Here is a 144,179-nt window from a genome sequence, read left to right on the forward strand (position 1 = left end):
TCATTAACGGATTTTATCTTCACAACACCCTTATGAGATAATATTTCCCTCTCTCTCTCTCTCTCTCTCTCTCTTGTTTCTTAAACAGATGGAAAACCGGGGGTAAGTTGAACAACTTGTGGTAGGTCCCACAGGAAGTCTCCGGCCTAGCAGGCAATAGAACCCAGGCCTTTTCAGTCCCAGTATGGTGCTCTATCCACTACCATCCATCCACCCCAGCCCAGCTGCAGTGCAGGAATAGCTAATTTAGCCTCACCCTCTATTTGTTTCCTGTGCTGGATTACTCCAAACTGGTTGGGTCCTATTTTCAAATGTATCAGGGAACTGTAACCCTGGTATTTCTCCTTTCCCCCACCAAAATACCTCCTTAAACTTGTAGTAAGAATAGAGCGGAACAAGGATCCGGATTTGAAATAGCCTAGCTCTACTGACCTTCAGTCACATTTTCAAGGCACACGTATCAAGGCATATTTTCTTAGGAGGGCGGCTGAGGAAGCAACTATGATCTGAGTTGATGCTTAAAGTTAAAGTAGGGAATCTGGTATATTTCTGTGCTGCTGGATACTCAGTGTTGTTATGGATTCTGAGTTGCTGTTTCTGTGATTTATTGTATTTTTAAGTGTGCGTCAGAGATGCTTAGAATATTCAGATATGCGCCTTTTATTATTTTTATAAAATTAAGGATGAAATAAATAAGGAGCTTCTGAGATTCATTCCCATCTCTTCCACTAGCTGGTCTCTGCACTTCAGAATCTGTATTTAACAGAGCTTCATCGGTACAACCCAAAGAGTGGGCAATTAGCACTATTTTCATTTTGCAAAGAGGTTACATTTAAGATGGTCAGATTTGGATGCCTAAAACTAGGCACTGAAATCCATGTTTAGGATCATATATTCAAAGGCCAGAAGGGACCATTGTGGCCATCTCGTCTGACCTCCTCTATAGCACATACCATAGAACTTCCCCAACATAATTCCTAGAGCAGATCTTTTAGAAAAACTTCCAATCTTGATTTAAAAATTGTTTGTGATGGAGAATCCACCATGACCCCAGGTAAATTGTTCCGATGGTTAACTACTCTCACCATTAAAAATGTACACCTTGTTTCCAATCTAACTTCAACTTCCAGCCATTGGATCGTGTTATACCTTTCTCTGCCAGACCGAAGAGCCCATTATCAAATATTTGTTCCTCATGTAACCCCTAAACCTTCTTTTTGTTAAGCGTTAACAGACTGAGCTCTTTGATTCTATGGCCTGGTCTACACTGGGTGGGGTGGGGGGGAGGGATCGATCTAAGTTACACAACTTCAGCTACGTGAATAACATAGCTGAAGTTGACGTATTTAGATCATCTTATCGTGGTGTCTTCACTGTGGTGAGTTGACTGCTGCTGCTCCCCCGTCGACTCTGCCTGTGCCTCTCGCGGTGCTGGAGTACAAGAGTCGACGGGAGAGCGCTCGGGGATCGATTTATCGTGTCTAGACTAGATGCGATAAATCGATCCCCGCTGGATCGATCACGCCTGCCGATCCGGCCGTGAAGACATACCCTATGACTATAAGGAATATTATCTAATCCTTTTATCATTCTCGTGGCTGTTCTCTGAACCCTCTCCAATGTATCAACATTCTTCCTGAAGCATGGACACTAGAACTGGACATGTTAGCCCCGCAGCAGTGCCATATACAGAGGTAATGGTCGGATTTAAAGGGGTGCTGAGTTCCAACAGACCAGCTGCTGTTGACATGTAAATGGCACATGACAAGTATAAAGAAGACATTACCCCTGCCCTGAGAAGCTTCACCTAAGACCATGATCCAGGAAAGCATTTTAACATGTGCTCAAGTGCCTTGCTGCATAGGGATGATTTCCTGATAACGCAATAGTGATCCTCACTATTACAGATGTTTAAAGAATAAACACAGCTATGTGGATGTACCATTAGAATGGATTGTTCAGTTGTTTGGTAATAACCCAAAATAGCTTTCACTTCAAATCTATCACTGAGTGATAGTGCTCAAAAGTGTTACCTTTTGATGGCTGGGCAGTAGCTTATGTGTTGCTATCGGGACTCAGTCCAGTTCCCCGTGACCAGGTGTGCACATCACAGATCACAACCACAACAGGCTTTATTATTTATATTTTATGCTAATGACAGAACAAGAGAGTAGCTCTGGACTGCATTTATGCTTAAAGAAAATAGCCAGTTATACAAAACTCAGGAGATTCTCCCACTGGTTTATGGCTGCTCCAGCAGAGAGGCTAAGGAGTGAATGGGCCTGGAGATCAAACCACACTCCTAAAGTTGGTCCCACTAGGGAGGGGCCATGCAGACAAGCTAGCACGACAGCTACCCAAACTATACCTATTCTATGGTCAAACAGAGGACTACGGGTCTATCTAGCCAACACCTTACACAAGCACTCCAATTCACACCAAATTTTGTAATAAACCAGACAATATGGGGGAGGGGGAAGGGCTCTGAACCAGACACAAATCAAGTTTATTTGACTGCATAACATATGTATAAGAGGGAGGGTTCTGGCAGGGGCTAACTCCATGAAAATATAGGCCCACATGCTCCAGCTCACTCAAACCACATGCGTGGGCTTCCATTTGCTGAAATAAAAACACAGCTCATGCTGGTAATACTTAAAATATTTTAAGTCATTGACAAGCAGTTGGAAACTCAATATAATGCTTATATTTTACTATGGATTAATACTACTGGGACATTTCAGCCAAAAACTGCTTGAAACTGCTGTTAGAATTTTTCATTGAGTTAACATTCCATAGACATTGTTAAAATGTCATTCTAAGCCCATTTACTTTTTTTTTTAAAGGATTAATGTGCCTTTAGAATGTTAAAAATGCTTAAATTACTTGGTATCAGATAAGAAGGTTTTAAGTGAGGCACAAGAAAAGTAGAAGATTTTATTAAGAAAATAGGTATACTTTGCCTTTTGCTTGGTTGGCACAAATCAGTGCCTTTATGAAAAGGATCATGCCAGTGTGTGGTAAATTAGTGTGTGGAGCATTTGCAGTCCATTTGCCAGGTACCTGATGTTACAAGTGGTTGAAAACATATTCAAGCACCACTGTGGAGAGTCTCAACCCAAATGCAAGTCAAGGTGCTGAACTTTATTAAAAAAAACCACCACCACATCAGTGCATGCGAGTGAGAGTGAAATCATCAAGTTGCCTCTAGTTCTCAGTTCTCATTTGCATCTGAGCTTAGCTTGGAAGCCGTGAGGGATGTGGTAGGGTACAAGGAGCCGGTAGCAGTTCTCTGACCCTTTGGTGTAAGTTTACAGCTCTAGTTTACACCAATGGTGTGAAGTCCCGTAGTGACTTTCCCTTCCTCTGGCTCCCTACACCAGAAGTGGATGTGATGGTTGGTGCAGCAGAAGCCTCTATACTAGCCACCGGCTTTCTTCCAGTGGAGAGTTCTCCGGCACATGAGGTCTTCTCCACTGGCCACTTTGTGCCATTTAAAATGGACTTAGACTGGAGAATCTGACCCACAGACTATGCCCTGCTGTGTATCATTTTGCAGCTGGAAAATACCCAGCCCCATGCCCTGAGGTCTGGTAACTGCAGGAGGCAGGAGACTATGTAAGCTGCAGTCAGTCATCCACAAAGTCTCCCAAAGAGACTTACAGCTATATACATAACTATGGGACAACTGAAATGTAACTAACCCTGGTACGGAAGAACAGCAGCTTGATATGAATGGCAATGGCAAGGGGAAGGGAAAATTTGACCAGGACACAAGTTCAAAGATTGCTATGAAAGGTTCAATTGTGTCTTTGGGGCTGATGCTCAACTGACGTAGATTGGCAGAGCTCCATCAGGTTCAGTGCAGATTTACACCTGCTGAAGATCTCTCCCCTCAATGTCCAGAGACATTGAGTATATGGGGTGGGGGGAACTCCTCACAAGTAGGAAAGACTGAGCTCAGATGGTGTGAAAGGGGGATACTTTGGTATTTCCTTTCTCACTATCAGAGCTCTTTGTTATCTTTACCCAGGTATCACACATACTGTATTAAAAGAAAGAATCTCAGTTACTTCTTAGTTCTTGCCATATCTGATTAAGAGCCTGTAGCTAAGAACACTTCACACGTAAGTACTGAGGTGCTCTTCATCCTTAGATGTCAAAGGATCATGATTATCCCCATTAGATGGGGAAACTAAGGCACAAAGAGACTGAGGTCAAAGTATCCAAAACAGGCTTTTGATTTCCAGTGGTTCATTTTTTAAGTCCTCAATTTAGATACCTTGGACCTGATTTTTAGAGGTACTGAACTCCAACAGGTCCCATTCGCTTCAAGTAGAGCTGTGGATGCCCAGTGTATCTCAAAATTAAACCCAAACTGGTTTCAAGTCAGAGACCCAAAAATTGAGGCGCCCGAAAATCAAAAGCCATTTTTAAAATTTCAGCCTAAGCCCCTTGTCTGCAGGTCTCCTGACTCTTAGTCTGCTCCCCTACCTACTGAACCACAGTCTATCCAAACTACATTCACCCCCAAATATAGTTTGATTACTGAATAACGCATCCAGGTTACTGAAACTACTAGAAACAACAATGTGGTAGAGAGAGAACATTACTGCTGCAGGTTCCATGTAAATTCTACCTCGGGTTCCTCATGCCACAATCCACAGTAGAGTTTTCCATGCTGCCTGACAGAGTATAGTTCTCTTTGTTAAGGAGATGTCAAGACTCTGCTTAAATACATATCCAGAATAGATTCATCACACCAGGAAGAATAGATTGAGAGGTAGTAACCTTGCGTTTAGCTGGAAACATCTGCCAGGCAGGAGTGTGTGGCCACAGGATTCTTATCATGGATATATTAGGCCAAATTCAGTCCTCAGATGCTTTACATGTACACACCTCTCAATGTCCAACTGTGTATTGGGGTCAGACGATCCAATGGTTTGGCCACTACCCTGGCATTTGAGATACCTGGGTTCAAGTCACTGCTCTGCCACAGACTTTCTGTATGACCTTGGGTAAGTCACTTAACCTCTATATTCTGCACCTGTAAAATGGGGGCAATAACATGTCTTTACCTTAAAAGGGTGTTATGATACTAAATACATTAAAGAGCTTTTTTAGCTATTTAAAAACCAAAAGGGATACATACAGGAAATGAAAGGAGGAGCATGTCACCAAGGAACTATACATGGGAATAGCGAAAGCATGTGGGGACAAAATCAGGAAAGCCAAGGCAAAGAATGAGTTATAGATGGCAAGAAATATTAGAGACAACAAGAAGGGGTTCTACAAATATGTCAGATAAAAAAGAACGATCAGGGATGGTGTGAGTGCACTGCTCAATGGAGAAGGTGAGCTGGTAACGGCAGATGATAGGAAGACAGAGCTGCTCAATGTCTACTTTCTTCAGTCGTATAAAAAATAGAATGTCAGCAGACAACTAGCAAAGTTACCATAGATAATAAAGGGGAAGGGATGCAGATTGGGATAAGTAAAGAACATGTCAGAGATCTTTTGACTAATTTGGATGAATTCAAGTAAGCGCGGCCTGATGCTGTTCACCCCAAGGTGCTGAAGGATTAGCTGAAGAAATCTCAGAACCACTGGCAATAATATTTGCAAACTAATGGATGACAGGAGATGTTCTGGAAGACTGGAGAAGGATTAATGTAGTGCCCATCCAGCAGTACTGGAACTAGGAGTGCTGGGGGTGGAAAAGACCTGATAGATTCCTGTAGCTGGATATCTTTTTACTATTGCATGTTTGGCAGGAGCTGGCAAAGTGAAACAGGCAGATGAATGCAATGCTGAAAAGTCTTGATGATTCCCACACCCCCAAAGAGTCATCAGTGGGCTTAAAAACATTGAGCACGCAGTCAAGGTCAAAGCTCCCCCCCCTGCAGTTCCAAATGAAAGATTAACTGCAGTTCTGCTTGTGAAAGTTATGCTCAGAACACTCCTACAGGCATGTTTTAGTCTGAAAAGAGTCCATTATCTTCATCTGGCACCACCGGGCATGTCCAAGGGATAACCCTCTGCAGAGCTCACATCAACAGAGCGAGTACAGTGCTTCAGTGCAAAAGGGCAAACATCCTTTGCTGGCTTAAAGAGTAACAAGAAACAAGTGGGAATGAGCTGTTTGAGTCTAAAAAAAATCAATGGCATGTACCAAAAGGCCAACACAGTATAATAAAAGAGACTGTTACAAAAGTGTGTTTGTTTTTTAAAAAGCAACATGTGAATGTTTTTATACAGTGAATATTAGGAAGGAGGCTTCCACTAGAATTTCTTTTGAGAAAATAAGAACATACCTATAACATTAATCCCAGTCATCCTTTGGCAGCACCCATCTAGATATCCTAGACTAGATTTTTCAAAAGAGCTCAGAACTTGATTTTCAAGAGCTCAAAACCCACAGCTGGGATCTGATTTTTCAAAGGATCTCAGCATCCAAGATGCGTTAGAATCTGGCCACTTATTTGAGTTCCTAGATAGAAGCAGAACTCTTAAAATCTGGACCTTGTGCAGTTTAAATTGTGTTTATTTTGTAATATTACAGGTTGCAGATTACAAATGGTAGGTGTGGCAGAGCCTTGGCCCAGAGAGTCCTTCCAATAGTCAATCAGAGGTAACTTTAAAGGGGGGGAAATCAATCCTTTTTCTTATAAGGCCTGTTGTTTTATTTTCAGCCGTCCCACCTAACACACACTACAAAACACTCTTCTGCTCTTGGCAGTTCAATAGCACAGAGCCTACAACCTCAAAAGAAAGAAAACAGAAGACATATGCACTCCTGAAAGAATTGTCCCAGCAATTAGAGAATGGATCTCAAAGCAGCAGCCCCTTGCACTGTACTGCTTGGCTGTCATAGGAGGCCTGGCTATTTGGAGACAGCAGTCTTCTCCTTGACCTTTCCCTCAAGCTTCTCCCTTCTAGGCAGAAGTCACCTTGCTAAGGTAGGAAAATTGGAGGTGGGCAGGTGGAGGGAACTTAGCATCACATGCACCCTCCCCCCTTTTGGGTACCAAAGGGTCTGTACAGCTCATCATAATATTTTCCATGCCTTATATTGAATCCAACTGGGTTGGGCTATGGGCTAGATCCGGTCCCTGCTCTGGTTGCTTTGTACTGCTGCAATGGCAAACGAGGTGATGCAGCTCCCTGGGGATTTCACGGGTATGGGGGAATCCTCAGCTGGTTGAAGAGCCACCGTGGCAGCTCCTGTATTACCCACCGTTCTTGGTCTCAAACATGGCATAGCTTTGGAGAAAGGAGTGTATTTATGCCCAGTCGATCTATGTCTGCTGGAAAGCCACGTGTAGCCAGCACAATGTAGAATAGCCCAGAGATAGTACCAAGTACTTTGTGCTCAGGACTGGATGGGTTTATGTCAAAGCGCACTATAGAACTTTTACAGGAGTGTCCATGCGGCAAGCTAGCGTGTCATAGATTCACACCCTGGCTTGCTACACACTAACTCACCATGTAGGCAAGCCCACTGCCTTCATCACAGCCTTTTAAAAAGAGCAAAGCAGATACCCTAACCACAGAAAGAAGTTTTGTGCACTAACAGAGTAGGTCTTTCTAAACAAGGCTTGCCTGAAGTCTCTTTTAGCTAATGCCAAACACAAACATAATCTACATCTTAAAATAAAGGTACATCTACACTACCCACCGGATTGGCAGGTAGTGATCGATCTATCAGGGATCGATTTGTCGTGTCTCGTCTAGACATGATAAGTCGATCCCCGAACGCGCTCCCCGTCGACTCCGGAACTCCACCGCTGCGAGAGGCGGAAGCGGAGTCAACAGGGGAGCGGCTGCCGTCGATCCTGCGCCGCAAAGACGCGACGTAAGTCAATCTAAGTCGATCTAAGATACGTCAACTTCAGCTACACTATTCTCGTAGCTGAAGTTGTGTATCCTAGATCGATCCCCCACCCCCCCACCCCCACACACAGTGTAGACCAGGCCAAAGTGACAAAGAGCTACACACAAGTTTTTATTCTAGATGAATTTATTTATATTTGGAAAAAAATCTGTAATGCTTGGAAAGCCATTGCTCTGTTTTTTGTTTAAAAAAGGTCAAAATTGAATGTCAACTCGAGCACAAGTTGTGACAGAATAGCCATTTTGTTAATCTGAAAGCAAAGTGGTAGCGATGTTACCAGATATTTTCAAGCACACAGATCTCATTAAAGAAACATTCAAAGGCAAAATAAAGCATCAGTCATAAAATGTTTGTGGATAAATGTGGTGGCTTATTGCACTGAGCAATGAAATGATTCTGAAAAAAAAAAAGAGCTTGCAAGTGAGTAATGGCTTTTTCAGTGCTAATGTGGTTTAATTCTGAATTAAATCCTTGTCCTGCAGACAGAGGCTGTCACAGTGATCAGCATTACTTCATCTTCTTTTTTCTTGTAATGTCATTACGGAAAGCTCAGTACTCCAGAAGCATGAGCTGTTACCAGTAAGCATGTGCTAACAATGGTGACTTTATGCTCCCTTGAAAGAATGACCAGTACATCTATAAATGCATTACATATAAATTAGGGAGATGATCTGATATCCCATTGGAACGAACAGAGGGGCACTGCATTTATAACAGCTCAGATCTGAAGGCTTGTATTTAGAACTAGTTGGACATCTTTTATTAAATAAATAAATAAATAAATCTCCCCAGCTGTAAGAGTAAAAACCATCTTAGAATATCAGGGTTGGAAGGGACCTCAGGAGGTCATCTAGTCCAACCCCCTGCTCAAAGCAGGACCAATCCCTAGAAAGATTTTTACCCCAGATCCCTAACTGGCCCCCTCAAGGATTGAACTCGCAACCCTGGCTTTAACAGGCCAATGCTCAAACCACTGAGCTATCCCCCCCCTTCACATTTTCCCTGGAGACTTAAAAAAATGCTCATCTATCAACTGAATTTAGTGCTGGTGAACAACACCAGATTGTTGGCAATTATGACCAAAATCATCTAAGCACAAGGGGAGGTTCAGCACAAGTGGTGAAAATTCAGATTTTCTTCATAAATCCTTTGCAATGTGTCTCCATCTAATTATTATGTGTATTACAGTAGCACCTAAACATTGCAACAAAAATCAGAAACCCATTGTGCTAGGCACTGCACGAACACACGCGCTAAGAGGCAGCCCTTGCTCTGGAGACCTTACAGACGAAAGTATCCTCATCATCAGTATCAGCTCTATTTTACAGATAAGAAACAGATTTATGGCTTGTCTACATGGTGGGGTAATGTGCTCTATAGGCAGAGCCATCCCTAGGGTACAGCAAATCGGGGTGATTGCCCTGGGCCCCGTGCTTTGCGGGGCCCCGCGCTTTGTGAGGTGGCAGGCGGGGAGGTGAGGCAGGGGGCGGGCGGGGAGGGGTAAGGAGGAGCTCCCCTACCAACCTCCCCCTCCCTCCCAGCACCTATCACCGATCAGCTGTTTCACCGCATCTGGAGGCACTGGGGAGAGGAGAGAGGAGCGAGGGTGCAGCGTGCTCAGGGGAGGGGGCAGAACTGCACAGGCCGCAGAAAGAGGCGGGGCGGGGGCAGGGCCTTGGGGGAAGGGGTGGAGTGGGGGCAGGGCCTGGGCGGAGCTGTGGAGGAGCACCTCCCGGCAGATAGAAACTCAGTACCTATGTCCTGGGCCCCGCACCCCGCTAGGGACGGCCCTGTCTACAGGGGTCTGACTTCTAAATCGCACCAACAGGTTGCATATTAATTGGTCCACATAGACCCTGCTGGTGTGTACTGAAGGATCCCTATTACATTTTAATGTAGTGCTGTAGGACTATGTTAACGCACACTATGAAAACTTTAGTGCACACCAACAGGGTCTACACAGACGAATTTGTGCAATATTTTAGTATGCTTTAGAAATCACACCCATGTAGAACACACTACGCCACCGTGGTATAGCCTGGAATTGAACTGCTGTTGTCGGCATCCCAGTCTAGTGCTTTAACAACTAGATGAACCTTCCTTTGTTAACATGACCTAGAGGGATCATCTATATAGGGGAGGGTAATTGAGTCCACTTGCCCTTTAATTCCTTGCCCTCTGTTGGGACTGGCAGCAAGAGATATAACTGTCAGAGATGTGGATACCCTTTCACCTCTTTGTTTTACTTTTATCTCTTTACCTGATCTAAAGTTTGCTTTTCCATGATCTTGCTTTATTGAACTAGACCCCATTTTCTGTGCATATGGAGATGGAAGAAAAACAACACGAAAGAGGACTTGAAAGGGAACTGCTCAGCAGCCCATGATCACCAGCTGAGCAGACCCTTGTATTGTATACAGAGAGTACAAAGCATCCAGGATTTGGAGCTGAGAGGGGCTGCTGGATTCACAAAAGTGAACAATCAAGGCACAGGCAAACAGAGAGGAAAAGGAACTGAGGATAGTCTTAGAAAGCTGTGAACCGGAAGAAAACAGTTTGTATTGCCTGGATGTCATCAGCATCCTGAAAGCTCCAATACCCATGTCTCTTTCCTAACTTTCACACCAGTCCCACAAACACATTTAGCAAGTAAGGTCAATGAGCTGGATCCACATGGGACCCACCATGAGAGCATCTTCAGGGGAGAAGCGTAATTGCCTAAAACCATCCTCTGGAAACATTCAACGATAAATGAATGGAGCTACCTGACTGCAGCCCCATCCACTCCTGCTAGGGCCTGCAGGCAAGTCAACACCACCACATGATCAAAGGCAGCTGACAGAGCTAATAATGTCATCTTGGACCCCTCATTTTCATCCATTGCTAGGAGGAGATTCTTTACCAGTGCAACCAGTGCCGTCTCTGAACTATATCCTAATCAGTGCACATGCTGACACTGGTCAAGGAGATCTGAGGCAACAAGGGACTCAGACCTGTGTTGCCATGATCTTCGCTATCACCTTTAACAAAAATGGAAGATTAGATATAGGTAAAGCTGGTCAAAAATTAAGAAAAACTATGAAAGTTGTACAAAAAAATTGGTGAGAAGTTTTTGAAAAGAACCGAGTTGGAACATTTTTGTGTTTTGTTTTGTTTTTAATTTGAAAGTGTTTAGGTTTGAGTTTTCCAGCTTTTCCTTCCCAGGCCCTTTCTTCCCATTTTTCTACTCCAAAGGGGGTAAAAAGGAAAAAATGTTGCCGAAAGGAGAAAACAGGAAAACTAAAACCGGGATCAAACAGAAGCACAACACAGTTCTTTTGGTTTTCAGTTGTGTGTCAGAAAATAAACAGACAATGTCAAAACCCAAACATTTTTAATTCAATTTTTGTTTTTGTTTTAAAAAGGCCAATTTTATTGATTGTACTTTTTTTAAGCAAATTTTTGTTCTGAATCATTTCAAGCAGCTCTTGATATAGGCCAATATTTGGCCAGGCAATCAGCATCGAGTAAAATGTTCCTGAACAGAAGCCACACACAGTTACTCAGCCTGCCCTCCATAAGGGAGGTGTTCATAGTCCAAGCCACTTGAGAGACTAGCTCTTCCCCACTTTGTGGCATAGAGTGCCCCCAGCATCTGAGTATCTCAGAGAACATCACCGGCCAAAACTCAAGCACAGGACATATAGCACTGGTTTCCTCTAGATATTGCTCTGCCCCCACAAGCACAGAAAATCTGGTCTGAATCTGCACAGTTTTATCCACAAAGCAATTTCCTGAAATTCCCTGACAATGGAAGGACTGCAACCAGCCAACAAGCGAGACAGTCGGGATTAAATAGACTATCCAAACTCGGAACAGATCCTCAGATCAAGGGTTTACAGATGGTGGACAAAGCAACTGCTCCTCCTCTCCCACACAGCCATAGCATGAAAATCTGTAGGACACCATCAGACCAATTAGGAGTGAGTCTTCCACCAAGTTCTAGCCATCTTCCCTCCATTTACATTGCAGCCGGTCATCCATGAACCAGGGTTACCTGAGGGGTGGAGACCTGCAAATAAGGTGCAAAGGGGCCGTTCTATCACTGGCTGAGGCACAGGCGAGGCGTAGCGGGGACATGGAGAGTCAAGTGCCCCCCGGATTGGCCTGCTGGAGTTGGGGGCGGCTCTGTCCTTCTCTCCCTGCGCCTCTGTCCGGGCACATTTGGCCGCTTTCCCTGGCAGCCGGGCGGGGAGCAGGTTGGAGCCGCTTCTGCTTGAGAGAGCCTGGCTGGGAGGCAAAGTGCTGAATGTGCGGGGGGAGGGGAGGCACAGGGAAGGAAGGACAGAGCGACCCCCTCAGGTAACATGGATGAGGGAGAACACTGCGGCCCCAGGCTAGGCCTAGGGTGAGAGGGGTCACTGGGCAGGGGGAGACACGTGGGGCGGTCACGTGCCCTCCCCTTTATTGTGTGCCCCCCCCCCAGTATGGAGAGGCACCAGTAGTCTATGGGCTGAGGACAAAAGATCCTTATAAAGTCCTCCTAAACATTGGTAAATTGATGTTTTGGAGGAAGATTATATTCTCTCAGGGGCCTCTGGAACTGCACAAGTTCCCTGAACCTTCAAGCGTGAACCAGCCAAAACCAGGCCCATGACCTCAACTGGAAAAACTGTATATAATTTCTAGTCTCCTACCCTCCAATTCCAGCCAAAACACTAGAGCGTGCTCAGCTGTATGAATGCCCAACATGAGGCCAGCCTGCAGAGTGCTGGAAGTGCTGCGACTAAAAGGGTCACTACTGGCTCTTAAAGATCCCATGACATTCTTCCAAGCATTAATCCGTGGTCCTAAATTCCAGTGTGGTTCACTGCATACCTAAAATCCTCCCAAATTAGGTAGGCCACAATATTCTTCTGCACTTCTGGTCCTAAACTGTTGCGTTGTGTTGCTGTGTGCCAATCAACATGATGGACCAAATTCACTCCAAAGCATAACTGCAATATACCCTGAGATGTTTCACCATAGAGATGAGTGTAGTTATCCCCATGGTCTATCTGGAAAGCAGTTAGTAGAGGTACTATATAAATATAAATTATTATCATCCTGCAGTCAGTTTTCAGGTCAATCATTATATACCAAAGAATGGTCCAGCTTCTGCAGACATATGTCAACACATTATCAGTGTAGTAGCCTACCAAGAGAGAAATCATCACAAACAGGCTATGGTGCCATCAGAAAAAGAGAGCATACAGAAAAGCCTCTAGAACAGTCTCCAGCAGGGCTAGATTTAGGGGCGGGCGACCCAGGAGACTGCCTGCGGAGCTGGGCTCTGGTTGCTGTTTTTGTTGTTAGCTACAAAAGGGAAAATAGAATGTTTGAAGTAAAATGTTTCAGGTATTCTGTATGTGGATTCATTTCCCACTAACCTCCTGGGGACAGGATGCATAGGCGAACAAATTACATGGAACAGAAGTTAGTCATGTTGCTTAATGCACTACTGGAAGATGCTTAGATACTATGGTGATGACAGTGGAATAAGAACCTAAATAGACTAGAATAGAAAAACTCCTCCTGAGATATCTCTTTGCAGCATCAGGGTCTTTCTTTCTTTATGTCTCTGTTAAAGTTGTACACTCTTCATGGCAAAGACCTTGCCTTTTTTAATTTCTCCATAGAGCACTTTTGGGTGGTGTATAAACAGAATCCATTTCTGATTTCAGTTAGACAAAAACTCCATTGATTTCAATGGGTTTGCAGAGGTTTGTAACTACCCTTAGCATTCTGTGAAAGCACATCTGAGTAGCAAATAATTGTAACTGGATTGCTGTGCCTGGCTACTGTATACAGAAAGAACTTCCTGTCATAGGCACCAACTCTAGGGTGCTCTGGGGCTGGAGCACTCATGGGAAAAAAATGGTGGGTACTGGTAGCTGGTAGCCCCCCCCATCAGCTGCTTCCCATGACCACAGAACCTCCTGCCCACTGTGATCAGCTGTTCCCTTCCGTGGCGTGCAGGAGTCGCTGGGGGGAGAGAGCAGGGCAGGGCGCACTTGGGGGAGAGAGCAGAAAGAGGCGGGGTCTGGGTGGGGCCAGGCAAGGCAGGGGTGGGGCCTTGGGAGAAGGGGTGGAGTGGAGGCAGGGCCTGGCAGAGAGCAGGTGTTGAGCATTCCCCGGCACGTTAGAAAGTTGGCACCTCTGCTTTCTGTCCCACTGGGAGCTGCCTAGTTAGAGATTTATTATGTTTACTGTGTAATTCTTGTATCCCTGCCCTTAGATTTGCATGTGATGTGGGGAATAAATAGTCTTGACATGAAACAAATTGGGGTCAGATTTAGAAAAGAGTTGACCTCTCATTTAGGCACTAGATTTTCAGAAATGTTCAGCACCCAGAACTCCCACTCTCCCATATGGCCAGAGTTTCAAAACAGCACCCAACATAGATTCAGGCCAGAAGGTACCACTATGTTCATCTAATCTGACCCATCTGTACTAGACAGGACATAGAACTTCCTCAAAACAATTCCTGCAGCAGATCTTTTAGAAAAACATCCAGTCTTGATTTAAAAATCATCAGTGATGGAGAACTGATCACATCCATTGATAAATTGTTCCAATGGTTAATTACCCTCACTATTAAAAATTTACACCTTTTTTCTAGTCTGAATTTGTCTCGCTTCAGCTTCCAGCCATTGGAGCATGTTATAGCTTTCTCTGCTAGACTGAAGAGTCCAATATTAAATATTTGTTCCCCATCTAGATACATATAGACTGTAATCAAATCACCCCTTACCCTTCTCTTTGTTAAGCTAAATAGCTTGAGCTCCTTGAATTTATCACTATAAGGCAGGTTATCTCAACCTTTAATCATTAGTGGCTCTTCTCTGAACATTCTCCAATTTATCAACATCCTTCTTGAATTACGGGCACCAGAACTGGACACAGTATTCCAGCAGCGGTCGCAACAATGCTAAATGCAGAAGTAAAATAACCTCTTTACTCCTACTCAAGATTCCCCACTTTATGCATCTCAGGATCACATCTTTTGGCCACAGCATCACACTGGAAGCTCTTGTTCAGCTGATTATCCACCATGACCCCCAAGTCTTTTTCAAAGTCACTGCTTCCCAGGATAGTGTCCCCCTGTCCTGTAAGTATGGCCCACATTCTTTGTTCCATGTATACATTTAACCATCATGAAATGCATAGTTTGCTTGTGCTCAGTTTACCAAGCAATTCCAATCGCTCTGAATCAGTTCTCTTCATTACTTACAACTCCCCCAGTTTTTGTGTCATCTGCAAACTGTATCAGTGATGATATTATGTTTTCTTCCTGGTCATTGATAAAAATATTAAATAGTATAGGGCCATGAACCAATCCTGAGGGTGCCCACTGAAAACAGGCCAGCTTGATAATTCCCCATTTACAGTTATATTTTTCAGATCTATCAGTTAGCCAATTTTTAATCCATTTAATGTGTGACATGTTAATTTTATATTGTTCTAGTTTTTTTTTTTAAATCAAAATGTTGTGCGGTACCAAGTCAAACACTTCACAGAAGTCTAAGACAACACTATTACCTTTATCAACCAAGTGAATTTGACAGGATCTATTTTCCATAAACCAATGTTAATTTGCATTAATTACATTATCTTCCTTTAGTTCTTTATTAATTGAGTCCCATATCAGACGCTCCAATATCTTGCCAGGGATCAATACCAGACCGACAGACCTATAATTACCCAATTCATCCCATTTACCCTTTTTATAAACTGACACAACATTAGCTTTCTTCCTGTCTTCTGGAACTTCCCCAGTACTCTAAGACTTACTGAAAATCAACATTAACGGTCCAGCGAGCTCCTCTGCCACCTCTTTTAAAACTCTTGGATGCAAGTTATCCAGATGTGCAAAATCTCTAACTTTTGCAGCTGCTGTTTAACATCATCCTAGGATACCAGTGGAATGGAAAGAGAATTGTCATTACCATATTATGAGACTATATCATCTGTTTTTCCCCCAAATACGGAAAATAAATATTTAATGAACACATCTCCCTTTTACTGATAGTTCTAACATTCCCATCTAGTAATGGACCAATATCGCTGTCAGGATTCTTTTTGTTCCTAATATATTAAAAAAACCTCCTTATTGTCCTTAACTCTGCTGGACATAGTTTTCTCCTTGTGTCCCTTGACTTCCCTTATCAATTTTTTACAACTCCTAACTTCTGATTTATATTCATTACTACCAGCTTCCCTTTTCTTCCATTTTTAACATATTTTTAGGGTTGTTGATTAATCGCCGTTAACTCACGATTAACTCAAAAAAATTAATCATGATTAATCGCAGTTTTAATCACACTTAATAAATTTCAATTGGTATTCTATTGTTTAAATATTTTGGATGTTTTTTCTACATTCCATATATATTGTATTCTGTGTTGTAATTGAAATCAAAGTGTATATTATTTTTTATTATAAATATTTGCACTGTAAAAATGATAAACAAAATAAATAGTATTTCAATTCACCTTATACAAGTACTGTAGTGCACTCTCCTTGTCATGAAAGTGCAATTTACAAATCTAGATTTTTTTGTTACATAACTCCACCCAAAAACAAAACAATGTAAGACTTCAGAGCCTACAAGTCCACTCAGTCTTACTTCTTGTTCAGCCAATCGCTAAGACAAACAAGTTTGTTTACATTTTCAGGAGATAATGCTGCCCGCTTCTTATTTACGTCACCAGAAAGTGAGAACAGGCATTTGCATGGCACTTTTGGAGCCGGCATTGCCAGGTATTACGTACCAGATATGCTAAACATTCGTATGCCCCTTCATGCTTCGGCCATCATTCCAGAGGACATGAGTCCATGTTGATGATGCTTGTTAAAAAAAGAATGTGTTAATTAAATTTGTGACTGAACTCGTTGCGGGAGAATTGTATGTCTCCTACTCTGTTTTACCCACATTCTGCCATATATTTCATGTTATAGCAGTCTCGGATGATGACCCAGCACATGTTGTTCATTTTAAGAACACTTTCACTGCAGATTTGACAAAATGCAAAGAAGGTACCAATGTGAGATTTCTAAAGATAGCTACAACACTCGACCCAAGGTTTAAGAATCTGAAGTGCCTTCCAAAACCTGCGAGGGACGAGGTGTTGAGCATGCTTTCAGAAGTCTTAAAAGAGCAACATTCAGATGTGGAAACTACAGAACCGAAACCACCAAAAAAGAAAATCAACCTTCTGCTGGTGGCATCTGACTCAGATAATGAAAATGAACATGCGTTGGTCCGCTCTGCTTTAATTGTTATCAAGCAGAACCCATCATCACCACGGACACATGTCCCCGAGAATGGTGATTGAAGCATGAAGGGATATGAATCTTTAGCACATCTGGCATGTAAATATCTTGCGATTCCAGCTACAACAGTGCCATGAGAATGCCTGTTCTCACTTTCAGGTGACATTGTAAACAAGAAGTGGGCAGCATTATCTCCTGCAAATGTAAACAACCTTGTTTGTCTGAGCAATTGGCTGAACAAGAAGTAAGGACTGAGTGGACTTGCAGGCTCTAAAATTTTACATTGTTTTATTTTTGAATGCAGGTTTTTTTACATAATTTTACATTTGTAAGTTCAACTTTCATGATAAAGAGATTGCACTACAGTACTTATATGAGGTGAATTGAAAAATACTATTTCTTTTGTTTTTTTACACTGCAAATACTTGTAATCAAAAATAAATATAAAGTGAGCACTGTACACTTTGTGTTCTGTGTTGTAATTGAAATCAATATATTTGAAAATGTATCCAAAAATATTTAAAATGGTATTCTATTATTAGCAGTGCAATTATTAATTGTGATTCATTTTTTTTAATCGCTTGACAGCCCTAACATTTTTTTAAAAGCTGCCTCCACTTCCCATCTAAAGCAGGTTGATTTTTAACCAGCACAGCCTTCTTCCCTGATTGTGGCTTTTTGCACATCTAGTAAAGTATTCTTAAATGATTCCTAATCATCATTCACATTTTTCTGATTAAATTCTTCCCCCCAGCTGATTTGGTTCATAATTGTTTTCAGCTTTGTGAAATTGGCCCTATTAAAGTACCAAGTATATGTATCCGTGGTCTGGACATTATTCTGCTTGCACATTATAAATGTGATCAGGTCATGATCACTTGCACTTACACTACCCTTAATTTTTATCTCTGTTATCAGTTCCTCTTTATCTGTTAGAACAAGGTCTAATATAGACTTCCCGTGTTGGCTGCAACACCTTTTGAGTTAGGAAATTGTTATCTATGTTTATAAAGTCCAAGGATTTTTTAAAAAAAAGAAGAACAGGAGGACTTGTGGCACCTTAGAGACTAACAAATTTATTAGAGCATAAGCTTTCGTGGACTACAGCCCACTTCTTCGGATGCATAGTCCACGAAAGCTTATGCTCTAATAAATTTGTTAGTCTCTAAGGTGCCACAAGTCCTCCTGTTCTTCTTTTTGCGGATACAGACTAACACGGCTGCTACTCTGAAAGGATTTTTTAGTACTGGCAGCATGAGACCTCCAGCATATGCCATTCAAATTGAAGTCCCCATGATCACTCAGCTTTTTTTCCTACACATTCTAGATAGGTGCATAAGGCACCAGTCACCCTGTACCATAGCGCGATATGGTGGTCTATAGCAGACACCAACTAGTACCCAATCTTGGCTTCATGCTTCTCTCAGCAATTCTGAAAGTCTGGCCACTAGAGTGGGACTTCACTGTACAGTTGGTCTGTGCTCTGACCTGGATGTTACTCCTAATCCCCCACCCATCCACACTCAAAAACCTCTCACTTGAGTTTATGGTACTTCCAAGCCAGGCTAGCTGTACAGCGGGATGTATGGATCAGAGCCCAGGTTTTGCTTTTATTCAGGTTGGTAAGCTGCCCACTTTGCAATGAGGATGCAGGTTATCACTTGAATGTTGATAGTCCTCCAAAGCCTCCCAACAATTCCCCTGTGTGCCCAGAAAGACAGACAAATTCTCCCACAATTCACTGGGAAAATCATAAAGTATCTCAGTGTACCACAGCACAAAGAAGCACGAAGTCCTGGTGCCACACTGGTGAGTGCAGCACCAGTGAGGACCCAGTGACTTGGTATGGCTTTACAGAGCTAGGCTAACGCACGTACTCAGACCCTGGTGCCGATCGCCTGGGCTAATTCTTCACGGAAGATATATCTGTACTTAGGGTCCAAATGGGAGCTCAGCTCTTGAAATTCTGGCCATCAAAGTGCTAAATAGGACCAAAACATGTTGAATCCTGAAACAAGCTAACTGGAAGGGAAATACAAATATAATTATTTTAAAAGTACTCCCTGTGCCACAAGTTTTACTATTTGCATTACCATAGCCCCTGCAACTCAGTGTCATGGTCCAGGACCCCACTGTGCTAGGTGCGGTACAAACAGGAATAAACACAGGTTTATGTTTCACTCTGGATTTTTGATCCACTTTCCTTTACATATTCTGCCCACAGATTGTAATGAGCTTGGACAAGTATGACTGTTAATGTTTGGGGATGCTATTTTTACTTTTTTTTTTCTCTCCAAAGACTGTGTTGCATAAGAAGTGAAAGAGTAAAAACAGTCACTTAATATAATTGCGGTTTTTACATCCTGCATCACAGTCAATTCATCTTTCCACATGAAGCTTTAATTCAGTTGTCTTCAGTGGATGAGCTACTTTGTGTCCATATGGCTAATAAGTGTTATTCTGCATTCAAGCTAAAGGGAAAAGAAAAAGTATTTTAAAAGTGCAGCTGATCTAACAAAACACACATCTGAGAAGGATTTTAGCATTTCAAAGGAACTACTTGCTCAAGTGAGCTGCCTTTATTATGAACTAAAGAGAAAAAAAGGAACCTTCAGTAACATTTGTATTATGGTAGCTTAGATACTGGAAGTAAAATAGACAGTATTGAATAGAAAAAATGCTCAGTTCTTGCGTTCAGAGATAATTAAAACTACTTTACCATGTGTCAATGATAACAAATGCAAAACTGACAGAGATGAATAATACAATGCTGTAAATACATTTTGGCAAATAAAAATATTGCTTGTTTTAACCATGGCATGTGAGAAAAATGATTTACCACAGAGCTTAAATTGCAGGCTCAACTCTATCAGTATGTTTTTATGGAAGACATATGGCTTGTTCTCACTTCTCGAAAATGTGCAGCTCTTGTATTAGCCAATTGTTTCACTACAGAAAAACAACAGCACAACTTTCTCTTTAATTTAGATGAAAAACATGTCAAGTTCCCAGTGCCAGACAAGCCAGTTATTTTTTAATCCCTATTTCCCTCTATTTTTTAACTTTGCTCTGCTTACAGCTGTTCCCTAGCTCTCTCCATCGGATGAGGAGGGGAAGCAGGCACCTGCTTGCACAATCAAAGCCAATGTTTCTCCTCCCAAGCCAGCTGGCACAGGGTGCCATGCATCCAGCATTTACTCCTTCCTCTCCAGAGATCAAATGCATCAACTGCACAGTCTCTACCACCCCAGGACCCAGGCCTGCAATGCCACAGCTGGGGAATCTGGCTATTGAATATCCTCTCAGCTACTTGCTTCAGAGCAGTGGACAAGAGCAGTCCCCAAGATTGAGGGGTCAGGGCAGCAAGCACTACCTAGACTACCCAGACCAAACCTCTATATTTTGGGGTTTAGGAAGTTAGGTGCTTTGATGCAACAGTGATGGAAGTCATGTAAGTACATACATAGGGCCCTAACCATTTCAGTTGCTGGAGTTATTGTTTAGTCATATGGCATGTGTATGGTGCTTTATGGAGGCATACAATGACAACATCCCTCTCAACTACATTTTCTGTTCTTAGTAACTCCACGCTCAGCTGCTGCCAGTTCAAGTCAACAGGGGCTCCATGCATGGATCAGGTCATTAGTTTTTGTCAGACTTCCTCGTGGTCTTTTCAGCAGGACTCTTGATCCTTTCAACGAAAGGAAAAACAGGAACAATGAAGAAATACATGAAATATTACAACTTTTCTGCCCTCCGTGGAAAAATCTCCCTCTCTCAAAAGCAGAATATCCATCCCTTAGTTTACTAGTTTATCTCACCCCTTCCATCAGCATCGTCTGTTTTCATAATTTGCTGTTATCTGCCTACTTTAGGGGACAAATTCTATTCTCAGCTACACTCTAGTTTGAAATTCAGGGTACTTCCATTGACTTCATTGGATTGACTCTGGATTTCAAGCAGAATTTAGTCCCCTGTATTTATACAGGCCAAGAATTTAAGTAGAGAGGTGCCTAAAGTTAGCCAAGTACATATTTAGGCACCTAAATCAGTGATCTGATTTTCCAAAGTGTTGAGCACTCAGCAACTCCCACTGAAATCAATAAGAGCTGCAGGGTGCTCAGGATTTTGGAAAACCAAGTCATTTATTTGTCTATATAAGGATTAGGGCTCTGATTCAGTAACACATCTAAGCACATGTCTAAATTTAAGCATGTGAATAGCCCCACTGAAGTCAATGGGATTGCTTGAGTGCCTAAAGCTAAGCACCTGTTTTGAAAGCCTTGGCAGTAGGCCATAGAGCACATCTTCCTAAGAATACATTAGAGTAGGAGAAAGGTTTTCTGTAAATAGGATGTAGATGTTGTGTTCTGGCCTGCAATAGCAAACGTTCTATTCTTCTTTCCCACAGTTTTATGCACAAGGACCCAAGCAATGTGTCTTCTTCCTCATGGATCATTCGGAACAAACTCGCATGATTCCTCTCTGATTAGAACTCAGTTGTGGCTTCCAGGAGCAGCCCAGAAAGCAGATTGCAACTCAGAGTCATAGTCTGCCTCTTGGGTTGTCCAGAACAACTCCCCCACCAACTACAGAGGGACGTACCCTACCCCTGCCCTATACCTGGTGCAATTTACATCCTCCCAGCACACTGGTGTGACTGCACGGGCTGGCATGTTGGGGCGGGGGGAGATAGAGTGAAGGCTCTGTCCATGGATTGTTTCTTTCTGCCTACAGGCATGGGGCATGAGAATGGGGGATGTAGCAGTCCATTCTCCCCTGCATGCAGCTGTCCATAGTGGAGTGAGCCAGAGAGGGGAATCGAGGAAACACTTTACACCCATCTTCTCCCCTGTGTGTGCTGCATAGGCCATGAACTGGCCCTGAATCTATACCATGCTGAATCCTGGATGACCCTTCAATCTAACGCAAATGGTTTCTTCTGCTACTGTACGTCCCCTCCAACCTTGCTGCAGCTATCATATCAATTGCAATTTTGAGTGTTTCTGTGCCAGTAAACACTCAAAATTGCTTGGTAAAATGTATCATGAACTAGTCTCTTCCTTCACCCCTGCAGTTCTCATAGCCTCCACCCTTGCCTGAAGGCTGGAGCTTTGTCAGGCATTAGAAGAACCATTGAGGGCTGTGAAAGCTAGGCTGATAGGAGCCACAGCAGGGCTCGAAGGGCAGGCAGAGTTCTGTAGATATCTTCACAAGCCCAATAGGGACTGTGGGGTTAACTGGGCAGCTTTAGACTAAAGAATGAAGATTAACTCGTAAAATAAACAAATGCAATAAAATGGGCTTCCAAGAAGTTGGCAGTGTGGCCTAGTATGGCTTCAGAGCACAGAGGCAGGCACTGATTTGAGCCAACCAAAGAGTATTTCATTTATTCTGCTCCTACTCACACAAAAATGCAACGGGGGGAACTTGTACTTCTGGTTTCAGACCTGATGGGCTCCATTTCTTACCTGAATTAGAAGTAGGCAAAGAGTGAAAAAAATACATTCATCAATTTATTAGAAAAAACATCAACATTAAATACACTATTTGACAAATATTATTTGACTAGCTCTAACTAGATCCACTGCTATGGTTTTAGCTGGAATTATGCTTTTTTGTTTCTTTCGAGACCTCCATACTCTTAACATAACATGGGTTTGGTCAATTTCAGCATTTTATGTGTTATTATTAATCATGTGAGCTCCCTCCTATGTGTTACTCAACACCTGGATAATCCAATTCTTCTTCTTCGCTTGCTCTCATGTATTCATATTGGGCCTGCTCCTAAAGTCAACAGCAATTCTCCCATTCACTTTAATGGTGCAGGCTCTATCCATTACTAATGACGTTACTGGAGCTATTTCAGGTTTACATGGCTAAAAATGAGAGCATAATTTCATCTGTGACCTACAAAAAGTCTGGAGGCAAAAAAGAAAAAAAGGGGGTGGGGGACTATAAATGTATTTACAGCCAAATTACACAAGACAAAATTAAGCCCCTGATCTTGCTACTGACTGACTGAGCACAAGAGTCCACCCAAATGGAATTAGTCGTAGGGTTAAGACCTTAGTGATCACCTGGCATCCCCAGGGCTCTCACTGTGGGTTTATGCATGCTGGGCAGAGAGGAGGATCTAGAATTGGTTATGCTTTTTATGTACCCCTCATCACAGAATATCAGGGTTGGAAGGGACCTCAGGAGGTCATCTAGTCCAACCATCTGCTCAAGGCAGGACCAATCCCCAGACTGATTTTTGCCCCAGATCCCTAAATGGCCCCCTCAAAGATTGAACTTGCAACCCTGGGTTTAGCAAGCTAATGCTCAAACCACTGATCTATCCCTCCCACCCCTTGAAATGACTCATTTTCCCCCTTTAGATGACTCAGATGTTCAGTGTCTGATCTCATTGCATCAATAATTATTATTACTACAATAGCACTAAGGGCATGTCTGCACTGCTATTAGACATCCGCAACTGGCCCGTGCCAGATGACTCCAGCTCATGGGGCTCTTTAATTGCAGTGTAATCATTTGGGCTCAAGATTGAACCCCTGTGAGGGGGGAGGGTCCCAGAGCCCAGATTCTAGCCCAAGCCGGAAAGTTTACACTACAGTTAAATAGCCCCTTAGCCAGAGTCAGCTGTCATAGACCAGTTGCAGGTGTCTAATTGGAGCAAAGACATACCCTCTTAGGCCCCAGCTGAGATCAAGGGCCCATTTTGATATGCACTGAAGGGACATATAGTAAAGGCAATCCCTACCCTAAAGAGCTTACAGTTTAACTGGACAAGACAAACAAGGCACAGGGAGAAAGAAAATAGCATTGTCCTCATCATGCAGAGATGGAATTGAAGCACTAAGAGATTTACCTAAGGTCAGAGAGGTCATTTGAGGCAAAAGCAGAATCGGAACCTAGATTTGCTGAGCCCTAGTCCAGTGCTTAGCCACAAAACCATCTTTTCTTCTGTAGTGCCGACAGACCCCGGTCGTCAGCAGGATCAAACCAGGGACCTCTGGTACTTAGTGCATGAGCCTCTACTGCATGAGCTAAAAGCCATCTGGCTGTGAGCTAAGGGTGTAGAACAAAGTCATTAATCTCTCTCTAAGTGGCCTCAGTGCCACTAGATAGAACAGAACACGATACCCAGGAGGTGTGTGGGTTACATACTTCCCCTAGCTGAGGAAGCGTGTCCTGAGCTTCAGAGACTTCCCAGTGAAATCCTGGTTGAGCCCCCACTTGTAACGCCGACAGACCCCGGTCGTTAGTGGGTGGGATCGAATCTGGGACCTCAGTGCATGACCCTCTACAGCATGAGCTAAAAGCCAACTGGCTGTGAGCTAAGGCTGTAGAACAAACTCATTAATCTCTCTCTAAGTGGTCTTGGTGCCACTAGATAGGACAGAACACCACACCCAGGAGGTGTGTGGGTTACACTTCCAATAGTGCCGTGAATGTGACTTGTTCAGACTGGAATTGTCAATAACTCTATAACAACCCTCCTCCTTCCCCACCCCCAAAAAGGATGCTAATTTTGCAATTGTCCTATACTTCTGTGGCTCCAGATATATAGCTGCAGACTGCCAACAGTGGTGCAGCCATTCTGAACCATCATTAATACTATTGGCAAAAATTCCAAAAATGCTTAAAAGTCTATTCGGTCCATATTTGGCACTCAAATAAGTGACCTTGTTTCTTAAAAGTGCTGAGCGCTGTTAGTATTGGAACTGAGGCCAATGGGAACTTCTAGGTCTTCCGCACTTTTGAAAATGCAGCCACTTATTTGGGTGCCAAAATATAGGATTTAGGAGCTGAAGTTTAGGCACCTATTTTTGAAAATCTTGACCATTGTTTGCCAAGCACTGACCCCGGGTTCTGACACAAACAAGATGTAGTACAGATCCAAACAATCCAACGCCAAACAGAGGCACATTACTGAGCACCACATTTTCAGCCTAAGTCGCAACCTAGTCGCTTTTTCAGAAGTGTCTAGGTGCCTAATGTCCATAGAAATCAAGGGGAATTTGGTGGCTAAGTGCTTCTGAAAATCCCACTACGTGCTTGCATCTTTAGGCACCTAAATATTTTTTAAAATCTGGCCCTTCGGGTAATTTTTTTTAAGTGCGTAAGTTATTTAGGAGACTAAGTCCCATTTTCAAAAGTTACTTAGGAACCTAAGACTCATTGAAAGTCAATAGGAATTAAGCTTTTTTGAAAACTTTATCCCTAGTCTGTGTGCCTCAGTTCCCCACCTGTAAAATGGGGATAATGGCACATTCTTCAGTCACGAGGGTGTTATGGGGAACAGGGCCGGCTCCAGCATTTCTGCCGCCCCAAGCAAAAAAAAAAAAAAAAAAAAGCTGCGATCGGCGGCGGCAGTTCAGCGGTAGGTCCTTCGCTCCTAGAGCAAGTGAGGGACCTGCCGCCCCCAAATTGGTGCCGCCCCTCTCCCTTAGCCGCCCCAAGCACCTGCTTGTTAAGCTGGTGTCTGGAGCCGGCCCTGATGGGGAATAAATACATTGAAGACCGTGAGGCATCCAGCTGGAAGCAGTGAGTACCTTAGATAAAGAGCAGGAAAGAAGGCATGAAGATAGGAGTGGAAGGAAGAAAAGAAATGAGCATCTAAGGTGGTAGCATATATGGAGCAAACCAGGGCAAGAGGGTGTTACTATAAAAATGAGATCTAAGATGCAGTCCTTGAAGGGAAAGACAAGAATTTAAATTAAATGCTGGAGGCATAGAGACTCCCACTGAAGTCAATGGCAGTTGGACTGGGTTTCAATTGAGAGCAATATAGAATGTTTTCCTCCTCGGAAAGGTATTTTTCATAACAGTTCTGACTTCCTGTTTTAGGTCTCTATATTGTCTCCAGGGCCAGCTCCAGGGTTATGTCTGCCCCAAGCAGCCAAACAAACAAAAAAAGCCGCGATCGTGATCTGTGGTGGCAATTCGGCTGGAGGTCCTTCACTCCGAGCAGGAGTGAGGGACCGTCCACCGAATTGCCGCCGAACAGCTGCACGTGCCGCCCCTCTCTGAAGTGGCTGCCCCAAGCACCTGCTTGGTAAGCTGGTGCCTGGAGCCGGCCCTGATTGTCTCTACCCAGAATGTACTCTTGTGGAGATAATTTTATTCTTGTTCTTCTAAAATGTATGTTACATACGTTGTCTTATTCCAGTGGGTTTAAATTCATAGACAAAATCATAGAATAAGTTCCAGGATATACTTCTATTCAACCTCTCTCATAACACAAGAATGAGAAAATGGTAAATGAAACTGAAAACCAAGAAACAATGCACAATTTGCCACAATAGATCCTTGAGGCTAAGAGTCTGGGAGGTTTAAAAAAAAAAAAAAAAGGTTTAACCATTTATATCAAAAACAAAATATGCAGGAGTAACTATTAAATAGAAACAGCAGCTCTGGAAAGGATATAACCTCTCCTGGTTGAGGGCATAAGCTAAACTTTTACTATTATGGGTTAGATGAAGACTTCACAACTCATAAATGCCTGCTTCATGGTTTCTTCCTCCGAAACATCTGCTACTGGCAACTGTCTGAGGCAGGATAGTGGACTAGATAGACCATTGGTCTGAACCACTATGGCAATATCTATCAATATTTTCACAAGTATAGATTCTTCAGTGCTGTTTATGTAGCAACAGTTTCATAGACTGTAACCTTGTTAATATATTAACATCTGGATAATATCTTATATTGAGACTCCATTAAACTATATGTTGTGGTATTACTTCTAATATACTTTTGCATCTAAATCCTTCTTAAAAAAATCAAATGCTTTCCCTTTGCAAATTCTTCCAACGTAAGAATACTTTTCTGTGGTGGATTTTGAAATTAAGTTAATCCCAAGGCAGTCATTTCATGTTATCTTTTCTTTAATTTGCTTATTTTTAGTTTCTGTTAAAATATGCTGGGCCCAACTCTTAAATCTCAGCAGCATAAATACAGACTCTGGGTTTACATTGGGGTAAACTGAGATCAGAATTTGGCCCATTTGTGGCATGTACTTCTTGCTAGTTTACTTTTGTTTATTTGTATTCTATCTGTATATTTATTGTAATATAGTTACAGTATTCTTGCCAGCAAGTTAAAAAAGTATGGATTGGATGAATGGACTATAAGGTGGATAGAAAGCTGGCTAGATCATCAGGCTCAATGGGTAATAATCAATAGCTCAATGTCTAGTTGGCAGCCGGTATCAAGCGGAGTGCCCCAAGGGTCGGTCCTAGAGCTGGTTTTGTTTAATATCTTCATTAATGTTTGGGATGATGGGATGGATTGCACCCTCAGCAAGTTTGCAGCTGACACTAAACTTGGGGGAGAGGTAGATACGCTGGAGCATAGGGATAGGGTCCAGAGTGACCTAGACAAATTGGAGGATGGGGCTAAAAGAAATCTGATGAGGTTCAATGAAGACAAGTGCAGAGTCCTGTATGTAATGTAATGATTCTGGGCCTTTATTGTGCCCCAAGGACATTCTTAATGCTATTGAAACCACTAGTCTCTTTCTGTTGAGGAGCCCTGGTGTAAAAAAGTACCGATGTATTTCTAGGATGGCATTCTGACAGTTGCTCATTTGCAGCAAATTTGATGCTACCATTCAAATTGCATTTCCAGCTCCCTGCGCTCCGATTTGTCATACTCGTTCTGTTGCGGACAGTTGAAGTTGGGGGATTTATAACTGGTGTAGATTTTCTGCTAGATATGAGACATTTCAATGGCACAGACAAAAATCGAGTCACCTGCAGTGAGATGTTAAATACCAACACAATAGCACCGAACAGCTGATTAAATTATTTGGTAGCCCTATTGGACATTACACTCTTTCCTGCTTTTCTACAGAGCTGCAATACCAACTCTTTAATACAATGAAAAGAATAAAGCAATGCCAATTCCAATCTGCGATGCGCCCTGGAATTCACAAGACTTTAGTGCCTCAGTGCATCTTCCAGGCTTAAATCCAGTGGAAATGGATACCTCAAGGACTGCCCTTGTACTCTGTTTTTTCAAGATGACTTTTTTTTTTTTGCTCTGTTAAGCTTTATTTCCAATGGGATGGGGGATTCCTGATAATAGGCAAGACCAGGACTGCAGGATTTGTCCCACCAAAATTTTCTTGGCATACACAACGGCTTCTTTGTTTTGTCTGATAACCTCTAATAAATACCATTTCTGTTATTCCTGTCACATGTTCTCTTTATTGAGGAAACCATGACCGATCTGGAGCTCCGTTAACTGGAACGGAGACCTTTGCCCTCTAGTAGAGTGGCTATAAAAAGGAAACAGTATTGTTTCTGCAGGCTACAGCAACAAGCTGTGCATTTTCCCCTCTTCCTGCACTTATGGCAGGTGATGATACATTCTTCACCAAGCTGAAGAAAGTTCTGTTAAGGAATATTCATGTAGGTTTCTGTTTATGGCCCTCATCTATCACATTGCAAATGACTCCCTTAGTTCAACACACTAGATGCACCATCACAAAACATCATCCTAGCTCCTTCAAAACGGGAGTCCAAGTGTTGTAATGGATAGGGGCCCAGGCTAGGGGACTGAAAAGATCTGGGTTCTAGTTCTGGCTCTGCCAGAAGTTTGCTAGGCAATGTTGGGCAAGCCACATTGTGTCTCAATTCCCCTGATACTTATCTTTGTACAATATTTACAGGTCTAGGGAAGAAAAGCACCATATAGGAGCTAGGTTTTACTGTTAAAGCCATTACAATTGGGACCTGAAATTCACCACAGGAAAAGCTGTTTAGATGGTTCTGTTTAGAAAGATTGTTTTCATTTCTGACTTGGTTAAAGTAATATTCTGCAATGCTTGTCATATCCAGACCTTCACAAACACAAAATCTGGTTGAAACAGAGGTAAGGTTACAAGTATGTTTCAATTAATTTCATCTCATACCCCAAACCCATAGTACTTTCTTTGCAAAAATTCAACACTTTAAAGAAGAAGAAACCCCAAATGTCTGGAAACAACAGCTAGGGGAGCCACGTTGTTCTCCTTTGTTGAATAACCCCTTCTCATTCACCATCACTTCCCTTGACTCATACTGCCTCACCCACCAAAACATCACTTGGGGTGAAATTCTGGCCCTACTGAAATCAATAGCAAAACTCTCATTGACTCTAAGAGGGCCAGAATTCCACTTTAGGAGATTATGAAATCTCATTTCCTGTTCAAGGGATTCATTTCCAATAATCACTTAGGGATCTATTGAGGAGTTACCTTCTGTAAGGGACACCTTGTAGTTTTGCTGCCCTGCACCGACCCTGGGACATAATTGTGAATTAGAGAGTCACAGTTTGGTGTCTGGTCTTCTATTGCTCCAGGGAGAAAGTAAGTTGTTCCATCCCTTTACTTGGCACAGCTTACTTTCCACTCTGTACTGGCTCAGTCGCACTGGTTGCTGCTGGCTGGAGTTAAGGCCCTGCACACTCCAAGCCCCCAGATGTGGCTCCGTGAAGACTATTTAATGGCCACACTGTGGTCTGCGATGGGAGTAGCCCACGCAGGGGCTTTATGACCTGCTACTTATGTACAATGGGTCACAATGTACTGAAGTGAATGGGGCTACCTGCGCGAGTAAGTACTCGCCAAAGACAGTAAGGGTTGCACATTCAGGATGCTTATAATTTGTTCCCACTAGAAATAGGTTTGACCACATGTAGAAGGCATTATCAGAGATGCTTTTTGGTCCAGACCATCCTCTGGAATCCTTGGCATTTGGCCTGTAGGTTCTTTGCATCTCTGCACTATTTATTTAACTACCTTTCAGCAGTTATCCTTTGAAGTTGCAATACTTTAAGAACTTACTTTACCTTAATAAGTTTAAGAGGTACCCTGATCACAGGCTATAAATACCCACATAGGGAGACAATATCTGCTAGTAGAGAGCTCTTAAATCTAGAAGACAAAGGCATAACTGGTTTTGTTGGCTGGAAATTGAAGTTAGACAAATTCAAATTAGAAATAAGTGCACATTTTTTAACAGAGAGGAATTAAGCATTGGCAAGTAGCGGTGACCTCTCCATCACTCATCACTTTCAATCAGCATTGGGTGTCTTTCTAAAAAGACATGCTATAGGTCAGTTAAGGGCTGGGGGAGGGATAGCTCAGTGGTTTGAGCATTGGCCTGCTAAACCCAGGGTTGTGAGTTCAATCCTTGAGGGGGGCCACTTAGGGATCTGGGGCAAAATCAGTACTTGGTCCTGCTAGTGAAGGCAGGGGTCTGGACTCAATGATCTTTCAGGGTCCCTGCCAGCTCTATGAGATAGGTATATCTCCATATAATACACTAAAAAGTTAGGCCAACCCCAGCTACGTTGCTCCGGCGCGTGAAAAATCCACACCCTTGAGCAACAAAGTTAAGCCAACCGAACCCCTGTTGGAAGAATTCTTCTGTCATCCTAGTTACCACCTCTCGGGGAGATGGATTAACTATGCCAAAGGAAAAACTCCTCCCATAGGTGTGGGTGATGTTTGCAGAGATGCAGCTGCAGTATTTTAAGTGTAAACAAGCCCTAAGAGTTATTGAGCTCAATGCAGTAATCACTGAGTGAGGATAACGGCCAGTGTTATGCAGGAGGCCAGGTTAGGCAATCATAATGGTTCCTTCTGACCTTAAAATCTATCAATACGGCAACAATCCAAGCTATGTAAAGTCTGCCAAGCTGCCCTGGTGATGAGTGCCCTATAAATATTGTAATTATGAATAATTATAGTAATACATTGTATGGTTCTGTATTTCCATGCATTATAAGTAGCTCTATTGTATATTTGGGAAAAGGCTCATAGCTATATATTTATCTCATCGCTCAGGCAACCAATTCTTATAATCGGAGACACAGGGGTTATGTCTATATTGCAATAAAACACCTGCGTCTGGCCCGTGTCAGCTGACTCCGCCTCCCAGGGCTTGGGCTGCAGGTCTATAAAGTTGCAGCGCAGACATCTGGCCTCAGGCTGGAGCCTGGGCTCTGGGACCCTGTGAGGGGGGAGGGTCCCAGAACTCAGGCCTGAGCTGGAACCTCTTCATGGCGATTTTATAGCCCTGCAGCCCGAGCCCCCCGAAGCGGAGTCAGTTGACACAGGTCCGATGCAGGTGTTTTATTGCAGTATAGACATACCCTGCTGTATTCAGTTTATGGACTTATAAGAAATGCAATTGCTTGACTACTCAATGTTACTTGTCTAAACCTTTTCACACTAAAACCCTGGCATCTGCTTTTCTTTCTTTGCTTCCTTCTCAATTCTCTCTCTAGACAGTTGAAAATAGATATTTAGTACACTGGGCCACACTACAAATGCTGTGAAAGGAGCACAGGATCTGCAGCTACAACACAGGAACACAAGCACTAGACACCGTCTCATTTCAAAGGCCCCCCAGTATAAATCTCCACAGTTTGATATACAGCGATGAAAGGAGACCCACAAGCTACCCACTGCAAAGGAGGTCCAAAATGCTAAATCCCTCCAGGCATGTAAAAACATTCTTATCAAAGGAGCCGTTCATAGAGGCTCACACTCTGCTAGCACAACTTGGGTTTTTCCATGATTAATGGGAACTTTGGAGGAATGCAAAATACACTATAGTCAGGGATAAGCTGTTTGTCAGGCAAAATATATTGGGAAGTGGGCCAGCCGGGGCTGCTGGGTTACACACATTCATTTGTTATATGTCCTCCTCTTCTCTAGTTCCAGAAGTAAATGCAAAGGATGAGTGTATATGAGCCCTAGCAAACCCCCTTAAATAATAATAATAATGTACAGAAAGTCTATTTCCCCTGACATAGAGCCTCCTATGTCTTCAGTAACACTGAAGGTCAAGCTTTTCTAAAGACATAATGGCTCCTCTTTTATTTTTACCACCAGTGTAAACTGAGCCTGATAGATTGAATTGCTGCATTGTAATTTATACTCTTGCTTCACTTTAGGGCCCATTTACATTGCTGTTATTGCTTATTTCCTCTGCTGTCCAGCTTCCTAGAGTTTATGCAAATGAGAGAAGCGGGATTATTTGTGCCAACAGTGGCTTTTTCATTGGAAAGTCTGAATTTGAAAAAGTTGTTTTATGTAAAACTCACATGTGAAGTCCCAGCCAGTTACGGTTGCAGTGCTGGAATCTTATCAGACAGTAAAACCCTGCGGTCAGACGTAAGTCAGTGTAGCTCTATTAAGCTCTTCCATGGAGCTATACTGATTTACATAAACCGAGATTCCGGCCCAGAAGACACTCCTGTGCTCCAGTATAGCTATCCAAAAAGACCTTTACCCTTCCCTTTATGCTGTACAAAGTATTCAGAGTGTAAACTTAATCCTGATCATGAGCAACTGTGCTCAGGCAACAAACTGGTTTTTCAACTGTGCTGTTTATTTGAGCAGAAGAGTGACACAAGGGTGAACTCCTGGCCCCAGTGAAGTCAGCCGGAGTCTTGCCATTGATTTGGCGGAGGCAGGATTTCACCCATTATCAGAGTTGTGGGAAGCCACCTCTTCCTTTCAGTCCACAGCCAGGGACACATGCTGCAGTGAACTTATTCACATGAGCAAGACATACAAGGTTTAGCCCATGTTGGAGGCTCTAAGACCTTCATGCCAAAAAAGCCAGTGGTTCCCTTGTTTAAAAACAAGGCTCGTCTCCAATTTACAAACCAGGTAGAATGGCACAAAAGACTAAGAGGCCTGTCATACGCCCAAGAGGAACTCTAGGAGGAACTGTGGCTCAGGAACTGAAAGTAAAGTTCAGTTTCCACAACCTTTCAGTTTCTATTGCCTATTCAGTCATTGGTCTCTCTGCTAAGACTGCCAACCATGGTGACATCTGTGATGGGGGTTATTGTGGTGTACACACCTGTCTGCTAGGAACTGGGTTGAGACCCTTCGACCCATTTCACAAAAGCCACCGAGCAACTGTCAGAGGGTGGGAGCTTTCCCTACCTACCAACTTTTCTTGGTTTATATTTTAACTGCTGACTTAAAGGTATATGATCTGTGTCCCATTACCAGTTTTTCCAATTTCTCCCCCCTCCCGAGTCTTCTTCAGTTATTTTGATCACTAAAATGTCTGAACCTTCTCTAACACAATTGACATTTCTCTGTGTATCAGATTCACGTCTTCAACCTTTTGTTACCTGACTTTTTTTTTTTTTTTTTTTGGTATGTGTGAAAATTGATTGGAAAAAGCATAAGATAGATCAAACACCCGCCCCGCCCCCCCGCAGAGGGCGGCATGAAGTCTCTGATCCTCTTCAGACGAATGGGACTTTTTGTGGTCCTCTGGCATAGAATTGAATTTCACCAGATAATAATTAACAAAATCAAACCCGGGAAACAAGGGTTACAATACCAGCAAGGGATTCTGATAAGAACGTAGGTTTTCAACAAACCTCTATCGTGGGCTCTCAGTGTGGTATATTTATGACATGACATATGCATGACAAATAACATTAAGCAGTAGGGGTGACAGATTAGTTCCCTGAAGAAATGAGGTATTTGTGAAAACCTCACATGATGTTTGTGGGTCTATCACAAGGGGCTGCCACACTATAACTCATTGTTTGTCATGGCACATGTGACGCAGACACACACAGTCATTTCATTATCGAGGGATAATATTATTATTGATATGACGTTTCATCTTCAAAGCACTCTTCACACATTCACAACTCCTCACAACACCCCTCTGAGGTATGCAAGTAATTATTATCCCCAAATTAGAGATGGGGAAAATAAGGTAGAGAAATTAAGTGACTTGTCCTCAGCTAGAGAATGCATCAAAGTCAGAGCTGGGATAATAATTTAGGGGCTGCTGGTTCCCATGGCTCCCTCAGACTAGGCCCCCTGATGCCTTATTAATGCTTATCCCTACTGTATTCAAAACCATACATTTTCATTTAATATGCTGCAACTTCTATAACATTTAATTACTTCACCCTGCAGCTTTAAATTGTGAAGGGGCTTCAGAACAAGGGTGGCTTCTGTTAGATTTAATTAATTTCCCATGTGCTTGGCTTGATAAAAAGCTCATCTGCTAAGCTAAGGCCACTCCTACTGTACACTGGAAGGTAAAGACGACAGTGAAACAGAGGCCAATATTCTCATGGCGGGGTGCCCCCTAAATATAAATGGCCTCGTTTTCAGTAGTGCTAGGCCCCAGCACCCACAAGTGCCAGGAAAGTCAATGAGAGCTGAAGGTGCTGACCACCCTTGCAAATCAGACCATTTTTTATTTAGATCAGACAGGTGAAAAGCTTGGAGGGTGGTGGTTTATTAAGCATAACGTGAGCATTTGGACCCTGATTCAGCAAAGCACTTAAGCACATGCCTCACTTTAAGTATGCGAATAATGCCATTGACTTCAATGGGATGACTCCCATGCTCCAAGTTAGAGTGCTTATGCACCTTGCTGAATCAGAGATGTTACTGTTACCATGGCCCTCTACCCATTCTTCCCCACTGCCACTCGTGGTGTCCTGTCATTTTGCCAGACAATGAGCTGTCTGTGGCAGGGGCTGTTCTATCCCCATGGTCGTCCAGCACTTGGAACAAAGGAGCTCTAGTGCTGATTGAGGCTTCGAGGAACTACTAGAGTGTAATATCCGTGTCCCTACATATTACGTGAAGAACCTAACTTTAGATATTCATGTTTGAAAATTTTGGCTAGCAGTTACCAACAAAGAGCAGCTTCCAAATGTAGGCCCAGAGGATATGCATCTACACACAGTTGTGCCTGAAATGTTGTAGTTCAATCGGAGCAACAGTCTTGGTGAATGCTAGTTGCAAGGGGGGAGCGTAAAGGGTTTGACTTGGATCCATGGAGCCAAAATTGGATCCAAGAAGGAGAGATTTCTCCTTTAGGAAATCTATTTACGACTTCTATTCCAATACCAAGTGTCCTCACCCCCACCAGACAATGCTTTTTCAGCACAACCAGGCATGATTAAAGCATCCACTTCAGAAAATAATGAGGCACAGCAGCAAACTGGTTAATGAGCAGCCATATTAGGGCTACATTATTGTGCAGACAATGGTAGGCCACAACCCAGGCCCCTGCAGCAGTTGTTACAGTGCCTCATTCCAATCTGCCACCGCCAGCCCCCATAAAAGCCGCCATTGTTCAGCCCCTGCTTTCAGTTTCAAGGAGGAGGCCAAATTAAGGATAAAGAGGGAGTAAGGGACCAAGATGACAGAAATACCAAGCGTGTGACATTAAATTGTTCTCATCTTTGCTCACAAATCAGCAACTGTGAAAAGAAAGAGTATCAGTTTCTATGCACAGGGGACGGGCACAGCAAAGGCATATGTCCTGTGCAGACCTGCCCTCTGCAGGACAGAACAATGCATAGCTGAGCTAGACTGAGAACAAGACATTGCTTAAGAGACCACCTAAAAAAAAATTGCACATAGATCTTCCACCCTCACTGCCACTGGAGGAGTGTCCCTACAGCACATTTTGCAGTGCTTTGTCCAGTCTAGTATTAAATGTCCCAAGCATTTGAGCTCCCATCAATTCATTTGGGTTTTCCCCCCCATAACCATAGCCTATTGTAGTTCACCGCCAAGGGGTTTCTCCTGATGTTTGGCTACATTTTCTCTTTCTTAATTTAATTTCATGAATCCTAGTTATATCCCCATGTTCTACCCTGAACATCTCTTCTCCATTTTCATATGCTTCATATACTTGTAGATTGTTATCAATGACCTACTTCCCCATAGACGTTTCCAAGCCAAAATATACATTGATTCTTTTTTCCATCTTTCCTCTTCTATAAACGGTTTGTTTAAATATTGGGATCCTAATACCCAGGTAAAATATCCAGGTTTCGGATGTGGAATTACACACAGGCTCAGGTACTTGATGCAGCATCGCATATACACTCTCTCTCTTATAATCCAGCCCTAATGCTGTGTCAAATACATGACTTGGATTTCAGGCCTGTGCAACTGGGTAAGGAGGAATAAGAATTTCTCTTGCATGTTCCATCTGCCCACTGGAGCAGGTGGGCCAACCAGGATGAAAAATGAGTGGAGCCTTTACATCAGTCTCTCCCCTTCCCAGCACACCAGCCAGTGCAGGAGGTATTCCAGTTTGCTGCTGATGTGGACCAGCAGCAAGTTACTACCTCTCTAGAGCCAGGGAGTAGCAGACAGAATTGTGCCTTACACGATGTTTCTCAATCACAGTGCCTCCTGGGGTCACTCCTGGGCTGGTGCCATGTACACACCACTCTTTGTGCCTAAAGACACAGTGCATGTTTTAAAGATTGCTACAGAAGTAGAGGAACATGTATCTACTAGTTATTGAGCATATAAAGGAACATGTGACATCTTTCTAGTCTAGTGCAGTGTCTTCCATCACTTCAGTCCCAGTTACCGTTGTTCTTCCCTGAAATCCTTTCTGTGGTTCTGGAGTTCTCGGATATAGAGATAATACTTGTTCCTGTCACAAGTGCAGGGGACTGGACCTCTCGAAGTCCCTACCAGTTCTATGATTCTATACCAAGAACTGAATAAACACAAGCTGGTTCCAGTGCAAAAGAAATATCAACTACTGCTTCAGAAAGAAGATCTGGATTTATCTGTGATGGTGTAAACATCTGTGTGTTTATTTTAAATGGTACTCGATTTGTTTTGGGGACGGAGGGCCACTTGGCTGAATGAAATAGTGGCCTAGGTTGGAAACTTCTGCTTACATTGGGCCCAGTCCTGCACCCTGAGCAACTGTGGGAGTGAATTTCAATTAATGGGAGAGTTGAGGGTACTCAGCACCTCACATGACTGGATTCCTGATGTTTACAGCTGCCAAATAACTGGTGACATAATGGATACTTTAAATTTCATCCTTGAATTGGGCTGGGAAAGGTTAGAAAAGCAGAGGAGGCAGGAACTGAGAGCTGCTGCGTGTGCAGAATGTTTTTCTGGCACTGACCCACAGACGTCTGGCTCCTGTGTTATAAAAGCCAGGGGACATCTCCTCTGTACCTAGCACATACACAAATGTACATGCTGTATTACACAAAAAGAACAGGAGTACTTGTGGCACCTTAAAGACTAACAAATTTATTAGAGCATAAGCTTTCATGGACTACAGCCCACTTCTTCGGATGCATATAGAGTGAAACACACACACACACACACACACACACACAGCATGAACAGGTGGGAGTTGTCTTACCAACTCTGAGAGGCCAATTAAGTAAGAGAAAAAAAAAAAACTTTTGAAGTGATAATCAAGATATCAAACTGTCTGTACTGGGCTAAGAAGTGTGAGAATACTTACAAGGGGAGATAGATTCAATGTTTGTAATGGCTCAGCCATTCCCAGTCCTTATTCAATCCTGTGTTGATTGATATGCAAACTAGATACAATTCCAGCTCAGCAGTCTCTCGTTGGAGTCTGTTTTTGAAGTTTTTCTGTTGTACGATAGCCACCCGCAGGTCTGTCATTGAATGGCCAGACAGGTTAAAGTGTTCTCCCACTGGTTTTTGAGTATTATGATTCCTGATGTCAGATTTGTGTCCATTAATTCTTTTGCAGAGAGACTGTCAGGTTTGGCCAATGTACATGGCAGAGGGGCATTGCTGGCACATATCACATTGGTAGATGTGCAGGTGAACAAGCCCCTGATGGTATGGCTGATGTGATTAGGTCCTATGATGATGTCACTTGAATAGATATGTGGACAGAGTTGGCATCGGGCTTTGTTACAAGGATAGGTTCCTGGGTCAGTGTTTTTGTTCAGTGATGTGTGGTTGCTGGTGAGTATTTGCTTTAGGTTGGGAGGTTGTCTGTAAGCGAGGACAGGTCTGTCTCCCAAGACCTGTGAGAGTAAAGGATCATCTTTGAGGATAGGTTGTAGAGCTCTGATGATGCCCTGGAGAGGTTTAGTTGGGGGCTGAAGGTGACAGCTAGTGGTGTTCTGTTACTTTCTTTGTTGGGCCTGTCTTGCAGGAGGTGACTTCAGAATGCTGTATTACAGATAATGGCAAAGATGACTACTTGCTGGGAAAGAACTACTGCTGCGGTACTGGGCTGAGACAATGGCACAATTCACCAGAAGGTAAATTCTCTTCATTCATGAGCAGTCACCAAGAGAGGATAATGGCTGTGTACTTATGTAACCTCATATGAACTCATAACATAGGAAATTTCCTATGCCATTCATGAGTAAAATCATTCCAAAGTCACTATGTCTGTGTATGACACTCACTCCTTCCCCCAAATGGAGCCACACCTGCATATAAACCTTTCATAGAGGTTAGAAGGGACCAATAGGTCATCTAATCTGACCTATTGTTTAACACAAGCCATTACATTTCACCCAGTTACCCTTCAGTTTAGCCCAAAAACTTGGGTTAAACTAAAGCATTTTTCTCAGTAGATGAAATTGTTGCATGCCACAGGCACATAACAGGAGAGAAGGTGCCACCACTGCCTGAGACCTTTGCAACCATCAGGGATTGATTAGGTGAGATATGCCCAGCTGATCCTAGAATCTTGAACTATGGGAGCTCACTGACATTTTGGAATGATCCTACCCATGAATGACACCAGGAATTTCATATTTATGTGTTCATATGTGCCGCATTTGTGAAATGATTGGATTGATTTAAAATGAAAGAGGATTCTATTTCCTGTAATTGTCCCATCAACACATCTCGCTCAGAGGACAGCTGAGGATATTTTATCTAGAACAGAAATCCACAGCTGCTTTGACAAGTCTTCCATTATTTGGATGAACAAATCTAAGAAATCCCTTTGCAAGGGCAAAGTTGAATGGTTTCTGATCTCGCACTACAGTGTGAAGCCAGTAATCCTTGTTTTAAACATAAGATAGAGTGTTTGCATATTTCACCCAGCCAGGGCTGGGTGTTCATTGTTTAAAATGTTTATTTTATGTATTGTAATATATCCATTGAAGCAACATTTGATTTCCAAGAAATAGGGCTCACATGATGGGATGGGTGGGGTCAGAATATTCTGAACAAATCTAATTATTGTTATAAACAGAATATGGAATGCAGTTAATTTATTCTACTAACAAATTACAATATGGTCCTTCATCTACATGGCCCAAGCTAAGCTGTAGATAATTAAACTGAAAAATGAGAGTTGAAGGCACAAAGTACCTTTCAAAAAGCATTCAGGACATTCCAGAAAGAGCAACACTTCTCTTCAGTTGGTTTTAGGCTACAACACTTGAAATTCATCTATTTCTTTAGCTATTAACTGGTTCAGTTTGCCACTTCATGATTTTATCATGAGTCTTGAGGTATTTAGAGTTATTCTTAAAGCCCTGGCTTCTGGAGTCATGTGATTGTGGGAATCTCAGCTTTCATTAACAAAAAACAGTTTCTGGGCCTCAGTTGCAGGGAAAAAGCTTGAAAATGTGAATCCTAAAAGGCTCAAGACACAAAAGACAAATGAAAACCCAAGTTTTTTTTTTAAAATGTATGATTTTAAAGACAATCTCATGATGTCTGGGGCCTGACTTCAGATTTTTGAACCCTTGAGGGTGACAGTACTGTTGATTCACAGAGACACACATGATGGAAGATGCCCAGATTTTGGGCCTATTCTACATATACACGTGCACTACAGAGCTGTTGTGTTTCACACACAGTTTCCATGCTCACAGTGGAAACTACCTATTCACATTTATTTTCCACAGGGATCAGACAGCTGCAGATTTTATAAATGGGACAGGCTTATGAGAGCTAAAAACCCAGACTTTCAGACACCAGAGAAAACTTTATACAGAAAAAGCCATGCATTTTTCTATGTACTGTGGAGCTGTAAAACTTAAATGAAAATATTTTTCCCCCATCAAAAGCAGGGCATGAAAGTCTCTGATATAGATTATATATATATATATATATATATACACACACACACACACACACACACACACACACTCACTACAGTGAAAACATCCAATTCTACAGTTTTCATATTCTGTATAGTATCCGTCTCTCTAAGAGCTGGGCCTTCGCTCCAAAATCAGTATTTGTAGGACCCAATCTTTCACCACTGAAATCAATCAGGATTGTAACTTTGGGTACAATTTCACAGCAGCTGGGTGGTGAGAGTCCCAGCTCCAACAGACATTCCCAGCTCTGCTCCAGCTCGCATGCTAAAAATAGCGGTGCGGCCACAATGGCACGTCAGGTGGCAGGCTAGCCACTCAAGTACATACCCAGATGGTTGAGCAGCACTGTACTCATGCCACCAGCTTGAACAGCTGCCCATGCTGCCATGGCCACATTGATATTTTGGTGTGCTAGCATATGTACATCTACCAGAGCTGGGACTCACACCTGCTGTGTAGATGTACCCATAGACTAATGGCTATAACATCAGTCCCACAGAAGGGCTACAACCCTCAATCTGCTCTTCCCTCCATGATTATTAGGATTCCCTAGATGGACAGTCTCCTTTTTCCTTGTAGAAAAAGCTATTTTATTTGTGTCTATATACAATTACGTTGTTTGCTAAGTGCACCATTGTTTGGGTGCTGGCTCTATACCTAGAGGCTTTCCCATTGCTTGTGTAGATTATTTCCCCTTCCTTTTGCAGTGCACACTGAACATATTGCATCCTCAAGTCATTCCTGCTCAGTTCCACCACCCTGTGGTAGGACCTTTAACTCACGGTGTGATTTAAATGTGTTGTGTAATGCTGAGGGAGCAGAAGTGCAAGGGTGCATATTCCTAAGAGTGTTTTCTGACTCTCCTCCACCCTGAAATCATCATTTTTTTTTGTTATATGTATTGTGGCTGGGTCTAAACATCCCCCACTCGGAGATCAGAGGACTGAATGTGTGAAGTGCTTAGTGCCTCCTTTGAGTGCTAAACTGGATCTCAGTCCAGATTTACACAGGGATAACACCATTGTCAGTGAAATGACATCAGTGTATGGATCAGGATTAGGCCCCTACGTATCTGAGGAAGAGAAGGGTATTCAACACCTGACAGCGAGCCCTTTACAGAACTCAGCCCATAAACATACTGTGGAGCAATGAACACATTCTAAACTAACAGAACTTTCACCTGAAACTAGAATGGCATCCGAAGCAAGCTCTCTCAGGCCCACAAATATATGTTAATTCTTCTGATCAATTATTACTACTAGTTATTCCTTTTTAAAGGCTGGCAGTTCTTTTCTCAGTACTGTAGAGAGCAGAGTATGACACACCCCTTGACTTAATGCCTTTGCAATTTACGGTCTTACACAAGTGAGCAGCCCTGTTGCTTTCAATGGGAACTATTCTCCCCTGGAAAGTGAGCACGACTGGTCCTTAAGCTTATTTTTTCATGTCTCTGAAAGTTCTGGCTTTGTCTGGGAACAGAAGAGACATGTTGAAATAATGGACCACACTAAAGGCCCAATTGGAAGTAGGAAATACCAGGAAACTTATGAGAGACTATTCCTAAAATAATTGTCTCCAGCCCTGTCTTGTAGGCACAAGAGGCTCAGATACTTCAAAAACGTGGATACTTAAATCTGATCTGGATACCTCCAAGCCTCTGGAAAGCCACCTGCTGTTACCAGCCAAGATTGCCTTTGCCTACTGCTCAGTTTTTCCTAGCAAAGCCTGCATGTGAGCAGTGGTCAGGTGTTTAAATTGACCACTCAATTATCTTTTCAAATTTAGGAGAGTGACAAGCCAGTTTTTATCCCATAGAAATATTTCTAAGTGACAAAACTATTTCCCCATTCCTTGATGGTATTTATTGCCCCAGAATCAGCAGCTGAGTGGGAGAAAATGGAGGTCATCTTTCAAGTACAAGGTCAATTAGAAAACTGTTTTGCCAATTACCTCAGTCAGATCAGCGTAATCCGTGTCAGAACAGGGAAGAATTTGTTGTAACAAGCATTGGCCCAATGGACCCTACGTGGATAACTTTGTTTGGTTGGAGGGCATATCTCGTGCATGTGATTTCTTGCAACAAGGTCAGTAAGCCCCATGGGTTGATGCGGGGATGAAAAATAGTGAGAGGTCAAGGTCTGTAAAAGAAATCAATTTCTTTAAAGAGAAGACACTTCTTGGAATCAAGAAGCCCAGGGCTATGGTAGAGGTCAGTTTTCACAAGGTTAGAGCTGCCACCTAGCATCTGGATTAAGCAGATTTTTTGCTTGTAAAATTTCTCAATCCAGTTGGTCAATGTTTCTTTGAAAGCCTTAGTTTAAAAAAAAATATAAAGATGAGCCCTTTTGTTTTTAAATAAGATGTAAATGATTATTACACCTGCTTTATTTATATGACTGAGAGATGGTTTATATGAGTCAGTTCTGATGTCAGTGTGCTTGCCAATTCTTTTTGCAACATTTGCTTGCAATGCATCTCTGCTGGGCCTTTGTTTCATTTTGGGGTGAGGGGGGGGGAAAACAAGTCAGGCAAACCAGAAAGATATACATGTTTAAAAAAAAAAAAAAACCCAACAATATTCTAGCTTGTTCTGCTCACAATGTAAAATGAGGTTTTAAACGAAATTTCCCCAGATACTAAGCCTGTGGGTGTGGTCTGAGAACCTAAACAGAACAGAATCCATTAATCAATATTTATCAAAAGCTTTCACTTTACTGGAGGTCAAATAGAAGCAATTGCTTTGTCTCCTACTATCCCAGCCAAGGTTCTGGGGTGACTCACCAACTCGCTGAGGTGGAGTACCAGGAGCGCTCTAGCCGGGGAGTCAGAGAGCTCTATGTGCGTCCACACTGGCAAGGCGTCGTGAGTTAGAGTGCACTGGGTGCGTCTACACTGCAGCTGGAAGCGAGCCTTTCAGCCCAGAGACTCTCACCAACAGGTCTTGAGGTAGCACTCTACCAGGGCCACAACATCGCTGCTATTTTTAGAGACTCGGGCTAACCACCCAAGCTCAGACTTGGGGATCAGGTGGGCTTGAGAGAGCCTGAGCAGCAACGTCCACACTGCTATTAACAAGCGTCAGCTTGAACCCTACTAAGGGGTGTCTACATGCACTGGGAGGTCACCCCCAGCTGCAGTGTAGACACACCCTAGATGGCCTGTATTATGCAGGGAGGTCAAAACTAGATGGTCAGAATGGTCTCTTGGAGCCTTAGAAGCTAAGAATTTGTTTTTTTCTATTTAATTTCATACGGATGAATTTGTAATTTTGAGTGAAATGTGAGGATATTCTTGTATCGGAACTGTTTTGGTGACTGCTAGTGCAAACATCACTGGCTTGATTTTTAATGGGAACTGCAGCTGCTCTGAAAAACAGAGCTACATGCCATTTATCACTTCAAATAGCACTAAGTTCTTTCTAGTACACAGACAAGTAGTGGCCGATTAGCCGCCAGGCCAATGGGGCCTGTGCCCAGGGCCAATTGGGGGCCCCTGGAAAAATGGGAAACCCTGCACCCCAACCCTGCTCTCCAGCTCTACTCACCCTGGGTAGGAGAAGGGGGCTCTGTCATTCCCATGCTGCATTGCCCGCACTCCCCTCCCCTGGCATGTTGGCTCACAGGGAGCTAGGGTGACCAGATGTCCCGATTTTTGAAGCTTTTTCTTACATAGGCACCTATTACCCCCCACCCTGTCCCGATTTTTCACACTTGCTGTCTGGTCACCCTACGGGGAGCAGACAGAGCAGCTGTGCTCTGGGTCCTGCCTCAGCAGCTGGACGCCTCCTCTACAATTGAGTGCAGAGGGCAGAGCAAGGAAAGTGGGAAGAGGTGAAAGTAAGCTGGTCCTGGCCGGTATGAGTAATACCAATAAGAGCCGGTACACAGCTTCCCTGGGGCCTGACAATTTAAAAGGGCCTTGGGCTCCCGGCAGCAGCTGAAGCCCCTGGCCCTTTAAAATTGCCACCAGAGCCCTGGGGCTCCCAGCTGCTGCCACTACCATGGTGGTGATTTAAAGGGCCCAGGGCTCCTGGCTGCCGCTACCACAGCTGGAGCCCTGGGCCCTTTAAGTCGCTGCCAGAGCCCTGGGGTAGCATTGGTGGCAGCAGCTGGGAGCCCCAGGCCCTTTAAAAATCACTGCTGGGCTGTGCTGAAGGGCTGGTGGGGGGAGTCTGGCCCCAGCCCCTTCTGCTTGAGCCACCCTCCCCCACCCCCACCTTTCTCAGGACCTCGGCTGCCCTGAGTACTGGTAAGTCCCTTAAGTTACTTTCACCCCTGGAAGTGGGGTGAGAAGAGAAAGGCAGAGGACGGGGGAAGGGATGAGGAAGAGAAAGGGATTCAGGAATGGGTGGGGGAGAAGCAGGAGCCCAGCATGTAGTATTCCCTGGGCAACTGCATCAGAGCAGTGCCAGCGCTTCAGCGGCCAGTGCTAGAGTTTGCCAGTAGCAGCTGGGGATCCCCCATTAAGCCATCCTCTCCTCCCCCTCCCCCCCGCAGCCCAGGTACCACTGTAGGTGGTGGGAGAGACAGACAGTGAACTAAGTGGTTTGGCTTCAGCGCGCACATGTGCATGGGTGTACTCTGTCCCCCCCCCCAAATATAGCAGTCAAACTACATCTATGGCCCTGGGCCTGGAGGAGCTCTAGCCCCCGCTGCTGCCTCAGGGCTGGGGGAGCTCTTCCCGCTGTGGCCCAGGGCTATGGCAGGGCGCGGGGCTTCTCTGATCTTGGGGCCGCAGTGGGGTGTGGGGGAAGAAAGGAGGATGGTTGCAGGGCTGCAGTGAGTGGGGTAGAATGGGGCTGACCATGTGTCGAACTTGGCAGGGTGATGGGGGAAAGGGCAGAATGGGGTGGGGCTGTGGGCAGGGCATAGGTGGAAGGGACTGAACAGGGGGCCCCTCCCCACTCCTTCTGCCTGAAGTCCCGCTCCCCACTTGCTCTGGCCCAGAGCCCCATGAAACCTTAATCTGCCTCTGCAGGCTATTAAATTATTTATTATTATTATTATTATTATTATTAACGTATAGCATCAAGTTTTCTTTACAGACAAGTTATGAAGGCAAGGTCCGTGTCCCAAAGAGCTTACAAAGAACAGGGGATAGGATAAGGGATGATACCTCTCCGTTGTCTAAACAATGGATCCAAACATGCCAGAAGTCTGGAATCCAAAAGTGGATCCTGATCTGAATTTCACAGCTGGCCCATGTCCTAGAATGGTCTGAACTAAGCCTCTGGTTCCAAACACCTCCAAAGTTTGAAGGGGGTCTGCAATCAGAATCTATATCTTTCTGTAGACCATAAGGGTGAGGACACTCATCCGCTATAAATTCAGAGTACATGACCAGACAAGAGTTCCGTACAATCCCTCTGCAGGTACCCAATCATTATTGGTCATTTGGAAGCAGATATCTGCAATGCAGAATACAAGCCTGAGATTACATACAAGAAATACTTCTATCAATTCCTCCAGAAAGGACAATACTGGCAGACAAGCATCCTGGTGCTTCAGCTGCTATCATTTTGTTTACATCCTTTAGATATTTTTGTGAGAAATGTATCTATCTATAAACACATCACTAACATATGTTTGAACAGGTCTGCTAACTAAACGTTATTCAACATTGTTTGAGCAAGGGCTGCTGCCCAAATAAAGCTTACTAATGCTGCGGATGCTCCCGGGCATTGGTGGGAACGGTCATACACAGATCTAGAGTACTGTATGCGCCTCTCTTCTGAGTGAGCCACCAGCTTAAAGGACAGCTTGGGACACCCCAAAAGGAGTCTGGGACATACTAGACTAGTAATGTACAACTCTACCATTGTGCCACCCCAGTGTTAGAGATCCTCCTCCCTGAAACCAGACATCATGCAGAGGGATTGTTGTAGGATTCGCTGTAATTTAGGGCCAGATACTCAGCTAGTGTAAATCAGCCCCCATGACACCGGCTGAGAATCTGGGCGTATCTATTCTTCCTTTTCCCGCAGCTCAGCTCTGAATTTTGGATTTCGAGGAGCACAAAGGGCCAAATTCAGTCTTGTTGCCAGTTAGGTGGAAGTCAATGGAGTTACACCAGGGATGAGTTTGTCCCTAGAGCACAAAGTGCATCTCAGTTGAAAAACTGAGAAAAATAACCAGATTTTTTACAGCCAAAACTACATAAAGATAAGAGCCACACACACACACACACACTCTAGCAGAGGGCTGCTCAAACGTGGGTTCAGTTTAATTCACAAAGTTGGTAGTTTAGCCAAACTTGATTGAGATTCAAGTTTGCAGCAGAACCCACATTTCAAAAATATCTGCTCTAGGAATTATTTTGAGGGAGTTCTTTGGCCTGTGTTATGCAGGTCAGACTAGATGGTCACAATGATTCCTAGATTCGAAGGCCAGAGGGTGTCTACAAATCAAGGCAGACGGGACTATTGTGACCATCTACTCTGGCCACCTGCATAATACACGCCACAAAAGAATTCCTGTTGTAACTACAGCACATCTTTTAGAAAGCGATCCAATCTTCATTCAGAATTGCCAGTGATGGAGAATCCACTAGTTAATTATCCTGACCGTTAAAAAGTGTATGCCTTATTTCCATTCTGAATTTGTCTAGCTTCAACTTCCAGCCACTGGATCTTGTACCTTTCTCTGCTAAGCTGAAGAGCTCTGTTACCAAATATTTGTTTCTCATGTAGATACTTATAAACAGTGACCAAGTTACCCCTTAATCTATTTAGCTTAACAAAGAGAAAGTTAAGAGTTCCTTGAGTCTAGAAGGCATGTTTTCCAATTCCTTAAATCATTCTTGTGGCTCTTCTCTGCACCCTTGCCAATGTACACCAAACTGGACACAGTATTCCAAGTAGTGCTTGCACCAGTGCTACACAGAGGTAAAATAACCTGCTCCTACCTCGAGATTCCCCTGTTTATACATGTCCAAAGATGGCATTAGCCCTTTTTGCTACAGTGTTGCACTGGAAGCTCATGTTCAGCTGATTATCCACCACAACCCCCAATAGCTCAGTCCTCCAGCTGAGTCATAGAAGACCTACCTAGCAAGATCAGCAACCTACAGGGGGCACGAGGAGGAGGGAAAAGGGTGGAAGAAATCGCAGCACCACATCCAGTTGACAGGAGGCACTCAGGAGGCAAATACATCCAGCCACACCTGTCCATTATTTCACTCCCCTATCTCTTTTCATCTGCAAAACTATCAATGAGGCTTTTGTTTTCATCCCAATCATTAATGCTTATCAAATAGCATAGGGCCAAGAATCAATCCCTTCTGGACCCCATCAGAACCAACTCTATGAGGACACCCTGTTTACAATTACAATGTGAGGTCCATCAGTAAGACAATTTAATATGGCACATTAAAAGTTTAATTATAAACAAACTTGAAGGATATAAAATTAGAGTTGTGCAAAATCTAAAGTACATGTCTGGGTTTGCACCCTTGCAGTGGAGGGCCAAGAACAGAGAAAAATCAACATCAGACTTTGCCATTTGTGCATTCGCTACATTTCAGATTTCAGAAGCAAAAATTACAGGATTTCACTTGCCTTTACAGGCACCTGTTGGACTAGAAGATTTACAGCCAGGGGTATAGAACAAGAGTTTATTTAAGAATTTTCAGAGACACTTTGTGTTCTTGATACCTTCTCTTACAATCAGAAATAAGCCAAGGAGCCATAGGCATCAAACTATACACAAATCAATGACAGAGGTAAGAAAACATCTGCTGCTTGGACTATAGGTGGTAAGCACTGGGCTAAGGCACTAACTTGTGCCATCTTAAGACCGGAGCTCAAATCCAGGCACAGGGAATGTGGGGAAGTGCTCTCACCCTTGTACTGCACATCACACAACCATGATTGGCAACCTCTGCACAGGAAAGAATGGGCTCACATGAGAAGACTGGTAATAGAGTCTCATGCTCAGGGGCATAAAATGTTTTCTTCTACAGAGCACATGAGGTTCATCCAAATGTTTGAACCAAATCTCCAAGACTTTTGAGGTTCAACTGTCAACCGGTACTAAGATAATAGAGCAATCAGATATTTTATGTTGTAAAGACAGCTGACCAGGTTATTGCTAACAGAGCACCTGAAGACTTCATTGACCTCAGAAGGTTGCATTAATATTATAAGTGGGTTTGTTACTACACATTCTTAGAGCCCAAAATCATCATCTCAGAAAAAATGTCACTCCCACCACAATAGAGACTGTACTGCAGCCAAACAATCTCCATGCAAGAAAGCATATTAAAACACAAACGTCCCATAAAGAATGTGCTGTGAAGTGTTTCTTGCTTTGACATGAGGTAATAGGGATGGGTGGGGGCTTTTAGAACTTAAAAAAAGCTGAACTAATTCAGAAAAATATTCTCTTTTCAAAAGTCTTCCATGTTCCAAAATTACATTAGTCTAAGAAAAGCAGAAGGGCAGTGAAAGGTGTCCCCAGCCCACCATACTGTTCTGTAAGGAGGGGGCTTCCCCAGTCAGACAGTACAATAAAATAATGCTAGTTGCATATTCAGCTCCAAGAGTCTCTTGGCAAAGGATGCAAGTGGAAGAAAGCCAAGGAGCCTTTGCCAACTACCAGATTATCAGTGCAGGTCTGCTCTGGGGCCCGTTTCAGGCCCAGCCTGGGAGCCTCTCTAATTTAGACAGCTGTCCATGGTCTCTAGGGGACATGCCAGTTGAGAATTAGGTGAATACAGATACATTCCCCACCCCTTCTTGTCCCTTACCAGAAGTGCACAGATGGCATAGGAACAGGTTTTCCAGCAGAGAGCTCTGGAATGATCCTATGCCACTTGGAGACATGGGGGAAACAACAGTGGATGTGCCGTAGGCTTGTTGCAGCGGAGACCCCTCCTTTCTCATCCTCCCTCCCCCCCAAATTCTTAGCTGATGCGTTAGAACCATATTTGGCCACTGTGTGCTGCCTGAGCGGGGGGGGGGGGAGAAAAAGAGTGGGAAAATTGTTCAACTTTGACTGGTGTTGGGGACGGGACAGCTGCAGTAGCACCCCTTACTCACAAGTTAGTGAGATTTGTAACAATGGAACTTCACATTTGAATGATTAATTGCTTAAATTGCAATAAAAAACAATTTTTAAATGCTGAGAACAGTGACCAGTCACTGAGAATTTTGCATTGATTTAGTTCAATCAGACTCTTCTCTACAGACTGTTTGAGGGAGGTGTGGAGCCAAGGGTCATCATATTCTTGCAGTCATGGAAAAGTAGAGTGTCTTGAAAACAATCACAGTGTAGCCTTTGGCTTCAGCAAATATCCCTAGACACCAAACACACTATCATCAACTTGCCTTTTCATACTTTGGAAAAAGGCTTACTTTTCCTTTTTGAAAAAAGGAGTCCTGACCGGTCATTAGTTCCTTCCCCTAAAACATATCAAATCGCAGACAGCAAAGTGATGTTTTCATTCTAAATTCTGTGGGGAAAATATGGAGTAGCCTTTATCAAGGGAATAACTTAACAGGACCACAATGATTACAATTGGCTAGACCATATCAGAAAAATGCAATCCTTGCTCCAAAGCAAAGAAAGAAAATTCCAAGCAATGTGTTTAAATATAAACATTAAAAAAAAACTGCTTTCTTGGGGTGATGGGTTGGATCACAGAAACCTCCTTGGGAGCGGCTACTGGATGTGACAAGACTACTTTTACCCCTGCCAGCTCCAGGATACAGCACCCTGTCTTGCTGAGTCAGACACTCCCGTCTGCTCCAACACAGACCCAGGGTCTGAATTACTTGCCCCAAAGCTGCAGGTTTACCTGAAAGCAGCTAGCAGAAGTGTACTTGTCTTTAACACTCAGATGCCTATCTCCCAATGGGATGTAAACCCAAATAAATCCATTTTATCCTGTATAAAGCTTATGCAGGGTAAACTCAAATTGTTCGCCCTCTATAACACGGCTAGAGAGATGTGCACAGTTGTTTGCTCCACAGGTAATACATATTCTGAGTTAATTAATAAGTAAAAAGTGATATTAAATACAGAAAGTAGGATTTAAGTGGTTCCAAGTAGTAACAGACAGAACAAAGTAAGTCACCAAGCAAAATAAAAAATGCGCAAATCTATGTCTAATCAAATTGAATACAGATAAGATCCTCACCAGTTCCAGAATGCTCCCTTTTACAGGCTAATCTCCTTTTAGCCTTGGTCCAGCAATCCCTCACACCCCCTGTAGTTATTGTCCTTTGTTCCAGTTTCCTTCAAGTAGCCTGGGGGGGTAGAGAGGCTCCCTCTTTAGCCAGCTGAAGACAAAATGGAGGGGTCTCCCATGGATTTAAATAGACTCTCTTGTGGGTGGAGACCCCCCTCCTCACTCCTATGCAAAGCCCAGCTCCAAGATGGAGTTCTGGAGTCACCTGGGCAAGTCACATGTCCATGCATGACTCACAGTCTTTACAGGCAGAAGCCATTGGCCACATGGTATCTTATGTGTCTCCAGGAAGATTTCTTATGTGGATTGGAGCATTCCAAGATGCATTGTTGCCCCAAGTGCTTCCTAATCAGGTACTTAACCTTGCAAATTCCTTCCTAAAGAAGCTGACCAAATGCCTCACAAAGCTTACTTAGAAATCAAGCAAGTATAAAAGTCCATATTCTTAACCTCAAGTACAAAATGATATAGGTGTACAAATAGGATGAATAGATATAGTAGACCATTACCTTTATAGAGCTACATTACATGGCACAGGCAGCACAAACTATATTCCAGTTAGGTCATATTCCTATAAAGCCTTATGAGAGGTACCATCACAGTGCCGTCCCTGGCATCATGGTCAGCCACTGTGATGTCTTGTGACCCACAGGGCTCCAGGGTTAAAGATATTTCCTGGTTCTTGGGGAGAATGGATCCACCACTCACCTGTCTTCCATTCTCCGCCTTCTCTTCCTCATCCACGTATCATTTTCCTTGTTGTCCCTAGACTCTCACCTGTGAGGTGTCCACATTGTTTGTGGGGATGCTGGTAGGGTCACCCCTGAGAATTGCATGCAGCTCATTGTAGAACCGGCATATTTGGGGTTCAGCACCAGAATGACTGTTTGCCTCCCTTGCCTTCTGGTACACTTGGTGAAGTTTTTATTTTCTCATGGTACTGCTGTGTGTCCCTCATGTAGCCCTTCTCCCCCATTCTACAAGCAATCTTTGCATAGGGGTCAGCGTTTCTTCTGCTGGATTGGGGCTCTGCCTGCACAGACTCTTCTCCCCACACAGCGATGAGATTCACCACCTCCTGTGCAGACCAGGCTGGAGTGTGTTTGGGACATGTAGTCTCCATGATTAGCTGTGCTCAAGCTGGCATGCTCCCAGTGCTGATCAAACAGGAAGTGTGAAATCAAAAATTCCCAAGGCTTTAGCAGGGGAGGGGCTGTTTCCGGTGTACCTGGCTGCAGTGCAGCAGAGCTGAGAATGATCTCCAGAGCAGTCACGCATGAGCATTGTGGGACCCCACCTGGAGGCCAATTAAATCAAATTACACAATGCTGTGTCCGCACTACCCTTGCAGTTGACCCATGAAAATTAAATAAGGGCTACACCTCTTGTAGAGGTGGATGACAGAAGTCAACGTTAGAGGTGACTTAGGTCAGAGTAAAGGACCTGGTAGTGTAGACACATACATTAAACAGGTCAACTTAAGGTGGCTTCCTTTGACCTAACTTTTTAGTGTAGACCAGGCCAGGAGAGTTGGCAGGGATGCAGATGACAGCCAGGTCACTCATTAGCATTGTGGTTTGTATTTCCTCAACTATTTCCCCACTCTCAGGGAGACCTGTACCGATTGGCCTCCTGGGCAGCTCTAACTGGATTCTTTTTCTCCCTGGAAGTGTTCCAAAATGTTTTGTGCCTGTGAATATTATATTTTGTGGTAAAATGCCCCTGCTCTGGAATCTGCTCCTCTGTGGATCTGCCACCTCAGAGTGTACCCTTGCTGTATATTCTGCCCTAGCTCTCTGTGTAACCCCAGCTTGACATCAATGAGAGCTAAGCATGGAAATCAAATACAGCATGTGCGATCTGCTCTTCTCCCTAAAATACTCTCCCTCCCCTATCCTCCTAGACCGTACTAGAAGCTCAATCACGCAACCCCCCCCCCCCAACTCACATGACTGATCCTTGCTTGGAGGAGGGATGGGGGAGAAGAACAGCACCATTGATGCCAGTAGGACAGCTCACCAAAGTAAGGATTGACCATAGGAGTTGGCAGGATTGACCCCTATTTCAATTTTGACCCCTTTTCAGAAATTCATATTGCCAAATTTTAAAAGAAATTGGTACCCACAGCTAGATGTCTAAACCCAGATTTAAGCATCCAGGCCCAGATCCTCAAAAGGTATTTAGGCACCTAACCCCCATTGTTCAGTGGGGGCTAAGTGTCTGTACATACCCAGGCTACAATACAGACTAATGAGTAGCAGTGTCTTCCCTGCCCTGCAACCTGGAGTGCCCTTTACAAGACTTTGCTCCTGTAGTCTCCAGTCTGGCCTGCTCACAAAAACAGCCTCGAGCATGCAAGTCACTCCCAACGGTGAGTGTGTGTGTGCACTGCAGCCTACACTGCAGGGTGACCCCAACAAACTCCCAGTCTTAGATTTCCCCCCAGAAACATCTGTCTTGCATTACCCAGCCATCTCCTAGACTAAGAAATAAAGTCCGTATTTCTAGTACTACAGATTCAAATAATGTGCACAGACCTTGTTACCCCAATTGGAGTTTCACAGACACTTCAATTTAAGCACATTGGATTACATATAACAAGTATATTAGCCACAAAGAGATTGAGTACAGGTAATGAGGCATAAAAGTCAGAAATGGTTAAAAGAAAAATAAAGATACATACATCTGGGGCCTAATTTATATTGTTAAATTTAACACAAGGTTCTCTCACCACATGCTCTCAGCAGTCTTGCCCACCAAAATTCTTAGGTCAGGACCCTTTTCCAGTTCAATGGCTGCTTCCTTTTTCACTTCTGATGTGGTCACTTGATGGAGAGAGAAAGAGAAAAGAGGGGTGTCTTGAGGTGTTTGTCCCTCCTTTTTATAGTGTCAGTCTCCCTCTTGGAAAAAATTTCCAGCTGAGATTCTGGAGACAAAAAGTCTATGAAGAAGGATGTTCCCTGCTGCTTTTCTTCACCTGTTTTAGGATTCTTTGCCTACCCTTCATGCTTGATGACTATTTACTACTTAAATGCAAACAAAGCAGAGCACACATTTCTTTATTCAAGACAGACCTGTCTGCCAACTTCTGCTGTGGTTCGGAACATCTTATCCAGGGACATTTTAACTTCAAACAATGTTGCCACACCTCCTCAGGATAGTATCGACCAGCAAATTAGGAGTATTCAGAAGATCTCACAAGGCATACCTTGGGCCAAGATTACTAGAACAGCATAGGGTGTGGACACAGAGGTACATTCTGTTAGTGTCTCAATATCTTTGAAAGCCAAGCTGAGGCCCAGATGTTCGAAGGTGTTGACTGGCTTCTTTAGCTCCTCCCAAAACCCATGGGAGCAGAGGATGCTCAACACTTTAAATAAAGAAACTAGCTTTTTTACAAGACACTGAAGTTTGAAACTTCTGACCCACACCTCTGAGATACAGAAGAGCAATTTTCCATTACTGGGTCTAATTTATATGTAAACCGAATAAATACGCCAGGTAGAGCCAGTCAGAGGACTATCCCTGCAGTGACTGTTACAAGTCAAGCCAAAGCCTTTTAATATCAACTGTTGATTCAATGTCCGTAGAAGCCTGGAGGGCAAAAGCTCCTTACTTCAAAAAGGGAAATTGTGTTTTAAAACTGGCTCCATTCCAGCCCTGTCAACAGGACAGCTCCCTCTATTATCTCAGATACTTACAACATTACAATTCTTGAGAGGCTTCTTCCTTTTACAGAGTTGAGTGTATTCTCCCCCGCCAGCAAATGACAAAGTTGAAAGAGACCCATAGGTTTTGCTATGGATTTAGGAGTTTGGCAAATCAAACAGCTCAGTAGATGTTGGGCTTTTGCAACTTGTAGGCTGTTCTAACCTGCGAACAAAGGAATCGGGGGTGGGGAGAAAAGGGCAAAAAAAAAAAAAAAAAAAGGCTTTTGTGGAAAATATCGACCAGAAAATTGCACTGTAGACAGTGCTTTGTCACTTTGCTGTTGAACGGTGACTCAGCTGGTTCGTTTAGCTCAGCAAGCTGGATTCTAATTATACCAAATGCCGGCTTGTTGTTAGTGGGTTCAACATTTCCTAAATGTGTGCACCTCACATCATTACACCCCCCCCCACACACACAGAAAAGCATTGATGTGGGGGCAAATGGCTGGCAGAAAATTGGGCTTGGCTGATTTCTTGTATATCAGTTTAAAAAAAAAAATACCCCCCCTCCCCCTCCTCACACACACGACACAGCCACCCACCACACGCTAATTCCAACAAATGCCCTAGAATGAAGCGCCAGCAGGCTCCTACATGGGGTTTACCAGCTGAACAGAAGACAGTTTTACTGAGTTCTTGTTTTGGTGCCAGACTAACAGCTGTAGCAGCTGCGGTTGCCTTTTACCACCCAGCAGGGGCACTTGCTGTGGCCAAGGAAGTGAAAACCCACAAAGATGCAATTTTCTTTTAATTACAGTGGTCTGTGTTTGGCACCCAGCCATGCAAAACAATGACTCGACTCTCAGATGAATCCCTCAGATGGGCTTTTTGATAATGCCCATGGGGAATAGGTTTGGGTGGCCCCGATGTTACTGGGGGACAGAATGGGGCACCCTATATGTATGGTCACTGTAAGAAAAATAACCAAAGAGCCCCAACAGTATTTATTACAGGATATTGGTGTAGATTGGTTAAGCAACTTACTGTGCCTCTCAGAACAGTTTGGCCACAACTACACCTGCACCTCCATGGGTATAGCAGAAATGTGGGGGATGGACATATGGTCTTCTTCCCCACAGAACATCCTCACAGAAGGCAGCTGTGAGTTGGGGCTGAGTATTCCAGTGTGAAGAGGAAGGTGAACTGGCTAGAGGTCTGACTGGCAAGAGGCTGTGGAAAGGGCACAGCTGGGTGGGACCATGTCTCCATCCTCTGTGCAGTGGGATGGTTGCAGAGAAGCACTTGCTATGCCTTTCAAAAGGTGCACCATGCTTGTATGAGGTAGGTGAGGGGAAGCATAAGGTCCCCAGCACTTCCATGTGGGTAGTGCTCCTGCTCTCTCCTCACAAGAGGTATTATTTGTCCCTGTAGGTCTCCTAACATACAGCATAGGCAGTGAGTCAAGGTCTGTAGCCAAAATGCAAATATTGCTCCCCAGGCCTGGCTCTTTGTTTTAACCCTTTCAGCCCAGGTTAAGATGCATCACCTGGCATTACAGATTGTGGTGGAAAACTCAGAAGGAGTAGGATCTCTCAAATGCTGCCAGCAGAAAACAGAAGAGTTGGTAGATAATTTTAATTTGAAAATGCTTTAAAACAAAGTGGTGCAGTTTACACATCAAGTTACCTTCTGGTCCAAATCAGCAAAACTTCATTGAAGTCAAATTAACCAGCAAAGAATTTGGCCCCATAAGTAGCTACCCAACTGATTCCATCCACAGCATTAGAGGGATGGATAAATGGGACAAGCTAAGTAATTATCTAACAAAAAAAAAAAACAACCTTCACTCACATCTCCCCCTCCCATCATTTTATTAACTTTACTCAATCCTTACTGAGTCAAAAGTGCCTGGGATAAGGTCAGTTGGCTGAATCCTACAGCACTCATTCCATTCAATGGACAGCCAGGGTTCCTGGACACAGTTAAGTCCCCATCTGCATTACAAGGAGAACCTTGGCTACAACTAGGTCCCCCAACATATTTTCCACCTGTATTGTGGACATGCCCTGGAGTAGTTGCAGGTTGGTTTTGGCCTATGAAAAAGGCTGCCCTAATTAGAGAGGGTAATGTTTCTAGAAGCACCGTAGGGACATGGGACCCTGAATTCTATTTTCTAAGGAGATTTAGGTGCCTAAATACATTTGAGGATCTGGGCCTTAAGGATTGCTGGAAGTCAATGGGAATTAGGAGCCTAAATTACTTGGATGACTGAAAAATTTTACCCAGTCTGCTAAATTCTGCTCTCAACTTCACCTGTGAAACTCCATGGACCTCAGTGGAGTTGCACACCTACAATTGCCTGCACTCAGCTTTCCTACTAGATTTCCTATAAGGCAAGTAATCATCCTGCATGGTACTCTGCCTATTGGGGGAGGTGGGGGGAAAGAGACACATTGTGCCATGCTGACACAGGCCAGTATTGGGGCAGTGGTAGAGTTGTACTGCCACATGGGGTGTTCCAGGAAGAATTGTGCAGCAAGAGGTCCAAGTCCTTCCATAGCTCCCCAGGGTGCACCATACTCCTCTCCATGCAGCTGGCCAGGTCAGCCAGCCTGTGTTGAGAGGAGGAATGGGAACATGCATCTGCATCTGCCTGGCCCCTTCAGGCTTTCTTGTACATCCAGGGGGCATAGAAGGGAACAATTGTAAGCTGCCTGGAGTGCAGACTGATTATACCAGGCACAAGCAGGGAAGGCGCCTTGTGTCTCCCTCTCCCGAGAGCTCACAATGCATCCATGCAAGGGCCAGACAACCTGGCCCTCGCTATCCATTCCCCCACACATGGTCCTATGAGGGATCATTAACCTGTGCTGTAATGAGGGATGTTCACTGCATTCAGCCTATCACAAAGGCTAGCTTTCACCAGTCACTGACTGGATTGGATTCATGGGGCAACTGGATAGAAGAACTGTTATTCTCAGCACACTCTGCCAGTTCAATCGGCTGACACATCCACATCCTCTAGGAGAGGAGACAAGGGGCACATGCTGGAGCCTCACATGCCAAAATGAGGCCCAGTCTCCCCCACTACCAGAAAGGAGCTAGTGTTGAAGCAAGCGGAAACATCCTGCCAGTATTCACTCCACAGCCAGGCAGTATCACATGAGATATAGAGATCCTGTACTCCATCAGCATGTACTGCTATGGGACAGAGAGAGAAACCACTGTCAGTGGACAATGAGATCTTGCTTGCAATGGCAACAAGGACTATGTTTGTTCAAGGGAAACAAGTGGGGATAGAAGACAAGCTATAGAGAAAGCTTCTCACTTCTTGTGCCCAATAAATGAGAGGAATTATTCACTAAAGACTGGAGCTAGACACTGAACTGAGTGGGCTTCTGATTGAATTGTAGCTACGATTCAGCTTCATTGGAATAAAGTTCTTCAGAAGTGTAATAGACAGCACTTTGGCTGGTCATAGGTGACTTCATTACAAATAACGTTTTCCATTTGAATTCCTGCAGGATTGTTCATTAGCCATAGCTATAAGAAGGAGCATCATACCACCATTAATGTAGCTTTTATGAAGATAATAGGTCTAATTCTCCTCCCACACTGGAGAAAGTCTATTCAAATCAATTGGGTAAGTGGGGGGAAAGGGGGAGAAACAAAAAAAAGTCAGGGCCATTGACTTCCATAGAGTTACTTCTGACGTATAGCACTAGAAGTGAAAGGAGAATCAGGCCTGAAGCACAATAGGCAAATTATCCAAATAAAAAAAAAAGTCAAAATTTGGAAGACAAATTTTATGGCTAACCATCCTCTTCTTCCCGCTGTTGAGATATGCGAGGAGACATCTTGCACTGTGCAAAATGGCTGAAACACGTGCCCATAGGCACAAGGCATTCACCTAGCTGTTATCGGGCTTTGGACCAGGATTGTATGTGTCGAGGGGGGAGGATATGGGCTGTGAGGGAATGTATGGAATGAAACAGGTCTCATTCTAGATGATGCATCAACATGCTCACTAGAGGCTCAAAATTATGCTATGAAACCTGGCCTCCTGGAATGAGCAGGCTGTGCAAGACAGAGCCTTCCAGTGCAGTCTAGCAGACCCTTTCATGGAGGCAGAATTTTTAAAAAATATATTTATATAAATAAAAATAATTTTCCTTTGTCCAGAACGGATAGCAAACCATTGCCTCATTCACAGTGCACCCTTCTACTTGGCTGATGAATAACAGCCCTGCAGAGAAACCAACAGCATTATGGGAGAGTATGGGCCAGATTCTTCTGGATGATGGGGCAGCTTTGCATCACTCCACCACCACAAAGCTACCCTACAGCCAGTTTAGGCTGCAGCTAGAGAGAATTTTCCCAAAGCAGAGGCTTCTCAAGCAGCTAAGAGCTGACTGGCAGCTTCTACACAATCTCCTCCCCAGCCTCTGGCCCAGGTGGCATGGCTAGGAAAAGGGGGTATGGCTTTAAACTGGAGAGGAGAGAATCTCTAGCTGCTGAAACATTTTCTTACTCTAATTTAGACAGGGGATTAGAAAGGCACTTAGGTGACTCCACAACTGGGAGCAGGGTGTCTTTGCACTCCATCTCCTCAGCTGAGCCAAGCACTCCTCAGCCACAGCTGAGAATCTAGGCCTATATTGTAAAGTGGGCAGAGTTAAGGTGACAAAGGCTACCTTAGCGTTCATATTTCATGAGTTAAGTACTTTTTTTGCATGCAAGGTTCTTTAAATTCAGTTTGCCGTATACAACTCTGAATTATGCCTATTTGCTATCCCCAATTTTAAAGCATTACCTAGGGTTACCATACGTCTGGATTTTCCTGGACATGTCTGTCTTTTTGGGCCTCAAATCCCCGTCCGGGAGGAAATCCCAAAAAGCCGGACATGTCCAGGAAAATAGGGAGTAAGGGGCTGGCGGCGCTTGGCCGCTGGGGCCGGTGCCACGGGGGCTGGTGGGGCCAGGGCGGGCTGGAGCCGCTCGGTCAGAACCAGGGCGGGCATCCCAGGGCCCGAGCCGAGTTGGGCAGGAGACACCGGGGCCAGAGCCTCTTGGCCTGGGCCAGCCGGCCGCTGAAGGGAGCTGCTCGGCCGGGGGGGCTGGACTGGGTCACGCGACACCCCACCCCAGCTTACCTGTTGCCTCCCTGTTTCAGGCTTCCCGCGAACATTTGATTTGCGGGAAGCAGGGGAGGGGGGAGAAGCAGGGGGGGGGGGGGCGCGGAGCGTTCAGGGGAGGGGGCAGAGTTGGGGCGGGTAAGGGGCAGGTCTGGGGGTGGGCGGGGCCGGGGCCCTGTGGAGTGTCCTTTTTTTAAATTAAAATATGGTAACCCTAGCATTACCTCCCCAGGTAATCTCACAACATTGTACTAATAGTTGGGCCAAATTCTACTGTCAGTCACACACCCACAACCCTGTTATGTTCAGCACCGGTGCAAGAGCTGAGCGTGCTCAGTGTCTTTTAACCCACTCCCTCAGGGCTGTCTCTTAACCCTAGCACACAGGCTAAGTAGCCAGGATGTGCTTTAAGAAGTGCCTGGGGGAGCAGGAGGCTGCTGCTCAGAGCTACAATAATCCCTTGATTCAATAGCAACAAGCAAAGCAGCAAGCAGGCTGAGTCATGGGAAAGATCTTTACGGAGAGGCCTATGCTTGTTTGGGAGCAGCATGAGCCAGCTTGCATGGTTGAGCCCTAGCATCATATCAAAGTCCCTTGAAGCCAGACTCTCAGCTCATACTACAGCTCCACAAGGCTAAACAGTCAGATCCATGTAGTTGAGCTAATGTATCTGCAACTCTTATTCCTCATTCCCACCCCCAGGGCAGAGGCAGGAACTGAACTCAGCCCCTCTGAGGCCCAAGGTGGTATCTTAGGCTGGAGAGGAACAGTGGCCCTGTGGCGATTTGTCAGTTTCTTGTTAAGTTACTCCTCATAGTATAAGCAAGGAACTTCCTTCTTTTCCTTCCATTAAAGTAGCATGTGTTGTAGGTAACAACATAACATTACTTGAATATTTTATTCTCTCTAGGCATTCCCTATAGAGCGGCAGGAAACACAGAACACCTCAACTACTGAGGTAACATTCTTTACCTAGCTTGGCAAAACTGGATCATTTTTGAGAGCAACCTGTGTCTGCCAATACTCATAAGCATCAATGTTTCTCTGGGGGAGGTTAAAGGTACATGGTACTGAGCCACAGTTTGAGCGGACTTTGGATTTAAGTGCGCATACACACACAGAATAAGCACTGCTGGTTAAGTGTAGTGCTGGACTTTACATTTAACAGATCCACAGTCAGCCAGCTCAGTCTTCATTTTGTTGACAGCTGCAGTGAGAGTCCCCTTTGCCTACAATAGCTGTGTGAGGGGCTGAAAAGCCTATTGACATGAGGGGAGTTCCTGGGCCAACACATTTTTTCCTCCATAGCTCCGTTTAAACTACCCAGAACTCTGGCTGTGGCTCCAGTCTCCTGTTTATTAGGGCTGTTTCCCCAAAGCGTGCAATTCTGGGTGACTCCCTGCTTCAGGCTGGAGTCACCCTTCCAATAACAGCTGTAGAGTATTGGGATGCTCCCCAAATCTCATTTCCATCGCAGAGGTGTGGAAATGAGTACTGGGACCTCCCTGGTATTTCAATACAAAATGTGGGCAAGCACTGTATTTTCTTTTGCAAACAGATGCTGTGACAGCTCTTGGGGTACTTAGGGGCTGACTGACTCTGTCCTGCCTTCAGAGATGGTGTCTTGTCTGGGTGTCAACTCCCCAACACCACCAGCCTTTCAGCCACTTAAGCACTCTTCTCTGGGCTAGGTCAGCCCTGTCGTTACCTTGCAAGCTAACAGGTGCACCCTAGTCCCCTTGAAGTGTTCCCCCAGGATATCCAGCCCCTGGCACTCTCAGAAATCCCAGATCCTTTGGTCTCAAAGGAGCAGTGTACTACAGTTGAACCTTAAACCACTTTTCCCATATAACACATAGCACTTGTAACGAAGCAAAAGGTTTAAGAAAGAATAAAAGATTCCACTAGAAACAAAGTGATGGAAACAAATGATAACGCAAAACAAAGTCATTAAACATGACTTAGGGCCTACACTTATCAATAGTTACTAGTAAAGTAGGTTCCCCCCCGCCTCCTCAAAGTTCAGTCTGTTGCAGAACTGCCTGGCTTCACAGGAACCAGGATCCAAACTTTCATGAAAAAGTCCCCCTCCACACACACACACACACACCACAAGCTGTCTCCTCAGTGAATGGATCCAGAGTACCTCTGCCCACTGTGTTTCAGTGGGACAGTCTGGTCTTTATTCATAGAGGTTGATCACTTGGATGTAAAACAGGAACATTATAACAGATGGGGTTTCAATTGTTTGCAGTGGTCTCTCTTGGTTTTCCATTGACTGTTTGGGGATGAGGGAAAAGGATAGATAATTGAGCCTTATTGCCAGTGATGTAAATACAAGGGATTGGAGGTCACTCTCTCCTGCATGAATAGGCCATCACTAAGTACTACAAATCTCTGGTTACTCCTTTTTAACTGTAAGACCATACGGGCATCAACTTAAATATAGTTACATTATGCCTTAAGTATCACCTGTACACACCATGCCATGATTACAATCAAAGTTGCAAGCTTTCAAGAGACCTTAATGTGACCCTTTATGAACAAATACCTTGTAAGCAGTGCATTTGATGTAGTGAGATTGTCACATCAGAGATGAGAGTTGTTTGCAAAGAACAGGGGACTCCATGCCAAGGGGCCTTTGTATCATACTAAGAGCAAAATCACTGATGAGGCATGAAAACTCACCACAAAGAGCAACAAAAGGAGAGGGTGTGTGCATCAACCTGATCCCACAGAGTGCCCCTGCTCCATGGTATCTGTCAACCAACTAGGCACCAAATCTACGAAATTTAGAAGTTATTTTGTTTCCTAAGACAAGTGTATTAGAAAGGTGCTGGAGTAACAACACAATGGAGAGTCAGGTCTTTTGTCCATGGGACAGGTGCAGTACAGGTTGCAGCAGGCCACTACCAGGCACTTAGTGATTTCTACTGCAGTAATGCCTGGAGGCTCCTGCGGAGCTAGAGATCTCATTGTTCTAGGACACACACAGTGTAAGGGACAGTTCTGGCCCTATGGAGCCTATCAAGATTGCTAGGCCCATTTTGCAGCTGAGAATTTAGGCACCGAGATTAAGCGATTTGGTCAAGCTCCATAGCAAGAGCCAGGAATAGAATCCTACTCTAAGCCCATGATCAGAACCAGAACCATAAACCCACGTTTTCTCCGTCAACATGCCCTAAACTCGGCCATGGATGTACCTCAACCTGGAGAGGCTACTTCAAGGGACTGAGGGCAGTTTTTCCATCCCCATTTAAACTATGGGGCCTATGGCATGGCATCTAGTGAGGAGGCCAGATTCTGGTCCCTGCTATGGCTACTTCGGGCCTGGATGGAGGACAGCAGTTACATGGGGTGTATTATGCCATCCTACAGTCTGGGGAGGGCATGTTTTGTTAACACCACCAGGGAAAAGCATTATACACCTATTAAATACGCTTTTGCATTTTTCCATATCCAACATCACCGGACAAGAGTTTCATTTTAAAGGTCTCTTCTTGTAAAAGAATTAAGATTTAGAGATTTTTTAAGGCCAAAGGTGACCATTAGATCTAGTCTGACCTGCTGTCTAACACTGAGACACAGAATGCCACACAGTTACCCCAGCACTAAGCCCAATAACTTACGTTTGACTAAGGCAGGTCTTCAAGAAAGTTTTGATTTTAAGCCATCAAGAGACAGAATCCACCATTTTCCTTTGTAACTTGTTCCAATGGTTACTCACCCTCACCGTAAAAGAGGTATTTCCAAATTGAAAAGCATAGAGAGTAATGATTGTGGGGTTAATGATGTAGACAGCTGTTCATGAAGCGTTAGGCATATCTCCAAGTCATTTCACATAGGCCACAGGTGCTCCTGTGCTGTTCGTATTACATTGCTATCCAACAGCTTTGTGCCCTCACTTGCCACTTTTGCCTTTTTGAAAGAACTCCTCAGATGCCCTCTGACCTGACTGGCTGGCGCTGCATACTGCACATGCGCCACCCTAGTTAGATGCACCTCCTGGGTCTGGATTGCTTTCTGAGGGAGTGTATTCATTGTTACTCCACCTTCCTGAACACATCTGAGCACAAGTGTGGAAGGAGTTGCACACTATTGTGTATGCATGCACACACACCTTTAGAGATAGCTTAAGCCCCTCAATCAGATCTTCAGCCATAGAGAGAGTGCGCCAAATTTCCTCAGTGTTTGTGCGTGCTCAGGGGTTTGGCCATTACAGAGATGGGACCAGCCTACTTCTCAAGCGGTCAGGGTCCAAAACAAGTGACATACATGGACAAGCAAGGACGTACAAAAAAAGCATTCCTGCAAGACACTGACACTTTCCTTCAGCAGCTGGCAGGGTGCTTCCCGGAGTGGGTAGACAGACATATGCCAGTGCTCTAAAAATAGCAGCGTGGCTGTGGCGTACAAACAGCAGCTTGGGCCTGCCACCCAAATACAATCCCACCTGAACCTCTGGGTACATATTCAGGCAGCTAATCCCACCTGAACCTCTGGGTACATATTCAGGCAGCTAGCCCGAGCAGCCACCTGTGCCACCACGGCCATGCTGCTATTGTTAGTGCATCTGTCTATCTGGGCCGGAAATCACCCTCCCAGCGGCTCTGCGGACACATCCTGAGGGTCCATTTATTTCAGTCTCACGATTCTTTATTTCTGATGTAAATAATGTTCAGTGATCAAAGTGAGAGGACACCACGTTTGTGTGGAACATAGGTAGCTGTGGGACTAAAATGAGTCATGCCCCTTGGTATAAGATACACTTGAAAAGAATGGGGTGGAGTAGAGTGGTTTGGATCTCAAGTTCCAAGAGGGGGGGAGTTTTGGTTTGTGCCTAAATCAAAGGGAGTAAGCATCAGTTGAGCTGGTAACAACAAGAAACAGGGAAATTGGGGCTCCCTTAATTCTCCACACGCACTGCTTTTTACATGAAAAAATGCAGACATTCATTTCACCATTAGGTGTCAGTAATGCTCTTTCCACTTTAACCCACAGAAGCAGCAGCAGAGCTAAGTTTGCCTTTGGTTTTATACATGCCTCCTTTTGGAGATCACAACTGAGAAGGGCATCACAGCAGTCATAGCGCACTCCCCTGGCATGCTAGATGAAGAGGTTCACAACATGGTCTGACTGCCTGTTCTCTACTTACTGTACAGTTACTCATCTGGAAAAACAAGACCTGTATCTGTCCTCTTTCTGCTCTGTCTCCAAATTATGCCAACCTGAGTTGCTTGCAAGGAAGAAAGGCCAATATTGGAGGAGCTAGTTAAGCAGACTTTGCTTTGATGGGAAAATTGAAAAATTAAAGGGCTTTCAATATTTCATCACTTGATAATTAAGTACAGCCACTTGCCATCACAATTTCACAAAAACTGCCTTATAATAAAATCCCCTGCTAACTTTTAATGGATCCTTTAGTAGAATACTGGGAATCAAAGAATCTCTTTGTAAGCAAAAATAGAGAGAGAAGATCTGGAAGGCAACATGCATACACAGAAGCCAGGAAGCAGCAGAGGGAGCAAAAAGGGCCAGGCCAATTGTTCTGGGAAGTCACAGAGAGCTCCCCACATAGGTCCTGTACGACAGACATTGCACCAGGGAAGGGGGGGGAAGAGAGGGACAAAGCATAGTCACAGGGTACAGTGGACATGTATGTTTGTCTACATGTCTCTACATACAATCCCTATCTCAACTATTCCTTCACTTCAGAAGAACAGAACATGCAAGAGTGCTGAGACCACATAAGTAGAATATAGGTGCAAAGGGGACATCAGTATAGTCTCACAGCAGGGCTTTCACAACACTACTTTTACAATACTAGCCCAAGTTTAGCCTGTGGCATGGAACCTATTAAATATACATATTATAGCCACCCCATAAGCAAAGCACTCAAGCACATTGTAACAAAATGATCTTCCCCATAACCCTCCCCGAGGTGTACTCCTGCCTCAGTTTCCCTTCCTGTACCCTAGGGTACTTGTAGCACAGCTTTACCATAGTTACCTAACAAGCCTCCCGCTTACATCACATCTACTTAGTTCCATCAGGCAGCCAGCTCTTTCCTCAATCCTCACCTCTCTCACATTGAGCCAAGACCTTTGCCTCATATAGTCTCACAGGTAGTCATATGCTCTCCAATCACATGACTCCTTAATCACATGCTCTACCTGATTACTTAAATTCCCCAAATTTTGGCCATAAACCAATTATGGCTTACAGCTGAAAGGATCAATACCCTGTTACACAGGTGCTTAATGTTAAGCATGTGAGCAGTCCCACTGAAGCCTACGGAATTATTCATATGCTTAGCTTGGCTGAATCAGAGTCTATATTACCAGGGCTGGCAGTTTAAACAAAGCATAACAATAAATTCAAGAGACACTAAGATCCCAATCCATAAAGGTACCTAGGCACTTAAACTCCAGACTAAGTCCCAGTTTAAACTCCACTATGATCCACAAAACTCCCATCAAACCCTATAGGTATTGAGTCAGTTTAGATGCCTACATTTCAGGGTCAAAGTTCCCTAGGCACCTAAGTTTCTGCCTCTGGGCATATGCACTGCTGCCTTACTCTAGGTGTCTGTCCGTCTAGCTCCTGCCTAAGACCCAGAGCGATTCACTTCCCAGGGGGTGATAGGTGATCACCCACCTGTCTCACATGCAGGCCTGAATCAGTAGCATACTTCGAGGTCACCAGATTGGGACTCATTCAACATCTGGCTGCCAGAGGACGAGCCCCTGCCTTCTTTACAACTTTTAGCCCAGTGGTTAGGGCACTCACCTATGTTGTGGGTGAGCCAGGTTCAAGTCCCCTCTCTGCCAGAGGAGGTGAAAGGATTTGCAAAGGGGTCACCTACATCTCAGGAGAGTGCACTAACCCCTGAGCTATGGGATGCTCTGAAAGAGGGGAGCTTCCTCAACATTGCCTACTGGAGCTGTTCCACTGTGGCCAAATAAAGAGTCATTAAGGGGCTTAGGACACACCCCTCTCATAGCCCATGGGAGATGGCAATCTTAGGTAGCTCCCTGCCTGGCATGTTGGCTTTTGTGCTCCGCATCCTAAGGTGATTATCTCTCCCCATTTATTGTATAGGGCATATAGGTGCCTAACTCAGGCATTGTGAATCGCAAGTGTTGTTCCTGTGATTTTCTAGGCATCTACAAATTAGTGTCACAGCACATAAGTCCCTTTGTGGGTCCAGGACTAAGATTTTATTTCTGGAGCAGAGGAAGGTTGAGACGTCTGCTAGTAAAAAAGGAAAGTGGGATTCCTAAAAGGGATTTAATCGCCAAAAGCTATTTCATGTCAAACTGATACACACCAAAACCCCAAACCCCAATCAATCCCATGCATCCTCCCTTCAGCAAGAAAGGGAAAAATAACTGGTTCTTATCAGCTGGAAGAAGAAAGAGATACAGCCAGTTGCAAAATGACCGTTTCAGGACTGCAGCTACTTGACTCTGCCAAATTGAAAGGGCCAGCCCCAGAAAAACATGATGGGAAAAATTCCTGTAAGAAGGCATTCTTTATGAGTTAGTTGGGATCAGCTACTCATCACGGAGGTGCTGCTCAGGAAAGGGGCAGCCACTTTAGAGTTGTAAACATCATCCCGATATCACAGGTGGGAGAAGGAGTTCAGAATCAGCAGCGGATCTAGGACAGACATTCAGAACTGTCCCTAAACAAACGCTGACCCAGTGGTTAGGCACTAGCTTGCTTGGGATTCAATTCCCTGCTCCGTCAATTCAATTCCTGTGTGGCCTTGGGTGAGTCACTTAGGCTGAGATTTTTAAAGATGATGCTGTGCTCATTGTTGTAAAGTTTAACTGATTTAGGAGCCTAAAAAATCTCATTTTTGAAAGGAATTTAGGCACTTAGACAACCCATATCAGACTATCCCACTGCCTAGGGCTGTCTCTTGCCAGGTGGGAAAACCCTGTTTGAAACCCCTTCTCCCCATTAGGCAGAGGGAAATTGAACCTGGATCTCCCACAGCCCAGGTGAGTGCTCTAACCACTGGGCTAAAAGTGATGGGGGGAATGCTCACCTCCTCCTCCATCCATTTAGTGTGGAGGGAGGCATGCACCTAACTCATTCTCCCAAGAAGCATCTTAGCCATCCAAGCTAACTCCAGGAGACGGTTCCCAGCTGTGGCTCTCAAGCAGCGATAGGTGCCTCCCTGTGTCGCAGACTTGGGCATTGCATTCAGAGGGGCGGGGCTTAGGACATACTCCTCTCATTGGCATCTCCCATTGATTAGAATAGGCAGCTCCCTACCTTGCGTGATGGCTTTTGTGGATCCCATTCTAAGGCGCCTATCTCTCCCCATTCATTGTAGAGGGAGCCCCGGTGCCTAGCTCAGGCTTTGTGGATGCCAGTGTTGTTCCAGGGATTTTTCCAGCCACTGAAAAGTCAGCCAAGTCCCTGTATGGATCTGGGCGTCAGTTCTACCTCTGTAAAATGCGAGTAACAGCACATTCCTACCTCACAAGCTGTTGTGAGGAAGTATACACTTTTAGAGAGAGCTGTATAAGGGGCCAAACCAAAATTCCCAGCCAAGCATCCTCATGCTCAAAGGTTCAAAATACAGATCCAAACTTTGCTGCTCAAAAGTCTCTCTAATGTCTAATTAACATTATTAGTGTGATTTAAATCCACAAAACCCCTCAAATTTCTGGTTGATTCTCCACGGTCTTGCAGCTCATGAGATCATTTGCATCTGTGCGAAATCCATGTAAAACACTTCCACAACAGGACAGTAGCCTTTTGCACCCACTTTACACAGATGTACAGAGCATACAATGTGCAAGGCAATGAAGAATCGGGTGCTTTCTTTTGAACTCATTCCATTTGGCTACTGTCTGGAGACCTTTGCAACAGTTATACATAATGAGCTAAGTTAGGTTTTATTCTCTTCTCAGAGGCCTTTTGTGTTGTACATTTTTGTCAAACCTTGAACTAGATTCTAAGGCCAGAAAGGACCACTGTGATCATCTAGTCCCACCTCCTGCATCACCCAGGCCACAGGACTTCCCTGAACTGATTCCTGCTTGTACTAGGGTAGATCTTTTGGAAAAACATCCAATCTTGATTTTAAAATTGCCAGTGATGAAGGATCCACCATGACACTTGATAAGTTGTTCCAGTAGTTAATTATCCTCACTGTTAAAAGTTCATGCTTCGTTCCTATCTGAATTTGTCTAGCTTCAACTTCCAGCCATTAGATCTTGTTATACCAATTTTCTGTTAGATTGAAAACCTCTCATTATCAAATATTTGTTCATCCCCATTTAAGTACTTATTCTAGACTGTGATCAAGCCACCCTTTAACCTTCTCTTTGGTAAGCTAATTAGATTGAACTCCTTGAGTCTATCACTATAAGTCATATTTTCCATTCCTTTAATCATTCTCATGGCTCTTCTCTGAACCCTCTCCAGTTTATAAACAACCTTTTCAAATTGTGGACACCAGAACTGGACACAGCAGAAGTTGCACCAATGCCACATACAGAGGTAATATAACCTCTCTACTCCGACTCGGGATTCCCCTGTTTATATTTTTCACTATGTCGGAGAAAAACAGAGTTCTCACTCTTTTGCTTGGATGCAGCAAATCAGATACTTTATTATCTCTAGCAATTGTGTGGAGGGAGAGAGCTGAACAGGTCTCTCAACAGGTAAACAATTACAGCAAGCATACCTTTGTTACAGACAATAATGAGCAACTGCTGCATTTTGTTTATACATAGGTCATCCTGATATCTTATTTTTCTCACTTATTTAGACTCTAGTCTACATTCCATATTATCTACACAAGGTCGCAAAACAACTTCTCACACAGTTCTTTCCCACTCGCTTCACACAATCCTCGCTTCTACAAATCTCGCGTTATTAGGGTTACAGTTAGCGTGACTCTTGCTAACAAACTGTCATGCATTGCAATCCCCTTCCTGTCAGTTCTTTCTCTGCTTCCACAACTACATAAACTATATAATCTGTTATGTCTTTGATGAAAGAATCCTTATGTATGTAGATCTTTTCAAACATATCTCAACAATTTTAAACTCTTCTTTTTTTTAAATAAACCATCAAGTATTTAAAATATCTTTTAGACTAATTACCATAAAAATTTCCTTTAAAAATCACTTGTGTTGGTTTTATTTTAAAGGAACTGACACTGGTTTTCCTAGCTAGATATTTTATTTGGGGTTTTCATTGCTTTTCCAGCTCTTAAAACAACAGAAATTAATTTATCTGAGCTTTGTGTAAATTCCCCTTTTCATTCTTGCTTAGACATGAAAGCAAAGCAAATTGATCTTACAGTGTGTAAGTATCTTCTCAGGGAGCAAATACCACATACTAAAATGCTCTTTAATCTAGCAGAGAAAGACATGACATGAATCAATTTCTGGAAGCTGAAGCCAAACAAATTCAAATTAAAAATTAGGGACAAAAATTTTTAACAGTGAGGGTGATTATCCACTGGAACAAGCTATCACGGGAGGTGGTGGATTCTCCATCTCTTCACATTAAGACTAGATGCCTTTGTGGAAGATATACGTTACCCAAACACAAGTTATGCTTTAGTCAAACACAAGTTATTGGGCTCAGTCCAGGAGTAAGCAGGGGTTATTTAATGGTCTGTGATATAGAGGAGGTCAGGCTAGATGATGTAGTGGTTCCTTCTGGCCATAAACTCTATGAAACTATGCATTTATTTATAAATGTATACAACCAAGAAACAAACAAGTCTAATCAGACTAGGGGCTAGATTCGCAAAAGGACTTAGACACTTAACCACAGGCGCCGACTTTCTCATTTCCCTGGGGGTGCTCGACCCACACTCTGCCCCAGATTCCGCCCCCACTCCACCCATTCCCACAAAGCCCCACCTCTTCCCACCCTTGCTCCTGTCTTTTCCCACCGTTTCACCTCCCTGCCTGAGCATGCCCTACCCTAGCTCCAGCCACCACCCAGTGTCTTCTGTCCGCCTCTGAACAGCTGATTTGCAGCATGCGGGAGATGCTGGGGAGTAAGGGGAGGAGCTGATCAGCAGGACTGCCAGTGGGCGGGAGACACTGAGGTGGAGGGGGAGGAGCTGATCTATGGGGCTGCCAGTGGGTGCTGAGCATTCACTATTTTTTTCCCCGTGAGTGCTCCAGCCTCAGAGCCCCCAAGGAGTCGGTGCCTATGCACCTAACTGCCACTATACGGTGCCTAAATCCCAGAATCAGGCCCCACTCACAAAACCCCAGCTGAGCTGCTGCTGAACCCTGTAGGCACCTAAACGTGGTTGGCACCTAAATGTTTGCAGTAAAAGTTCCCTAGGCACTTATGTTTCTGCCTCTGAGCATGTACATGGCAGCTCCACACCAGACATCTGGATGCCTAAGCCCCAGAGCGATGCACGAACCAGGGGAAGACAGGAGTTCTGACAGTTAATTCACCTGCGGAGCCCAATCCAGCAAGTGCGCGCAGAGCTCACTTACTGGATCGGTTGCCTAGAGGTGAGCTTATATAAAACAGATGAGGGGGGTATGAGGATGACTTCTCTTATAGCTCAGCTGTCAAGGCATTCCCACAGAATCTGGAAGACTCCTGGTTCAAGGCCTCCCTCCACCTGAGAGGGAGAAGGGATTTGAAAAAAGATCTGGCCCCTGTCAGGTAAGTGCCTTAGCCACTTGGCTATGGGATATTCTGATATGATGTTCCCTCAGTCTCTCCTGTTGAAGCTGTTCCACTGTGGATAAATAATTTAAAAAAGGTTCTGGAGCAAGGTGACCGGATCCTGGGTCTCCCAGGTGAGCTCTCCAAACACCAGGCTGCAGCCTCATTCTCATGCTTGCTTTCTCTCTTTCATTATATATCCACAGTGGAACAACTTCAATAGGAGAGATGGACAGGTGGAGGGGGAACGTGAACTGGGGGATCCCCACATCTCAGGTGAGTATTTGAACCACAGGACGAAAGGTTATGAGGGAGGTCATCTTCAACCCCTCTCCGCACAAAAGGGCATAGAGGCTTAACCCCAAGAGAGGTTTGCAGCTGAGAACCCCAAGTGCTGAACTTTCTGAAGGGGTGGGGCTTAGGACAGCCTTCTTGTCAGCATCTGCTACTGGCTAGCTTAGGCAGGGAGCCGCCTAGCCTGCTGGCTTTTGTGAAGCCCATTCTGAGGCACCTATCTCTCCTCATTCATTGTAGAGGGAGCCTAGGTGCCGAACTTAGACTGTGAACCGTAGTGATTTTCTAGGCACCTACAAGTTACGTGTGGTGACACACAGCAGGTCCCTGTCTAAGTTTCTTCATGAATACAGCCCTATACATTTCAGAATGGATTGAATTTTTAAGGACAGTTCCTCTACTGGTGTAAATCAACTTAGCTCCATTGACTTTACACTTTACTGACTTACACAAGCTGAGGATTTGGCCATTAAATTTGATTCAAGTCCTACATCTCAAAAATCAAGTGTGTTCTAGGAACCGACTAACATGACCTTCCCCCAAGCTGCATCTGCAAGCGCTGCTATAATAACCAGTTATCAAAAATAGAACATCCAAGCGTAGCTTCCACTGTTTAAAAGGTTTACATTGCAAGCTGGTTAAAACACTGGTATATGTTATTTTATCTGCTTGGCCTTTGCAGCTACATTTTGATGGACTCCCAAACCAGGGGAGAAGACTTTACCTCATATATATGCTAATTGTATGACCTCAAATCCCTATCTGTAACAATAAGATTTCCATAGTATTTTTGTCTTTCAGACTTACTGCCACTTGATGGCACCAAAGAACACAGAAAAATCTTCAGCTCAGAGTGGGTTGCTATTGGGGCTAGGTTAAGAATCAACTCTATCACTTCTGTTACCCTGCATCAATGTTAAAATAGATGCATTATAATTTCAGTCATCTATTGACAATTGGAAGCAATTTTTATTTTCTAGTTTTCAAGCCCACAAGGTAACAATCCTAGGGACATTGGCCTGCTATTAACCCAAACTTTGGGTCACGCTAAAAAGTTACATTAATGCATAAAAGATCTCGAGGCTGGGTGAAACAGATCACAGTATTTCAGGACCGACATGTCAGTAAGTTTTTCTTTTTCCTAATCTCCGTCTCCTGATCTCTCTTAATTCAATATTCAGGTGGCTTCTCTGTGATGTGAAACAGATGAAGGACCGGATTTTAAAAATACCCAGCAACTTTTGTGTGACAATTTGTGCTTGCAAAAGTGAAATGCAAGTGCAATTTACACCTGCAATTCAACTGCAAGTGAAAAATTGCAGATTTACATCTCATTAATTACCTGCAGGTGTAAATCAGGTGCTTAGAGGTGCTGGTCATTTGATTTGTGACACCCTCAAACAGGGGTCTCAGCCTTTTGTAAGTACTCCTGTTCTTCTTTTTGCAGCCTTTTGTAAGTATCAGTCTTCTGAAAATCTAATCCTAAATCAGTTTGGGGAGAAACATCTCTTCCCATGCAAAAAACTACATGAAACGGTTGAGGAAACTCCTTGACATTCTTCTTGTGGAGATTCTTTTGGGTTAGGGCCTTGCAACCCAACCTGAACCTGATGGGACCTGACTAAAAGTGTTGGGTTCAGGTCAGGTCAAGGCTGAAACCCCCCCAGCCCACTCAAGCTTGGATTATGTCTGATCATCTCCTCCTGCCTGTGTGGTGGGTTGGGATAGGGTGGCTGCAGCTGCATGCCCTGCTCTTGCCGGCCACTGCCAACTCACTACACTCTGTGTGTGCTGCGGAGTGAGTGTGCTGACAAGTCAGGGGGCCTGGGGATCAAGAAGCCCCTCAGCCAAGTTCCAAGGATGAAGCGGTGGTGGCGATACAGTGGGAAGTGTAGGCGTCAAAATGATTCAACAACACTCTCTGATTGAGTCTGGGTCACCTGGTGCTCATCTTGGGCATAAAATTAGGCCCAAACAGACCTCTGTTTTGGATTCTTCTGAGGTGTTCTTCCTGGGAGGGGAAGGCCGGAGGGGTGGCTGCTTATATTTCTCCCTGCAGTAGGTGGACAGGGAGAGATGAGGAATGGGTGGAGCAGCTGAGCTGGTGTTGGAAGGGTGATGTAATCTATTCACGGTATGAGTCAGTGGCAAATTACCTCAGGAGCAAGGGGCAAGTGGGGGAAGAAACTGTGTATCCCAGAGGCACTTCTTCCCTGTGTTGTTCGTAAGGCAATGCAGCTATGTGCTATCCCTACACAAGGCTTATGGTAAAGCCACATATTCTAGCCTGAGCAAATAATTTGTAGGGAATATTTTACTGCATGAAATTAGCTCTCTTTCTGCATGTGGAATGCCCATGAGCAGATTTCAATTCTCTCAGGTTTACTGGTTATTCAAATGTGCTCAATGGCATTTTTCCCCAACTTTTTGTTATAAATTGAGCACAGACAGTTCAGTGCAAGTATCTGATACTTAGTGCCCCAAATTTCAACTGTGTGTTGGCCAGCTAGCTGGCTCCCAGCAGGTATTTCTAGGGCACCCACCATCTTAGTATCCAAACATCCCTCCCGTTCTAGGATTTCAAAATGCTTTACATTGCTATATGGTAGACAATAGTAGCAATATTTCTTCTTATTAATTATCTGTATTGTGGTCACACCACCCACTCATAGACCAGGGCCCATTATGCTAAGCACTCTTTAAATACCTAACAACATCTCCTGACTTCTAGTCGTGGGCCTTAACATAAGGCCTGTCTTCTCCTAAAACTGACTTGGTTCTGCATGGTTGGATGCCAGTAACTCTTTTCATGCTTTGCTAACATTATTGTTTCTATGCAGCTAGATTGTGACTTGGACTGCGCACACACACACACACACGAGAATAAAGTACAGAGCCAGTTTTAATGCCCCCTGCTCCTGACCCTCTTTCTGGCATGGTGGGCTTTTCAGGGGAGAGCCACCCTGACCTGCTGCCACCCCACTCTCCCTTTTTGGGCATGCCCACAACCCAACTCCGTCCAGGACTACTGTAGAGGTCACAGTGAACTAGCAGAGCTGGCTCTGCCCTGATGTTCAGAAGAGCCCTGTGCCAGCAGCATTCGGCCTAGCTCTTTGCAAAGGGGTTACAAGGTTCTGACTGGTTGCTGGTGTGATGGGCTTCCCCAGGGTGCAACCTGGAACTGGGATACCGCCGGGCCCTCTGACTCATCAGCCTGGGCTCCCTCTCACACTGTCTTGCTATGACAAGCTGCAGACCGCTCTCGGTCCTCCACTTCCACAAACCTTTACACAGGCAGGGACACACCCAGCTGCTGTTACATGAAGGCTTGCCCCCGGCCCCCAGTTCCACCGTCTAGGACCCCAGAGCTGTACTGTCTTGCCCTGGTCAAAAGCCTGATGAATAAGTTTATTTCCCAGTCTGCCCCTCCCTCAATGTGGAGAGAACAATTTTTGGTCCTGAGCAGATTCCCCAAGCACTCCTAGCCAAACACACTGTTTTAGGTAAAACATATAAAACAAATATCTTAACTACAGAAAGATAGATTTTAAGTGATTATAAGTAGTGAGCATACAGATCAGAGCAGATTACCCAAATAAATAAAACAAAACACAATCTAAGCTTTATAAACTAGTTAAGAATTGAATCAAGTTGTGTCTCACCCTGTTAGCTGGTAAAGCCGGTTATTGCTTTTACATACACAGGCAGGAATTCTTCTGTCTTGCCTGGGACCCTGCTTCCCCAGCTCAGTCTTTATTCTTCAGGTGTTGTGTTGCAGGGGGAGTGAGGCCTCGTGGTGATGTTACTTCCCCCTTTTATAGCTTCTTCCATGTGGAGGGAACTTCTTTGTTTCAAGCCAAGCCCCCAGCAGTTTGTGGAAAAGTACAAGCAACAAGATGGAGTCCAGTATCACATGATTTAGTCACATGCCCTTGCATGCTTCGATAAGTCATGGCAGCCATTATACATATTTTGGCTGAAGCGTCCACAGGAAAGCTTATCAGGCGAGGCTAAACTTTTCCCATGGCCCACTGTTTTCACTGATGAGCCATTACCTCGGGTAGCCCCTTCACAATGTGCTGGCTAGACTGGATGTAAACTACTTTGTGGGTGTTACCCAAGAGCAAACACATTTGAAATATAGATGCATAGTCAATATTCATAACTCCAGATAGAAAAATGATACATGCATACAAATAAGATAATCGTATTCAGCAAACCGTAACTTTTCCATTGACACCTCACATGCCATATCTTGAACAAGATGAATCAGCATTATATTATAATCATATCACAATGGTGAATCTGGGGTGCAGAGTGTTACTTTGGGGCACAAAGTGTCACAGCTGGGATGGAACTTTTATGGTTGTTGATCATGCTCAGCCCCTCCCAGGAAGTGCACATGACATCATAGATGTGGGCTCCCATGGATTAAATCCCTCTTTATCATTATTATCATCATTAGAGAGACAAGGTGGGTGAGGTAATGTCTTTTATTGGACCTTCTGTGGTGAAAGAGCTCTTCTTCAGATATGGGAAAGGTACTCAGAGTTTCAAAGCTAAATACAAGGTGGAACAGATTGTTTAGTGTAAGCAGTTAACACATATTTCAAGACCATTCAAGGTGAAGTGGCCGATTATGCCCTAATAACAGCTATGTGGGTGAAACCAGACAATCATTACACTCTCAAATGAACTCACACAGAAAAATGATAAAAGAGAAAAACACCCTATCACCTGTGGGTGAACACTTTTCAGAAAGTGATCCCTGCATAGCTGACCTCTCAGTACTCATCCTCAAAGGAAACCTGCACAACACCTTCAAAAGACGCTGCTGAGAACTTAAATTCATAACTTTACTAGACACTAAAAATCATGGACTGAAGAGAGACGCTGGATCTATGGCTTATTACAGCAATCTATGACCCACTAACCACTACACGCAGCTGTTTTTTCCACCCTTCTTTTTTCCTCCTTATGACTGGAGAGTTGTTCACAGCCTTTTTACCTTGAATGGTCCCTTGGAATATGTGTGAACAACTTCTGATAAACAAGCTGTTCTACCTTGTATTTAGCTGTGACACTCTGAGGGCTTGTCTACACTTAAAACAATACAGTGCCACAGCTGCGCCACTGTAGCACTTCAGTGTAGACACTGCCTATGCCAATGGACTGGGTTGCCCCTTCAGCATAGGTCATCCACCTCCCCAAGAAGTGGTAGCTAGGTTGATGGAAAAATTCTTCCATTGACCTAGGGCTGTCTAGATTGGGACTTACATTGGCTTAACTACGCCACTTGGGGTGTGGATTTTTCACATCCCTGAGCAACATAGTTAAACTGACCTAATTTTGTAGTGTAGACCAGGCCTCAATACATGTCCCAGACCTGAAGAAGAGCTCTGTGTAGCTCGAAAGCTTGTCTCTCTCACCAACAGAAGTTGATCCAATTAATGATACTACCTCACCCTCCTTGTCCATCTAATATCCTGGGAGCAACACAGCATACAGTATCGTTATTCAAGTTCTTCAAAGATCTTACCAGAGTCCTCTAGCAAAGAGAAGGAAGTGCTATTTCTAATGTAAAAAGCAAATAGAAAATCAGGCTTTCCTTTTTTGAATTATATGGAATTGGAAAATACTAATAATGAATAATATAGTAAATAGAATGTGCATCTAAACAATAAAAAGTAACATTCATTTAATGAGTCAGATCTCAATTATATTGGTGTAAATCTGGAGTAAAATTACTCCAGATTTACAGTATACTGGTGTAACTGAGATCAGAATCTGACTCACGGTCCCCTTATGGAGGGATGTATGTAGTGGAACTGCAAATACATTACCATAATTAGTACCAAAATTCCAAAACAACACTGTTCAATTTTAAGATGGACCGAGTACTAATTTAGGGCCCAATCCTGCAATCATTTTCATACCCTTACTAACACTTATTAGTGTTTTACTCTGACCCTGATGCTGCAAAACACTTACTCATGGCCTGAAAGTTACGTAAACGCTTGACCCCCATCCCCATTCAGCAAACCACTTAAGCGTGTGTTTAAAGTTGAGCACATGCTTAGGTTCCATTGATTTCTATGGGATTTAACCATGTTTAACCATCAGTGAAGCACGGGCTTAAGTGTTCTGCTGAGTCAGAGCCCCTGTGAGTAATCTCATTGACGTCAGCAGGGCTATTTGTAGGTTAAGGTTTTATTCATCATGAATAAGGGGATCCGAATCTTGAAATTCAGAGAGCTTAAGTGGTGCACAGGAGTACTACTGTCCTGCAAAGGGATGAATTGCTACTGAGAGTAGTGGCTACTGTTGAGAGCAACCCCATGAGGTAAAGTTACTTACATTTATAGGATTTCTCAGAATCAGGCTCTTATTCTGTATCTTAAGTTGTTTGAGTGTAACAGTGACATCTGCTGGCTAAGCTATTGCACACAGAGCTTAGTTCATGTTGTAGCTAAACTGGTAGTGCTCTAGTGAAAACAATTGGCGGTCTCTGACTTAAACCTTCAAATCCCAGGACTTGCCATTCATTGCAGCCTCACCAGGGGGTTTCTGATTGAATCGCAGTCCTTGAAATCAGCAGGCTTATCAATTCCAGTCTCCTGTAAAATCAAAAGATCAAAAAATCCTTCAAACCAGAGTAAAAAATCGTTGGCCAGTAACAAGTAACAGCAAACCAATCCCTTATAGACTTTTCTTTGCTCAGGGATACTGTAACACAGAATATTTGCTAGAGTTAGGCATCCCAGTTCTCAAAAATATTACTCCTTTTCAGTGTATTGGATTGATTTTATGAGGGAGATGATCATGGAAATAGATCCATCCTGATTCTTCTTCAAACACCTTAACATGAGCCTTGAGCACTCCTTTCCCACTCTCTGCAGTACAGTGAAGGGCAGTGGTAGGAACTCAGACACCGTTGAAGGATTTTCACCCCTTGATCCTTGGATGTATTTTCAGTGTATTTCTGTTGTCCCTAGTAGCTGCTGCTAGGAGCATAATATGCCTGCATAGCAATTACTCACCATTGTGTGTGAGGAGTTCACAATCCATCTCAAAGCTTTTAAAAATGGGGCCCACGTCACGCATCAGTGCTGCTATAATCTGGTTTAAATAGGTTTTAATTGAGTAGTTTCACATTAAATAATCAATAACAATACTGAGAAAAAAGACAAATGTATTTTTTAAAAAGCATATAGCTAAATCACATTTTGTCTAATTAAAGCACACCAAACCCTTTGTAGCACAGATTATTTATTAATTATTATTATTATTATGGTAGTGTGTAGAGGTCCTATTCTGAAGCTTTGTGCTGTAGAAACACAGGCCACAAGCCTACAGCCTTAATCCTGCAAAGCATTACACACATGCTGAACTTTAACCATGTGAGTTGTTCTGCTGAATTCATTGGGACTACAGATGTAGTTAAAGTTAACTGTGTAAGTAAGACCAATGTTCCTTTCCTGTCTTATTAAAATACTAATGGAGATATAACAAGGAATCAAGATATGGCTGGTCCAGACAGGAACCCCACAATGAATTACAGTCTTTGTCCTGGTTTTAAACAGGTTACATTCAGTAGCGCCGCCAGCTTTTCTGCCGTCCGAGGTGGCGGGAGGTCCCACCCCGAAATGCCGCCCCCCACAGAGGCGGCGGAAGGTCCCGCCGCCGAAATACCGCCGCAGCCGCCGCCTCCCAAATTGTAGCGCCCTAGGCAACCACCTAGGTCGCCTAATGGGTTGCGCCGGCCCTGGCTACATTGCTACACTGTGGAAGTTTCATTCTTCTTTATGACCCTGATCAGCAGATGCTTTATGGTTAAGCCTGTGCTTAGAGTCTTTGCAAGATTGGGACTTATATTAACTAACTGAGGGCTCATTCTTCCAAACATGTACACTCACAAGCGTCTTTACTCTTGTGTATGTTTAAAGATTGAGTTCTAATTCTTTCGAACTAGCCTGTACTTTATCTATATTTTTCCTACCAGTCCTTCTCGGAAAGTTTCTGTTTTGTGGTTCCCCAAAGATAGTATTGTATTCAGAAGTACTGGGTCCAGTTCCCTACTTGGCTCTAGACTTCCTGTTTGATGCTGGCAAGCTGCTTAGTTTCTCTGTGCCTCAGTTTCCCATCTGTAAAATGGGGATAACAGCAGTGTTGTGAGGATAAATATATTAAAGCAATGGTGGGCAACCTGCGGCCCACAGGCCGCACGCGGCCCGTCAGGGTAATCCACTGGTTTGTTTACATTGACCGTCCGCAGGCACGGCCGCCCGCAGCTCCCAGTGTCCGCGGTTCACCGTTCCTGGCCAATGAAAGCTGTGGGAAGTGGCGTGGGCCGTAGGGACGTGCTGGCCACCGCTTCCCGCAGCTCCCATTGGCTGTGGGCTGCAGGTTACCCACCACTGCATTAAAGAGTTGTGAGGCTCTTGGGTACTACAGGGATGAGGGCCAAAGAAATAGATGAGCAAAGTTTCCTAGTTTAATATTTATTTTCATTCAAGCAGGTTTGAATGATAACAGCAACAACCTGGGATGATTATCAGAGAGAAGAGCCAATTCCAGTGCTTATTGACAGGCTGGATTTATTTATTTATTTATTTGCTCAGCCACTGAGGGGCTGAAGGTAGGGTGCCAAAAACATGTCCCCACCCTGGACTGAGCAAAACGGCTAGGGCTGATCACTGTCCTTTACTGACAAGTGAATGTTTTTAAGAGCCAGAGAGATACTCTTAGTGCTGGAAAATGTTTCTCTGGAAGCCAAATTATATCAGTGCGTATTAATTTTTATGCACTCATTCACGATTAAAAATACTCCAGCAAACATTTTAAACAAGTTGGCTGGGTTTGATCCTTACCTGGGAGCTGTCGGTAGTTGATCTATAAGATTCCCCTGTAAGAACATACTAGTAAAATGTAATACAGATTTAATTCAAATTATACATTTTAGACACTGATGAAAACTGTGAAATCTTTAAATCTCACAGAAGTCTTTCAACTTGATTTTTTACAATCGATTATGTGATTATTGGATAAATAAACTGTGTGATTGTTCAGCACATAAACACCCTTTTGTTAAATGTGTCCGTCAATAGACAATTCATATAAATGATACTAACTATCATCAAAGGAGTAATAACGCCTTTATTGATGAATAAATCTTTAAAAGACAGATCAAATGGAGGTTAACTAGCCATGCATGACATTAGCAGGAATTAGGCTGAAAAGAGCCTCGCAGGCATGCTAGCATACTGCACCTGGGTGGGGGAGCTATATGGACTAAGTTTCATGTCAAGACCTGCAAGGTCAAAAATGTAACACCTGTAAAGACCATACTGATTCCTTTACATTTCACCAGTTTATTAACACTTTGTATTTTGGTAGCACCTTTCATGTGGGGATCTCACAAGGGCTTTTCATACATTTAATCTGGAAGCCTTGCTACATTTCTCTGAGATTGGTAGATGGGGAAACAGAGGCACAGAGCAGTTCCAAGCAAGATTCTGAGACCCTCACTCATCTTGAGTCTAATCTACCTACATAAATAGTCCCAGTGAACTCAGTGGAGCAAAAAAAAAAAAAAAAAAAAAAAAAAAGATTATATATATATGGAGCAAGACTGACTTGGACTAAAACAAGAGGAAAGGTCAGTCCCTATCTCCCTGTGACAGTGATAAGGTACATAAAAAGGAGCTCATTTGGAAAATTTTACTGGAGAATTACTATCTGCTTCAGTGGCCATTGAACAAATAATATTGGGATGTATTACAGACCAGCCAGGTTTCCTTCTCCAATTTAAGTAGGTATTTCCCAAGTATCTATGATAACAATGTGCCTAGTGAAAGCCAAGGTAGAAATGTATCTCTTTGTGCTAGGTTCTCTGTCTGTATTTTTAGTGTCAGTTTAGGCTGGGATTTTCAAAAGGAGCCTAAGGAAATTCCATGCCCAAATCCCAATTAAACCCGGCAGGAAATCATGGAAGATGCCATACTGATAGTCCTGGAAACTGATGTGCCACATGTAGTCACAAACCGAGTACAGCAGGCAAAAATTCCCTTCCCTGCCCCCTGCCAGTGCACCTCTGTCCTGTTCCAGAAGGACAACATCTAGATGTCAGGGTGTAGTTTATTCATTCCTTGAGCTCTCTGCTGAGAAAACCAATGTCAAATTGTGACACTAGATTTTGTGATGTGGACACATGTTCACTGAGAAGTGGATGGAGACCACCGAACAGTGGGGACATGGCAACAAAGTCCAGTCACTGCACTGACCCTGAGCAGGCTCAAACCAGTGGTTTAGCCATACAAGGCTCCATAATACATTACCAATTCATTAAGTCAGCTGGTCTCCAGTTTGTGCTCCAAAATGTATTTAAGGTGCGACTTTGCATGGTTTTGCAGCTATCTTAGCTTTAGACCCCCAATAATTTTCTCTTCATGGATTACTATGGGTGAGGTATTTCTATCTTCAATATAAGACTATGTTTCTCAATTATCAATGTGCAATATGCCTCTGTAACTTTTCCTGTTCTTACGATAATGTGATTAGTGCAGACAAATCTCCTTTCTCTGAAATGGGCCAGACATATATGAAAGCCAAATACACTAGCTGGCCCCTTTCTAAAATATAAAAATGTCTTTTGCCAAAGAGAAAATGAACCCAGTGGGAGAGGAGCAGTGCTTTCAGCAATATTACTACCTTCTCCCAACTACCTGGTTTTCATTTCACTTCCTGCTACCTCATTCTGGGTGTCAAAGTTAGGGCTAGTTGGTTCAGGTAATGAAAGATAACACTTTTCATTCCTGAGTTGCTTGTAGTAAATGAAACTTGTTACCATCTGATGCACGTTCGGTAGCTAATACGAAATGAAGCCAGTCCTAGTCCAGTTTCCAGGAGATCGGTGTCCACCCCACATAAACCACAACATTAACTGGCAGTCTTGTTGGCTGTCTTAGCAGAGAGGTCAAGGACTGAATAATCATGATGAATGATCAAATCTTTTACCCCTAAGGATGGTTTCTCGAGGTCAAAGTTTAAGGACATTAGCAGGACAGCAAGTCAAATGTTCCTGTCACTAACATCAGTGCAACATGGCGATCTAGTTAAGGTACTTATCTGTCCCCATTACTGTAGTACCAGAGCATTTCACAATCTTTAATGCATTTATCCTCACAACACCCACGTGAGGTAGGGAAGTGCTATTATCCCCATTTCACAGATGGGGAACTGAGGCAGAGAGTGACTTGCCCAGTGTCATACAGGAAGTCTGTATCAGAGCAGGAAATTGAACTCATTTTTCCAGACATCTAAGCGGACACCCTGACCACTAGATCATCCTTCCTCTCTGGAAGCCATTGAATTCCAAGCCAGCATTAAGAAACCCATGCAGAATAATTTGCTCACTGAATTTAATCCTTTATTTCTGTTCACAAATTATCAATGAACAGACTTAGATTTATTTATTTGTACGTTATTCAGAATTGACTCTGCTTGTACTTGGCATCCACACTTTTGCAACACAGAAGTACACAGAAAGGGATATACCATGGAGGCTGTTTTCTGCTCTATCTTAGATGCATGCTACGGCTTGGGCTTGTGACTATAGCTAGCTTGGATTGTATATGGATATGATGATAGTAAAATCTTGATATCTATTCTCCTAAGATTTCAACCCCAAATTATGGAAATATCATTAGCTTTCTGCCAGCTTGCATGGCGGAAATCTCTGAAAAGGACCTACTCCCATGAAATCTCACACAACAGTTGAATCTGAGCTTAGTCTGGAAAACAGGGCTCTAACCTGAAACAAAAACCAAAGGGGTAGGATCCTGAGATTTGAATCTATATTCTCCTGAAATTCAAAGCTGGTTACATTTCAGGTCTTGATTCATCTCTTGTTCCAAGGCTCATGATTATTATTATTATGGAGTAGGCTATAGTGATTTTATGTAAATTAACAGCCTGCAAACTTGCAAACCATGTGGAATTAAACCATATGATACAATGCTGTGGCTTTTCCCGACCGATTAACATAGACAACGTTTTGTATTCCCTTATGGGCTGCTTTGAGGACAATTAGTTAAATCCACTGCTCTAATCATGTGGATTTGTTTAGGAGCAAGGCAGCCTCATAATATAAAATGCCTATTTCAGTTTGAACAAGCAGATTTATTGACGCTTTTACGTGCACACTATAGCTACCGCCTGCAAAATTAAAATCCATCTAAAGTCAAGAGCAAATACATGCAAACTAAACACTATAAGAACAATAATAGCATGAACACTTGCTGCAGAATAATGTCAGGCATACAGCAAGTGTAATATTTGATTATCATTCATAGTAAAATAAACTAATAATATGTTTCACGGAGGGCCAGACTATGATAGCTGTACATAGCGGAGTAAGGCTTCAGTTGTTCAAAGACTCTTGTATGGGCTACTTTTTTGCACTGTGAATGGTCCCATTTAAGTCAGTGTGACTAATCATAGTGCATAACATTATACACATGTGCAAGTCTTTGCAGGATGAAAGCCTAAAGGTAGTACCCAACATGAGCAGGGTATCAGAATCTGGCTCATATAGCACCTTTATTCTCCAGCCTTGAAACATAAACTATGCATTAAAACAACTATGTCACATAGGTATCCTTATATCTATATTATAGAGGGTAAACTGAGGCACAGGCAAGTTACAACTTGTCCTAGATCATTCAGAGAGTCAATGGCAGAGTTGGAGTCCACTTCCTGACCTCTACTATAACCACTTTCTCCCTTACTTGTTATACTAACTCAGCACAACTTCCCATTGAATTATACTGTATGAAACTTCCCATTCAATGATACAGCAGGATACTTCATTTGGTCTGATTAAATACAAAGGAACCGTATCTAATCCCCAAATGTAGAATGTTGACTACTTCCTAATTATATCATATGAAAACTTAATTTCCTCTCTCTATATACCAGCTTAAAATAGATCATGCAAAATTTACCATTTTGATACCATAGTTAACATTTAGTAACCAGACAAAAACCTTGGTTACTTACTCACCTTTTTCTAAACAAACCTAACCTTTTAAGTGACAAATGATTATACAGTGTTTATTATTGTTCTATTAATTTACCAATTAGTTGCTTAGCAAGTGAATGGCACCTTCCTATTTCAATAAAAGAAATATAAGATAGTTATATCAAGTTACTTGCTATCTAAGGGACCTCAAACCACTTGTAGAACAGAAAACAATTCACCCTGCCTAACACAGGAGGGCACTTGAAAAATATGGGGTATTTAGTAATAATAATAATAATAATATAATATAATATATGGAGATATACCCATCTCCTAGAACTGGAAGGGACCCTGAAAGGTCATTGAGTCCAGCCCCCTGCCTTCACTAGCAGGACCAAGTACTGATTTTTGCTCCAGATCCCTAAGTGGCCCCCCTCAGGATTGACTCACAACTGTAGGTTTGGCAGGCCAATGCTCAAACCACTGAGCTATCCCTCCCCCCGAAATGTTTTTAGTCCTTTCAATATTGACAAACACATCAGGTCAAACCCTTATCCCTGTCACATAAGTGTAAATCCAGATTAAATTCACTGGTCTAAACTCTGCTTCCATTAACACTAATATAAATGCAGAGTAACTCCATCAGAAGCCTGATCCATTTATCAGGACGTAGGAGCCAGACTTCTAAAGATATTTAGGCACCTAAAGGTGGAGATAGGCCTAGTGGGATTTTCAAAAGCGTCTAGGCACCCAACTCCCATCGATTTCCTAAATACCTTTAAAAATCTGACCATAGGTGATTTAGTGCTAAACTAATCTTGTCCCTTTGGGAGGTCTCAATTTAAATCCTGAAAATGGACCTGATGGTTGTTAAATCCTAACCCCTGGTGGACAATGATCCACAGCAGCCAATCAGGCACTGACCCTACACATAGGGCCCATACACGTTGAGCAAGGTGGTATGTTCATGCAGACCATGATCCTACAAACACTTATGCACACGCTCAACTTTAAACATGTCAATGAGAGCAAGTTCAGGACCACAGTCCCTCTTCGGACCAGATCCACACTTTAAAGTGTTGCTAATACTGCTGCTGGCCTTCCCCCTTGATTTATTTTCTCCTGTGCACCACATCCTGAACCATGCACTTCCGTGTGCAGTCAGTCTCATCCTTGCTGCCCCAGTAGTTTGTCTCTTATTCCTTTATTTGGTCCTGTTGCCATAAGTAATGCGTGAGAGCACCTAGACTCACCCATTTTCTTCTTCTCACAGTTCCATGACTTAGGCCCAGCATGACAAATTGTTGCTTTGAGTAAAAATATTCATACTTGATACTAGTACTTTTCATCACCAAAGCACTGAACTGTGTTATATTTATTTTATTGAAATAGGATGGTGCGATTCACTTGGTAGGCAACTTGTGGGTAAATTAATAGAGCAATAATAAATAACTGTCTGTTCAGTGCTTTGGTAATGAAAAGCACTAAGTATCAAGTATGAATATTTTTACTCTCACAACATATCTGCAAAGTATTTTGCTTTTCACAAATGGGGAAACTGAGGCAGGGCAGCTGATTGACCTAGCCAAGACCACAAAAGAAGTCAATGCCAGGATTAGAAGTTAGAGATTCCTATTTATTATCCTAATTTAATAACTGAGGCACAGATAGATTTAAGGCCCAAATTTTCAGCTTGGGTGTCTTAAATTAGACATCAGTGGTCTGATTTTCAAAAGCATTGTGAGTGAAGGGTGAAAATACGTAAGGTCACACAATAATAATGGCAGAACCCAGAAATCTTGACTCCCTGCCTTATACTTGTCTACACACACACAAGCTGTACTGCTTTACCCACACCAGGATAGTTAAAATGATAAAACCCACCTAGTGTGGATGCAATTATATTGGTATAAAGGAACCTTATACCATACTATACTTATAAAAGTATAGCTATACCTGTAATGTAGAAGAATAAGATATACCAGTATAAGGTATTTTTATAATGATATAACAGCATCCATACTGGGGATTGTACTGACTGAACTTTTATGGTAGAAAAATTACACCCCTAACTGAAATAGTTAAACAGTATAAAATCTGTATGTAGACAAAGCTACAGTTGAACCAAGGGGTAGTGTTAATGGTACAGAAGCACACAAGTCAGCACAAATGGTTTTGGTGGGAGATTAAACATTTAAGCAAAGACAGGACTTTTGAGAACAGGAAACACTACTGAGATTGCTTTTTAGCTGAATGAATGTTATTTATACAGCTCAGCAAGAAGCAACTAGATTCAACAAGGCACAACTTAAAGTTGCAGAATCAACAGCTGTGCTACTGCTGACTTAGGGCTGGTCCACACTGGGGCGGGGGATCGATCTAGGAAATGCAACTTCAGCTACGAGAATAGCGTAGCTGAAGTCGACGTTTCCTAGATCGAACTCAGTTTACTTACTGCGGGTCCACACGGCGCAGGCAAGCTCCCCCGTCGACAGCGCTTCCTCCTCTCGGTGAGCAGGAGTTCCGCAGTCGACGGGGGAGCGCTTCTGGGATCGATTTATCGCATCCAGATGAGATGCGATAAATCGATCCCAGAAAATCGATCTCTACCCGCCGAATCGGGCGGGTAGTGTGGACCTACCCTTACAGCAGGAGTGACGAAGACCCAGCAGGACTTTTCTGCCATTTCAAAAGGAAAAGACAAAGTGTTTAGTTTTGAAATGGTTGTAATTAATTGGTTTCAATGATTTCCCCCACTTTTTAACCCCACACAATTTGCTGAATTCAGCCCAAATTTGTGAATAATTTTTCTGTGCCCCCAAAATGCATTTTTCCTGGAAATTTACTATTTGCTAAATAAATAAATAAAATTGCCCAGCTCTATACTGGAGAGCAGATCTAAAAAAGAGAATCATTGCTCAAGGAGGTAATCTGTGTGAGACAGAAGTGAGGTGACTGGACACACACAATGTCAATATTAAGCATTTCAGTATCATTAGCGAGGAGGTAACATTTGATTTTTTCTGGGCTGCGATTGTCTTAAATCCTTCCTTGCCATTTTTTAGATGTCTTAGGAAATGCTCCCTCCAGTACAATCAATGGCAATCTAACACAGATTGACTGATTCCTACCCCTTCAAGGAAGCAAACATGATTTTGAACTAATAATTTAATAGAAATCAGATAATAAAACCAGTTGGCAACTTGCCTCTGAAATTTGCTGTTGAGTAGTTTACAGTCAGTGAAGTGAGATGAACTAAGTTTTGTTTTGGGTTTTTTTTTTTAAATTGAAGTTTGTTAATAAATGCAAATGTTCATAACCTGGGTAAACCCAAAAGGAGTCAGCAAGAAAGTACTGAAAACATCAGTCAGTTAGGAAGCACTGAGATGTTCATACCCTACAAACTACAATTCACCAGAATACACACAGAGCACTTGGAGTCAAATTATCCCTAGACCCCTTGCATGCCATATTTGCAGAAGTGCCCTGGTTAGCAACAATGCTCACACAATGTATCAGCACCCCGGAGACTCAGCAAATCTGATCCCTGCTGCTGCCTCCTACTCTCTCCTACCTAGCCCAGACAGCGCCTTTTCTCTTTATTGACTACTATACCTCCAGAACACATCTCAGGTAAAAGATAGTGTGTTTGTACAGCTCCTAGCACCATGGTATCCTGGACCATGTTGGGGTTCCTAGTTGTACCTAGTTGTATTCCTAGCAATACAAACAATAAATAATAATACTGTGATGGGTGCTATAGAGAAACCTATGTTAGGAAGTTAGAATATGGTATATTAAACTCCCCACAGTGCAGAGATATTCCCAATATGTAAGGTACAGACAGGGCAGGTAAAGATGGAATTACAACCATAGCTCATTAGTTCCTGGACTACCCTGTTTTAAGCCTTATACTTAATGATGTTACAGTGCAGTGGTTCTCAGTATAAGATATGTGGGCCCACAACAGTGCTGGGGATCCTTTTGGATGGTCCACAGAATAAAACATTTTGAGAAACAAAGTGTGGAAAATCTGGAAGGGGAAGACACACGAGTGAATCTTTCACTTATCACTTGGCCTACAGAACAGGAAAGTTGGAGATCCAATGGCTTCATTTATATTATTAGGCCCAAAGGTGCTAAGGTCATGTAAGGTATTATGACTCACCAATATATAAACACTCAGGATTAAACTCTCTAAAGAAAGAGCTGAAGGTACCCCTTGTAGAACTGCACCCAAACAGTCGTTAAGAGGATTGGGTCGGTAAAGCACCCTTCTTTGTCTGTATGGACACACAAACCTTTTTTGAGTTTCCCCTGCATCAAACAGCAGCTGCACCAAAGGAGGGTGAACATCCAGGCCCACCCTTTGAGACCCGGTGGTGTAAAACAATCAGCCTTAGGGTACATCTACACTACAGGGGGGAGTCGATTTAAGATACGCAAATTCAGCTACGTGAATAGCGTAGCTGAATTAGACGTATTGCAGCCGACTTACCCCGTTGTGAGGACGGCGGCAAAATCGACTTCTGCGGCTTTTTGTCAGCGGCGCTTACTACCACCTCCGCTGGTAGAGTAAGAGCGCCGATTCGGGGATCGATTGTCGCGTCCCGATGGGACGCGATAAATCGATCCCCGAGAGGTCGATTTCTACCCGCCAATTCAGGCGGGTAGTATACACCTAGACTTAGATTAGGAGGTTTTCCAGGTGAAAAACCCAGGCAGCAATAGGGGACAAAGTATTATGCAGGAGAGTCCAAGGGATACAGGGACCAAGAGAGATCTGATTCTTGGTGAAGCATGAAGGGGGGCATACGAATGTTTAGTGCATCTGGCATGTAAATATCTTGTGACGCCGGCTACAACAGTGCGATGTTCTCATTTTCAGGTGACATTGTAAACAAGAAGTGGGCAGCATTATTTCCTACAAATGTAAATAAACTTGTTTGTCTGAGTGATTGGCTGAACAAGAAGTTGGACTGAGTGGACTTGTAGGCTCTAAAGTTTTACGTTGTTTTATTTTTGAATGCAGTTATTTTTTATACATAATTCTACATTTTTAAGTTCAACTTTCACGATAAAGAGATTGCACTACAGTACCTATATTTGGTGAATTGAAAAATAAATCTTTTTTGTTTTTTACAGTGCAAATATTTGTAATAAAAAATAAATATAAAGTGAGCATGTACATTTTGTATTTTATGTTGTAATTGAAATCAATATATTTGAAAATGTAGAAAAACATCCAAAATATTTAATAAATTTCAATCGTTATTCTGTTCTTTAACAGTGAAATTAAAACTGCAATTAATCACAATTAATTTTTTTAAATGGAGATTAATTTTTCTGAGTTAATCGCATGAGTTAACTGCGATTAATTGACAGCCATAGAACTAGCACAATACAAGGCCTTTGACAAAGAGCAACCTCATTACCTCATTTGCTGGGAGCCTCTCTTCCTCCCATCTCCCTCTGAGTCATGTCGTCCTGTAACTAACCTAGACTGTAAGCTACTCAGTGTAGGAACAGTGGGGTTGACTCTGTTCCAGCCAACCTTCATCCACTGAAGGAACACAAGGAAAAAAACACAGGAGCTGCTAAGCCTCTTTTTCACTTCTGGTATTCTCAACCTTGTAGGGAAACCCCCAGAGTAAGTCAGAGCAGCGTCAGGATTGCTCTAATTTATGCCTTGCTGAAATGGCAGCTGAGGCCCAGAGGGACTGTTGCAGCATCCAAGAATAACCAGTGCACAGCAGTGCTCTGGTCATGTCTCCCTTTACCCTCCCCCCCAAGATGTCACCTAATGTAGGGGCTGAGAAGGGGGGTAGCCCTATACTGCCAGAGTAACCTCCTCACACCACAGGTATCCCCAGGGGGCTGTTTCTGCCCCCTTTACACTGATGAAGTGGAAGAAAGAGGCCAGGCAGGAATAGGGAATTTGCACCAGGATATTATCCTCATAAAGTGCCATGCAGCCCTACATTATGGTGCTATTTACTATTGATAAATAATAAAATAAAACAATAACAATGATTACTAATATAATAACTAATAATACTATTTTCTTAAGTATCGAATTGCTCCTTTTTTAGTTTCACTTCAGTCTCATCAGGTCAATTTATTGTTCCCACCCTCTCTGAACTAACAACCCTAGGGTTGCTTATGGAATCCTTTCTTTTTAAGCAAATCTGCTGGATCCCCATCTCATTTTACATCCCAGATTTATTTCCACCTGCACTGCACTTTGTGTTGATGTCTATATTCTGCGCTGACGTGAATGACCATGTGTGATTTTAGTGCAGTCAGGAAACAAATGAAGGGAACAAAGGGTCATTGGCTGAAGGGGCCCAAGCCAGAGCTTCTGAGTCAAATCCCTTTGTGTTCCCAGGAATCAAGGAAATAAGAACTCACCCCACTTTATAGCTTTGTTTTTGGGCCAGAACTTGAACCGAAAGGAGTACAGTTTTTAGTTCTGCTCAGATGCAATTGAAATCTGATGAGGTCATCTGATCTTGTCAGATATGCAGTTTTGGGTTGAAATCTTACACAGCAAGATGACAGGAAATTATGGTACCAACCCCAAGCGCTATCCCTGATTTAACCTCACCTAATTGCATCACAAGCCCTAACCTAATCCTAAAGCAACTCCATATGCCACCTTCTTGGTCTATCATCAACTGCATTTTACAATAGTTTCCACTTTCCTTTTCAGCTTTATCATTTGCTGGCATGAATCTATCTAAAGAGTAATCATAGAATATCAGGATTGGAAGGGACCTCAGGAGATCATCTAGTCCAACCTGCTGCTCAAAGCAGGACCAATCCCCAGACAGATTTTACCCCAGTTCCCTAAATGGCCCTGGCAAGGATTGAATTCACAACCCTGGGTTTAGCAGGCCAATGCTCAAACCACTGAGCTATCCCTCCCCCCCTCCATTGGAAGCTCTTTATATTAAAAAATAGGATATGTTGTCAGACGCCACCGGTGTGGTGCTCTGCTCTGTTTAATGTTGATATCAGTCGGCTGCGTGCGTGTGTTCCCTCTGTGTGTTGCAGATCGCTGGCACAGCAGACCCCGAGAGAACCCCGAAAGTCCACAGACTCTGATAAGGTACGAAGGCACCTGGCCAGGTTTATTGTCAAACGAAATACAGTCTCTAGCTTCCCGGATCAGATGTCTACAGTTCTGCTAGTACATATGTACTCCCTGACAATGGACTGGCTCAGTCAGTGGCGGGACTCTCCACCGCCTCAAGGATGCATTCTTATACACAGGTACAAACAAGTTACACATCACTCCTGACGTATTGAGGTGCAACCCCCCTATGTAGTAAGGTACAACCCTTCTACGCAGTAAGGTGCCGCCTCTCACCTTGTACATGTTGGTTCGAACAAAACAACTCTATCCATCATATTACCCTTTTGACCCTGTCTTTAGGATGGGTCAGCCTGTTCCTTGTTACCTGTGTAGAATGTGCAAGTATCTGAATGTTCTGATATCTAGTGTCCAGTTCCTTTTAGGTATGTCTCTTTTTGCAGCATCAGCCCTTTCCTTGCCAGCTTCTGTGAGCAGGGCCTGCCTCTGGCTCACAGCTTAACTTTGCTTTATGTTAGCAAAGTCTTGACCATTACTTTCGTTCAGGTCTTAGGCCGCATACCTGGCCTCTGATATAAGGGTTTATGTTCAGGGCCTATTCTTACTACAGGATAGTTTTAATACACTACACATCTAATGTCCTACTCAACCAGTTTAACAAAATACCAGGTTCTACTCAATGTATGTGAATTAGAAAATCCTTTTCAATTTGGCCATTTCTATTGCCTCTAAATATATATTACCTACATAGAACTCAGCTCCGATGGGACATCCGGGGTGAAATCCTCAATCCACCAAAGTCAATGGCAAAACTCCTATTGACTTCAGTGGGACCAGTTTTTCAATCTTAGTTTTTAGTGAAGTTCCTACTTTTTCCTAATTTAATGTCTCATCTTCAATACCTCACATAAGAGCCCCAAGGACGACAACACATTTTTGTTATATATTCAATTAAATAGCTACCACTGGCAAACTCATTCCAACTCTAAATTACGAGAAAGGGATATAAAAATCTATCAGTGAGAACGAACAAATTCTCTGTTGGAGGTTTGACTGGAAAACGAGGGACAGATCCTCAGCTAGCGTATAGCGCCGTTGGAGTCAGCTTTACACCACTTGAGGATCTGTTATTATAAGTGAATGTTGTATCACTACATTGAACATTCATGCCCAGTTCAGTGAACCATGATGCAAAGTAGCAGAGAGTTTAAATTGGGGATCTCTACTGTTTTTACTTCCCAGACTCAACATTTTAGACATAGCATCAGCCTTCATAAGGAAACATTGTCTTATTTGGGCAACCTTGTTCTCATTGCCTGCCAACTGCTTTAAGCTAAACAATCAATGCTGTCCTTCTCAACTTTTTCCTTTCCAATTAATTAATTTAAATTGACCATTAAGTCAGCAGAGTTTTTGATTGATATTTTCATTAACAACCCTCTCATGCAGACCTGTCCAACACCTAAGAAATGTATGATAATGTCCAATCTGCATGAAGGGGTCTGAGCGTCTCCCTTCACCTCTCAGTGCTAGTGAGTTATTACTTGAATTGTGCTTGCTGTTTCATTGAGTGTAATTTGAATACAGATTAGCTGCCCCAGTGTTCCAGAGCTTTGGCATTATCATTACTGGGGACAGTAATTTGACTGATGAACACACGGGTTATCACAAGGTCATCACCTTCACAGTATTGGAATGGTCCATCGTCCCAATTTTGGAGGGAAGGAGGCTAAACCTTTCAATAGCAAAATTAAGTCCTGTAAATTAACCTGTCCAATAACTTATTGAATAAATCCTTTACTAATTAAAGAACCAATATGCTTCTTTGTTCTCAGATCTTCAAAGGCTTTATTAAAATCAATGAAGTAATATCAATTTCACATTTTTTTTTGGTAACGTGAATTAAGATCCTTCATCCAATTATACACACAATGTTCTATACATGTAAAATGATTTGGAATGTTAAATGGCCAAAGGAAATATATTAGGTTTATCCAATGAAAGCAATTATCTGTCGGCCACTCCTTCTCAAAAGGCATGTTCTTTCTTCATTAGGAGAAGAGTGAAAAAGAACTTCTGCCTTAATGGATTTACAGTTAAACGCAATCAGAAAAGAGAAAAAGTTACTGAAAATTCCTTTCAAACTTACACAAAACCCTATGTAGTGGTTAGCTGAAATATCAGGTAGATTAATTCTTTAATATTGGTAAATTTAACTTATTCCAAGGTTTCACTTTTTTTAAATAAGGTGAAAAATATTGGTAAATGCAAAACAAGAAATTATATAATTTGAGTCAATGTGCAAATGCTGAAGCCTGGGCCACAACAGAGCAGAATCCAAAGACACAAATGGGCTGATGTACTATGCTTTTTCCTATTGGAGCCTAAATTTAAATTAGTATTTGGTCACAAATGAAACGAGTGTGGTAGCCTTAAGCCCATCTCCAGTGGATCTTTATCTAAATCACAAGCCATCAAAACTGGCAATATTTGTTGACTGGAACAGAAGGAGTGCTGTAAGTCCTCATCAAGATGCGTTGACATGGCTTTGTGGGGAAGACTGCATAATGTCTGACTGCACTAAGTCTGGCTCTAGCTAGATGAATCAGTCTTTCATTTTTATGAGCAATAAAATTCACACTAAAATTGTTTTTAAAGGGTGCAGTTGTGTTCAAGATTTTTTTGGGGAAAATTGATCATTCAAATATTATAACAAAATAATGTGTCATATGTCGTTAATACAAAGCAAAATTTGATTTCAGTATCCTTGGACAAATTTGTTATTTTAAAGGTAAAGTCCTCAAATTAAATTTTGCCATGTCGAACCAAAATTCTGAGAGATGGGATAATGCTAAATATTTTAGACTTCAAATTTATATGTATTTTTTGTAAAGTACAGAGTGGATGGGTTTCAGAACCTGATATGATCACAAATGTTTTACTGGATTTCTTTACAATTAATAAAAACAGGAGTGGATTTTTTTTTGTCCTTTGCATTATCGACCCCCAAACATGACAAAATTGTCATTATGAGAAATGAAGATGAGGCTATGCAAAAGTGAAACTCACCAATTAGTGAAGTTGTCTAATGTGAGTTATATGCAAATCAAAGTAAGATATAGTAATAGCATATACAAGAAAATTGGAATTTTAAAATTTGTTTCACGATTCTAAAATGTTATTAGTATCACAAGCATAGAATTTTATGCATGGTTCAGTATAAGGAACATACTTACAAGTCAATCTTCTATCATAAGAAACTGCTCCAGAATATGTCCAACCATTCAGGGTAAAATCTTGGTCACACTGAAGTTAATTGCAAAACTCCCAATGACGTCAGTAGGACCAGGATTTCACCCTCTGAGTACAATTCTACTCTGTTTTTATTAGAAGACTACCTTTGTTATGCAACTGATTTTTATTAGTTCTTTGACTGGATCTAAGGGGTTGTTTATGCAAATGTTTATATATATAAGCAAACTTTACTTATGCATAACATTAAAGATTACACAAATAAAGCTATTCAGGTGCATCTGTGTTAACAAGATAAGAAGGGGTGTAGGAGGAAGGTGTGGTTACCTTCCAGGACAGTGCTACTGCACTAGATCTGGTTGAAAAAAAAAACAGTCAAACATTTGATGGGATTTTTTGAAATTTTATAGTGGTCTTTCAAAATTTCAAAACCTATTGAAATTCTATCTTTTTTTTCCACTTGAAAAGTTTCATACAGCTGTACAGCAATCCGATTTTTTTAAAAGGCCAAAGAGAATTCTGTTCTTTTCTAATTCTATTCAGATTCTTAGTATTTGAGCACCTAGTCACACCAATTAGGACTCAGCTGTTCCAGACTTCCAGTCTTGGACTTACATCACTAAACACACCTTCACTAACATTAGCATCCTATGCTGGCCTAGATCCAAAACAAAGAGCTAAAACAGTTGCCTCTTCCATGCCAGACCTAGTTAGGTTATCATGTTCTAGAAAGTAAACAGATCTACTTACTGCCATGAAGGAAGACAGACAGACAGAAAGATCTAAAAAGTATTTGCTTTGTGAATGAGTCCAGTCTATGTAAATCAATTAGTCATCAAAACAATTTGACTCTTGGAAAATTGAATCTTCAATTAGATGTTATCTTCCCAATATCCTTTATATCCTCCCTGGATGAGATAACACTTTTGTTATCTTGCTGAAAATTCACCTCCCCTACTTTAGCAGAAATGATCAACTGATAGTTATAAAACCCTTGATGTTTGTCCTTGGACGAAAGAGGCCCACAGAGACATAAAAACATTAGCAGCCACGGGATGAAACATTAGTTACTACAGCATCAATAGTGAGTTTTTACAACCTGGTTAAAGTGAGTGATTCCAGCCCTTCTGCAGTACCTGTGATTTAGAGACATCTTTGTACTGGAAACTGCTTTTAAACCCCATTTTCTGACAGGACTGGGAAAACAAGTTTTCTTAAAGCTCAGACTAGTCATAATATACCAACCTGCAGACCCTAGCACGCCATCCTACCCTAAAGAAGGAGAGTGACACCAATACCACATAAGGGCCAAATTCACACTCAGTGTACGTGGTTGCATGTCCACTGAAGTCAGTAAAAAGCAACAGAGGGTCCTGTGGCACCTTTAAGACTAACAGAAGTATTGGGAGCATAAGCTTTCGTGGGTAAGAATCTCACTTCTTCAGATGCAAGGGAATTCCATGGAAGTCAGTGGAATTCCACCCGCTTGCTCTAGTTTTGAATTTGGCTCTTATGCAGTATGTCTCGGGCAACTCAGATAAAGGAATAAGCTCGTTTACAATACTGAACAATTAAACTGCTATTCCTTTATATGTTTGCATTCAGCATTTTTTGCATGTCATAGTTTCATATATTTTTAAGATCGGAAGAAACACTATGATCACTCCTGCATTTCTGACTCGCTTTTTTTCAGACTTTTGGTATCACATTACCATACACCTTGGTGCTATGTAAATTAAGTTCAATACCAGTTGGCTTAGTAACCCACAATGCAGCTGTTGCTGCTCACTGTTAGCCCACCAAAGCACAGAATTATTTCACTGCAATTTTGTCTGTAAATACTGCAGAAAACTTAAAATGGCCAGATCCTCAGCTGGTGTAAACTGGCATGGCTCCTTTGACTTCAGTTGAAACTCAGTGACTTACACCAGCTGCTAATTTAGCCCCAATGGTTTTTCTTCTTCTTCTTCTCTTTCTCTTTAATCTGTTCAGTATGGAAGGAGATGGTGAGTCAGAGTGTACAGATACACGTGGAGCAAATTCTGGAATATGGATTATGCCATGTGAGAACAGACCAGTTGTCTATCAAGTCTGGTATACCAACTTCAACAGTGGCCTCTGACTGATGCTTCAATGGAAGGCAATAAACTCCCATAATGCATCTGGCCAGTGTGCAATCCTGCCTGCGTGTGAGGAAAGGAAAGTCCTTTTCACGGTACGTTCAGTAAAGACCACTGAAGTCAATGGAAGTCTTGCATTTGGAACGATTTCAGGATTGAGCCCATGCATGGAACAATTTTGATCCCAGCCTGAAGTTTTGCACCAATGGTCAGCCAACCACTCCATGTACAGAGGGCCCCAGTAGAAAGAAAAGAAAACTGATTCACAGTAAAGTATTAAAAACTAGTGTAGTAAGAGAATAGAAAACACCCTGCTCTCCATTACATTGAGTAGAATTTGCCCTGTATGTAACCTTACTCTAACAGGTTTGTATTTTTATGGACCAAAAGGAAATTATTTATTCTAAATTAAACCTATAACCCAACTGTGAACACTGATGTAAAGTATAATGCCTGAAAACTCAGCTGCATTTAAAGGAAAGATTATGGCTTCTTTAACCTTCAGAAACTATATTCTATTATAAACCCATGTTAGTTACCTGGTGTAAATATACTAAAATCAACATCAGATAAATACAAGATGCATCAAAAGATTTAAGGCACCTGTTGTGTATTTAAAAGAATTATATCTTGTTTATGGTACAGTATAAAATGCACAACTGATTTATATAGCAGCTAGTCTACTGCAGGGGAAATCTCATTTCAATCATAAATGGCAGAATTTGATTTAAGAATTCATTCTTTAATGGGTCTGCAATGTTCAAATTTAAACTCATTCAATTCATCAGCAAAATATTCAATATGGGGCACAGGGAACTCATTTAGGCAAGCAGCGACTTTTAATATAAATTTTCCAGGAGATTTCTTCATTGATTCAGCAGTTTAGTGCAAAATGATTTGTGCGATACATTCTCAAGGATCAATGCAGGCCAAGTCAATGGCTAATATAAAACAATCATCCTACCAAGTACGGAGAATGTGTCAATGAACTTTGACTTCACATTGAACTGCTTTGTTGAAAGGAAGAGGAAGTCTGATAAAAAATAATCATAGCTTTGTTTTTCCATTTACCCATTCTCCTCTATTATTATTTATTTGTATTAAATAGAGCCCAAAGGCCTCATTCATGATCAGGGCCCATTGTGCTAGGCACTACATAAACATATATGAAGACACTCTTCTTGACCTTAGGAGCTTACATTCTAAGGGCATGTCTACACTTAAAACACTGCATCTACACAGCTGCACCGATGCATCTGCCCCGCTGTAGCACTAATGAAGATGTTCTAAGCCAATGGGAAAGAGCTCTCTTCTCAGTGTAGGTAATCCACCTCCATGAGAGGCGCTGTCTACATGGGGAGTTAGGTTGGTATAACTATGTCACTGAGGGGTGTGAAAAACCGACGAAATTATATCGATATAGGTCTGTAGTGTAGACCACACATACGTAGTCCCTGATTCTGCAATTGTGAAGGCCATCCTCTCAGCAGACCCACTGGGGGTTGAACTAAGGACCTCCAGAGCTAAAAAGCACAAACTGTTCAGCTTGAACTAAAGAGCCAACATGCTCTAGGTGGGGCTGTAACAGATTCAAATCAGCTGTGAATTGGACACAGAGGGGAACCCATAACACACACTCACCAGTGGATCACAGAATGACATCCACATGAGCAGGCCCTTGTGCCCCAGAACAGATCTGTGAAATCAGCGATGCTCCACTTGGGTGCAGAGATACACCTGTGGAATGTCATTGAAGGATCTCAAATATATACAATTTTACATGCAAATATATACATTTGCCATTTTTCCTGATAATTATAACTATAGGGCCCTATCCAGAACTATTGAAGTCAGTGTGTGGCTTTCCATTGTCTTCAATGGGATTTGGATCAGGCCCACATATAGTAAGTGGCAACTATCTCCATTTGCCTCTTAAACTACTATTAGCTGGATGAGTTCACATAGCCATTAAGGCACCTCAAGGAGGGATTTGAAAGAGCAAAGGGAACAGACTTATGGACTGAATCCACGAGGGCTTTCCATGTGTAAAGAGCAGCATGGAAGAAGGTGTGAAGATACCAGTGTGGGAAATTGACAAACAGGTGGATGAGGCAGGCATCAGCGGAGAAGCAGAGGTGGGAGGAGACAACACGATAAGAGATGGGAGCAGACAAGAATGGAGGAGCAGAATGGTGAAGGGTCTTGAAGGTGGAGCCCCTATGCTTAGTTTGATGAGGTGAAATGGGGCTCCACATGACCAATAGAAAGAGAGGTCCAATGGAATGGGTGAGGAAGATGTTAGCAGCTGCAATGTGATTGGCTTGGAGTGTGGGGGATATGGGTGTTAGGGGGACCAGAGAGGAGGCAGTTGTAGTGATCAGGTTAGGGGATGATGGGCAGGAATTTTGGCTGTGTGGAGAGAGAGGAAAGGAAGCATCCTAGGAAGGTTAGGTAGGAGGGAGTGCCAAAGTTTGGATACACACTGTATGTGCTGAGAGAGAACCCTGGGTGTACACAGAAAAGATGAACCCCAGGTTTTGGGCCTGAGTGACAGGCAGGATCATGGTGTTGCCGTTATCTGTTTGCCAGTCATTCACTGAATTCCCAGTTTCACAGGAAGTTAACATTTTAAAATCCATTCAAGTAGGACCAGCAAAGTGCAGAGTATATAACGACTGCTAAGAATTTCAGAGTGCCCTGTTCATATACTCGAGGCTTATTATATGATCCACATTCCTGCAGGATTGCTGAAAATTAGTCACTGAAATAGGGCAAATATGAACAGAGGGGAATCAAATACTATTCTAGCGTCACTGAAAAGTTGACCTATGATCTGACCAGCTATGCCAAGGCTAAAGATATCAGACCCACTGGATAACATTTTCACCCACAATGACAGGATCCTGTGACATTCACAATGATGCTGAGGACATATGATGGTAGCATGTCTCTCAACAGAGAGGCGAATAACAATGGAAGTTGATAATATTGTACTGACCATTGTACTGCCATTAAGAGCCTAGGATCAATCTGTTTTCACCCTTTTGTTGCTTCTTAGAAGGCACCATGATTTGGCCCTTCTCCCAAGGAAATGATGAGACAATTGGAGGTTGGAACAGAGGACTTATGTGCACCCCACAAACTGCCCTCATGGATCATCTCTTCCATTGTCAGAGATGATCTCTTCCACTGGCTCCTCTGCAAAGTTTGCAGGGTAAGAGCTCTTTTGAGGAACCCCCTGAACTCAGGACAAATGGTTGTGACACAGTAAATGGAACATCTGGTCCACAAAGATTTGTACATATCTGGGGTCCACATTCTGTTCTGAGCTAGACAGATATGCAATCCTGGTGTCCCATGGCTGTGTCACTCAGCAGGAATTTCACCTGGGGCAGATTTTGTCCCACTGTTCCAGCCCTTTTTGGCAGCTCATGTGGTGCAAAGAGGCCAGAATCTGGCAATGGCTGTCCTGCTGAAAATTCCTCCAGAGGGGGGAAACTCTCATCAGGTATAAAGCCCGTGGAGCTGGCTCCTACACCAACTGCTTACCCCATGCCCCAGCATGGGGACATGTTGGTGAAGGAGGAGGTATGCTGGAGGAAGGGTGGAATATATCTCTGCCCTGAAAATTCTCAGATGACATATGGCTCCATAGGAACCACAACCAGTCAGTATACGTTAGAGAAGTCTCTAGGCTGATCTAATTTACACAGAGGCATCTGTGGCTTGAGAATCAGGGAACCATAACCTGACAGCCCTTTCTTCTTAAGTGGATATTGACCCAGGAGATAATCTGCCATTCAGTGGTTAAGTCAAGATTTTTCCTAGTCAACATCTCACCATAACAGGTGGCGGAGGCCTATCTTTGATTAGGTTAATTCTGTGTGTAGTTTTTAAAACTGTAGCATATAGAAATTGAATAGCATCCCTTTAAATAGTTGGTCATTTATGCACAACAGGTATAGTTGTTCATCATATCCTGCTGAATTATCCTGAGTACAAGTTAGATGCGACCAGCAATTGATTAACCTGGTTTAGATATTGCTTGAGAGACAGTCGTCTCACTGGGGTTGAATAAATTCTCACTGGCCTGAATTAGGATTTGACTGGATTTGTTTGTTTTAGGCTCTGGTGCATTTTGGTGTCTACATCCTTCCTTTTTCCAAAGGCATTGTTAAACGTTATATCATTACAATATAAATTACTTTCAGCTCTATTTCACTCTCTCCAAATTCTGATGAGGTGCCACTCTGCTTATTTCTGAAATCAATGATAGAGGAACTGGGCCATTAATTTATTATTTTGGGTTCAGCTGGAAAGTTTGAAGAGATTGTCATTTCCTTGAGACCTCCTGATTTTTAATGAGGTTCCAGCAAGCTAATGTATTCACACTATGAGCATGGCCCTTGGTCTGTAGCTGATGTCAAACAAACAGGTGTAAGCCATGATCAGAGCTGGACTTTACAATATTAAATGTCTTCTGATGGTGGCCATTCATTTTGCACCCTGACCCAAATCTGCCTCCAGCATACTTCCTACCTCACCAACATGTCCCCTATGCTAGGGTATGGGATAAGTATTTGGTGTAAGAGCCAGTGCCACAAGTTTTGTGTCTGATGAGAGTTGCCCCCTCTGGGGCAATTTTTAGCCAGACAGCGGTTGCCAGATTCTGCCCTCTTTGTACCACATGAGCTGTCAGAAGGGCTGGAACAGTGGGGCAGAACCTGCCCCAGGTGAAATTCTGTGCTGAGTGACACAGACATGGGACACCAGGATTGCATATCTGTCTAGCTCAGATCAGAACTTGGGCTCCAGATATGATTCCAAGAATGACATTAGGGAAAAATATTTAAAAGTTTCTTAATGGGGGCAGAGGGATAGCTCAGTGGTTTGAGCTATTGGCCTGCTAAACCCAGGGTTGCGAGTTCAATTCTTGAGAAGGCCATTTAGGGATAAAGGGCAAAAAATCTGTCTGGGGATTGGTCCTGCTTTGAGCAGGGGGCTGGACTAGATGACCTCCTAAGGTCCCTTCCAACCTTGATATTCTATGATACACCTCTACCCCACTATAACACAAATTCAAATATAACACAGTAAAGCAGTGCAGGGGGGCAGGGCTTGCACACTCCAGCAGATCAAAGCAAGTTCAATATAACACGGTAAGATTTTTTGGCTCCCAAGGACAGCATTATATCGGGGTAGAGGTGTATGTACAAATCATTGTGGCCCAGATGTTCCATTTACTGTGTCACAATCATTTGTCCTTGGTTCAGGGGGTTCCTCAAGATCTGACTACTTCACAGGGCTGTATTTGCTGCATTATCCAAAAGACTGAGGCACAGTCTTGTTGCAGCAACATTACAGGTATTGTCTAATCTCTCTAGTTATGTAGGTTTGCATACCATACCCTTACCCAGAGTATTTGAGAACCTATGGCTTATGGAACCCTATGCACCTTTTCTCACACTAAGGTCTGTGGAAGAAGAGCTGTTGGCAGGGGTGAAAGTAACTTAAAAGTCTTACTGGTGCGGGGGCCTGCTCCAGGCCCCTGGGAGGGGCGGGACCTCAGACAGAAGGGGCGGGGTCTCTGACAGAAGGGGCAGGGCTTGGGGGTCGGCTTCCCCCAGCCAGCCCTCCAGTGCTGCCCAGCCCATGCCGGCCAAGGCTCCGGCAGCAATTTAAATGGCCCAGGGCTCCGGTCGCTGTTGCGGTAGCGGCGGCAGTGGCTGGGAGCCCCAGGCCCTTTTAAATTGCTGGGCCCTGGGACAGCTGCCCCTTTTGCCCCACCCTCTCGGCGGCCCTGTTGGGGGGGAAGGGGCAGCGATGTTAAAGTCGGTTGTGTACGGGCCCGTACCAGCAGGCACTTCTTACCGGTATGCCGTACTGGCCCAATTTCACCGCTGGCTGCTGGTTCCAAAGTCAGTAGCAGAAAGTACTGAATTTATGGTTCTCCTACCTTGGCTTCCCAGAGTGGGTGGCTGCCAGACTTGAGAAGTGTTATGGATTTGGCACCTCTTTTCAAAAGAGTTTAGTAGAGGCGACCGGTGCCTGCTGATAGTGGGGGCGGGAGGGGACGGCAGAATGTGGGCAGCCGGTTTCAGCAGTGTTACCGAGCATGCTCAGTCCATATGAGCATGCTCAGTACAAGCCAAGTAGCAAATCTGTGGTGGGGGGCAGGGAAGGTTCATGACCCTGCATCTCTCCCCCCATGCATTGCCTCTGTTTAAAGGCCTTATAATTTTGTAAAGGTTTCCCCATTACACGGCAATTGATTTTATTGGTTAACTTGTATGCATCCGAAGAAGTGGGCTGTAGTCCACAAAAGCTTATGCTCTAATAAATTTGTTAGTCTCTAAGGTGCCACAAGTACTCCTGTTCTTTTTACTCCTCCAAGAATCTTAAGCCACAGTTTTCAGTCTTACTTAGCTAAAGTTAGTACCTACAGCCCTCTCTAAAACACCTTGAAGTCAAAGAGAGTCTTCCCACTGACTTCAATAGGCTTTGGATCAGACTGCTAAATCCATGTTTAGTCCCCTAATTAAAGTGGCCTGATTTTCAGAGTTGCTGAGCACCTGGAGCTCCCATTGGCTCTGAAATTCAGGCTATCTTAATAACGCAATAGGGATTTAAGGGCCTACTTTGAGCCACTCAAGTTTGAAAATTCTAGCCTATGTTTTTAACCCGCACTGTGCATGCTGGCAGTTATTTTGTGAAGTGTCTCAATGCCATTGACACAAAGGCAGTGAACAACTAAAATGGATTATTATTGTTACCCTGGTGCTTAGGTTACTTATCAAAACCTCTGAACAATTTAACATGATGCTGTGGAAGCCCAGCCAGCTTACATGTACTCAAATAATTCAGACAGGGGCAGCTGCAAATAGAGATATGCACCCAAATTACTGTATCTTTGCTCCCTGAACACGTCAATGTATCTGCATTGTTTAAAAAAATCTGGATTAGGAAACAAGACAGAAGTCCGACATTTTCAAACATGAATTTGAGTGCTTCAATTTTGGGCTGACCAGACTCAGACTCTTTAAGGGTCCTTAATTTTCAGAAGGTGAGTGCCCAGAAATTTAAATGAAGGTGCCTTATGCTGGGCAGCCAAAAACTACGGCATCCAAAATTGCTTGCTTTTTTGAAAATGTGGGCCATAGAATAATCAGAAAGACAAAAGGCAAGAACAACTGCCAGGATTCTGATCCTTGGAGTTTCACTTACATTTTGGTGGGGGAAAGGGGTGCAGGGTTAGCGGCAGGGAGAGAGATCCTTTGATTGACTTAATTTTCCCGTAAAGTTTCTCTAGTCTTGCTACAAATGCCAGTACAAAAGGTTTACGTGCAAACCCCACTCTAATAAAAATCAAAGTCTATATTGATTTAATTTCCAAATTATTAATCAACTTCACAGCTGAACAAAAATATTGTATTGCTCAGCTCAAGCAAATCCTAACATCTTTTCCTCGGGCTATGAGACCAAGAGCTGATGAAGGACAAAAGTTAATATATGTATAGTGTACACTTGAGCTGGGCAGCTCAGAGCTCTTAATGGACAGTGTCATTGCCAAAGACTGACTCCACTGTCCCTACAGCACAGGAAGTTTTGCAGTATTCTAGAGAATGAAATATTCGTCATTTGCTTCCAGTGGGGCAAGGCATTTAAAGCAGATTATGGGTTAGACTGTGTCCCAGTCAGGGCCGGCTATGGCTTTTTTGCCACCCCAAGCAAAAAAAAAACCACCTGTGGGGTGGCAGGAGTGGTGAAGCGAAAAAACAAACAAACAAAAAAAAACATGCGGGGCGGTCGGAGCCAGGGTGCAGGAGGACTCCCTGTGCTGCAGATGTGCCCCGGGCAGCAGAGTGCGCACCCCGGCTAGCGGGGTGGGGTGGGGGGGCGGGAAGAGAGAAGGGGGCGGCCAGGGCTTCCTTCAGCGGGGCGCTCGCCACGCGACCACTCCCGCCACGCCGCCTGCCGGGAGGGCTCCGCACTGCTCCGGTCGGCGGGGAGGGAAGGACGCGGGCTGCCCTGCTGGGCTTGCTGCAGACCTGGCACCGGCTGGGGCAGACAGAGCACACAGCCCACTCCCAGCAGGGTGCTCCCCTCCTACGCGCCACCGCCCCTACAAAAAACTGGAGCAAAAAACCTGCGGGGCAGCCAGAGCGGCAAAGCAAAAAAAAAAAAAAAAGGATTGGAGGGAATGCCGCCCCTTAGAATCTGCCAAGCTTGCTCGGCTGGTGCCTGGAGCCGGCCCTGTTCCCCGTGACACAAGGGAGGGCATGTTGGTGAAACAACTTGCCATTCAAACTCATGCTCTTGTAAGGAGGTTGAGACCTAAGGGGGTGAAAGATCTCCATGTAGAGAATGAGGTATCAGTTGCAACAGGAAATTTGATGTTGTAAAAATTCATATCCATGTTCAGTTCTCCATCCTGAACAGCACACTAAAATGGGTGGGATGGACATATCACAGAGGATCAGTTAGAGGATCATGGTAACAATATCTAGACTTGGATACCAAAACAGGGTTAGAAATAAAAACTAGTGGGCAGTTTGCCAGATCACCATGCTAGGTTTTGCTAGATTCAGAATTCTCATATATGTCTATAAACACCACTATGGACAAATCAGGTTTTAACAGCCACACCGGTGCAGCTTCCAGTGAGTTAGTGGAACCCACACACCACTCAAAGGTCAGAATTTCATCCTAAAATTCTGTTAGATTGGGAAATAAAGAGCATGAAAGCAAAATGCATGTCAAGGCTTCTTTCTGAACTATGCAAAATATTGGTAATACCTAAAGTGAAGCTAAACTCACTGGGATTTAATTTTCATTCCAAACTCAGGTCAGGGTTGTCAAATGATTCACAAAACCCAGGTGAAATTCTGTTGCTTCTACAGAGCTTCCCTTTGGTGCCTGGGGTTGCTCAAGCCTGAAATTCAGCTCAGAAATTTGGGTCTTTGTGGAGTAAGAACATAAGAACGGCCACACTGGGTCAGACCAAAGGTCCATCTAGCCCAGTATCCTGCCTTCTGACAGTGGCCATTGCCAGCTGCCCCAGAGGGAATGAACAGAACTGGTCATCATCAAGTGATCCATCCCCTGTCGCCCATTCCCAGCTTCTGGCAAACAGAGGCTAGAGACACCATCCCTGCTCATCCTGGCTAATAGCCATTGATGGACCTATCATCCATGAACTTATCTAGTTCTTTTTTGAACCCTGTTATATAGCCTTGGCCTTCACAACATCCTCTGCAAGGAGTTCCACAGGTTGACTGTGCATTGTGTGAAAAATAGTTCCTTTTCTTTGTTTTAAACCTGCTGTCTATTAATTTCATTTGGTGACCCCTAGTTCTTGTGTTATGAGTGGCCACTATTTACTGCTCATTCTGAAAACTGACCATTTATTCCTACCCTTTGTTTACAATCTTTTAATCAGTTACCAATCCATGAGAGGACTTTCCCTCTTATCCCATGACAGCTTACTTTGCTTAAGAGCCTTTGGTGTGGGACCTTGTCAAAGTCTTTCAGAAAATCTAAGTACACTATATCCACTGGATCCCCCTTGTCCACATGCTAGTTGATCCCCTCAAATAATTCTAGTAGATTGGTGAGGCATGATTTTCCTTTACAAAAACTATGTTGACTCTTCCCCCACAAATTATGTTCATATATCTGTCTGACAATTTTGTTCTTTACTATAGTTTTAACCGGTTTGCCCAGTACTGAAGTCAGACTTACCACCCTGTAATTGCCAGGATCACCTCTGGAGCCTGTTTTAAAAAATTGGTGTCACATTAGCTATCCTCCAGTCATTTGGTACAGAAGCTGATTTCAATGATAGGTTACAAACTACAGTTAGTAGTTCTGCAATTTCACATTCGAGTTTCTTCAGAACTCTTGGGTGAATGCCATTTGGTCCTGGTGACCTATTACTTTTTAGTTTATCGATTTGTTCCAAAACCTCCTCTAATGACACCTCAATTTGCAAGAGTTCCTCAGATTTGTCACCTAAAAAGAATGGCTCAGGTTTGGGAATTTCCCTCACATCCTCAGCCGTGAAGACTGATGCAAAGAATTCACTTAGGCCTTCCTTGGCTACACTTGCAAGTTACAGCACTGTAAAGCCTCCCCCAGTGCTGTAACTCACTCCCCATCCACACTGGCAGGGCACTTACAGCGCTGTATCTCCCTGGGTACACCGCTGCAGGTACTCCACATCTCCGAGAGGAATAACAGCTGCAGCAGAGTGGCTACGACTCATGGGTGTGAGTGTAAACGCTTGCAGCGCTGTACTAATCACCTTGTCAAGTGGCCAATCCTCTCCATTGTTGTGACCGGCTGCAGAATGCGGAAGTGCCGGTTTCAAAGCTCGTACCACAGAGAAAAGCAAACAGTTTCCAGCTTGCTTTGAGTGAGTAAATGAATGAGCAGGGGGCCGGGAGTTCGGAACTTGTAAAATAGAGAGCTGACATACTCCAAAAAGCACCCGCTCTCCCCCCACACTCCCTGTCACAATCCACCCCACCCCCCCGTTTTGAAAAGCACATTGCAGCCACATGAATGCTGGGATAGCTGCCCATAATGCACCGCTCCCAACACAGCTACAAATGTTGCAAGTGTGGCCACACCTCTGCGCTGGCAGCTGTCAGTGTGGACAGACTGCAGCGCTTTTCCCTACTCAGCTGTATGAAGACAGGTTTACCTCACAGCGCTGTACAGCTGCAAGTGTAGCCAAGGCCTTAGTTTCTCCGCAATGGCTTTATTGTTTGTGAGTGCTTCTTTAGCATCTCGATCGTCCAGTGGCTCCACTGGTTGTTTAGCAGGCTTCCTGCTTCTGATGTACTGAAACATTTTTTTGCTATTACTTTGAGTCTTGAGCTAACTGTTCTTCAAATGCTTTCTTGGCCTTCCTAATTATATTTTTTACACTTCATTTGCCAGAGTTTATGCTCCTTTCTATTTTCCTCTCTAGGATTTAACTTCCACTTTTTAAAGCATGCCTTTTTGCTTCTTTTACGTTGTTGTTTAGCCACGGTGGCCTTTTTTTTTTTGGTTCTCTTACTGTGTTTTTTAATTTGGGGAATACATTTAAGTTGAGCCTCTATTATGGTGTCTTTAAAAAGTTTCCATGCAGCTTGCAGGGATTTCACTTTGGGCACTGCACCTTTTAATTTTGGTGTAGTCTCCCTTTCTGAAATTAAATGCTACAGTGTTGGACTGCTGTGGTGTTTTCCTTGCCACAGGGATGTTAAATTTAATTATATTATGGTCACTATTACCAAGCAGTCCAGCTATACTCACCTCTTGGACCAGATGCTGTGATGCACTTAGGACTAAATCAAGAATTGCCTCTCCTCTTTTGGGACTCCAAGAAGCAGTTACTTAAGGTATCAAGAAACTTTATCTCTGCATCCCATCCTGAGGTGACATGTACCCAGTCAATATGGGGATAATTGAAATCCCCCATTATTATTATTGAGTTTTTTATTTTAATAGCCTCTCTAATCTCCCTGAGCATTTCACAGTCACTGTCACCATCCTGGTCAGGTGGTCAGTAATATATCCCTACTGATATATTCTTATTGTTAGAGCATGGAATTAGTATCCATAGAGATTCTATGGTACAGTTTGGGTCATTTAAGATTAATTCATTTTGATTCTATGCTTTCTTTCACATATAGTGCCACTCCCACACCAGCATGACCTGTTCTGTCCCTCCGATATGTTTTGTACCTTGGTATTACTGTGTCCCATTGATTATCCTCATTCCACTAATTTTCTGTGATGCCTATTATATCAATATCCTCATTTAATACGAGGCACTCTAGTTCACCCATCTTATTATTTAGACTTATAGCATTTGTATATAAGCACTATAAAAACTTGTCACTTTTTAGCTGTCTGCCAGTACATGATGTAATAGAATAGGACTCTTTTTCATTTGACTGTTTCTCATCAGATCCTACCTATTTTTTAAATCATTTTTCATTGTCTCCTCCTTACTAGGACATAGAGAATCTCTATTAATAGATCCTCCCCTAAGGGATGTCCAAACCACATGCTCCTCCCCCCCTGTCGGCTTTCCCCCAGCCCTTAGTTTAAAAACTGCTCTATGACCTTTTAATGTTAAGTGCCAGCAATCTGGTTCCATTTGGTTTAGTTGGAACCCATCCTTCCAGTATAGGCCCCCTCTTTCCCAAAAGTTTCCCCAGTTCCTAATAAATCTAAACCCCTCTGCTCTACACCATCATCTCATCCACGCATTGAGACCCTGCAGTTCTGCCTAAATGGCCCTGGATGTAGAATTGGAAGCATTTCAGAGAATGCTACCATGGAGGTCCTAGACTTCAATCTCTTATCTAGCAGCCTAAATTTGGCTTCCAGGACCTCTCTCGTATCCTTCCCTATGTCATTGGTACCTACATGTACCACGACCACTGGCTTCTCTCCAGCACTACACATCTGTCTAGATGTCTCGAGAGATCCGCAACCTTCGCACCGGGTAGGCAAGTCACCACGCAGTTCTCCTGGTCATTGCAAACCCAGCTATCTATGTTTCTAATGATCGAATCCCCCATAACTATTGCTTGTCTCTTCCTAATAACTCGAGTTCCCTCCCCCAGAGAGGTATCCTTAGTGTGAGCGGATACGATGACATCATCTGGAAGGAGGGTCCCAACTATGGGATCATTTCTCTCTGCTCCAGTGGGATGTTTTCCTTCCCTTGGACTTTCATCCTCCTCAACAGCATCAGACCGGGGGTAGGACCGTTCTACTATGTCCCAGAAAGTCTCATCTATGTACCTCTCTAACAACAAGGAGTCTGGTGGCACCTTAAAGACTAATAGATTTATTTGGGCATAAGCTTTTGTGAGTAAAAACCTCACTTCTTCGGATGCACATCGGATGTGGCATCCGAAGAAGTGAGGTTTTTACTCACGAAAGCTTATGCCCAAATAAATCTGTTAGTCTTTAAGGTGCCACCAGACTCCTTGTTGTTTTTGTAGATACAGACTAACACGGCTACCCCCTGATACTATGTACCTCTCTGTCTCCCTTAGCTCCTCCAATTCAGCCACTCTGGTCTCCAAAGCCTGTACATGGTCTTTGAGGGCCAGGAGTTCTTTGCACCGAATGCACACATACTCCACCTGCCAAAGGGCAGGTAATCATACATGCTGCATTGGGTCCAATAAACTAGATAGCCCCCACTCTGTTGCTGGACTTCTGCCTGTATTCTCTTCTTACTACTGCAGCTCGTTCCTTTGCTCATGTTTTGTTTTTATCAGCGTCACATAATCGCTCCTCCTTCACCTGGAGAAGTCCCTCGCGAAACTTCCTGGTTAGCCGCTCATGTTCGCTAGCTCCTCTGGTCACTTAGGAGCAGCTTTTTTAAAGCCCTGGTCTTCCTGAGTAGCCCTGCCCCCTGGTTAAGGGTTGATGGGTGTTAAAAGGGATCAAAGCTTGGTTAAGAAGCTCTGAGCCTTCCCTAGTAGGCTACTAGGCTCAGCACACATACGGTCAACATACGGTCCCCAAGTAAACAGACCACATGGTATATTTCAGTCAAGCAGCAAGCACACCACAAACACACACACTACAGACAACAGACTTATCCCAAGGGCAGATGTGAAAGTAAGCCAGTCCGGGCCAGTACGCCGTGCCAGACTGGACCAGTTTATCCGGCAGTGATTTAAAGGGCCCAGGGCTCCAGCCGCTGCAGGGAGCCCCGGGCCCTTTAAATCACCGCCGGAGTTCCAGCAGCCGGGCTGGGGCGGGGATTTAAAGGTCCCGGAGCTCCGGCTTCTGTGGGGAGTCCTGGGACCTTTAAAGCACTGTCCGAGCCCCACTGCTGGATCTCCAGCAGCGTTTTAAAGGGCCCGGGGCTCCCCGCAGTAGCAGGAGCCCCGGGCCCTTTAAATCCCTGCCCAAGCCCAGCTGCCATTACCCCAGCCCTAGCCCGAGCCCTGCCACCCTGGGGTAGCGGCGGCAGGGCTCCCGCGGTGATTTAATGGGCCTGGAGCTCCACAGTGGCCAGAGCCCCAGGCCCTTTAATTCGCCCCAAGCCCCGGGGCTCCCAGCCGCCTCTGCAGCTGGTAGCTCCGGGGTGATTTAAAGGCCCTGGGGCTCCCAGACACAGCCGGAGCCCCAGGGCCTTTAAATATTGAAAGACCCCGCCTCTTCCAGTTGAGGCCACACCCGCGCTCAGGACTCTGCCGTACTGGTAAGTCCTTTAAGTTACTTTCACCCCTTCCCAAGGGTCACGTATATTGCTCCTCCTTCACCTGAAGAACTCCCTCACTGCTCTTTGTGGCTAGAGCGGTCTTTGTTTTACAGGTGGGCACAGTGCCTAGCATAGTATGACTTCCAGGCATAACTTTCAATAATAAATAATAATAAGTGAGAGATAAAACCCCTGTGCACTACGAATGAAGAAAGTGTTCTCCAAACCTTAACAAGGTAGAAACACTGAGTTCTTTACAAGTCGATCCAGCAAAGCATTGACTACTCTGGCCCTGAGCCAGCTCAACATGGAGGCATGGGCTTAACTACAAGCCAATGAGAAGTCACATCAACTTCAAGTGTTTTGCAAGATCAAGCTGCTAATTCCTATATATAATATACTTGATAAAATTAGCATAATTAATTTGCTGATTAAAGAAATTAATTACCTTTTAGATAAACTCCTGCTCTCCTAGAAAACCGACCAACTTTGTCGGGTGCATCCTGAGACAAAGGGTACGTCTACACTACCCGCCGGATCGGCGGGTCGTGATCGATCTATCGGGGATCGATTTATCGCGTCTCATCTAGATGCGATAAATCGATCCCCGAATGCGCTCCTCGTCGACTCCGGAACTCCACCACTGCGAAAGGCGGAAGCGGAGTCAACGGGGGAGTGGCGGCCATCGATCCTGCACCGCGAGGATGCGAAGTAAGTCAATCTAAGTCGATCTAAGATACGTCGACTTCAGCTACGCTATTCTCATAGCTGGAGTTGCGTATCTTAGCTCGATCCCCTCCCCAGTGTGTCAATATACCTTCTGAAACAGGAGCTAGGGTTTTGGCAGTTTGTCCCCTTCTCAGGGTGGGGGCTATGCGGAGTTGCATCACTTCAGGCAGAGCTGTGGAAAGGATTGTGAACCAGCAGGCACAATCCATCCCCCGGCTTTGCCAAGGCGAAGATGGCTGCACTGTTCCTGCTCCCTCCAGAACAGCTGGGCACTTTTGTGGGAAGGTGCACTGGGGAGACGGGGCCTTGTCTTTCAAGCTTTTTCAAGAGATTTACTCTCCCACTGGTGCACTCCCCCAACTTTTCCCTTCTCTCCTCACTGCACCCATGATACCCACTGTAAGGTAGTCAGGGAACTTCAGTTTGACAGGATTATCTTAGCCAATGTCTAATCAATTAAAAGTAGCAACTGTACATTTTAAAAAACACACATCATAGTCAGACACCTCCTGGTGAATGTTTCTATGGTTCCAGAGAGAAAGAGCGAGAGAAGAAATGTGATCAAACAAGCCAGCAGACCATACAGGCTACAAAAGGGCATCTCACTTCTATTTAAATTTCCATTGCTTGAAATCTTATCTTCACTCGACCTCCAAAATGGGTCTCATCAATCTTCTGTATTGTGCACTGAAAAAACAAAGCATCAATCGGTGGTATTTATGTATCTCTAGATCATTATTAGTATTTGTAGCATAGCAGTGCCTAAAAGCCTCCAACTGAGATTAGGGCCCCATTGTGCTCAGGATTGTACAAATGCATAGTAAGAAACAGTCCTGGCCACAAAGAGCATACTGTTTTAATAGGCAAGACAGACAAAGGGTATATCATGATTAGTGGAACTGGAGTCAGAGGGCCCACATTCCCTCTGTTTTGACAGGACACCACTGGAAACACAGAATGCTGAGGAGTTTGGCTGGAAGCAACTGAGCCACATGGCCAGAGCAGAGTGCAGGATTTAATAACCTTCTACATGTTCGATACAAACTACACTCAGCTTCTTTGCTACTGAAACAAGGTGGCAGTGTCTGAGCGGTGAGATCTCTGAGGTGCATCACCTGGCAGAGTGAGCAATGGAACTCGGTCTGATCCCCCCTGCCCAGAGCCCTGGATTTTGCAGACACAAACCTAGCCCACCAGTGGACCTGGTGGAAGGAGACGTTCAAGCTGTACACAGACCTGGCCATGCAGGAGGACAACAACAGCTGGAAAGTACAACTACTATTTTACCTTACCGGGGAACAAGGCAGAGAGGTGTGCTGCATGCTGAAGCTTCGCACTGCCCCGAGGCCCACAGCAGTCTTAGGAGCCCTGGGGCCCTGTTGTTCCCCAAAGCAAAACAAAACTGTGGAGCAACATAGGTTTTTCTCTAGAGACCAATCCAAAGGGGAGGGCACAGATCCCAATATTACAGCCTTATGCGCACTGGCTGCTACATGCAATTCTGGGGCATTGATAGACTCCCTCATTCAGGACAGGATAGTCTGCAGCAATTGGGATCACTACCTTTGGCTGCTCCAGGAAGGCGATCTCATATTAGACAGATGCTGAGACATACGGCAATCAGTGGAAGCCTCAAGAGAAAGGATGAAAGCCCTAGAAGTCACAACACTCCCCAGAAGTACACGCAGTGAGACAACAGCAAAGGAGAGCAGATGGTCAGGGTTCCATAGCCAGAGTGAGATCTATTTACTGTGGGAGACAGCACAAGTGGATAAAGGAGAAGAGCCCCACACTACGATAGCATTTCAAGGAATGCGGCACGTTGTACATTTTTAGCAGTGTGTGTATGAGCAGAGGAGGGTCTCAGAAAGATTCAGACAGACAAGAGGGGGATGGCATGTCAGACAGTAGTGATGACATCATGGCTCTCTCCTCAAATCAAGAGCATATCAGATGCAGGCTGTTGCGACTCTAACACACTCATTACAATGAGCAGGTGCAATAATGTACAATGAGAGCATAATGCAGTTCATTGGAAAAGGGATAGCATAGTAACCAACCACCAAAACAACAAACTACCAACTGGCCTTTGTGGTGGTAGATGGCAAGCACCGCAGACCCTTCTTGGAGAATACAGCCATACAAACGTGGACTCGATCAGGGCATCAGAATTTTATAACGAGTGCAAGAGGCAAAAAGAGGAGACCCACGGACAGTGGAGACATTTTAAAAAGTATATGGGGAGGTTTTCACTGGTGATGGGTGCCTCAAAGGAAAGCTGTGACTGGAAATAGATGCCACAGCAGAACCTGTGTGCTTACCACAAAGGAAAATTCCAGTGGCTGTACACAATCCAGTATGCAAGAGGCGTGAAAGTCTGCAGAGCAGAGGGAATTGTGATGGGGCAAACTCGCCACACTGGCCCCGAGAGGGTTGAATTAGGCCAGGTGGGTCCAATCAGCCAATTAGGCTGCAAACAGGGGAGACTGTGAGGGAACATGTGGGGCTTCTACAAAGCCAGGAGTCTGGCAACAATGGAAGGAAGCCGGCGGCCCCTTTCCCTTAAGTAAGGGAGGAAGAAGAAGAACGCTGGTAGGAAGGAGTCCAGGGGTGAGAGCAGTAAGGTGGTAGAGATGCAGCCCAGGGCCGTGGTAGTAGCAGGAGCACGTGCCACTGAGTCAGCAGTGGGGGGTTCCAACCAAAACACGCTGACTCAAAATTCCAGTTCACTAACTGGGCCACTATCTAATTCCCTTGGGCTGCTTCCTACCGTAATTCCTGCTGCTGCGGTCTGGGCATCTCTGCTGTCTCCGGATTCCCCTGTCTGCACTGTCCCTGAAAACTCCAGACTCTGCGGGGTCTCTCTGAGTATCCTGGCATCTGCCTGGGTTCCAGTGTCTCTGGCTCCCACAGCCTTGGGCTTTGGCTGATCCTGGCTGGAGTCAGCGACGTACGTCCTTCCTCCCTGGTGGTCAGCAGCAACTGAGCTGAGCTGCTCCCTGTTACACTTGTGCATTTGGAGCATGCCCAGTAAAATTGAGGGGGGCATGGTTTTCTCACCCCACAATGTAGAGTTAACTCTTCCCTGTCCAGTGCTGGGTGAGTGCGCCCTTTCACAGGGCAGGTGACAAACCCCACAGGTAAGCATGAAAAAGGCAACCTTAACAGAGAGCTAGATGCCTGGGGAGAGATGGAAAATTACAACAGGGACATAGAAGCAAGAAGAGGGAAATCAGTGGGGGAATCTGCTCAACATCTTAGATATGATACATAAATACAAGGAGTGTGGTGAATAAACAGGAAAAACTGAAACTATCAGTGCATAAGCTAAAGTTTGACAACTGGCATCACAGAGAATTGATGGGCTAAGACTCATGACTGGAATATTGGTATAGAGGTGTGTAACATGTTCAGGAAGCAGAGGCGAGATAAAAAGGGAAGAGTTGTTGCATTATTAATCAAGAATATATACACTGTTCTGAGGTCCAGAAGGAGGTGAGAGGCAGACTAGTTGAAAGTCTGTGGGTAAAAATAAAAGGGGTAAAAAAATAGGGGTGATGTATGGTAGGGGTCTGCTATAGACCACCAAATCAGGAAGAGGAGGTGGATGTGGCATTTCTAGAACAAAACATTTCTATTTCTAGAACAGAAATATCCAACATACAAGACCTGGTAGTAAGGGGGGTTTTAACTACCCAGACATCTCTTAGAAAAGTAATATGGCAAAACTCAAAATTTCCAATAAGTTCATGTAATATATCTGTGACAACTTTTTTTTTCAGAAACTGGAGGAAGTAACCAAGAGGACAGCCATTTTAGACATGATTCTGACTAACAAGGAGGAATTGGTAGCGTATTGGAAGTTGGAATGCAATTTGGGTGAAGGTGATCATGAAATAATAGATTTTTTGATTCTAAGAAAAGGAAGGCATGAGAAGAGCAGAATAAAGACAATGAACTTTGAAAAAAAAGCAGACTTTAACAGACTCAGAACTGGTAGGTAAGATCCTGTGGGAAGAAAATCTAAGGTAAAAAAGGAGTTCAAGAAAGCTGGCGGCTTATCAAGGAGACAGTATTAAAGGCACAACTGCAGTTCCTCAACACAATTAATATTAACAACAAGTGGGGAGGAAGGCAAGCCAAAATAGGAAAAGGACAGATTAAAGAATATTTAGATAAATTAGATGTATTCAAGTCGGCAGGGTGTGATGAAATTCATCTTAGGGTACTTAAGAAACTAGGTGAAGCAACCTTGGAACCATTAACAATTATCTTTGAGAACTCACGGAGGATGGATAAGGTCCCAGAACTACTGAAGAATGGCAAATATAGTACCTATCTTTAGAAAGGGGGACAAAGGGAGGACCCAGGGAATTATCAACCAGTCAGGCTAATTTTGATACCTGGAACAAATTATTAAACAATCAATTTGTAAGCACCCAGAGGATAATAGAGTTATATGGAGTAGCCTGTATGCATTTGTCAAAAACAAATCATGCCAATCCAACCTAATTTCCTTCTTTGATAGGGCTACTGCCTTAGTAGATAAGGGGGAACCAGTAGAGTGATTTATCTTGATTTTAGTAAGGATTTTAATACAGTCCCACTCTCATAAGCTGTTAGATGTGGTCTAAATGAAATTACTATAAGGTGGATGGTTAAAAGACCACACTCATAAAGTAATGTATCTAGTAGTGTTCTGCGGAAGTCAGTATTGGGTTCGGAACTAGCCAATACTTTCATTAATGACTCTGGAATAAGCTTCCAGGGCAGGTTGTGGAATTCCCATCACTGGAGGTTTTTAAGAACAGTTTAGACAAACACATCAGGGATGGTCTAAGTTTACTTGGTCCTGCCTCAGCGCAGGAAGCTGGACTAGATGATCTCTCAAGGTCTCTTCCAGCCTTACATGTCTAGGATTCTGTGATAGAACACTACCAGCTTTTCTACAAAGATGCAGGGACAAAAACATAAAACTCAGACCAGAAAAAAATGCAACTCAAACAGTGTGAGATGACATACATTGGACATCTACTCACAGTAGAGGGACTGAAAGCAGATCGCCCAAAAGATCAATGAGATCAGAGACATGCCGCTCAAGTGATGTGAAAGGGGTACAGTGCTACAGAGAATGTCCAAGTTCAGACTGCACCTGGCTGCAGTAGCAAAACCAGACATCAGCTCACAAGGCAGTATTTTGCGTGGGACGGGGCAGGTCCCCAACAGAAGATGATAATGGATGCCCATGTTGTGAAGCCAGGCGAGCCAGTGACACCAGTGTGGACTGGGTGTAGCTCTTTTACAGCAGCAGCCAGTCACTTATGCCACCAGAACCCTGTCAGAGACTGAACAGGGGGTCTGCCCAACTAGAAAAAGTTGTGGTCTTTGGAGTGGAATGGGTCCATCAGGGCACCTGTAGCCACCCAGTAATTGTACAATCAGACTACAAACCACTAGAGATAATCAAGGCAAAGCCCCTTCTTAGTGCTTGAAAGAGATTGCAATGAACGTTGATGTGCCTCCAGTGCTACCAGGTAGAGATCAGATATTGTCCAGGACGATTACTGGTGTTAGCTGGCACCCTACGCAGGACATCTATGGCCAATATCAGTGAGTTGAGGGAAGGTGATCAGGACATTGAATCTATTAACAAGCTGCACTATCCCCCAGTTTCAACAGCAAAACTGATGGAAATCAAAGAGGCTACAGAAAAGGAAATCCAATTACAGGTAGTCAAGAAAGTGTGGTTAACAGAGTGGTCAGAAGACAAAAGCCAAGTACCGGTAGGAGTAGAACTATATTTTCACATTAAAGATGAGCTGAGTGCAGAATGGAATCATATTTCAGGGAGAGAAATATGTTGTCCCTGCCTCTTTACATAAGGATGTCATGCAAAAATTACATGCTTCACACCTGGGCATTGACCCAGCTGTCTTAGGTAGGCTTAAGAGTATGTTTATTGGCTGGGAATGAATACGTGACTCTGCTCCTTAACAAAAGGGTGTGACACCTACCGGTTGTGTGATAACCACAAGCAGAAAGAGGCTCTGTTACCACATGGACTGCCCAGGACAGTGGGAACAGAATTATTTACCTTCAAGGAAAAGCAGTTCTTGATTATAGAGGCCTACTATTCAAATTATTGGGAAGCTGATGCTCTGCCTGATACAAGAAGCAAATCTGACCACCACCTCGTCCTCAGCATACCCACAGAGTAATGATAAGGTGGAGTCATCTGCGAAAATGGCTAGGAGACTGTTACACAAGGTCGTTTCTTCTTATTCAGACCCCTTGTTAGCATTTTTAGCACACAGGAATACCCCATCACAGGGGTGCTAAAGCCGCACAGCATAAGCCCTGAGTGGACAAAGGACCAAAGTTCTGCTACCAGTGAGGAACTGATAAACCCACAGTGAAATGCAGCCACCTTCAGGAAGGAAGGCAGCAACATTTTAACAGCACAGAGCAATCCCGCACTACAATTTAGGACAAGAAGTTCTTAACTCTAGACTAAGTCTACCAGCGTGCTTGAGTTGCTTTGCACTACTCTGGAAACCCAAACCAGCCAAAAAACCCAAGCATACCCGGTTTAATGGCCAGTGAGATCAGGTTTACCAGCTGCTTGGTGTTGTCAGAGCAGTTAAAATATCGGTGCATATTGGTGAATCTGGCCTACGGTAACCAATTCAAGCTTAATTTTTAAGAGAAATTTAAATAGGGCAGAATACAATTACCCAAACTGGAATTAGATGAGCGCAATTTATAGCTACCATCTCAGTAACATATTATGCAGCAAATATTATACACTGCATATTGCCCTCCTTGGAGACCTGTATGAGGCAGTTTTCTACAATCTCTTGGCTGTTTCTTCTCCCTTTTAACTGCAGATTAGGACTTTCTTCTGGAAAGGAGAGAAAGTGGGGTTTGGGGGCACGGACAGTAGGATTAGAGGAAGGAATTTTTTGGAGGGTGAATGAATTAGCGATTCTACTTCCACGTGCAGCTCTGTGCACTGTCAAGGGACCCTTCCCCCAAACAAATAAAAAACAAAGAGAAGAAAACACCCTACACAGAGTTTTGGATCCTCATGTTTTCCCCCTTAAATAAATAAAAAGAATACATTTTAATGATGCTGGTGAATGTGCCTTATCATTGACTGAGAATCAGATTCACAATCAATTTGATTTTTGGAATATTACTCAATCGGGTCCTTAACTGTGGAAATTTAGTATTTTTATATCTTAAAAAAAATCTGCACAAGCAAATCTGCCAAGCCTCCCCTTCGGCTACAAGTCTAACAACTGTTGAAGGACAAAAGATAAAATATGTGAATACCATTGCCATGGTCCACTGAGTTAAAACAAACGGCCCCCATTTGACCTTTAAATTGAAGGGTTTCCCTTTATATCACTAGAGGCAAAATGCATGGACACGAGTACAACACGCACACAAAAAGGGACTCAGGCAACTGAGCTGTATTTGATTTGTGAGAATTTTATTAATTTTTAAGGAGGTTTTTTTTCTTCCTTTGGAGGGGGAGTACAACAAAAAGTCAAACTGATGAAGAGAAATGGAATCAGAAACTGGCCTGGGTTATGTTCACTGCTGGTTGGTTGGTCACCCTGAGGGAAATGATATGTGTGCAGCTGGGATGATGAATTGGGTTTGTTTAAACCATCATTACATTGTACTTTTTTATGGACCTCAGTATTTATAACACTTAAAGTTGATTGAGTAATGTGGGTTGCCTTGGTGTCCCTGCTGGTCAGCGGGGGTGACGGGCCTTGACAGCAAACATGAAGATATTACTGCTCCAAGACTGGTCCAGGATGTCAGGGTAATCTTAAGCAATCTGCTGCTTGCTGTAGTGTGTAATACACTGTTGAAAACTTTCCCTTGGAGTGTATATGTAGGTATGTACCATATGTAGGTTTGTATATAAATACTCTGTGGCTAGCTCACACATGCAGAGCTTCAGTATGCAATAGCAAGATTATTTCAAAAAGTTTATTATTTTAACATCCGATTTTAGTTCAGGAGCAACATCCTTACAAATTGGTGCATAGTAGATGTTTTAAAATATATTTAATAAATTAATCCTTTTGGGTTAGTCTCCCACCTTCTTTTCTGTTGAACGACATCAGCTTTGCATAATCATTAGGAAGAATGTACTGGTTTAGGCACAAAATCTCCCACCCTTCCCATGTTGATGGTGATAATGATAAACTAATGAGCTTTACTCACCAGCTAAAATATTAATAATTGAACCTAGGCAAGTGGAATTTTTCAGGCACCAAGTACATAACTGTAACCCACACACCTTCTGGGTGTGGTGTTTTATCGCATCTAGTGGCACCGAGACCCCTTGAGAGAGAGAAAAAATGAGTCTGCTCTACAGCCTTAACCAACACTTAGGTGGCTTTTAGCTCGTGCGGTAGAGGCTCATGCTTTAAGCTCTAGAAGCCCCAGGTTCAATCCTGCTGACCGGGGTCTGTCAGTATTACATAACATTACAGCCAGGTCCTCAGCTAGGGTAAACTGGCACAGCTCCAATACAAATTTGTGTTTATTTGTATGGTGTTTCAGTGCACTTGGATAAATAAGAAAGGTACAAACCACATATCTCTTCTTATGATCATCTCAACATCCAGATTTTACTGTAAATAATACACAAGGTTGTTTATAGAAACCAACTGGCAAGAATTGAAATCATGTATAAGGCTAGTCTTTCAGTGGGTAATACCAGTAGCATGAACAAAGATTTGCTTTATCTGTCTGAAAAAACAACAAGGAGTCCGGTGGCACCTTAAGGACTAACAGATTATTTGGGCATAAACTTTCGTGGGTAAAAAACCCACTTCTTCAGATGCATGGAGTGAAAATTACAGATGCTGGCATTATTACACTGAAACATGAAGAGAAGGGAGTTACCTCACAAGTGGAGAACCAGTGTTGACAGGGCCAATTCGATCAGGATGGATGTAGTCCACACCCAATAATTGATGAGAAGTTGTCAATTCCAGGAGAGGTAAAGCTGCATTTGTAGTGAGCCAGCCACTCGCAGTCCTTATTCAAGCCCAAATTCATTTGCAAATTTAACACCATTAATTTTAGTTCTGCAGTTTCTCTTTGAAGTCTGTTTCTGAAGTTTTTTTTGTTCAAGTATGGCTACTTTTAAATCTGTTATAGAATCTCCAGGAAGACTGAAAGTGTTCTCCTACTGGCTTTTGTAGGTTACCATTCCTGATGTCCGTTTTGTGTCCATTTATTCTTTTATGTAGAGACATATTCTTTTTACATAGGAGGTGCTGTAGTCATAATGAACAGGTTGGATTATGAACAGGAGGCTGCCAGGCAACTCTCCAACACCACATTCTACAGGCCACTATCCTCTGATCCCACTGAGGAATACCAAAAGAAACTACACCATCTGCTCAAGAAACTCCCTGCTTTAGAACAGGAACAAATCTATACAGACACCACCCCAGAGTCCCGACCAGGGGTATTCTATCTGCTACCCAAGATCCATAAATCTGGAAATCCTGGATGCCCCATCATCTCAGGCAGCAGCACTCTTACAGCAGGATTATCTGGCTATTTGGACTCTCTCCTCAGACCCTGCGCTACCAGCTATCTTCGAGACACCACCACTCCCTTCTCTTAATGTGTCAGTATTATAATGTCAGCATCTGTAATTTTCACTCCATGCATCTGAAGAAGTGGGTTTTTTACCCACGAAAGCTTATGCTCAAATAATCTGTTAGTCTTCAAGGTGCCACCAGACTCCTTGTTGTTTTTGTGGATACAAACTAACATGGCTACCCCCTGATACTTGTCTGAAAAAAGATTTGCATACATCTTTCTCTCTCTTTACACACACACACACCCCTCTACATTAAAAGAATGTTAAGGTTGAAAAGTCAAGCACTCAAAAATCCGGAAATGCCAGAATGAAGGTCGCTTGTGCAACCTCAGTTTGGCCTCTTTGTGTATATATACTATGATACTGTCTTTAATTACATGATCACATACTATTTTTTCACCACAGGATTCCTGCACAGAATGGATGGTGCTCACTGAATGAGCAACTATGCAATGTTTTGTTTTATCTTCATTGTTTAGTCAGTGGCCCCAAGAGTTATTTACTGCCCACTATTCAAACCATGCTCAGAAGACAGAATTATTAATTTCCTCATAAACTTTTCTATGGGGCTTATCACTAACCGAGCACTTCACAAACATTAATTTATTTTCACAACAGTCCTGTGAAGTGAGGGAGTGATATTATCCCCATTTTACATATGTGGAACTGAGGCACAGTGAGATTATGGTCTAAAGTGCCCACTATTTTTGGGCGTCCAATTTGGGATGCCTAAGACTTGAAATTTCAGACCACTTAGCATTATACAGCATTTTATATGTTCCAAGCACAGCTCCCATTGACTTCTGTTGCAGCTGTGAGTGTTTAGTACTTCTGCAAATCAAACCCCATGGTCTTTCAAGTCAGGCAACCAGAAAATGAGGAGCACACAATTAGTGACCACCTGGGAAATGTTAGTTTTGAGTGTCTTGAGCAGCATCACATAGAAACTCAGTGGCAGAGATGGGGATAGAATCCAATTCTCCAGGGAGGCATTACAGAGAGACCATCGTTTCTGTTCCTTCAGTTGCCTGCCTCATTCACACACACACCTTCCAACTTCTGCAGAAAAAGAAAATAATGAGACAGGGATCCTAAAGAAAACAATCTCCTACATTACAGAACCCTGTTTTGTCCCCAGAGCAGGTCCTTGCTGTGCACTGAATGAAGCAGATGGCAGGAAGAGATGCTGTAGGCCCTCACCCTCACTGCATTTAATGGGAATGGTTGGCATGCAGCCTCTCTCTCTCTGGAGCCACTCAGTACCTCACAAACCAAGCCCTAAATGAGCCAGAGCAGAAAATAAAAGGCACCATGTTTATGAATGTGAATGAGATTTCAAAGGGTATGAAATAATCAAGTGTTTGGAACTCTTCCGTGTGGAGGTCCAATGAGAGGTTGCTGCTACTGCTGCATTTTTTTTTTCTTTTATTCTTTTTTTATTTTTGCTGGCAGAGGTAAGAGTTGCATTGTTTGTTTTCTGCCTGTCAGAGGGACTCTATATTTCCATGTTTTGCAAAGTAATAACCTTTCTTAGTAGACTTTCATAGTGCAACTTAAATACACCTCTACCCCATATAACGCGACCCGATAGAACACGAATTCGGATATAACGCAGTAAAGCAGCGCTCCGGGGGGCAGGGCTGCGCACTCCGGCAGATCCAAGCAAGTTCGATATAACGTGGTTTCACCTATAACGCGGTAAGATTTTTTTGGCTCCCAAGGACAGCGTTATATCGGGGTAGAGGTGTACAACCTGCAGCTGCAAAACTGAGGACTGGAAAAAATGTTAATAGTAAAATTTTGTTAAATTAATTATAAATCACAGAAATGTATCCCTGCTTCCTAAAAGAGTGAATGATAGCTATCTAAGACATCCACCCATTCAGTATCCAGAGGTCGTGCAAGATAGTATTAAAGCTTCTGAAGAAAGTCTCTTATTCACCATGGCCTGACTTGGATCACATCCGTTTGTTTTGTGAGTATGAGAGTGCAAAGAAGAAATAGGATCTGATTTGTAACTTTAAAATAAAGCCACTTAAAAGGAAAAGACTGGTACAAACCATTTGAAAGGCTGCACAATATAAAATGTTTTGCCATACAAGATTCTAATTGTAAAACTTGATCCCAGTAAGTAAAGACCCTTTTATATCAGTTTGCAGAATAAAAGTATTCTCCCACCCAATGCACAGTTCAAGAGCGAGCCTGTCAATACTTAAGTCATGTAAGCAACTTCACTCCGCTACCATGTAGAGGGTCAACCGGAGAGCCAGGCACTACTTAAAATCCCACACAAGCCCTATATTGAATGCTTAAGCACTTAAGTGGTGCACAGGCCCTTTGCATGGGGTAAATTTCACCCTCATGTGAACAGTCTGATTTAATTCAATGATATTACTCACATGAGTAAAATTACATACATGCATTAGGAATGGGAACCAAAAGATTTTCTCTAGCAAGTAATAATACTTTGTACTTCTATAGCACCTTCCATCCAAAGATCTCAGAACTATTTACAAATGGGCAAATAGGCCTCTCAACACCTTTGTGAAGTAGGGAAATGTTTAAGTTCGCCCAATGCAGAATGTCATAGTGCATGTTGTGGTACCTCAGAAGCCTTGCCAGCCTCATTCATTCAAAAATCATGAGTCAAGCTCCCCAAAATGCATGAGATTGGTTTAAAAGTCATGAGATATTTTTAAACCAATTGTTTTGGAGTTTTTAAAATTCACCTTCTGGTTTCCAAGCCTCCAGGTCATGTTTTCAAGCTTTTCTCTGCAAACTTGAGGAGAAGTTTAGCACCATGCTCTGTGTACTGCAAACTTGGAGGCACGGGCTGTAGGAGCTCCACGCGCTAGACTTCACAGGCTCCAGCCCAATTCCTTTACCACGGGTGCCAGAAATTAAAAGGTGGAAACACCCTAGTCACAGTGATTTCAACAGTTATAATAAAGCAATTGGATCTACAGAACTTCTGCACCAATGCAGCTCTCCATTGGCTTCAACGGGAGCAGAGTTAGGTCAATGCGAACTACTCTTCAAAATCCAACCCAGAGGTTTCATAGAAAAAAGTGTTTTACAAATTTTTCAAAACAAACAAATGAAAAAATACTACCATGATATTTGCTTCTAAAATGCTGTCATAACTATAAAGGGAAGGGTAATAGCTGTCCTGTGTACAGTACTATAAATCCCTCCTGGCCAGAGACTCCAAAATCCTTTTCCCTGTAAAGGGTTAAGAAGCTCAGGTACCTGGCTGGCATCTGACCTAAAGGACCAATAAGGGGACAAGATACTTTCAAATCTTGGGGGGGGGAGGCTTTTGTTTGTGTTCTTTGTTTTGGGAGTGTTCGTTCTCGGGGACTGAGAGGGACCAGACATCAATCCAGGTTCTCCACATCTTTCTAAGCAAGTCTCTCCTATTTCAAACTTGTAAGTAAATAGCCAGGCAAGGCGTGTTAGTTTTCCTTTGTTTTCTCAACTTGTAAATGTACCTTTTACTAGAGTGTTTCTCTTTGTTTGCTGTACTTTGAACCTGAGACTAGAGGGGAGTCCTCTGAGCTCTTTAAGTTTGATTACCCTGTAAGGTTGATTTCCATACTGATTTTACAGAGATGATTTTTACCTTTTTCTTTAATTAAAAACCTTCTTTTTAAGAACCTGATTGATTTTTTCCTTGTTTTAGATCCAAAGGGGTTTTGGATCTTGATTCACCAGGAGTTGGTGGGAGGAAGGAGGGGAATGGTTAATTTCCCCTTGTTTTAAATCCAAGGGGTTGGATTTGTTTTCACCAGGAATTTGGTGAAGGTTTTTCAAGGTTTCCCAGGGAGGGAATCCATTGAAAATGGTGGCAGCCGAACCAGAGCTAAGCTGGTAATTAAGCTTAGAAGTTTTTATGCAGGCCCCTACATTTGTACCCTAAAGTTCAAAGTGGGGATCTCAGTCCTGACATGGTGAATAGCGGTGGGATCATTTTAAACCCAAAAGCCAGTGAGATTTTTTTTTTCCTTCTAGCTGCTTGGAAAGCCGAGCTGGAAGTAGATAGATGCATATCTTATCTCTCCTTGCCTGAAGGCAGAGGTGTTAAGTTTTTTTTACAGGTCCTTTGTTAAGAGAAGGGTTCAATTAGCAAATGACTGGTAAAAGGTATTTACAAGCTGAATTGTTTTTTTTTTCTTTTTACATCCTCGGGAGTAGCTAGTTAGAAAGTTACTGTTAACTCTGCAGCAGCCAGAGCTGAGAGCTTCCCAGTTTGTCAACTGCAAAGGGGGTGACCCAGCACAAGAAAACAGGAAAATGACTACCAAAGAAGAAAAAGCCAAAGAGGAGGCCCACAAGAGAGAGATAGAGCTGAGAGACAGAGAGGAGAAAGCCAAAGAGGAGGCCCACAGGAGAGAGATGGAGCTAAAAGAAAGAGAAGAAAAAGCCAAAAAGGAGGCCCATGAAAGAGAGATGGAGCTGGAAAAAGCCAAAGAGGAGGCTCACAAGAGAACTATGGAGCTGAAAGAAAAAGAGATGGAGGAGAGAGAAAAAGAAAGGAAGCATGAACTGGAAGTGGCAAAAGCTAAGCAGGATGCACCAGCCAATGCTAACAACCCCCCTCCAGGTACCACTTCCCATCCCAGAAAATTCCCCATCTACAAGGCAGGCGATGATACTGAGGCCTTCTTAGAAAATTTTGAAAGGGCCTGCCTTGGATACAGCATCGCTACAGACCAGTACATGGTAGAGCTGAGGCCGCAGCTCAGTGGACCCTTAGCAGAGGTGGCGGCTGAAATGCCTAAGGAACACATGAACAGTTATGAACTTTTTAAAAACAAGGCCAGACTCAGAATGGGGCTAACACCCGAGCATGCCCGTCGGCGGTTCAGAGCCCTAAAGTGGAAACCCGATGTGTCATTTACCCGTCATGCCTACCACATTGACAAAAATTGTGATGCCTGGGTATCAGGAGCAAATGTTCAATCTCTGGAAGATCTACTTTCCCTAGTAAAAATGGAGCAGTTTTTAGAGGGTGTTCCTGAGGAAATAGAAAGGTACATCCTAGATAGGAAGCCCAAAACTGTAACTGAGGCGGGGGAGATTGGAGCCCAATGGGTGGAGGTGGCAGAAAAGAAAAAAACTAGTAGCAGTTGGAGCGAATATCAGAAGGGGCAAGCCGAAACAAAACCTTACCACCGGGGACAACCCAAGGCCCCACCCACATCCCAAGGGAAACACCAGACGCCTTCTCACCCCACCACAGCAGTATCCACCAACCAACATCGTCCCAGTGATACCTTAGCAGGGCGATGTTTTAAATGTAATGAACTGGGACATATAAAGGCTCACTGCCCCAAGAACCCCAACCGATTACAGTTCATTACACCCCAATCACACCAAAGATCCCCAAACCCAGATGCCTCTCTCATACCCTCGGAGCGAAGGGAAACCTTGAGAGTGGGCGGAAAGAAGGTTACCGCTTGGAGGGACACTGGGGCTCAAGTGTCAACTATCCACCAATCCCTAGTGGACCCCAAACTCATCAACCCAGAGGCTACAGTGACAATTCAACCCTTCGTGTCACAATCTGTAACCTTGCCTACAGCCACGTTGCATGTCCAGTACAAGGGCTGGTCAGGAATGTGGACTTTTGCAGTCTATGACAATTATCCCATTCCCATGCTGCTGGGAGAAGACTTGGCCAACCATGTGAAGGTAGCCAAGAGGGTGGGAATAGTCACCCGCAGCCAGGCTAAGCAAGCTTTCACCCCCATCCCTGTTCCTGAGCCGTCCACCAGGGCCCCGTCTGTGTTACCGGAGACCCAGACAAAGGTGGTGGAACTGGATCCCCTGCCAACGACTGCAACAGCCGTAGTGGATCCAATCCCAGAGACCCAGCCAAAGCCAGTCCCAGAACCGGAACTGGCAACGCAACCAGCACCAGAACCATTGCCAGCCCTGAGTCCAGCGCTTGCAAACCCGTCTACAACTCCAACGCCAGAGGGCACCAGCGAGCCTGAATTGGCAGAAGCAGCAGATAACCCTACCCAAGAGGCTCAGCCAGAGCCTGAGTTACCACATAGTGCTCCAGCGGACAGCGGTTCACAGTCAATGGAAACAGCCCCAGCACCTGCATCGCTTCCAGAGGGACCAAGCCCCAGTCCACAGTCCAAGGAGGAACTGATGTCTCCAGCATCAAGGGAACAGTTCCAGGCCGAGCAGGAAGCAGATGACAGCCTTCAGAAAGCTTGGGCGGCGGCGCGGAGCACCCCACCGCCTCTCAGCTCTTCTAACCGATCCCGGTTTGTTGTAGAACAAGGACTTTTATACAAGGAGACTATTTCTGGTGGGCACCAGGAAGACTGGCATCCTCAAAGACAGTTGGTAGTTCCCACTAAGTATCGGGTAAAGCTCTTGAGCTTAGCCCATGATCATCCCAGTGGCCATTCTGGGGTGAACAGAACCAAAGACCGGTTGGGGAAGTCCTTCCACTGGGAGGGAATGGGCAAGGACGTTGCTAAATATGTCCGGTCTTGTGAGGTGTGCCAACGAGTGGGAAAGCCCCAAGACCAGGTTAAAGCCCCTCTCCAGCCACTACCCATAATTGAGGTCCCATTTCAGCGCGTAGCTGTAGATATTCTGGGTCCTTTCCCAAAGAAGACACCCAGAGGAAAGCAGTACGTACTGACTTTCATGGATTTTGCTACCCGATGGCCGGAAGCAGTACCCTTAAGCAACACCAGGGCTAAAAGTGTGTGCCAGGCATTAACAGACATTTTTGCCAGGGTAGGTTGGCCCTCCGACATCCTTACAGATTCGGGAACTAACTTCCTGGCAGGAACCATGGAAAACCTGTGGGAAGCTCATGGGGTGAATCACTTGGTTGCCACCCCTTACCACCATGAAACCAATGGCCTGGTGGAGAGGTTTAATGGAACTTTGGGGGCCATGATACGTAAATTTGTAAATGAACACTCCAATGATTGGGACCTCGTGTTGCAGCAGTTGCTTTTTGCCTACAGGGCTGTACCACATCCCAGTTTAGGGTTTTCACCATTTGAACTTGTGTATGGCCGTGAGGTTAAGGGGCCATTACAGTTGGTGAAGCAGCAATGGGAGGGGTTTACGCCTTCTCCAGGAACTAACATTCTAGACTTTGTAAGCAACCTACAAAACACACTCCGACATTCTTTGGCCCTTGCTAAAGAAAACCTAAAGGATGCTCAGGAAGAGCAAAAGGCCTGGTATGATAAACATTCCAAAGAACGGTCCTTCAAGGTAGGAGACCAAGTCATGGTCTTAAAGGCGCTCCAGGCCCATAAAATGGAAGCGTCGTGGGAAGGACCATTCACGGTCCAGGAGCGCCTAGGAGCTGTTAACTATCTCATAGCCTCCCCCACCTCCAACATAAAGCCTAAGGTATACCATGTTAATTCTCTTAAGCCATTTTATTCCAGAGAATTAAACGTTTGCCAGTTTACAGCCCAGGAAACAGATGATGCGGAGTGGCCTGAAGGTGTCTACTATGAAGGAAAAAAGGATGGTGGCGTGGAAGAGGTGAACCTCTCCACGACCCTTGGACGTCTGCAGCGACAGCAGATCAAGGAGCTGTGCACAAGCTTTGCACCAATTTTCTCAGCCACTCCAGGATGGACCGAACGGGCATACCACTCCATTGACACAGGTAATGCTCACCCTATTAGAACCCCACCCTACCGGGAGTCACCTCATGCCAAAACGGCTATACAAAGGGAGATCCAGGACATGCTACAGATGGGTATAATCCGCCCCTCTAAGAGTGCATGGGCATCTCCAGTGGTTCTAGTTCCCAAACCAGATGGGGAAATACGCTTTTGCGTGGACTACCGTAAGCTAAATGCTGTAACTCGTCCTGACAACTATCCAATGCCACGCACAGATGAGCTATTGGAGAAATTGGGACATGCCCAATTCATCTCTACTTTGGACTTAACCAAGGGGTACTGGCAAGTACCACTAGATGAACCCGCTAAGGAAAGGTCAGCCTTCGTCACCCAGGCAGGGGTGTATGAATTCAGTGTACTTCCTTTCGGGTTGCGAAATGCACCCGCCACCTTCCAAAGACTTGTAGATGGTCTCCTAGCGGGATTGGGAGAATCTGCAGTTGCCTACCTCGATGATGTGGCCATTTTTTCTGATTCATGGGCAGAGCACATGGAGCACCTGGAAAAAGTTTTCGAGCGCATCCAGCAGGCAGGACTAACTGTTAAGGCTAAAAAGTGTCAAATAGGCCAAAACAGAGTGACTTACCTGGGGCACCAGGTGGGTCAAGGAACTATAAATCCCATACAGGCCAAAGTGGATGCTATCCAAAAGTGGCCGGTTCCAAAGTCTAAGAAACAGGTCCAATCCTTCTTAGGCTTGGCTGGATATTATAGGCGATTTGTACCCCACTACAGCCAAATCGCTGCCCCGCTGACAGACCTAACCAGAAAGAAACAGCCAAATGCAGTTCAGTGGACTGATGAGTGTCAAAAGGCCTTTAACCAGCTTAAGGCAACACTCATGTCTGACCCTGTGCTAAGGGCCCCAGACTTTGACAAACCGTTCCTAGTAACCACAGATGCGTCCGAGCGAGGCGTGGGAGCAGTTTTAATGCAGGAAGGACCGGATCAAGAATTCCATCCTGTCGTGTTTCTCAGTAAGAAACTGTCTGAGAGGGAAAGCCATTGGTCAATCAGTGAAAAGGAATGCTACGCCATTGTGTACGCGCTGGAAAAGCTACGCCCATATGTTTGGGGACGGCGTTTCCAACTACAAACAGACCATGCTGCGCTACAGTGGCTTCATACCGCCAAGGGAAATAACAAAAAACTTCTTCGGTGGAGTTTAGCTCTCCAAGATTTTGATTTTGAAATACAACACATTTCGGGAGCTTCTAACAAAGTGGCTGATGCACTTTCCCGGGAAAGTTTCCCAGGGTTAACTGGTTAACAATTGTTCTTGGAATGAAACATATTGTTAGTTTTTATATAATCAGTAGTATGTCTAAAGGTACATGTGTCTTATTAACTCTGTTTTCTCCTAGAACTCCAGGAAGAAATCACAGCCAGTGTGGAACCGAACATCCAACACTATCTGTGATTTGGGGGGCGTGTCATAACTATAAAGGGAAGGGTAATAGCTGTCCTGTGTACAGTACTATAAATCCCTCCTGGCCAGAGACTCCAAAATCCTTTTCCCTGTAAAGGGTTAAGAAGCTCAGGTACCTGGCTGGCATCTGACCTAAAGGACCAATAAGGGGACAAGATACTTTCAAATCTTGGGGGGGGAAGGCTTTTGTTTGTGTTCTTTGTTTTGGGAGTGTTCGTTCTCGGGGACTGAGAGGGACCAGACATCAATCCAGGTTCTCCACATCTTTCTAAGCAAGTCTCTCCTATTTCAAACTTGTAAGTAAATAGCCAGGCAAGGCGTGTTAGTTTTCCTTTGTTTTCTCAACTTGTAAATGTACCTTTTACTAGAGTGTTTCTCTTTGTTTGCTGTACTTTGAACCTGAGACTAGAGGGGAGTCCTCTGAGCTCTTTAAGTTTGATTACCCTGTAAGGTTGATTTCCATACTGATTTTACAGAGATGATTTTTACCTTTTTCTTTAATTAAAAACCTTCTTTTTAAGAACCTGATTGATTTTTTCCTTGTTTTAGATCCAAAGGGGTTTTGGATCTTGATTCACCAGGAGTTGGTGGGAGGAAGGAGGGGAATGGTTAATTTCCCCTTGTTTTAAATCCAAGGGGTTGGATTTGTTTTCACCAGGGATTTGGTGAAGGTTTTTCAAGGTTTCCCAGGGAGGGAATCCATTGAAAATGGTGGCAGCCGAACCAGAGCTAAGCTGGTAATTAAGCTTAGAAGTTTTTATGCAGGCCCCTACATTTGTACCCTAAAGTTCAAAGTGGGGATCTCAGTCCTGACAAATGCCATTAGAAAAAATGTTTGGTGAGAGGTACTGGGTTTTTTGGTTTGGATTTATATCTGAAACTTTGCATCTATGTGCCAGTGTACCAGAGTCAGGATGGGAAACCGACTAGCCGATGTTTCGTTGTCCAGGCTGAGTGCAACGCAGAAAGGAAATTTGCCCCGTATATGGTGAAAAGTTAATCCAATTTTAAAAATTACTTCAGGTTGAATTATTTCAGGTGTTATTGGTAACATGAGAAAGTTGTTTGTTTTTTTAATATATGTGTTTTAAACTGAGTTTTCTTTTTTCTTTTTTTTTAAAGAGAACCTTTGTTACACTATAGATTTTCCAATTATGTAGATATCAATGTTATTGTATTACTTTATCGTAATACTTGACTCTTTATATATTATGTCTGAACAAGCCACATAGCTGTAATTGTATGATACTACTTTGGTTTTGCCAGGGATGAGAAAGGATCAGGGCAAGAGGCTGAGGTCTACAAAACTCCCTGGAATTGACTCTAAATGAAATTCTGTTTAGGTGCACATACTTTTACTGGCAGTGCATCCAAGGTAATGATAATAATGTCAGTTCACTGTTTCTTAGGCAGGAATAATATTACATTGACTTTACTACAGAGGCCTATCACACACACAAAAGCCTGCACTGTGAATGAAATGGTATTTGCCTGTTTATGTGAAGAATGATGAAACTTTAAATGAATCGTTGACCTTTCTTGAATGACATGTGACCTGTAAGATATCTGAGCTGTATATCAAGAGCAGTTCTTGAAAATTGCTGTCTGCTGACCGAAAATAAACAATAAGATATCAAATATGGTTTGAAAAAATTGACTTGGTTTAACACTGCGGGCGGGGGTGGGGAATTGAATTATTTTGACTCACCAGTCAGAACACATCAATTCATTTCAAATCATCCTTCATCTAGAGACTGGAAGGGCTACTTCTTAAGTTTGAAACTGCTTATGTTTGAGCAATTGCTATTTACCAGAATGCATGCTTTATTTAAACAATAACCTCCAGTAATAAAGAAGCTCTAAACACAGCGATAGTCAGGGTGAGATGGATTCTAAAATTGGAGAGAAAACCTTTGTTTTTTAATCAAAGGGAGTCTTGTTTGGGGAGAAAGGTCAGAAAATAAGAGTAAATTTTCCCTCCAGTTAATGGGACATTTGGGCCTTAGAAGCCAACAACTGGGATCTCCAAGAAATCCAGGATTTGCACCAACTGAGTTTGCCCCTAGGATATGTTCTTCTAGTGAAAACTGCAACTTGCCTTATCTACATTTGGCATTTGCACTGGTGCAGTGCAAAGGGGTTGACTCACCCATGGTGCTTTCTTGTGGCCAGGCATAGCGTAGCTGTTCTGTCCTCTCAGGGTGTTTCATGCCAATGGACGTCCTGCCTCTGCAGTGGTCTGCCTCTTCCTGCGACTTGGTCCTCTGGCCACATTACTTTAAAATCTCTCCTCTTCTAGGGTAGTCCATGAACAAAAAGCAAGGGGAATTAATGCAAGTAAACCAAGTTAACAGGAAATAGAGGGGAAGAATTCCCTTCCAAGGTTCATTAGAATCTGGCCCTCTCTTCAGAGAGGGGTCTTCAGGCAGTGGTGATCTGGGAATTTCCTGCCTTCGGTCAGGAGCTGAAGGTCTGTTCTCTTTCTTGGTCTGCCAACAAGTGAGCTGCTCTGCTCCCTTTTTAAGCTCCTCCTCCAGCCTTTGCATGCCCTGGAGGTGTGGTGGGGAGGAGCTCCCTGACCCAGAGCAGCTCCTTAACCTGTGTTGTCCAGTGTGGGGTTTGTATACCCCATCACATGCAGCTACACCAGCTGCTGGTCACTAATGGCTGAACTGGGGCTAATCCCACGAATAGACAAGGCCTTTGTAGTTTTGTATAAGGTGTAAGTCTTGTAGATTTTACTTTTAAGCCCCATCCTTGGTAGACCATTAACTGTGTTTTCTGAAGCATAGAAAATTAGTTTTTAAAATGCTCAGGGCTATCTCAGTTTACACCCACTTTGGCCAATGTAACCAAGGCTCGAACAAAGTTTAAACATGGTTGGCCTCCATTTCCACTGGCTGGCTAAACTGCGGCCCAAAATATGTTAAAACAGAATCTTTCAAATTTTCATCTAGGACAATTAAAGTGTAGACAAAAACATATGCAGGACTGACTGGGAACACAGTACGGGGGATATGCTGCTAGGTGATACCTACACTACAATTCTTGTTTTGCTGAAATTTCCAACTGATGCTACTTCACCGTTCAGTTACTGCAGAGGTATGTTGGTGTAATTGAAAGAACTGGAACCCAGGTGCTGGCACCCAGCAAAATTTCAGTTAGAGGATGAAGAAAGTGAGGGGGAGGAAGAAAATGATGGAAGAGAGTAGAAAAAGGTGAGACATGCTGGTACGGTATGTAGCCTTCCCCACTCAGTAGAAGAAAAGAAAAATAAATAAATAAAGCAAGCAGACCCTGCAGTAAAGGGTGTGCTGGAACAGCATAGGCAGATAGGTAGATCTACACCCAATGGCCCAGTTATTGATATTTTACTGTCTTGGATGGGTTTGTATTACCCATAGGTACAGATTTCTTGACTTTATGCTATTCCATTACCTATGGTGGAATAAATAATACACATGAGCCTCTGCTGGGAAGTCAGCAGGGAGCTGTCTGCCTCCGTAAGAATTTAAAAATCTCTCTGCTGACTCAGACCCAAATAAAAAGCCAGCATTTGGCAATGACATGTGACTTTGTGACCCAGAAGTACTTTGGATCCATAAACCAACAAATGGAATCGTTACACTCACCCATAGAAGAAGTTTGTTCATCTGTGACGGCTATAACATGGATAATATTATTCATTCAGGGTGAAATTCACCCATGGACAGAGGCCATGTGCAAGGCCCAGGATACCACTTACGGTAAACCCTTAACATGGGGCTTAAATTGGGCTTAAGAGGTGCACAGCACCTTGTGCTGGTCCTCGGCAGGAAGATAAATTATTTAACAAGGGTGAAATTTAAGTTAGTGATGGGAATACCTCAGAAAATTTAGGAGGTTCCATCCAGAGAGGCACTGAGAAGACCATGTGCTTAACCAAACTTCATCCAAACTACTTGAGTCCTCATAGATCTGAAAGACTGGGATGGAATTCTCACATGGTTTCCTGTACTTTCTTCTTTCCGTCAAGCTGCATATAATGCAACAACAGCATTTTTTCATGGGATCTGGCACTTGGCTGGAATAAGAAAGTGCAGACACAAATTCAAAGGTCTTTTATTTTTTAAACTGAACTTTACCAAATGTGACAAAAGGCTCATTTCACAATTGGATTGGGGTTTGGGGGAAGGTTTGCAGAGGATTCTCCCATCCAGTACTGTGGTCAAAAGAGTCTAATTTATAAACTGAGGGCTAGATCTTACTATCCTTACTCATACTCCTCGGCATATGTGCAACCTGCCTCAGCTGGCATGTGACCAGGATTCATCACCGAATTTGGTCCACTGGTTGGATCATTAGCTTCCCTGGCCTGGGCCGGGCACTGACGGGAGTGCAACATGAACACTGATCCTGCCCCCCTTTTCCCTTACTCACATTCAATAGCACCTTACTTCTCAAGGAGTTCCTCTGTATTCAGTGGTACCCCTTCCAGAGAAAAGTACTACTCAACCTGAGTAAGTGCAGCAGAAGACTATTATTAATTATTATTTATGTTGCAGTATCACCTAGAGGCCCCAGCTGAGATTAAGGCTCCAGTGTGCTATGGTCCCTGCCCTGAAAAACTTAAAGCTTAGACCGACAAGACAGACAAAGGGTGGGAGAAAGGAAGGGTGATTGTCACTATGTTACAGATGGGGAATTGAGGCACACAGAGTGGCTTGCCCCAAGTCATACAGAAAGTCTGCGTAAGAAACAAAAACTAAGGCCCACATCCTCAAAGGTATTTAGGAATCTAACTCCCATTGAAATCAATTTGAGGATCTAGGCTTGAATCCCATTCTTCTCAATCCCAGTCCAGTGTCTTAACTATAAGATCATCATCCTCTGCAAGACAAAGAATATAGTCCAAATGGACCTAATACTGGTAATTTACTCAGACACATCTCCATTTCACCAGTGATATCAATAGGAATTTTGCCTGAGTACAAGACTGCAGGACTGGGTCTGAGAACTCATCGCTGAAGAAAAACTCTCCACAGCATGGCCATTACACCCCACAATGGTATTCTGTAGGAATTAGAGGCAATGGTTAGGCAGCAGATGTGTTGTGACTGCTTGTTTCATGCTGATCATAATTGGGCCATTTTCACCTTGTGCTTCCCTTGCCTCTTGTACCCACTTGTTGTCTCTCATACTGTAATAAGCCATTTGGAGCAGGGAGCATCTTTTTATTATGTTTGTACAGCACCTAGCACAATGGGGTCGGGGCCCCTACGCACTGTACAAATAAATAATAATGTGAATTATGGCTATGTCTACACTACCACTTATGTCAGCAAAACTTCTGTCACTCAGGGGTGTGAATATTCCACCCCCCTGAGCGACATAAATTACGCCAGCATAAGCACTAGTGTGCACAGCACATCGGCGGGCGAGCTTCCGCTGCTCACGGGAGGTGGTTTTTTAATGCCAACAGGAGAGCTCTTTTCCGTCAGCATTGAGCAGTGGTGGGCAACCTGCAGGCCACATGCAGCCTGTCAGAGTAATCCGCTGGCGAGCCGCGGGGCAGTTTGTTTACATTGATCATCCGCAGGCACGGCCACGTGCAGCTCCCAGTGGCCATGGTTTGCCATTCCCAGCCAATGGGAGTTACGCGAAGCAGCGGCCAGCATGTCCCTGTAAACAAACTGTCTTGTGGCCCACCAGCAGATTACCCTGACGGGCCACATGTTGCCCACCACTGGCGCAGAACGTCTTCACCACATGCCCTAAGAAACCACATGTTCATCTATTTCTAGCCATACAAAGTAAAGGAAGGGCCTGTCTGCTGTTATTTATTTATTTAGTGGTTCTATCCTTGAACTGGCCTATTTAAAAGTCATCCCCCGACTCTTGGAGGCTGCCTCTGCCAATCAGATGGGTCAGTGAAATAGAAACAATGACCAGTAATCACCACTAATGGCTGGGCCATTAGTACTGATGAGCCAGGAATGTCAGAGACCAGGTGCAAGTTACATGGGGAAAGGAGTGAGTGCTAATTGCCCTATTCAGAAAATGTAAATGTGTTCCAAGGCTGTGTGACAGCAGCAGGGGAGACACTGTGCTGGATACAAAGCCCAAAGTGTTCATGGAAATTAGAGATGGAAAAGGCCTATTAGGTCTTCTCTATTCCCCTGCCAAGGTAGGATTTTCCCTTACATTACATTTTCTAGTGTTTTGTGCAGTCCAGTTTTAAAAGTACCAAGAGATGGAACTGCTGCCGTTCCCCTAGGGAGACAATTTTACATCTTAGCGGAGATTGTGGCTAGAAAGTTGTTGCTGGTAATCCGCCTAAATTTTCCATTTCTCCTACTTATAATGGAAGGGGACCTGCCTCCTTCAATGGGAATACTTAATGTTACAGGAATGCTCTATATCTGTATGTATGGCTAGGACTACACTACAGATTTCTGCCAGTATAGCTGTGCCAGTCAAGGATGTGATGAGGTATGATTCACGTCCATAGCTTTGCTGGCAAAAGGCCCTAGTGTAAATACAGTTACATTGGCAAAACTGTGCTTTAGCCAGGCTTATTTATAGCTTGAGGGGCTGACATAAACAATATGGCAAAAGGTGCAGTTTTTCTGGTATAACCTGTGTCCACGCTAGGAGCGGTTTGCTAGTATAGTATTCCGGCATAGCTGTATTGGCAAAGTGCTCCTAATATAGACCTAGCCTAGGTAAATAATTAATTCATAGAAACAGGACTGCCAATGCTAAATGTTCAAAAATTATGAGTCAAGCTCACTAAAAATCATGAGACTGGCTTTAAAATCACGAGATTATGTAAAAATACTAGATTTGGTGTTCTTTTCATTTGCCTTCTGCTTTTGAACATTTAGGGTGCCCTGGAGGTCACATTTTGGAGCTTTTTCCACAGCCACGAGGGCTAGAAACTTAATTTTTCTTTGAGAATGAAGGCTGAAATCATCATATAGCCACTTGACTTCAGGAGCTGGGGCTTTAAGGAAAACGATAATTATCATGAGACTCATGACAAAATCATGAGAGTTGGCAAAAAGGTGCCAGCAGATAGTGAATTGAAGCCACTCCTCCTTAGGTGCCTTAGTTAGGATGCTAATTTTAGGCATCCACACAGAGCCATTCTTTTAGGTAACAAACTGTCCCAGATTAAGGTGTTAATAGAGGTGGTTTTGGAAGAAATTGATCAGTTAAACAGGAATAAAGACCAGGACTAGATTGTATTCACCCAAAAGTTCTGAAGAAACTCAAAAATGAAATTGCAAAATTACTAACCGTGGCATGTAAGCTATTGCTTAAAGTAGCCTCTGTACTAGATGATGGGAGGGCAGCTAATGTAATGCGGATTTTTTAAAAAGGCTCCAGAGGCAATCATGGCAATTACAGGCCAGTAAGCCTATCTTCAGCACCAGGCAAATTGCCAACCCCAAACTATAGTAAAGAACAGAATTTTCAGATACATAGATGAACCCAATATGTTGTGAAGAGTCAACATGGCTTTTGTAAGAGAAATCATGCCTCACCAATCTATTAGAATTCTTTGAGGGTATCAGCAAACGTGCAAAAAGGTGATTCACTTGATATTGTGTACTTGGACTTTCAGAAAGCCTTTGACAAGATCCTACACCAAAGGCTCTTAAGCAAAGTAAGCAGTCATGAGATCATAGAATATCAAGATAGGAAGAGACCTCAGGAGGTCATCTAGTCCAATTCCCTGCTCAAAGCAGGACCATCACCAACTAAGTCAGAACCAACACCAACTAAGTCAGAGGATAAGAGGAAAGGTCCTCTCATTGGTCAGTAACTGGTTAAAAGATAGGAAACAAAGGCTAGAAATAAATGATCTGTTTTCACAATAGAAAGTGGTAAATAGCAGGGTCCCTCAGGCATCTGTATTGGAATCTGTGCTGTTCAACATATTGTGATAGACCCAGACCAGTTGGGAACAGCAGAGTAGCAGAAGGAAGATATACTGGCCACTCTATAAGTAGTTTTCTGTTCCCTGAGTGACCAGAGCAGGAGCTGCTCCAGGCTAATAGACCACCTGACTCCAATTAACCTGCTAAGAGTCAGGTGAGGCAGTTAAGCACCTGACTCTAATTAAGGCCTCTCTGATGCTATAAAAGGGCTCACTCCAGTCAAGCCAGGGGGAGCTAGAGGAGAGGAAGAGTGTGAGGGGTGCAAACTGGGAGCATGAGGTGTGCAAGAAGCTGAGAGTGATAGGCGTACTGCTGGAGGACTGAGAACTACAAGTGTTATCAGACATCAGGAGGAAGGTCTGGTGGTGAGGATAAAAAAGGTGTTGGGAGGAGGCCATGGGGAAGTAGCCCAGGGAGTTGTAGGTGTCGTGCAACTGTACCAGGAGGCACTCTAAACAGCTGCAGTCCACAGGGCACTGGGCTGAAACCCGGAGTAGAGGGCGGGCCCGGGTTCCCCCCATACCTCCCAACTCCTGATCAAACACAGGAGGAATTGACCTGGACTATAGCTTCTACCAGAGGGGAAGGTCTCTGGACTGTTTTCCTGACCCACAGGGTGAATCTGGAAAGCGAGCAAATCCGCCAATAAGTGCAGGACCCACCAAGGTAGAGAAGGAACTTTGTCACAATATTTATAAATTAACTGAAAAGTTAAGTGACAAAGATTGCAGACAATACAAATTTACTCAAGATAGTTAAGTCCAAAGCTGACTGTGAAGAGTTACAAAGAAATCTCACTGGGTGACTGGGCAACAAAATGGTAGATGAAATGCAATATTGATAAATGCAAAGTAATGTAAATTGGAAAAAATAATCCGAACTATACATACAAAATGATGGGGTCTAAATTAGCCGTTACCATGCAGGAAAGAGATTTTGGAGTCATCATGGACAGTTCTCTGAAAACACCTGCTAAATGTGCAGTAGCCGTCAAAAAAGCTAAAAATGTTAGGAACTATTAGGAAAGAGATAGATAATAATACAGAAAATATCATCATGTCACTATATAAATCCATGATACGCCCACACTTTGAATATTGTGTGCAGTTCTGGCCGCCCCATCCCAAAAAAAGATATATTAGAACTGGAAAAGGTGTAGAGAAGGGAAATGAAAATGATTAGGGGTATGGAACATCTTCCATATGAGGAGAGATTAATAAAACTGGGATTTTTCAGTTTAGAAAAAAAGATGACTAATGGGGGATATGACAGAAGTCTACACAATCATAAATGGTGTGGAGCAAGTGAACAGGGAAGTGTTATTTAATCCCTTCACATAACACAAGAACCAGGGGTCACTCAATGAAATTAATAGGTAGCAGGTTTAAAACAAATTTAAAGAATCCTGAGTTTGTACTGTACGTATCTTGTTGATATGGTGACATTATGTATAGACAGGTTTCAGAGTAGCAGCCGTGTTAGTCTGTATCAGCAAAAAGAACAGGAGTTCTTGTGGCACCTTAGAGACTAACAAATTTATTAGAGCATAAGCTTTCGTGGACTACAGCCCACTTCTTCGGATGCATATAGGAAGAAGATGCATATGCATCCGAAGAAGTGGGCTGTAGTCCACGAAAGCTTATGCTCTAATAAATTTGTTAGTCTCTAAGGTGCCACAAGTACTCCTGTTCTTCTTTTTGCGGATACAGACTAACACGGCTGCTACTCTGAAATTTATTTGAGCATAAGCTTTCATGGGCTACAGCCCACTCATCGGATGCATAGAATGGAACTTCAACCTCTCTAATCACTCAGTGACAGACTTGAAGGTGGCAATTTTGCAACAAAAAAACTTCAAAAACAGACTCCAAAGAGAGACTGCTGAACTTGAATTAATATGCAAATTAGATACAATTAACTTAGGTTTAAACAGAGACTGGGAATGGTTGGATCATTACACTAATTGAATCTATTTCCCCATGTTAAGTATCCTCACACCTTCTATGGGTCATCTCGATTATCACTTCAAAGGTTTTTTTTCTCCTGCTGATGACCGCTCATCTCAATTGATTGGCCTCTTACAGTTGGTATTGGTACTTCCACCTTTTCAAGTTCTCTGTATGTATAAATATCTTATAGATTCATAGATTCTAGGACTGGAAGGGACCTCGAGAGGTCATCGAGTCCAGTCCCCTGCCCGCATGGCAGGACCAAATACTGTCTAGACCATCCCTGATAGACATTTATCTAACCTACTCTTAAATATCTCAAGAGATGGAGATTCCACCACCTCCCTAGGCAATTTATTCCAGTGTTTAACCACCCTGACAGTTAGGAACTTTTTCCTAATGTCCAACCTAGACCTCCCTTGCTGCAGTTTAAATCCATTGCTTCTGGTTCTATCCTTAGAGGCTAAGGTGAACAAGTTTTCTCCCTCCTCCTTATGACACCCTTTTAGAGACCTGAAAACTGCTATCATGTCCCCTCTCAGTCTTCTCTTTTCCAAACTAAACAAACCCAATTCTTTCAGCCTTCCTTCATAGGTCATGTTCTCAAGACCTTTAATCATTCTTGTTGCTCTTCTCTGGACCCTTTCCAATTTCTCCACATCTTTTTTAAAATGTGGCGCCCAGAACTGGACACAATACTCCAGCTGAGGCCTAACCAGAGCAGAGTAGAGCGGAAGAATGATTTCTCGTGTCTTGCTCACAACACACCTGTTAATACATCCCAGGATCATGTTTGCTTTTTTTGCAACAGCATCACACTGTTGACTCATATTTAGCTTGTGGTCCACTATAACCCCTAGATCCCTTTCTGCCGTACTCCTTCCTAGACAGTCTCTTCCCATTCTGTATGTGTGAAACTGATTTTTCCTTCCTAAGTGGAGCACTTTGCATTTGTCTTTATTAAACTTCATCCTGTTTACCTCAGACCATTTCTCCAATTTGTCCAGATAATTTTGAATTATGACCCTGTCCTCCAAAGCAGTTGCAATCCCTCCCAGTTTGGTATCATCCGCAAACTTAATAAGCGTACTTTCTATGCCAATATCTAAGTCGTTGATGAAGATATTGAACAGAGCCGGCCCCAAAAAAAACCCCTGCGGTACCCCACTCGTTACGCCTTTCCAGCAGGATTGGGAACCATTAACAACAACTCTCTGAGTACGGTTATCCAGCCAGTTATGCACCCACCTTATAGTAGCCCCATCTAAATTGTATTTGCCTAGTTTATCGATAAGAATATCATGCGAGACTGTATCAAATGCCTTACTAAAGTCTAGGTATACCACATCCACAGCTTCACCCTTATCCACAAGGCTCGTTATCCTATCAAAGAAAGCTATCTTCTTTCTGTGTGTTCCATTCTATGCATCTGATGAAGTGGGGTGAAGCCCACGAAAGCTTATGCTCAAATAAATTTGTTAGTCTCTAAGGTGCCTCAAGTACTCCTGTTCTTATTATGTATAGAGACGATATCACAGGCTCACAACTGAAACTTGCCCATCCTGGTGCAATTATGTTGGGGAAAGTCCACATTTTGCAAGATAAAGATAAAATATTATTCAGCATATTGATTTTAAAAACTTACCCCTTTTTGAGATGCCCAATGTTTTGGGTGGGATGTTCATATCTTAGGGAAGATGGACTAATGAGCAGATGGCAATTGAAATGGCCAAAAATGCATGATGCTTTATTTGTTACATAGCTCTGCAACTCAGCACATGTGTGGGTATGTAATATGTACAGTGTACTTATGTACATACGCTATGTAGATATAATAGAACATATTATGTAGATATAATACATACACACACACACACACACACCAGCTGTGTGACAAATTGCATTTATTCATTTATTCCCAGGAAGCTATTTTTACACTCCCATCAGGTCTCTACAGGTGTGTGTGGCCACTTAGCCATTGCTTGAAATAGTCACTGTAAATTAATTAGTTTTCACTGATATTTTATATCAGGAAAGATACTGAAAATTAATGTGCAGTGAATATTTCCAGTCTGACAGCACATTCTGCACATCTGAGTTTAGCTGGAGTGAAACTCTGAAACTGCATACAAAAGCACCCTACACAGAAATGCTGATATGTTTCACAGGTCGGTGTTCTCAGTGTTGTGTATCAGCCTAGACAAGTGCACACATGCATACACAGTGTGTTCATAATTAAAAAGTCAAAATAGGGTGACCAGATGTCCTGATTTTATAGGGACAGTCCTGATATTCAGGGCTTTGTCTTATATAGTCGCCTATTACACCCTACCCCAATTTTTCATACTTTTATATCTTACGAAGTCGAAATAACAGTTACCAACCACTAACTGGGATATCTTTGTTATTTTTTATTCTATGCACAGCATCTTAGATATCACAGTGGAGTAACTGTTGATAAATTCTGACTTTTAAGCAACAACCACTGTATTGTACATGCTCCTCTGTATTTGTCTTTCATGTCAAACAGTCTTGCTTCTGTGTTTAAAATCTTCCAGCTTGCTGTCAGAATAATATGAAGTGTTCAGAAAAGGATCCAGGGTACTAGAAGAGGCCTTGGAATATTGGTGGATTATATACAGCATACTACTGTGTAATGCATTAAAGGAAAAGGAAATCTTAGAAAAGGAAAGGAAAGGATATGGGGGGAAAAGGGTAAACTGAATTGCTTAGTCTTTGCAGTGCAAGTCATATAACAGCAAGAAGAAAGATAACTGATGGGTAGTATTTTAAGGCATATTAACCCAATTACAAGTATATTTTTACAATCGTAGCTTCAACATTTATCACACTGCATTTATTAGACCTCTGAGCTAGGTTATGTCAAATGAAATGCTGTGAAACTCCAGCATTTCATTAAATTGCTGCTGGAGCAGGGTATTCAATCCTGATACTCTTAAACCACATGATTTTATCAAAATCTTCGGAAATTGAAGCAATCACTAAAAGGTGTCGGGAAATTAAAACGTTCTGTCTCAGTGAAAGAGATACACTCCTTGTAACATATATCAGTGGGTTTTTTTTTTAAAGACACATTACTATGCAGAGAAAAGGCATCAAATACAAGAGACACAGTAGATTCCAGAAAAATCTAGCTGCTGCAATTTTTCATACTTAAAAATAGACTTTAAGGGAACACAGCTGAGTTTCTTTTATAGTTTGTTTCTTTTTTCCATCCCCCACTGGATCCTATGATTGATAAAATGTCTGCATAAAAGAAAATCAGGCAGAATTTAGAGATGGCGTTGTAAACAGGAAGGGGCATATTCAAACCTAGTTTCTGAAATGCCGTCCATATATTGTGTGCAACTGTTTACACGGACAAATCTTGCATTTGCCCATGCAAACAAATATCTGCAGGGGAGGATTCGATGATTAGATGGGCAATCATGTGATGTGTGTGTGGAAATGAGTGTGCATGATAAATTTGGCCTCCTCAATTTTGGAGACCCTATGTGAAAATGTGGCCTTTAAATTTACACTAATACTTTGTGGTTTCATCGCATGCACATTCCATCTGAGGACTTTGAAGTGCTTTATAAATGTTGTGATGCTTCCTAAGGGTGCTCACAGAAGCCTTGTGGGTTCCCTTAGTAGGAGGAAGCCTTGTTTGTGCTTGACAGAGGTCAGCTCCCTGACTCCACCAGCCACAGGCAACTCCAGCAGTCTCCTCTCAGCCTGCACAGGCTCTGCTGTCCTTCTGAACGTTAGTGATAGGCACAATCCAAACCCCAAGGCCTCCCAGCATCTTCCTGGAGTGTCCAAGCCCCTGGTCCACTGGCCGCTCACGGAATTCCCAGATCTGCTATTCCCAAAGGAATAGTATCCCCAACTTACCAGCTGCACCTCAGGATCACCTGAGAGCGGGGGAGAGAGGTCAGTGGTTTGAGCATTGGCCTGCTAAACCCAGGGTTGTGTGTTCAATCCTTGAGGGGGCCACTTAGGGATCTGGGGCAAAATCGTACTTGGTCCTGCTAGTGAAGGCAGGGGGCTGGACTCAATGATCTTTCAAGGTCCCTTCCAGT

At 43.5% G+C, this 144,179-nt stretch overlaps 1 long non-coding RNA gene across 2 annotated transcripts; it reads right to left on the bottom strand.

Annotated features, from left to right (window-relative positions):
- Positions 1–19,396: 19,396 nt before the first annotated feature.
- On the bottom strand, positions 19,397–65,158 carry LOC135983804 (uncharacterized). 2 transcript variants are annotated; one of them, XR_010601622.1, is made up of 5 exons: positions 65,061–65,146; positions 53,968–54,139; positions 52,998–53,091; positions 22,597–22,659; positions 19,397–20,879 (listed from the first exon to the last, which is right to left on the bottom strand). It is a non-coding gene; the product is annotated as an uncharacterized LOC135983804 (long non-coding RNA). The 2 variants fall into 2 exon arrangements; XR_010601621.1 differs by having other exon boundaries at positions 19,398–20,879; positions 65,081–65,158.
- Positions 65,159–144,179: the final 79,021 nt, after the last annotated feature.

This window comes from Chrysemys picta, chromosome 5 (genome assembly GCF_011386835.1).
Source record: "Chrysemys picta bellii isolate R12L10 chromosome 5, ASM1138683v2, whole genome shotgun sequence".
NCBI classification, from domain to species: Eukaryota; Metazoa; Chordata; order Testudines; family Emydidae; genus Chrysemys; species Chrysemys picta.